The sequence below is a fragment of the Macaca nemestrina genome, chromosome X, assembly GCF_043159975.1.
Source record: "Macaca nemestrina isolate mMacNem1 chromosome X, mMacNem.hap1, whole genome shotgun sequence".
NCBI classification, from domain to species: domain Eukaryota; kingdom Metazoa; phylum Chordata; class Mammalia; order Primates; family Cercopithecidae; genus Macaca; species Macaca nemestrina.
This window is the reverse complement of record NC_092145.1, coordinates 136,391,173-136,535,351: the sequence shown is the minus strand read 5'-3', so window position 1 is coordinate 136,535,351 and position 144,179 is coordinate 136,391,173. Positions and strand designations below refer to the sequence as shown.

The following is a 144,179-nucleotide window of genomic DNA, read 5'->3' as shown; positions in this document are numbered from 1 at the left end:
AAGTGCTGGGATTACACCTGTGAGCCACTGTGCCTGGCCTATTTTGTAATTTTGATTTTGATTTACTGTTTTTAAAAAATAGTTTTATTGGGATGTAATTTACATACCATACAACTCACTGATTTAAAGTGTACCATTCAATGGTGTTTAGTATATTACCAGATATATGCCACCATCGTGACAGTCGGGATATTTGAGTCACTTCAGAAGGAAACCCCTCAGTAAGCTGGGGACACAGCAAAGAAATACAAAAGAAAAACAAGAAAAGGGGAATAAAGAAAATCAAATTCTTAAATAAAAGAAAAAAAAGAAACCATATCCTTTAGTTATCATTCCCTCATCCCTCATCCTCCAACCACCCAACCTTAATAACCACAAATCTACCTTCTGTCTCTATAGGTTTTTCTATACTGGACTTTTTTTTTCTTTTTTCTTTCTTTCTTTCTTTTTTTTTTTTTTTTTGAGACAGAGTCTGGCTCTGTCACCCAGGCTGGAGTGCAATGGTGATCTCAGCTCACTGCCACCTGCGCCTGCTTCTGGACTTTCATAGAATGGAATAATATAATATGTGGTCATGTCTTTGAAGTTCATCCATGTTATAGCATGTATCAGTAGTTCATATCTTTTTATTTTTAAATTATTTTAGTTTTGTTTTTTTTTTTTTTTTTTTTCAGAGACAGACCTCTCTCTCTCTCTCTCTGAGACTGGATCTCACTCCAGTTTCCCAGGCTGGAGTGCACTGGCACAATCTTAGCTCACTGCAGCCTCGACCTTCAGGGCTCAGGTGATACTCCCACCTCAGCCTCCCGAGTAGCTGGCCCTACAGGCATGTGCTACCCACGTCCAGCTAGGTTTTGTATTTTTAGAAGAGATGGGGTTTTGCTATGTGGCCCAGGCTGGTCTCCAATTCCTGGGCTCAAGCTGCCTGCGTCGGCCTCCCAAAGTGTTGGATTACAGGTGTGAGCCACCAAGTCCAGCCCATTCCTTTTTTAAAGACAGCTTTATTGAGATATAATGTACACAGTACACAATTAACTCATTTGAAGTGTACAATTCAATGGCCATTAGTGTATTCATAAAGTTGTGCAACCATCACCACAGTCAATGTTAGAACTTTTTTATCCAGCCAGGCACGGTGGCTCACGCCTGTAATCCCAGCACTTTGGGATGCTGAGGCAGGTGGATCACCTGAGGTCGGGAGTTCAAGACCAACCTGGCCAACATGGCGAGACCCCTATCTGTACTAAAAATACAAAAATTAGCCGGGTGTGGTGGCTCATGCCTGTAATCCCAGCTACTCCAGAGGATGAGGCACGAGAATTGCTTGAAGCCCGGAAGGCGGAGGCTGCAGTGGCAAAATGTTGATTTTCTAATTCTCTCATTCTTTCCGTACTTTTTTGTCTGGCATTCTTTGATGGAGACAAAGTATTCTCCATTAATTACCTAGCAACCTTGGGGTTCTGCCTGGGGACAGGCGCCATGGCTCATGCCTGTAATCCCAGCACTTTGGGAGACTGAGGCGGGCGGATCACCTGAGTGTTCAAGTGTTCAAGACCAGCCTGCCCAACATAGTGAAACCCTGTCTCTACTAAAAATACAAAAATTAGTCGGGTGTGGTGGCAGGCTCCTGTAATCCCAGCTACTCGGGGGGCTGAGGCAGGAGAATCACTTGAACCCAGAAGGCGGAGGTTACAGTGAGCCGAGATCATGCCACTCCAGCCTGGGGGACAAGAACAAAACTCTGTCCCCCACACACACAAAAAAGAGAACCTTTTTATCCCCTCAAAAAGAAGCTCTGTGCCCTCTAGCCATCATCCCCCTACTCCTCAGCGCCCTTCTCCACTCCCAGCCCTGAGCAGCCGCTGCTCTACTTTCTGTGTCTATAGATTTCTAAGTTGCAAATTTTCGTATTACTAGAATCATATAATATGTGATCTTTTCCTTTATATGTGGCTTCTTTCATTTAGCATAATGTTTTCAAGGTCCATCCAAGCTGTAGTATCTATTAGTACTTCATTCCTTTTTTTTTTTTTTTTTTTGAGATGGAGTCTCGCTCTGTCGCCCAGACTGGAGTGCAGTGGCACGATCTCGGCTCACTGCAAGCTCTGCCTCTCGGATTCATGCCATTCTCCTGCCTCAGCCTCCCGAGTAGCTGGGACTACAGGCACCCGCCACCGCGCCCAGCTAATTTTTTGTATTTTTAGTAGAGATGGGGTTTCACCGTGTTAACCAGGATGGTCTCGATCGCCTAACCTCGTGATCCACCTGCCTCGGCCTCCCAAAGTCCTGGGATTACAGGCATGAGCCACCGCGCCCGGCCAGGTTTTCTTTTTAACTGAAGTTTGTAGCTTACTTTTCTTTTTTTTTTTTTTTTTTTTGAGACGGAGTCTCGCTGTGTCTCCCAGGCTGGAGTGCAGTGGCGTGATCTCGGCTCACTGCAAGCTCCGCCTCCCGGGTTCACGCCATTCTCCCGCCTCAGCCTCCCAAGTAGCTGAGACTACAGGCGCCCGCCACCACGCCCGGCTAGTTTTTTGTATTTTTAGTAGAGACGGGGTTTCACCATGTTAGCCAGGATAGTCTCGATCTCCTGACCTCGTGATCCACCCGCCTCGGCCTCCCAAAGTGCTGGGATTACAGGCTTGAGCCACCGCGCCCGGCCTGTAGCTTACATTAAGGTTCACTCTTTGCGTTGTACATTCTGTGGGTTTGGACAAATATATGATGACATGTATCCACCATTACAGTTTCACACAGAATAGTTTTGATGCCCTAGAAATTCCCCATGTTCCACCTACTTATCCCTCTTTCCTTCCCTCTCTTCTAACCCTTGGCAACCATTATATTTCCATAGTTTTGCCTTTTCCAGAATGTTATATAGTTGGAGTCAAACAATATGTAGACTTTTTAGTTTGGCTTCTTTTACTCAGCAATATGCATTTAAAGTTCCTCCATGTCTTTTTCTGGTTTTATAGCTCATTTCTTTTTTATCACTCAATAACATTCCATTGTATGAATGTACCACAGTTTGTTTATCTATTCACCTATTGTAGGACATCTTGGTTGCTTCCACTTTTGGCAATTATGAATAAAGCTGTTATAAACATTCATGTGCAGGTTTTTTATGTGGACATAAGTTTTCAATTCATTTGTGTAAATACCAAAAAGTGCGATTGCTGGATCATATGGTAAGAGTATGTTTAGTTTTGTAAGAAACTGCCAAGCTGTCTTCCAAAGTGGCTGTACCATTTTGCATTCCCACCCACAATGAATGAGAGCTCCTGTTGCTTATTATGACTTTCTGATTCTAGCCATCCTACTGGCTACAAAGTGGTATCTCATTCTCATTTTGATTTGAATTCCTCCGATGGGTAATGATATTGAGCATCTTTTCATGTGCTTATTGGCCATTTATATATTCCTTGAAAAAATACTGATCATGTCTATTCAGATCCTTTGCCCATTTAAAAAATGTTGGCCTGCCTTCTTATTATTGAATTTTAAGAGTTTTTAATTCTAGATACAAATCCCTTAATGGATTTATGATTTGCAAATATGGTCTCCCATTCCATGGGTTTTCTGTGCAATTTCTTCTTCTTTTTTTTTTTTTTTGAGATGGAGTCTTGCTCTGTCGCCAGGCTGGAGTGGAGTGCAGTGGTGCAGTCTCGGCTCACTGCAGCCTCCATCTCCCGGGTTCAAGTGATTCTCCTGCTTCAGCCTCCCGGGTAGCTGGGATTACAAGTGCCCGCCGCCATGCCCAGCTAATTTTTTATGTTTTTTAGTAGAGACGGGGTTTCACCATGTTGGCCAGGATGGTCTCGATCTCTTGACCTCGTGATCTGCCCTCCTCGGCCTCCCAAACTTCTGGGATTACAGGCGTGAGCCACCGCGCCTGGCCCCTGTGCACTTTCTTGATGATGTTCTTTGAAAGAAAAGTTTTTAATTGTGGGGCGCAGTGGCTCATGCCTGTAATCCCAGCACTTTGGGAGGCTGATGAGGGTGGATTGCTTGAGCCCAGGAGTTCAAGACCGCCTTGGCCAACATGGTGAAACCCTGTTTCTACAAAAAATACAAAAGTTAGCTGAGTATGGTGGCATGTGCCTGTAGACCCAGCTACTCGGGAGGCTGAAGTGGGAGGATTGCTTGAGCCAGGAGGATGAGGCTGCAGTGAGCTGAGATCAGGCCACTGCACTCTAGCCTGGATGACAGAGTGAGACCCTGTCTCAGAAAAAGAAAAAAAACAAAAAAAAAAAACAAAAAAAAAACAAAAAAAGAGACAGAGAGAGAGAGAAAGAAAAGTTTTTAATTTTGATGAAGACCAATTTCTCCATGTTTTCTTTTATTCCTAGTGCTTTTGTGTCATATCTAAGAATCCTTTGCCAAATTGTGACTTACTCTTAAGCCCATGAGTTATTATTTAGTAACATTTTAGTGTTGTATACATTTATTTTTAAAACTTACCCTTATTGTTCTTTCCTTTTTGAAAGTAAGGTCTGACTGAGCGTGGTGGTGCATGCCTGTAGTCCCAGCTACCTGGGAGGCTGAGATGGGAGGATGGCTTGGGCCCAGGAGTTTGAGGCCAGCCTGGGCAACAGAGTGAGACTCTGTCTCTAAAATTAAAATAATAAATAATAGAGAGTGAGGTCTATTTAATATTAATTCTTTCCAATTTGTTGAGACTTCCCTCGTCATTTATACCTTTTTTTTTTTTTTTGAAACAGAGTCTCGTTCTGTCACCCAGGCTAGTACAGTGGCACGACCTCAGCTCACTGCAACCTCCACTTCCCTGATTCAAGCAATTCTCCTGCCTCAGCCTCTCAAGTAGTTTGGATTACAGGTGCTTGCCACCACAGCTGGCCAATTTTTGTATTTTTAGTAGAGATGGGGTTTCACATGTTAGGCTGGTCTTGAGCTCCTGACTCAGGTGATCCACTCACCTTGGCCTCCCAAAGTGCTGGAATTACAGGTGTAAGCCACCGCACCCAGTCCATCATTTATATCTGATCATTTTTTCGTAAATGCTTCATATGTAATTAAGGAGAATGAACACATTTTTCTGGTTGGTGAGTTTTTGGGTTTGCTTATCTTGAATAAAAAACTTGTCTTTCTTGGCTGGATGCGGTGGCTCACACCTATAATTCTAGCACTTTGGGAGGCCTAGGCAGGTGGATCACCTGAGGTCAGGAGTTTGAGACCAGCCTGGCCAACATGGTGAAACCCCATCTCTACTAAAAATACAAAACTTAGCCAGGTGTGGTGGCGCACACCTGTAATCCCAGCTACCCAGGAGGCTGAGGCAGGAGAATCGCTGGAACTCAGGAGGTAGAGGCTGCAGTGAGCCGAGATCATACCATGGCACTCCAGTCTGAGTGAGAGAGGGAGACTCTGTCTCAACAACAAAACAAAACAAAACAACAACAACAACAAGAAAAACTTGTCTTTCTCCAAATTTGGGAAGTTTTCAGCCATTATTTCTTCAAATACTTTTTCTGCACCAATCTCTTTCTAATCTGCTAGGACTCCAGAGCCACAAAAGTTAGATCTTTTGATATGTTTCCACAGGACTAAGGATCTGTTAAATTTTTTTCAATCTTCTTTCCATTCTTTATCTTTTTTATTTTTAAAATTTATTTATTTATTTATTATTATTTTTTTTGAGATAAGGAGTCTTGCTCTGTCACGCAGGCTGGAGTGCAATGGTACGATCTCAGCTACCTACAACCTCTGCCTCCCAGATTCAAGCAATTCTCCTGCCTCAGCCTCTTGAGTAACTGGGATTATAGGTACTCACCACCACACCTGGTTAATTTTTGTATTTTTAGTAGAGACAGGGTTTCACTATGTTGGTCAGGCTGGTCTCGAACTCCTGACCTTGTGATCTGCCTGCCTCAGCCTCTCAAAGTGCTGGGATTACAGGCATGAGCCACCATGCCTAGTCCGTCTGGTATATTTTTTAAGGTGTGATTAGCATTTAAATCCGTGAACTTTGAGTAGAGTAGATTATCCTCTATAATTTGAGTAAGCCTCATGCAATCAGTGGGAGACCGTAAAAGTAAAGAGGAAGAAAGAATTCTGCCTCCAGAATGCCTTCAGACTCAAGATTGTAGCATACACTTTTCCCTGGGTCTCCAGCCTGCTGGCCTGCCTTAAAGAACCTGGACTTGCCTCTAAACACACACACACACACACACACACACACACACACACACTCTCTCTCTCTCTCTCTCTCTCTCTCTATATATATATATATATCTTCGTTCTGTTCCTCTGGAGAACCCTGACTAATATACATGTATTTCTGCTATTGAACCCATGTAGTGAGCTTTTAATTTGATATATTGTATTCTTATTATTTTTAGTGCATTGGTATTTTGTAAAGACTTCTTATTTATTTATTTTTTATTTTTTTAGATGAAGTTTAGCTCTTATTGCCCAGGCTGGAGTGCAATGGCACGATCTTGGCTCACTGCAACCTCTGCCTCCCAGGTTCAAGGGAGTCTCCTGCCTCAGCCTCCCGAGTAGCTGGGATTACAGGCGCCTGCCACCACGCCCAGCTAATTTTGTATTTCTATTTGAGATGGGGTTTCACCATGTTGGTCAGGCTGGTTTCGAATTCCTGACCTCAAGTGATCCACCTGCTTCGGCATCCCAAAGTTCTGGGATTACAGGTATGAGCCACTACACCCGGCCAAGACTTCATTTTTAGAGCAGTTTTAGGGTCACAGCAAAATTAAGAGGAAGGTACAGAGTTTTCCCATATATCCCTTGCTCCACACATGTATAGCCTCCCACATGATCAACATCCCCCACCAGAGTGGTACTTTTGTTACAGCTGATGAACCTACATCAACAACCATAATCACCCAAAGTCCATAGTTTACATTAGGATTCACTCTTGGTGTTGTATATTCTATGGGTTTGGACAAATATATAATGACATGAATCCATCCTCATAGTATCATACAGAGTATTTTCACTGCCCTAAAATATATTGTATTTTTACTCTCTAAAATTTCCATTTGGTTATTTTTTATAGTTTCTTTCTATTCTGCTGAGTACTATATTTTCATTTATTTAAAGAATGTTCAAGCCAGCTGTGGTGGCTCACTCCTGTAATTCCAGCACTTTGGGAGGCCGAGGCTGGAGACTTGCTTGAGCCCCCAAAGGGCGAGGCTGCCGGGAGCTGAGATCACACCACTGAACTCCAGCTTGTATGACAGAGCAAGACCCTGTCTCAAAAAAAATTAAAAAATTTAAAAATAAAGAAGAGTGTTCACCTTTACCTTTACCTCACCTCACAGAGCATAATTATAATCACTGCTTTGAAGTCTGTCTTTTAATTTCAACATCTAAATCATCTTGGATTTTGCATCTGTTGAATGTCTTTCCTCTTGAGAATTACAGTTTCATGGTTATTTGTATGCAAAGTAATTTTGGATTAGATCCTGGACATTTTAAAATACTATATTGTAAGAATCTGGGTCCTATTCAAGTCCTCTGGTGAATGTGATTTTTTTTTTTTTTAATCAGGCAGTCAACCTGGTTAGGCTCAGACTACAAGTTCTATCTTACCTTCTGTGTGCAGTTGGTTCAGTGTCAGTTCAATTTTCAAAGCCTTTGCCATGCTATTTTGGGCTTATTTCACATATGGCCTCCTCAGGGGTTAGTCTGGTGTTTTAAATCGTAGCTCAGTTCTCAAAGTCTGCTGTTTATTTGGGTCTGACCCACGCATGCTCAGCTCAGGGTTGAGTCTGGGATTTGTGCCATGTTCATACACACACGCGATTTAAGGATCCTCTCTCCAGTTCTCTCCTCTGTGATTCCCTCCACACTGTCCAGTTTTCAGGGGCCCATTTTCTCAGTCTTCTGGCCAGTAAAATGGGGCACCTTGGAGTTTTCTTCCCTGCACCGCCTGCAGCAGCTTTGCTGGAGACTTCCTCACTGATAAATGTTGGAAGAGAAGGTGGGGAAAAAAAATACAAGTAGCTCATCCCTGTATGAGCACTGTTTCAAGTTTTGGCTTTTCTTCCCAATTTACCCAGTCTTGCTTACTTTTCAGAGTTCCCAGGTAGTTGCTTTTTGTATTTTCTATAGAAATTTTAGTTGTCATAAGTGGGAGAGAGAGACTACAATGGGCTTACTCCATCTTGGCTGGCAACAGAAATCAATACATCCATAATATTTCTTTTTCTTTTTCTTTTTTTTTTTTTGAAATGAAGTCTTGCTCTGTCACCTGGGCTTGAGTGTATTGGCACGATCTCGGCTCACTGCAACCTTCGCCTCCCAGGTTCAAGCAATTCTCCTGCCTCAGCCTCCTGGGTAGCTGGGATTACAGGCGCGTGCCATCACACCTGGCTAATTATTTTTTTGTATTTTTATTATTTTTATTTTTATTTGTTTGGGGGGACAGAGTCTCGCTGTGTCACCAGGCTGGAGTGCAATGGCGTGAACTTGGCTCACTGCAATCTCCGACTCCCAGGTTCAAGCGATTCTCTTGCCTCAGCCTTCTAAGTAACTGGGATTACAGGCATGTGCCACCACGCCCAGCTAACTTTTGTATTTTTATTAGAGGCAGGGTTTCACCATGTTGGCCAGGCTGGTCTCAAACTCCTGACCTTGTGATCTGCCTGCCTCAGCCTCCCAAAGTGCTGGGATTACAGGCGTGAGCCACCGTGCCCGGCCTTTTTTTTGTATATTTAGTAGAGACGGGGTTTCATCATGTTGGCCAGGCTGACCTCAAGTGATCCACCCGCCTCGGCCTCCCAAAGTGCTGGGATTACAGGCGTGAGCCATCGCACCCAGCCCATAATATTACTTTTAGTGAGTTTGTGAGTGGTAAACCATACTTTTTTATATGTCTATAAACGTCTCTATTTTGCCTTTACTCTAGAAAGATTATTTATCTAGGTATAAAATCCTAGGTGGCTAATTATTTCCTTTTTCACTTTGAAACTATCATTCTGCTGTCTTCTGGTATCAGTTGTTGGCAGATGCAAAGTCGGCTAATGATTTAATTTTCATTTCTTAGTGCTAATGCCTTTTTTTTCTCTTTCGTTTTTTGGTCCAGACAGGTTTTCTGTTCACTCTTACACCCAGGCTGGAGTGCAGTGGCCTGATCATGGCACACGGCAGCCTCCTCCTCCTGGGCTTAAGCAATCCTCTGCCTTAGCCTTTTGAGTAGCTGGGACCACAGGCATGTGCCACCATGCCTGGCTAATTAAAAAAAAAAAAATTTTTTTTTTTTTTTTTTTTTGTAGAGATAGGGGTCTCGCCATGTTGCTCCACCTGGTCTAGAACTCCTGAGCTCAAGCTCTCCTCCTGCCTCAGACTCCCAAAATGCTAGGATTACAGGTGTGAGACACAGCTGGCCTCTTTTGCAGTTTTTTTTTTTTTTTTTTTGGTGGTTGTTTTGAAACAGGGTCTCACTCTGTCACCCAGGTTGGAGTGCAGTGGCACGATTGTGGCTTACTGCAGCCTGGAACTCCTGGGCTCAAGCCACCCTTCCACCTCAGCCTCCTGAGTAGCTGAGACTACAGGTGTACGTCACCATGCGTGGCTAATTTTTTTTGTATTTTTTTTGTAGGGATGGGCTTTTGCCATGTTGCCTAGGCGGGTCTCAAACTCCTGGGCTCAAGCAGTCCTCCTACCTCGGCCTCCCAAAGTGCTGGGATTACAAGCGTGAGCCACTTCACACAGCCTACTCTCTCTTTGGACTGAGGTTGCTTCTTTGGCCAGAAACTGGCTGGGTTGTGAGAAGATGTGGGCTGTAGATCTCCAGTTTCTCATGAGTTCAAAGGCTAGACTAATCCCCTTTTTATAGACAAAATGACATGGATTCCAAAACTTTTAGATACGGGTTGTTCCCACAGTCCACATAGTTCTCATTTCTGGGCTTATATCCTACCAGTACCTATTTCTTTCACTGGTTCATGGAAATCTGCAGCTTTCATGAAGATAACTTCCTTCACTAGCTAACTTCCTTCACTACTTCATTGCTTTGCATTTCTTTATTCCTTTTAAGATATTTAAATATATATCTTTTTTTTGTTTGTTTCTTGTTTTGTTTTGTTTTTGTTTTTGAGACAGAATCCTACTCTGTCGCCCAGGCTGGAGTGCAGTGGTGCATTTTAACTCACTGCAACCTCCGCCTCCTGGGTTCAAGCAATTCTCCTGCCTCAGCCTCCCGAATAGCTGGAATTACAGACATGTGCCACTATGCCCGGCTAATTTTTGTGTTTTAATAAAAACGGGGTTTCACCTTGTTGGTCAGGCTGGTTTCAAACTCCTGAACTCAGGTGATCCGCCCACCTTGGCCTCCCAAAGTGCGGGGATTACAGGCATGAGCCACTGCACCCGGCCTTAAATATGTTTCAGAGTAACTTTAAAGCCACTTAAGGCCATCTCATGAATCTTATTTCCTTCCTTCCTTCCTTCCTTCCTTCCTTCCTTCCTTCCTTCCTTCCTTCCTTCCTTCCTTCCTTCCTCCCTCCCTCCCTCCCTCCCTTCCTCCTTCCTTCCTTCCTTTCCTCCTTTCTTCCTTCTTTCCTTCCTTCTCTCCTTCCTTCTTTCCTTCTTTCCTTCCTTCCCTCCTTCTTTTCTTCCTTTCTTCCTTCTTTCCTCCATCCCTCCAATTATCCAGTCATTTACTTAACATTAATTGAATTCATATGCCACGTTCTATACTAGGTCCAGGGATAGAGAGAGAAATAAAACTCAGACCCTTTCCTCAGGATTCCTCAGCCTCTTCAATGCATTAATCCAGGCTGGGCTTGGTGGCTCATGCCTGTAATCCCAGCACTTTGGGAGGCCGTGGCGGGTGGATCTCTTGAGGTCAGGAGTTCGAGACTGCCTAGCCAACATGGTAAAACCCCGTCTCTACTAAAAATACAAAAATTACCCAAGCATGTTGGTGCATGCCTGTAATCCCAGCTACTCAGAAGGCTGAGGCAGGAGGATTGCTTGAACCCAGGAGGCAGAGGTTGCGGTGAGCCGAGATCATGCCACTGCATTCCAGCCTGGGCAACAGATCGAGACTGCATCTCAAAAAAATAAAAATTAAAAAAGTAATAAATAAATAAATAAAGCATTGTTAATCCAGAGAAAACAATTTCATGACATAGAACAGAATTGTAAAGAACTTGTGAAGTTGTGCTAGAAAAGTCTTTGATTTAAGTTAATCTATTGGCCAGGCACGGCAGCTCATACCCATAATTCTAACATTTTGGGAGGCCAAGGCAGGAGGATCATTTGAGCCCAGGAGTTAGAAACCAGCCTGGGAAATATGGTGAAACCCCGTATCTACAAAAACTACAAAAAATTAGACCAGGCTCAGTGGCTCACGCCTGTTATCCTAGCACTCTGGGAGGCCGAGGTGGGCAGAGCACAAGGTCAGGAATTCGAGACCAGCCTGGTCAACATGGTGAAACCCTGTCTCTACTAAAAATACAGAAATTGGCCGGTCGTGGTGGGGGGTGCCTCTAATCCCAGCTACTTGGGAGGCTGAGGCAGGAGAATCGCTTGAACCTTGGAGGTGGAGTTTGCAGTGAACCGAGAACGCACACTCCAGCCTGTGTGACAGAGCAAAACTCCTTCTCAAACAAAAACAAAAAAAACAGCAACAAAAAACACAAGACACTTTTATTATCTCACACTGTCAGTGAGTCAGGAGATTAAGCATGGTTTAGCTAGATGCTCTGCTTATGGCTCACAAAGCTTCAATCAAGGTGTCGGAGGGACTGCAGTCTCATCATCTGCTTGCAAGCTCACATGGTTGTTAGCAACCTTTAGTTTCTAGAAGGCTGCTGCACTGATGTCCTCAGTTTCTTGCTGGCTGTTAGCCAGAGGCTGTCCTCAGCTCCTTGCCGTATGGCCCTCTCCATACACAGCTTGCTTCTTTTATGCCAGCAAGGAGAGAGTGTCTTTGCAAGGGGGCATTACAATCATCATGTAATCATTCTGAACGTAATGTACTCATGTATATGCAACCATGTACATTCTGTCACCTTAGCCATATACTACTGATTAGAAGCAAGTCATGGTTCCTCCCACTTTCAAGAGGACGGGATCACACAGGAGCATGAACAGCAGGAGGCAGGGATCATGGGTGCCACTCTAGAGTCTGTGTGTCACAAATATTCATACATTTTTTTTCTAGCTGTGTCCATTGAAGTAGCCTAAAAGTAACTTCACGCTGTAATAATGAACATCCCTAGTGCTCAGGTTGTGGTCCTTAAAAACCATTCCCCCGGTCTGGCGTGGTGACTCACACCTGTAATCCCAGCACTTTTGGAGGCTGAGGTGGGCGGATCACCTGAGGTCGGGAGTTTGAGACCAGCCTGACCAACATGGAGAAACCCCGTCTCTACTAAAAATACAAAATTAGCTGGACGTGGCGGTGGGCGGCTGTAATCCTAGCTACTCGAGAGGCTGAAGCAGGAGAATCGCTGGAACCCAGGAGGCGGAGGTTGCGGTGAGCCGAGATTGCGCCATTGCACTCCAGCCTGGGCAACAAGAACAAAACTCCATCTCAAACAACAACAACAACGACAACAACAACAAACCAAACCATCCCCCCCATTAAAGGGAATCTGGGCTCTTTGAAGCAATGTCTTATTCCAGGTCTGTGGCCGGGAAAGTACAAGGAAAGCCAAGTCTATTTGATTGTGCTAGAAATCAGTCAAGTTCTCAAGTATCATTTGGGTCATATACCATTGGTCACAGTCATGACATTTAGAACATTATAAAGGCTAATGGTGGAAACAGATGGAATCTATGAAAGTCCATGATTTTTTTTTCTTTTTTGAGACAAGGTCTTGCTCTGTTGCCCAGGCTGGAGTGCAGTGGTGCGATCACGGCTCACTGCAGCCATGACCTCCCGGGTTCAAGCAGTCCTCCTACCTCAGCCTTCCAGGTAGCTGGAACAACAGACTCCTGGCTAATTTTTCTTTTCTCTTTTTTGTAGAGACGAGGTCTCACTATGTTGTCCAAGCTGGTTTCAAAATCCTGGCCTCAAGTGATCCTCTCACCTCGGCCTCCCAAAGCACTGGGATTACAGGCATGAGCCACTGCACCGGGTCCACTTCCCCTTTTATCAGGATCTTTGAGATTACATTGGCCCTGCTTGGATAATCCTGGATAATCTCCCCATCCCAAGATCCTTAATTTAGTGGCATCCGTATAGTCCTTTTTGCCATGTAAAATGTTCCAGAAACTAGATTATGGATATCTTTAAGGGGCCATTATTCCGTCTACTACAGAATGTGCGTTTTCGTTTTTAGTTTTGTGTATGCATTTTCTAATTTTATGTAATGTGCATGAATTACTTAAAGTGCATATGTTAAAAATAGAACAATGTTATAGTTTATTTTCAAGTGACATGAAATGTGGTTATTTATCTTTTATTAACTGTCTATTACCTTTTTTTTTCTTTTGAGACGGAGTCTTGCTCTGTGGCCCAAGCTGGAGTGCAGTGGCATGATCTCAGCTCACTGCAAGCTCCGCCTCTCGGGTTCACGCCATTCTTCTGCCTCAGGCTCCTGAGTAGCTGGGACTACAGGCGTGCACCACCACGCCCGGCTAATTTTTGTATTTTTAGTAGAGGTGGGGTTTCGCCATGTTGGCCAGGCTGGTCTCAAACTCCTGACCTCAAGTGATCTGCCCACCTTGGCCTCCCAAAGTGCTGGGATTACAGGCATGAGGCACCTTGCCCGTCCTGAAGCTTCAGTTTCATATGTAGCCAGTTATTACTTCATGCTAAATCAGAAAATTCCAATTCATAATTTTATGTTGTCAGAAACGGCAGCAAGTGTTTTGTCGCTAGGTCAGAAACTTCTGTGTGTTGGGCCGGGCGCGGTGGCTCACGCCTGTAATCCCAGCACTTTGGGAGGCCGAGGCGGGCGGATCACAAGGTCAGGAGATCGAGACCACGGTGAAACCCCGTCTCTACTAAAAATACAAAAAATTAGCCGGGCGCGGTTGTGGGCACCTGTAGTCCCAGCTACTCGGGAGGCTGAGGCAGGAGAATGGCGTGAACCCGGGAGGCGGAGCTTGCAGTGAGCCGAGATCGCGCCACTGCACTCCAGCCTGGGCGACAGAGCGAGACTCCGTCTCAAAAAAAAAAAAAAAAAAAAAAAGAAACTTCTGTGTGTTAGATGGAACGGGGACCCAGAAATTGAGAAGTCATTTCTTCCATTTAGTGGGCAGGAGCCAAGAATGTCATATGTCCTTCAATGCATGTGACATTCCTGCAAGGAAGAATTTTCCTACGTCTAACATAATTTTCAAATTGTCTCCCTAGACATTTGTGTATATGAGAACCTATTTGTGATTATCTGAGCCTAAACCTAACCTTGTTTTACCTGTAAACTCAAAGCACTATTTTTAAATGAAATTTATTTAAAAAAATATGAAATGCTTTCACAAATGTGCATGTCATCTAGCACGGGGGCCATGCTTATTTTCTTTGTATCAATATAATTCCAATGTTAGTATATTGCTGCTGAAGCAAGCAATAACTCAAAGGATTTTCTGCACGGTTTTAATATATGTGGAATTTTCCAGGAACGGAACTACTATGTAAATTGAAAGGAGTGTGTGTTGTTTTGTTTGGAACTTTTCCAAGAATAGCTTAATGTTTTAGAAAATCACACCAATGACATCAATGTCATTTATGGGCTGTGCTGGATATCTTCCATTTGCCTTTCCAGACTCACTCCACCCTTCTTTACCTGCTCTGTGCCCAGCAAAGGGGCTGTAGCAACAGGTTTCCTTGCCTTCCAGCTTCTGGGTGGGTTCACTCAGTGCGAAGCATTGGCAGGAGATCTGGAAGGTGGGAGGAGAGTGAGGTGTGCCATTCGAAATGACCATCAAGGCTAGGTTGAATGTGCAAAGCCATATTCCATTAGAAAATGAAAATGTAATATGTAAGTTTGGGTCCAAGCTGGTTGGAGGGCAAAAGTAAACTGCATGAAGAGGTGGTTCAGACCCTCACGATGCTTGTGGCTACTGCTTTACTTCTCCTTTAACCCAGATCTGTGACTTCCCAGAGAGTTCCTTATGACTGAATAGCAGAGAAAGAGCAAGGTTTATGATGCACAGTTTCCCAGCACCACCTAAAAGTGGGTGGTAGCTGCATTCTAGGCCCTGAAAGACAGTGGTGAAGGGGCAACATTTTGGGCAGTACTTCTTGTTGTCCCTTTCATGTGGAAGGAGAGATGGCCTATTTTCTCTATGGGCATATTGTTGGGAGAGGCGATCCCCCATGGCCTAGAGAGTTCCTGCTAGTTCTTGTTGGGCATGCCAAGAATGCAAGGTCCTGACTGCTCTTTAGCTGGGCCGTTTCTCAGGGCTCTATTGCAAGGAGCTGCCTTGGGGGATGAGGTGATATCTCCTTCTGGGACAAAGAGCAGGCTTGCTTTCCCCAAGGCCGGTATTCCTTGGCTGTGATGCAAACCTGCACTGTGTACACAGTGTATCCACCTGGGCCCCTTCGCAAGGTCCTGTGGGACTTGGAGACTCAGGGAACCGCATGATCCCGTGGGAGACTTAGAGAACTGACACAAATATGCTGATCCTCATGCTGCTAGCTCGTGCTGCTGACATCCATGAAATGGATATGTGGATCCACAAAAGGCTAACATGTAAATAGGGGGAATTCCCAGACCCTGGCAAATATTCGTTAGAAACATTGCAGTTGGTTTTACAAGCTTTTGAACATCATGTGACTTGTACGTGATTTCGCATTGAAGGGTACAACTCAATTATTTCTCTGTAGTTTTGGTCCCTAAGGGAAAAACTTGGTCACTTTTGTGTTTGAATGATTTTTTTGTTGTTGTTATTCAGGCAAAACTCTACTGGCAAAGGTATCACTGCACATCTGTTGGAAAAAACAGGTCACTTTTAATGACTTCATGAAAGTGTTTGACAAAGTTTCATAGCAAACAGTACTAAGGACTAAGGGTGACTGGATTGCCGATATAATAAACCAGAAATTTAAATACTGTCATTTTTGTCTATTCATCCTGTAGATGGATAACATCACATGCCTCAAATTCCAATTGTTCATAATATTATTTTGTCCCTTTCTTTTCCATAGTAACTTTTAAGCTTCTCAGATCTGTTTTTACTTTTTTCAGTTCTAAATAATGGAATTCCAGGATTTCATCTGCAACACCACAGGCCCTCCTGACTGCTGGTATAATAAATCCTAGCAACGGAATAAGGAAAAAGTGATTATTCTGGTCTCTTAAAATACCCTTGAAAATGTTATTTCTAACAAAGGGCTCTTGTAAGACATCTAGAACTCTGAGCTTGTGACTTGATCTATGAATATTACCTTGGCCTTAAAAAACTTGAAATTCTTGGCCAGGCTCAGTGGCTCACGCCTATAATCCCAGCACTTTGGGAGGCTGAGGTGGGCGGATCACCTGAGGTCAGGAGTTTGAGACCAGCCTGGCCAACATAGTAAAACCTCATCTCTACTAATACAAAAATTAGCCGGGCGTGGTGGTGCACCCATGTAATCCCAGCTACTCCGGAGACTGAGGCAGGAGAATTGCTTGAACCCGGGAGGCAGAGGTTACAGTGAGACAAGATCTTGCCACTCCACTCCAACCTGGGCAACAGAGGAGACTTTGTCTCCACAAGAAAAGAAAAGAAAAGAAAAAAGAAAAAAAGCCTGTAATTCTTTTGGTTTGTATCATTTAATAATCTGTTCCCCTAGTAATAATATTTAAATTGACTTCTCCATGTCCTAAAAGCTGTGAATACCTATGAGTTTTCTTTTTTCTTCCTTTCTTTTTTTTTTTTTTTTTTTTTGAGACAGAGTCTCCCTCTGTCTCCCAGGCTGGAGTGCAGTGGTGCGATCTCGGCTCACTGCAACCTCCACCTCCCTGGTTCGAGCAATTCCCCTGCCTCAGCCTCCTGAGTAGCTGGACTACAGGTGCACACCACCACACCCGGCTAATTTTTTTGTAGTTTCAGTAGAGGCAGGGTTTCACCATGTTGGCCAGACTGGTCTCGAATTCCTGACCTCAGGCAATCCACCCGCCTTGGCCTCCCAAAGTACTGGGATTACAGGCGTGAGCTACCATGCCCGGCCAAGTTTTCTTTAATAGCTAAGTGAATTGAAAATTTTTGTGCAGACAAAACCCTGTATGTAAATGTTTATAGCACTTTTATTATTTATTATTTATTTATTTTTGAGACGGAGTCTCACTCTGTCACCCAGGCTGGAGTGCAATGGCGTGATCTAGGCTCACTTGCAACCTCCGCCTGCCAGGTTCAAGCAATTCTCCTGCCTTAGCCTCCCAAGTAACTGGGATTACAGGTGCATGACGCTACGTCCAGCTAATTTTTTTGTATTTTAGTAGAGACGGGGTTTCACCATGTTGCCCAGGCTGGTCTCCAAGTCCTGAGCTCAGGCAATCCACCTGCCTCAGCCTCCCAAAGTGCTAGGATTACAGGCATGAGCCACTGCACCTGGCCTATAGCAGTTTTATTTATTTATTTATTTATTTATTTTGAGACAGAGTCTTACTCTGTCACCCAGGCTGGAGTGTAATGGCGTGATCTCGGCTCACTGCAACCTCTGCCTCCCAGGTTCAAACAATTCTCCTGCCTCAGCCTCTTGAGTACCTGGGATTACAGGTGCGTTCCACCACACCTAGCTCATTTTTGTATTTTTAGGAGAGATGGAGTTTCACCATGTTAGCCATCTGGTCTCAAACTCCTGACCACCCACCTCGGCCTCCCAAAGTGCTGGGATTATAGGTGTGAGCCACTGCGCCTGGCCTCACAGCAGTTTTATTAATAACTGGGAACAATGAAGATGTCCTTTAGCAAGTGAATGGGTAAACAAACTGTGGTATATGTGTACAGTGGAATACTCATCAATGAAAAAAAGGAAAAGTCTATTGACTCACTCAACAATACGTGTGAATCTTGTTTTATTTTTTTGAGACAGAGTCTTGCTCTGTCGCCCAGGCTGGAGAGCAGTGGCACGATCTCGGCTCACTGCAAGCTCTGCCTCCCGGGTTCACGCCATTCTCCTGCCTCAGCCTCCCGAGTATCTGGGACTACAGGCGCCCGCCACCACACCCGGCTAATTTTTTTGTATTTTTAGTAGAGACGGGGTTTCACCGTATTAGCCAGGATGGTCTCGATTTCCTGACCTCGTGATCCACCTGCCTCGGTCTCCCAAAGTGTTGGAATTACAGGCGTGAGCCACCGTGCCCGGTCAAATCTTGTTTTTTTTGTGGTAAAATATATATAACAAACATAGATGAATCTTTTTTTTTTGAAACAGAGTCTTGCTGGGCGAGGTGGCTCATGCCTGTAATCCCAGCACTTTGGGAGGCTGAGGGTTGTGGATCACGAGGTCAGGAGTTCTAGACCAGCCTGGCCAACATGGTGAAACCCGGTCTGTACTAAAAATACAAAAATTAGCCAGGTGTGGTGGTCAGCGCGCCTGTAATCCCAGCTACTCGGGAGGCTGTGGCAGGAGAATCACTTGAACCCGGGAAGCGGAGGTGGCAGTGAGCCAGGATCGCGTCACTGCACTCCAGCCTGGGCGACAGAGGAAGACACTGTCTAGAAAAAAAAAAAAAATTACCCAGTCTCTGCTAAGTCTTTATCAGCAGCATGAGAGCAGACTAATACAAGGCTCTGGGGGGAAATTCATTTCCTTGCCTTTTCTAGCTTCTGGAGGCCATCTGCATACATTAGTTGCTGACCCCTTCCTCACATCACTTCAACCTCTTGCTTCTATCCTCACCTCTCCTATGACCTCCTTTGACCTTCTTGCCACCCTCTTTTAAGGACCCTTGTTATTATTAATACATTTAGGGCCCACCTGGATAATCTAGGATAATCTCATCTTGAGATCCTTAATATAATCACATTTGCCAAGTCCGTTTGCCATATTAAGGTAACATTCACAGATTTTGGGGATTAGGACATGGATATCTTTCCGGGGTCATTCTTCAGTCTAGAACGGGACTGAAAACAGATCAGTGGTTGCCAGGGGTAGGGGAGAAGGAAGGGTTGAGTACATGAGGGTGGTGGTGGATATACGATTCTACAATTGTCGAAACCTGTGGAATGGTACAACACCACCAAGAGTGAACATTACTGTATGCAAATTGAAAAAAGAATCAACCTGGTTTTCAGTGATTCCAGGATGAAATGCAGAGGATGACAAAAGAAATTAATTGTACCTGGAGAAAACTGTTAAGTGAATTAAACCAGGCACAGAATGACAAATACTGCATGACTCACTTATATGTGGAATCTAAAAAAGTTGAAAAAATTGGCCAGGCGTGGTGGCTCACGCCTGTAATTCCAGCACTTTGGGAGGCCAAGGTGGGCGGACCACCTGAGATTGGGAGATCGAGACCAGCCTGACCAACTTGGAGAAACCACATCTCTACTAAAAATACAAAATTAGCGGGCGTGGTGGCACATGCCTATAATCCTAGCTACTCGGGAGGCTGAGGCAGGAGAATCGCTTGAATCCGGGAGGTGGAGGTTGCTGTGAGCCGAGATGGCGCCATTGTACTCCAGCCTGGGCAACAAGAGCGAAACTCCATCTCAAGAAAAAAAAAAAGTTGAAAACATAAGAAATAAAGAAGCAGAGAGTAGAAAGGTGGTTACCAGGGGCTGGGGAAGGGGAGGGGTGCTGGTGTTGGGGAGATATTGATCAAAGGATCGAAAATTTCAGTTAGACAGGAGGAATAAGTGCAAGAGAGCTACTGTACATCGTGCTGCATGTAGTTAATAACAATATATTGTATACTTGAAAATTGCTAAGAGAGTATATTTTCGGTGTTCTCACCATGAAACATAATAAGTGTGAGAAGAAATGCATATGTTAATTAGCTTGATTTAGTCATTTCACACAATGTATACATATTTCAAAACAACATTTTGTACAGGGTTAATGTACAATTTTTATTTGTCAATTAAAAAATAATAAAAATGTAATTTTATGAAAAATGTATGACATTACTGAAGATGGTGGGGAAGAAGTTGCTGATTAAGCAACGTTTGCAAAAAAGTGTTTTGACTAGATAGTGTAAGGCTATAGACAAAAAAGACTGTATGTAGGCTGGGCGAGGTGGCTCACGCCTGTAACCCCAGCACTTTGGGAGGCCGAGGCGGGTGGATCACCTGAGGTGAGGAGTTCAAGACCAGCCTGGCCAACATGGTGAAACCCCATCTCTACTAAAAATATAAAAATTAGCCAGGTTTGGTGGTGGGCGCCTGTAATCCCAGCTACTAGAGAGACTCAGGCAGGAGAATTGCTTGAACCTGGGAGATGGAGGTTGTGGTGAACTGAGACCCCGCCACTGTACTCCAGCCTGGATGACAGAGTGAAACTGTGTCAAAAAAAACAAAAAAACAAACAAAAACAACTGTATATAAACACTGTACTTTAGTTGGGAGCATCAAAGAGCAAAATCACAACAATGTAGTTTTAAGATCTTAGTTTGCTTTTTTGTGTGTGATTCTAGAATTGGGCAACATTTTATTCTGTAAAATAGAGTAAATGTTCCAACGGACTGCACAGAGGAGGTTGATTTTATAGACAGAAAGGGCTAAAGAAAGCAGAAACAAAGAACAAAAAGTGGACTGGTCATTTCAAAGTTACTTTCCTTGTAAAGTGGGAACAGGGAAACAGAACAATAGACAAATAATTGATTGGTTAACATGAGGTTACTTCAGATTACTTTTTGTTGTAAGGACTAAAGGCAAAGGGAACTTCATTATCATGCCGATGGAAACTGGCCTGCTTGGGAAATTGGGCTTTGTCTGTCTCCTGATTTCTCAGAAGGCCAGCTAACAACTCAGTTTTAGTCTGATGATGTAGATTTTTTTTTTTTTTTTTGAGACAGAGTCTCGCTCTGTCGCCCAGGCTGGAGTGCAGTGGCACGATCTTGGCTCACTGCAACCTCTGCCTCCAGGGTTCAAGCAATTCTCCTGCCTCAGCCTCTCTAGTAGCTGGGATTACAGGCACGCACCACCACCACTCCCAGCTAATTTTTGTATTTTTAGTAGAGATGGGGTTTCCACCATGTTGGCCAGGCTGGTCTTGAACTCCTGACCTCAGGTGATCCGCCTGCCTCAGCCTCCCAAAGTGCTGGGGTTACAGGCGTGAGCCACCGCGCCCAGCCATGATGCAGATCTTTAGTATGAACGACTCCATTCTGGTTTATAGTCTGCTCTGTTGGGGCCTAGTGTAGGAGCTTAGTCCAAAACAATGGCCTGATATAATTTTTATGTAACAGGAGATGGATACAGAAATATAGATGTATACGTATATATAGGTTAGTATACATAGATATATTTCCTAGCTTTGACTGTTGAGATGGGCTGGAAGCAGTGAGATCCCAGCAGCACTGAGCACACTTAGCACCCAGATCTTCGTTTCCAAATACCAGTCTCCAATAAAGGAAACCAGAGCTCCTTGAAGAAATGGCTGCCTCTAGGTCTAGGGCAGGAAAAATACAAGATGCGCATGGAACACGTGGTAGTACCGGAAAGAAAAGACAGGAAGAGCCTGCACCTGGCCTCTCCAGGCCCCTTGTGGAGTCGTCTGCTTGGTGGATAGCCTGACTTTCATGCTCTTGCTATAGTGGGTCCCCCTCCCTGTAATCAAGTGTAGACTTGTAAGCTTTGTCATTTGGGGTCCTGTGAGTCTTCTTTAGCAACTGAACCCTATTTAAGTGCCACTGTTAGTCCAGCTATACTGTATATTCAGTTTTTTTAAACATTGCACAGGCACTAGGAAAAATAGGTGTATTGTCTGCTGTATGTGTTTCTTTCCAGGAAGCTGTTGAGACTTATTATTAAGTGATTCTTTATCCTTAATAAATTCACTTCATTCATTTCAATGCCATTTATTTATTTATGGAGTGTCAAATTCTATTAATGTAAGTATTTTCATCTTTGATTTCTCCTAATTTGCATTTGTTTTATATATGTCCCCTTCTCTTATTTTAATCTTTTTGTTGCATTTTGTGCTTATTTTAAATAACATAAAATTGAAATCTGAATTCAATTTGGGGATCTTAATTGTTAATAGAGGAGTAGAGTCCATTTACATTTATCATTGCTAATACATCGCCCAGGCTGGAGTGCAGTGGCACGATTTCGGCTCCCTGCGAGTTCTGCCTCCCAGGTTCACACCATTCTTCTGCCTCAGCCTCCTGAGTAGCTGGGACTACAGGGGCCCGCCACGACGCCTGGCTAATTTTTTGTATTTTTAGTAGAGACAGGTTTCACCATGTTAGCAGGATGGTCTTTATCTCCTGACCTCATGATCCACCCGCCTCAGCCTCCCAAAGTGCTGGGATTACAGGCGTGAGCCACCGCGCCCGGCCTCGTCTGTTTTATTATACAGGTCATATTTTTCTTTTCTTGTTTTTGTTTTTAAGACAGGGTCCTTCTCCGTAGCTGGAGTGCAGTGGGGTGATCTTGGATCACTGCAATTTCCATTTCCTGGACTCAAGTGATCCTCCCACCTCAGCCTCCTAAGCAGCTGGGACTACAGGCACCCCTCACCACTCCCAGCTAATTTTTAAAATTTTTTGTAAAGACAATGTCTCACTATATTGCCCAGGCTTGTCTCAAATTCCTGGGCTCAAGCAATCCTGCCTCGGCCTTTCAAAGTACTGGGATTACAGGTGTGAGCCACTGCACCTGCCATATTTTCCTATGCTATTTTTAATGTTTCCTTGTCATTGTTTTCTTTTATGATTTTTCTTTTTTGAAAATTTTTTTATTGAGCTGGAGTCTTGCTCTGTTGCCCCAGGTTGGAGTGCAGTGGCGCGATCTCAGCTCACTGCCAACATCTGCCGCCTGGGTTGAAGCAATTCTTGTGCCTCAGACTCCTGAGCTGGGACTACAGGCGCGTGCCACTACACCTGGCTAATTTTTTTTGTATTTTTAGTAGATGTGGGGGTTTCGCCATGTTGACCAGGCTGGTCTCGAACTCCTGACCTCAAGTGATTTGCCCTCCTCGGTCTCCCAAAGTGCTGGGATTACAGGCGTGAGCCACCGCGCCCAGCCTTACGGTTTTTCTCTTGTTTTTTTTTCTTCTCCCTTTTGAGTGTTTGCTTTTTATCTTCTTCAGTTCCTTGGAAGGCATATACACTCCTTTTGATACTGGCGAATGCAACCTTTCAGTTTTCCAAAAGCATTCTGTGGGTACTGGGAAAGTAATGTATAAGGTGTTTTTTTCGTTTTTATTTTTGTTTTTGTTTTTGTTTTGTGAGACGGAGTTCCGCTCTTGTCACCCAGGCTGGAGTGCAATGGCACCATCTCAGCTCACTGCAGCCTCCACCTCCCAGGTTCAAGCAATTCTCCTGCCTCAGCCTCCCGTGTAGCTGGGATTATAGGCCAGCATGCTCGGTTAATTTTTGTATTTTAGTTGAGATGGGGTTTCTCCATGTTGGTCAGACTGGTCTCGAACTCCCAATCTCAGGTGATCCTCCTGCCTCGGCCTCCCAAAATGCTGGGATTACAGGCATGAGCCACCGTGCCTGGCCTGTATAAGGTATTTTAATAGCAAGAAAGTTATCAATAATTGCTAGGTTCCCATCAAAAGGACTAAGGAGCCAACTTAAAGAAGTTCCTACTAGCCAAAATTAAAATAATTTGAGTATCAATAGAAATAATTGCAGTTGATTGAAACACATCAAATAAGTTTGAGCCCATGAATTTATAATATTACCAAACAAACTTATTTTTACCTTTAAAAAAACCTGATTGAGGTAGAGGACTTCCAAAATAGTGGGATGAGGAGATCAGTAGATATACTCCCAAATGGAACAAACTTTCACTGGTGAAAATTATTATTGTTTTTGTCTTTTTGTCTTCATATTTTTGGGGGGGGGGAATAGGATCTTGCTCTGTTGCCCAGGACAGAGTATAGTGGCATGATCATGGTTCACTGCAGCCTCAACCTCCCAGGCTGGTCTTGAACTGCTCAAGTGGAGAAACTTATTCAAGAAAAGCTACCTACTAAACCTTGGGAAGAACAATGGGAGTCTGTGGCATTTGAACCCCAAAATGCTTCCTGTCCTCCCACCTCAAGCTCAGTGTGTTAGAAGCTCTACTCTGGGAAAACACAGCCAGGAAGATGGGACACCCTTTCTTCCCAGATCCCAGAGTAGGGCTATGGTTTTACTCCAGGAAGGGCAGGCCATCAGCATCTTTCATCACCACCAGTTCTGTGTTACAGAAGTTGTATTCCAGGCAACTGCAGGGCAGAGGATTGGAGCTCCCTCCTCCTTCCAGCCTCCACCTTAGAGCAGAAGTTCTACTGCATGGAGGCAGGCTGCAGTACTGTGCCTTGCTTGCTCACTGGGTAGAGTTTCCACACCAGGAGGAGGGAGATGAGAAGACCAGGGGCTACTGTCTTTGTCCAGTGCCCCTCCTGAAGAGCAAGTGTGTCACTCTGGGAAAAGCAGGCCACCATCTTCCTCCCCCTTTCCAGCTCAGGAGTAGTGGTACAGAGGTTCTGTCCAGCAGGAGAGGCAAACCAAAAGAACAGATTGCTGGCCAGGTGTGGTGGCTCACGCCTGTAATTCCAGCACTTCGGGAGGCCGAGGCGGGCAGATCATTTGAGGTCAGGAGTTCGAGACCAGCCTGGCCAACATGGGGAAACCCTGTCTCTACTAAAAATACAAAAATTAGCCAAGCATGTTGGTGGACGCCTGTAATCCCAGCTAGTCAGGAAGCTGAGGCAGGAGAATCACTTGAACTGGGAAGGTGGAGGTTGCAGTGAGCCAAGATCACACCATTATACTCCAACCTGGGCAACAGAAGGAGATTCTGTCAAAAAAAAAAAAAAAAAAATCCATAGAACAATCACCTAGAAATTAGAAGAGGCTAACAAGTGGGTGTGAAGTAGACCAGCCAAAAGCTTAACAAGTTGATCAGGGAAATAGAGAGCCTAGAGTCGGTCATCCCTGGTGGTCATGGAGACTGTGTGTGCCCAAGGCTGTGGCCTCTGAGGAAAACACTAGCAGCTCCACATTGCATGGGAACCTAGACTTCACCAAACTAGTCCAATCAAGTCACTAAACAAATAACAAGCAAATACAATAGGTCCTGTAGGTAGGTAAGGGGGAATCAGTATCCAGAGTTGCTACCATAGTCTCTAAAATGTCGTTTTCGACAACAAAAAAAAATTACAAGACATGCAAGAAAAAGGAAAGTGTGACCAATACATAAGGAAAAAGCAGGCAATAGAAATTGCTTTTGAGGGGTCAATGGGTTGAACTTAGCAAAACCTCAAAGCAGCTATTACAAATATATTCAAAAAACCAGGGGAAACCATGTTTAAAGGGTTAAAGGAGGCCAGGCAAAGTGGCTCACACCTGTAATCCCAGCACTTTGGTAGGCCGAGGCAGGCAGATCGCTTGAGCCCAGGAGTTTGAGACCAGCCTGGGCAAAACCCATGGCGAAACCCTGCCTCTACAAAAAAAAAAAAGCAGCAAATTAGCAGGGTGTGGTGGCATATACCTGCAGTCACAGTTAATCAGGGGGCTGAGGTGGGAGGATTACTTGAGCCCAGGAGGTTGAGACTGCAGTGAGCTATGACTGTGCCACTGCACTCCAGCCTGGGTGACAGAGTGAGACCCTGTCATAAATAAATAAATAAATAATAATAATAATGCACTAAAGAAAAAAGCATCAAAATTAATTGGTGTCACCCTCTGGGACAGCTGTCCCTTAAAAAAAAAGAAAAAAAGAATCAGTTGCACCTAAACCTGAAGAATCACTGTTTCTTGAAGTGATGGTTTAAATAGAGCTGCAAACAGCAAGTGAATCTCATTATCTTTGGTGGCTGTGGCCATGCTCCTTAAAGTGAACTTAGAGGCTTACCTCCCTGGTAGCCAGTGCCTGCTGGGACCAGAGGCTGTGGCCATCTGGCCCCCCAGTCAGCCCCAAGTCACGGCCCCCAGGCAATGGCTGTGCCTGACAGAATGTACCAGGTCACTGGACAGGTACTCGACAGGAGGTCTGCCAAATGCCTAGAGCCCAGGAAATGCGGTTACCCTGCCCCCTCCTCCTTTTTATAGATCTCGACATGGGTGCCCAGCACCACACCCTGGCCCACTGGAGGAGATTACAGCTAGCAAGTGCAGTTCCACGACTCCAACATCAAGTTCCTGCTGCTCCGCCGCGTCCTGCGCCATCAGCACAAGCCATGCTTCACTACCAAGAGGCCCAACACCTTCTGCTAGTTGCAGGGCCCTCTCACCCCAGTGTGCCCCAAATACACTCGGGTATGCCAAGAAAGAAAAAAAGAAAGGAAGGAAGAAAGAGAGAGAGAGAGAAAGAAAGAGAGAGAGAGAGAGGCAGAGAAAGAAGGAAAAAAGGAAGAAAGGAAGAAAGGAAGGAAGGAAGAAAGAAAAGAAAGAAAGAAAGAAAGAAAATTTGAAGATCTATAGAGATTATGCAATCTTAAGAACAGAGTAAGAAAAAGAATGAAGAAAAATTAACAGCTTCACAGAAATCTGGGACACCATTAACCACACACCAATATACATGTAATGGGAATACTAGAAAAAGAAAAGGAGAAAGGAGAAGAGAAAATATTTGAAGAATGATTGAAAACCACAAAACATTGCTGAAATAAATTAAAGAAGTTTTAATAAAAGGAGACATCCCATATTCTGAGATCAGAGAAGTTTACAGCATAGCTCAGAAGATCAGACTGCCTAGACACAATCCAGACTCTTAGGTAAGTTACCTAACTTATTTGGGCTTTGGTTTTCTCATTTGTGAAATAAGGATAAGAAGTCCTGTATTATAGAGTTGTTCATGGAGTGAATGGCTCAATATACATATAAAGCACTTAGAACAGTGCCTGTCACATGGTGTGTGTTTAATACTTTTTAGCGATCCTGAAATTGTGAAAGACAATTTGGCAGAGTGTATGAATCTTCAGTTACAATCTTTTTCTCCAGAAAGTCCAGCTGTTGCTCCATTTTCTTCTGAAAGCTAATGTTGCAGAGAATTCTGAAACCAAATAGGCTTTGTTTCCTTAGAGCAGGGTGGTTAAGAATCTGGGGTTGGACTGCCTTGGTTTGAGTCCTGGCTTTCCCATTTTACTGGATGTGTGACCTTGGACAAGTTGATCTCTCCCGTAATGTGGGGCCACTCATAGACCCTCCCTTTCGTGGACCCTTTGCATTTGTTGGCCAAACCATCCTTCCTCCCTTTTAGTTGTTTGGGTTTTTTTCACTCCCACCTTTTGATTCAGGTGGGATTTGCAATCATAGTAGCTTCACCCCCTGACCAATATCTCACTGAACTCTGTTGGCCACTGTGCTGGATCTAAGTGTTGAGCGTGTACCCTGAAGACAACAGGAGTCCTGCTATGGGCAAACCAGGAGGGAGACTCTTTCTCCCTTCTGGGGTTCCTGAGCTAGGATTATGTGAACCTGGAGCTGCCTGGGCCTCACCTGGAAGCCTGTCTGCAGTAGGAGAGGCTCAGGCTACCACACAGAACCAACCGGAGCTGAGCAGCTGGAGAGCAGAGGGACCCCGACAACATCGATTGAGTTCCTGCATCCAGCCAACTTCCGGGCCAGCGCCGCCCCTTTATTGGGATGCTGTGTGGTTTAAATAAGAGAATTCGTGTAAAGCACCAAGTATGTGTCAGACACAAGGCAAGTCCTCAAGAAAAGACGATCTGTTTCCTCCTGTCATCATGATTGCAGGAGTTTTTTCCTTGTAGTTAAAAATTGTCGGGCCAGGAGCAGTGGCTCATGCCTGTAATCCCAGCACTTTGGGAGGCCAAGGTAGGAGGATCACTTGAGGCCAGGAGTATGAACCCAGACTGGCCAATATGGTGAAACCCCGTCTCTTACTAAAACTACAAAAATTAGCCAGCCGTGGTGGCATGTGCCTGTAGTCCCAGCTACTTGGGAGGCTGAGGCAGGAGAATTGCTTGAACCTGGGAGGCGGAGGTTGCAGGGAGCTGAGATGGCGCCAATGCACTCCAGCCTGGGCCACAGAGAAAGACTCTGCTCAAAAATGAAAAAGTAAAAAAGAATTGTTGCCAAATGTATGTACGTGTAGATAGCTGATTCTCCTGAAACGTGGTAAATTCCTTCAGTCTGCAGATACTGATCTTTCTTAAGTTTAGGAAAATTGTTTCCAAAGCTCTTTCATGATTGCATCTCTTGGCCAGGAATGGTAACTATCTGTGTGTTGGTGCCGCATTCTCTGTTCTCCATATCTGTCATCTCTCTCATAATCTTCTCTCTCCTCCACCTCCGAATGTGGGAATTCCTCAGGGCTTGGCCTTGGTGAAAGTATTAATTATGAGAGCAGTTGACTCCTTGTTCCACCCCAACCTTCCATCCAAGGGCCATCCAAGGGACAGGGGAGGAATCTTAAGCCACCACCTGCCTCAGCCCCTTCCCACGGGTCACCCTGGGGAATGGGTCTCTGCCTCGTCCGGGTCCCCCATTGTTTTTCTAGCAGTGGTGCTGGCAGGTGTGTGCGATATAGGACTTGGTGACACAGACTTTCTGCAAAGCCAGCGGGAAATGCAACAGCTCTACAAGATGCCAGAGACCCCTGCTGTGCAGCCCAGCAGCTCCAAAGGCCGCACCTGAGATCCTGTTGGAAACGCAGACTCTCAGGCCCCGGCCTGGACCCCTGAACCAGAACGAGCATTTCCACCACATCCGTGGGTGATTTGTGTGCACATCAAAGTTTCAGAAGCTCTGCTCCAGGGTGCAGGCTCAGTTTAACCTTTTTCATAAGCCATTTTTTGTCTACCCACAAAGTCATTCTTTACAGTGAAAACCCCCAACTCCTCACCAGACCAGGTCGTGTAATACCGACTCTCTTTACTATTAATACCTACTTCATTTTTATGTGATATTTTCCCTCAATATAATGATTTTATTTTATTATTTTTTATTTTTTCAAACTCAGAAATTCTTAAGAACAATGTAATGTTATTACCATAAAGTGGGAGCTCTGTTGCCAGGGCCCTTTGAAGTTTTGTATGCACAATTCAGACTTCATTGAAACTTTACTTTTACTGTGTCCTTGGCCTGCCTCACCTTTTCGGGAATTACAAAACTTTCCACAGTTCTACCAGCTGCTTCTTCCTGTTTTGTTCTCAATTTGGGATGTTTATTTCTTTTGCTTGATGTCTGTATGCTAAAAGAAATAGAACACATTGCGGTTCATTCAAGTACAGGGCACGATCCAAATTCGTTCCATATGATAGTCTCTGACTAGGAATTCTTATGTCCTATAATTGGTGAGTGTATTTTTGCATTAAGCTGTAATGTTGAATTATCACTTCTTTTAGCATATTTATTTAAATGTATGTTGGGGGTGAAAAGTCATTATGTCATTAAAAAAAGGAGTCTTAGGCCGGGCGCAGTGGCTCAAGCCTGTAATCCCAGCACTTTGGGAGGCCGAGACGGGCGGATCACGAGGTCAGGAGATCGAGACCATCCTGGCTGACACGGTGAAACCCCGTCTCTACTAAAAAAAAATACAAAAAAAAACTTAGCCGGGCGAGGTGGCGGGCGCCTGTAGTCCCAGCTTCGGGAGGCTGAGGCAGGAGAATGGCGTAAACCCGTGAGGCGGAGCTTGCAGTGAGCTGAGATCTGGCCACTGCACTCCAGCCTGGGCGACAGAGCGAGACTCCGTCTCAAAAAAAAAAAAAAAAAAAAAAAAGGAGTCTTTGTTCAAAAGGGTGATATAATTTTCAAGAGCTGCTTTGGCAAATGTTAACTGAAGGGTCATTATGTAAGGTAGTTGTGTATTATGTTATATGTTATATATATTGTATAAACCCCAGTGCCATTACGAATATAGTTTGTAGAGTGGTGCCAGTCAGTGAACTCTTTGTTACCCATCTGTAATGAGATAAATACAGAAATTGAGAGTGTTTAGAAACTTTTATAACATATTTTTATGTCTGCTGCCTTTAACAGTAAAAATTTGGCTTTGTACTTTATACATCATTTTAAAATTCTATTTTTCTAGTGATTTATTCTTATTATATCTTACAGAAATATCAGTGTGCAACAGATTGGAAAATTTTTTTAAGTTGGTTTTTCACTGCAGATGGTTTGAACAGCACTGATACAGAGCATACTCTCTGGCTTCAAGAAATCAAATTTGGTATAAGTAATAGAATGAGAGTATAACTTTCCCCTGCCCCTAGTAGGGGCATTTAAAAACATTTCTAAATAATGACTAGGTTAAAAAAAAGAAACTGAAAAGAAAATTACAAAATATTTAGAGCTGAACAGCAACAGAACAGAATCCATGAAAGGTTGTGTGGGCTGGGTGTGGTAGCTCATGCCTGTAATCCCAGCAGTTTGGGAGGCTGAGGTGAGAGGATGACTTGAGCCGAGGAGGAGACTGCAGTGAGCCATGTCTGCGCCACTGCACTGCAGCCTGGACATCAGAGTGAGATCCTGTCTTAAAAAAAAAAAAAAAACAACTTGGGTGATGAAAGATGGTATTTAGACAGAAATTAAAGTTTTTAATGCATATATTACACACAAAAATTTACACTTAATGATCAGAATGTTCAGAAAAGGTAGAGAATTAGTACTCAGTACTTTTTTTTTTGAGATGAGGTATCGCTCTGTTGCCCAGGCTGCAGTGCAGTGGCAGAATCTCAGCTCACTGCAGCCTCTGCCTCCCGGTTCAAGCAATTCTCCCACATCAGCCTCCTGAGTAGCTGGAATTACAGGGGCGCACCATCACACCTGGCTGATTTTTGTATTTTTAGTAGAGATGGAATTTCACTGTGTTGACCAGGCTGGTCTCGAACTCCCGACCTCAGGTGATCCACCCACCTTGGCCTCCCAAAGTGCTGGGATTACAGGCGTGAGCCACCACACCTGGCCAGGCTCAGTACTTTTATCAATGAGTCCCAAAAATATAGAAACTTAAATAAGATAGACCACTATTTTCTTCTCATAAGATAGTCTTGTGGTAGGTGGCAGGTCCAGGGTTGGCAGGCATTTATGTCAAACGCAACATAAGCCTTTCATTTACATGTCAAAAGTAGCACTATCTGGTTGTCATCACCTTTCAGTAATCAGACAGTGGAAATGAGCTTAAGAGAGTGTACACACATTTTTTTTTTAAATGCAAGACCTGGGCTGGGTGAGATGGCTCCTGCCTGTAAACTCAGCACTTTGGGAGGCCAATGTGGAGTTCAAGAGGCCCAAGAGTTCAAGAGCAGCCTGGGCAACATAGTGAGACCCCGTCTCTACAAAAAAATAAAAAAATTAGCTGGGTATGGCAGCAAACCTGTGGTTCCAGCTACTTGGGAGGCTGAGGTGGGAGGATCGCTTGAGCCCAGAAGGTACAGGCTGCAATGAGTCATGATTCATGGTGCCAATGCACTCCAGCCTGGATGACAAGAAGGGGACACTGTCTCAAAAAAAAAAAAAAAAAAAAGAAAGAAAGAAAAAAAGCAAGACCCTGAAGGGGTCCTCCATTCCTTTGGTCAGAGCTTGGTCATATGATGACAGGTAGCGGCAAAGGGGATTAAGAACTGTGGAGTTTAGATAAGAAGTCCTGAGTCCAATTACAATTCTGTATCTCTGAAGGAAAGGGAAAAAGATATTGGGGGATGATGACCAAACTGCCATAAGCAACCATATTAGTAAACTCAAAGACAATTGAAGGAAGAAAACAGTAAGTATAAAAGCAGAATGTTATAAACAAGGAAAACAAGGAACAATAGGTGATCAACAAAACTGAAAGTCAATTAATTTAAGAGGATTTAAAACAGGTTAATCACTTGGAAAACTAATTGAGAAAAATAAGAGGCATAATAGACAATAGTACAAAGGAAAAAGGGCACACTATGATAGAAACAGTAAAGTTTCCAAAACTCACAGATTATTATGATCTCCTCTATAGAAATGCATTAGAAAACTCACAATGAAATAGACACTTTTCTAGAAAAATATAAATTTTCTAAATGAATTCAAGAGGTAATAGAATTCAGACAGAGACCATTAATGAACTGATACAATAGTGAAGATACCTAGTCACCTAAAATAGTCACACACATAAAGAAAATACAACCAGGCCCAGAGGGTTCTATAGGAGAGTGCTGCTCAACCCACAAGAAAACAGAGAACTCTTAATTATTTAAATAACAATAATAAAAGAGAGTGCTATCCAACTCATTTAAGAAGCGACATTCACCTTAATATGAAAACTGGAAAAAGGCCAGGTCCAGAGGCTCATACCTGTAATCCCAGCACTTTGGGAGGCCGAGGTGGGCGGATCGTTTGAGTCCACTGGTTCAAGACCAGCCTGGGCAACACGGCAAAATGCATCTCTACAAAAAATACAAAAATTTGTCAGGTGTGGTGGTGCACTCCTGTAGTCCCAGCTACTCTGGAGGCTGAGGTAGGAGGATTGCTTGAGCCTGGGAAGCTCAGGGCTGCAGTGAGCTGAGACTGTGCCACTACACTCCAGCCTGGGCTACAGAGCAAGACTCTGTCTCAAAAAACAACAACAACAAAAACCAAAAACCAAAAAACTGGAAAAAGATCTCATATGGAAAGAAAATTATAAGCTAATATTGAAATCAACCTAACAGTCCCATAGACAGTTTTTTTTTTTTTTTTTTTGAGACGGAGTCTCATGCTGTTGCCCAGGCTGGAGTGCAGTAGCGCGATCTCGGCTCACTGCAAGCTCCGCCTCCCGGGTTCCCGCCATTCTCCTGCCTCAGCCTCCTGAGTAGCTGGGACTACAGGCGCCCGCCACCGCGCCCGGCTAATTTTTTGTATTTTTAGTAGAGACGGGGTTTCACTGTGGTCTCGATCTCCTGACCTTGTGATCCGCCCGCCTCGGCCTCCCAAAGTGCTGGGATTACAGGCTTGAGCCACCGCGCCCGGCCCAGTTTTTTTTTTTTTGAGACGGAGTCTCACTTTGTTGCCCAGGCTGGAGTGCAGGTCTCGGCTCCCTGCAAGCTCCGCCTCCCGGGTTTACGCCATTCTCCTGCCTCAGCCTCCCGAGTAGCTGGGACTACAGGCGCCCGCCACCACGCCTGGCTAATTTTTTGTATTTTTAGTAGAGACGGGGTTTCACCGTGTTAGCCAGGATGGTCTTGATCTCCTGACCTCGTGATCCGCCTGTCTTGGCCTCCCAAAGTGCTGGGATTACAGGCGTGAGCCACCGCACCCGGCCCCCATAGACAGTTTTTTTGGTTGTTTGTTTTTTTGGGTTGGAGTCTCCCTCTGTCACCATCTTGGCTCACTGCAACCTCTACCTCCCAGCTTCAAGCAATTCTCCTGCCTCATTCTCCCACGTAGTTGGGAATACAGGTGTCTGCCACCACGCCCTGCTAATTTTTGTATTTTGGGTAGAGACCGGGTTTCAACATGTTGGCCAGGCTGGTCTCGAACTCCTGACCTCAGGTGATCTGCCTGCCTTGGCCTCCCAAAGTGCTGGGATTACAGGCATGAGCCACTGCATCTGGCCAAAACAGGTTTTTTTTTTTTTTTTTTTTTTTTTTTTGTTGAGACAGAGTCTCGCTTTGTCGCCCAGACTGGAGTGCAGTGGCCGGATCTCAGCTCACTGCAAGCTCCGCCTCCCGGGTTCACGCCATTCTCCTGCCTCAGCCTCCCGAGTAGCTGGGACTACAGACGCCCGCCACCTCGCCCGGCTAGGTTTTTGTATTTTTTAGTAGAGACGGGGTTTCACCGTGTTAGCCAGGATGGTCTCGATCTCCTGACCTTGTGATCCGCCCGTCTCGGCCTCCCAAAGTGCTGGGATTACAGGCTTGAGCCACCGCGCCCGGCCTTTTTTTTTTTTTTGGATAAACATAGAAATTGACCCTTCTGGTCTTAAAACTTGAAACTCACCAGATCCAGACAAGGAGATACCAGGCCTCTCAAAAGGTATCAAATAACTGAAACTCACCAGATCATTGCATCCAGACATTAAGACACCAGACCCCTCATTCATCATGATTGCTTCCTCTGTTTTCCCATACATAGTTACATTTCTTTCCTGCTATATAAACCCCTAATTTTAGTTGGTCAGGGAGATGGATTTGAGACTGATCTTCCATCTCCTTGGCTGCTGCATCTGATTAAAACCTTCTTCCCTGGCAATCATTGTTGTCTCAGTGATTTGTCTTTCTGTGCTGCGAGCAGCAGAACCTAGATGGAGCCCCTTGTGTTTTAGTAACAGATTTTGGTTCTCTGACCCAGCATGCTTTGCTTGTGGCTTGGCTGCGATGGGCTGCCGGGAGTCTCAGAAGCCCTCCTGAGCAGCTGCCCACGCAATTTTTGCTGGAGGTGAGTTTCCTTCTCTCTGGCCCCTCTGCAGCCAGCCTCAACAGTGTTCCTGATTGCCTCGGAAGAACAGCCTTTGAAATTTTTTTTTTTTTTTGAGAGGGAGTCTCGCTCTGTCGCCCAGGCTGGAGTGCAGTGGCCAGATCTCAGCTCACTGCAAGCTCCGCCTCCCGGGTTTACGCCATTCTCCTGCCTCAGCCTCCCGAGTAGCTGGGACTACAGGCGCCCGCCACCTCGCCCGGCTAGTTATTTTTTGTATTTTTTAGTTGAGATGGGGTTTCACCTTGTTAGCCAGGATGGTCTCGATCTCCTGACCTCGTGATCCGCCCGTCTCGGCCTCCCAAAGTGCTGGGATTACAGGCTTGAGCCACCGCGCCCGGCCAGGCCTTTGAAATTTGACAACTGCATCCAGATAGGATGAGTGCACTTTGTGGGCCCAGACAGCAGACAGCAGGATCTGCTCCTTTCAGTTTGGGAAATTTGTAAAGGAATTCCCATTTGTAGGTTGAACAAGCCCAACTGAGGCTGGACACGGTGGGTCACACCTGTAATCCCAGCACTTTGGGAGGCCGAGGAGGGCAGATCATTGGAGGTCAGGAGTTCGAGACCAGCCTGGCCAACATGGTGAAACCCCGTCTCTACTAAAAATGCAAAAATTAGCCAGGCATGGTGGTGGGTGCCTGTAGTCCCAGCTGCTCAGGAGGCTGAGGCAGGAGAATCACTTGAACCCAGGAGGTGGAGGTTGCAGTGAGCCGAGATGGCGCCACTGTACTCCAGCCTGGGTAACAGATGGAGACTCTGTCTCAAAAAACAAACAAATACATATAAATAAATACAATTATTGGTAAAATAAAAATAGAAATGTCTTCAGAGTTGTCAGTATACATTTTTGTTTGGGTTTTATATTTGTCTCTGCTAGATATCTTGAGGTATCAGGGTTTGGCACAGAAGGTTATAAAACTATAAACCCAGCCAAAACGAAATGATCTTTATGCACATTTTTAAATAAGTAAGACTAATTTAATATTATTGGTTTAATGAAAAAAACAGCAGAATATTCTGAGTTATTGTTGAAAATGCCCATGTAGTTACCCTTAAGGTTCTTAAAAGGTGAACACCTGATATTCACAGTTTGTAAAATAGATAACAAGGAAATGATTTATAAATAATCTAGATAAACTGCTAAAAACAAATAAAATATCAATGAGTAAGTGCTATAGGTGAACTTTTTGTGTAACTTAAAATCTTAAAGTTATTTTTGGTCATTGGATGTCTGGGTCATTTCCAGTTAAGAAAAGATTATGATATGGGGAAACATGTTTCTAAAAATCGTGGAATGGTTCTCATTTATAAAAAGCTAATATGTGATAGGCAGCTCAGGATTTCTTGCTTCCTAGGTTTTCAAAATTTAAAGTTACTAAGGAAAAGAATTCTAGTTAAGATATAATTCTGTATGTAATATGTACCCAAGAAGATGTGTTTTTATTGAGAGAAAGAATAATTTTATCTAATTCAGAAGTTATCTGAAGATTAATTCAAATTACAGACTTTAAAATGTTATTCAGGAAACAAGGTAGAAAGGAACCAGGAAGTAGAGGAGAGATGTGAAGAAAGTTATAAAGATGTATTTTTGGTAAGGAAGGTTTTAAAGAAAAGAAAATTTAGGACAAAAACAAAGTCGGCAGTGCGCAGTGGCTCATACCTGTAATCCCAGCACTTTGGAGGCCGAGGCAGGTGGATCAGGAGGTCAGGAGATCAAGACCATCCTGGCTAACACGGTGAAATCCCATCTCTACTAAAAGTACAAAAAATTAGCCGGGCATGGGGACGTGCGCCTGTAGTCCCAGTTACTTGGGAGGCTGAGGCAGAAGAATGGCGTGAACCCGGGAGGCGGAGCTTGCAGTGAGCTGATATCGCGCCACTGCACTCCAGCCTGGACAACAGATTGAGACTTTGTCTTAAAAAAAAAAAAAAAAAAAAAAAAAAAACCAACCAAGAAAACCAGAAAGTCCAAGCATGTACCAGCATTAAAGTACTCACTGGTCATGTGCCTACAGCAAATTTCTTAATTCCACAAAATGTATAGTGGTATTGGTGAATTTAAAGACATTAATTTGGGGCTGGGTTTGGTGGCTCACGCCTGTAATCCTAGAACTTTGGGAGGCTGAGGATCATCTGAGGTCAGGAGTTCGAGACCAACCTGGCCAATATGGAGAAACCCCGTCTTTACTAAAAATACAAAAATTACCTGGGTGTGGGGGTGCGCACCTGTAATCCCAGCTACTCAGGAGGCTGAGGCGTGATCGCTTGAACCTGGGAACGAGAGGTTGCAGTGAGGTGTGATCCAGCCACTTCACTCCAGCCTGGGCAAAAGGGTGAAACTCCATCTCAAACTAACTAACTAAATAAATATAAAGACATTAATTTGGCTGGGTGTTGTGGCTCATGCCTGTAATCCCAGCACTTTGGGAGGCCGAGGTGGGTGGATCTCTTTTGAGGCCAGGCGTTGGAGACCAGCCTGGGCAACATAGTGAGACCCTGTTTCATTTAAAAGAAAAAGTTCCCCAGGATTTTAATTGACTTTAAGATGTGCAACTAGAAAAACTACCTTGGGCCGGGCGTGGTGGCTCACGCCTATAATCCCAGCACTTTGGGAGGCTGAGGCGGGCAGATCACGAGGTCAGGAGATCGAGACCATCCTGGCTAACACAGTGAAACCCTGTCTGTACTAAAAATACAAAAAATTAGCCGGGCGTGGTGGCAGGTGCCCATAGTCCCAGCTACTGTGGAGGCTGAGGCAGGAGAATGGCGTGAACCTGGGAGGCAGAGATTGCAGTGAGCCGAGATTGTGTCACTGCATTCCAGCCTGGGCGACAGAGCGAGACTCCGTCTCAAAAAAAAAAAAAAAAGAAAAACTACCTTAGACAAAGTAAGTTAAAAGACAAGCAGCAGACAAGGAAATGATATTTGTAACATACATAATTAGCAAATAATTATATTCAGAATGTAGAAAGTATTTCTAGAAATGAATAAGAATAGAAAAGCAGACAAAGTTTATTCCAAGGCAATTTTCAGATGAGGAAAACTATAGCTAATAAAGAGTCAGATACCTTGAACTTACTTGTTATCAAGGAAATGTCAATTAAAACAATTTTACCATTTCTCACTTATTAGATTGTCAAAAAGGATGAGCACATCAAGAGTTATGAAGGAATAGGGAGTTGGGAATTCTCATATTCTGCTGGAGGGAATGTATATTAGGATAGCCATTTTGGAGAGTCATATTGAAAATGTGCCATATTCTGAAAATTTTACTTATTTATACTCCAAGAAAAACTCTTATACATGTGGGCAAAGAGGCATTTACAAGGATGTACTAACATTTCTTAAAGTGTCATTGGTGTGTGGATGACTTGTCTGTGCATCACCAGGACTCCTGGTTAAACTGGCCCTATCCCATACCTACTGTATCAGTCAGGGTTCTCCAGAGAGAAACAGAGCCAATAAGATATGTACATAGATATATAAGAGGAGATTTATTATGAAAATTGTCTTATGTGATTATGGAGGCCAAGCAGTCTTACGATCTGCCTAATGCAAGCTGGAGAACAAGGCAAACTGGTGGTGTAATTTGATCTGAGTCCAAAGCCCTGAAAACCAGGAAATCCAATGTCCCAGGGCAGCTCAAGAAGAGAATACACCTTTCCTCTGAATTTTTGTTCTATTTAGGGCCTCAACAGATTGGATGATGTTCACCTGCGTTGGTAACAGCAGATCCTTTTTTTTTTTTGAGATGGAGTCTTACTCTGTCACCCAGGCTGGAGTACAGTGGTGCAATCTCAGCTCACTGCAACCTTTGCCTCGCGGGCTCAAGTGACCCTCCTGCCTCAGCCTCCCGAGTAGCTGGGGTTACAGGCACTCACCACCACGCCTGGCTAACTTTTTGTATTTTTAGAAGAGATGGGGTTTCACCATGTTGGCCAGGCTGGTCTTGAACCCCTGGCCTCAAGTGATCTGCTCTCCTCGGCCTCCCAAATTGCTGGGATTACAGGCATGAGCCACTGCACCCGGCCTGACCTTCTTTACTTAGGCTACTGATTCAAATGCGAATCTTTTCTGGAAACACACTCACAGACACACTTAGAAATAATGTTTTACCAGCTATCTGGGCATCCTGTAGCCCATTCAAATGGACACATTAAAATTAACCATCACATCGACTAGATCAGAATTTCCAGGAGTTGGGGCCTGGGAATCTGCATCTTTACCAAGGTGTTCCCTTGTAAATTCGAAAACTATTGCTGTTTTCTTAATCATAAGTGGTCTAGTTTTTATATATTTCATTGCATAATTCTGCTAATTGTTTTGCAAATGAGTAGTGTTATATGGTTCACAGAAAAGTGTGAGAAAGGAGGCCACTAATATCTGTAATGCTTGCCCTACTCCAAAGATTCTTTGAAATTTGAAGGTAATTTTTTCTGCGTGTATATATATTATGGGTATATATTATACATATTTTAAACTTGTTATGGAACATTTCAAATACATATACAAAGAGAATAATGCAACAAACCCCCATATGTCCATCATCCAACTATGTCCATCATCCAACTTCAATCTTGTTTCATGTATATTCCCTCACACACTTCACCCTGAACCCCCCATGTTATTTTCAGTGCTGTTTCTGATATCATATCGTATCATTTTATCTGTAGATATTTTGTTCATGTATCTCTAAGAGATAAGGACTAGTTTTTTTTTTCCTCAAGACAGAGTCTAGCTCTGTCACCCAGGCTGGAGTCCAGTGGGATGATCTCAGCTCACTGCAACCTCTGCCTCCTGGGTTCAAGCAATTCTCCTGCCTCAGCCTCCCGAGTAGCTGGGATTACAGGCATGCATCACCACGCCTGGCTAATTTTTTGTATTTTTAGTAGAGATAGGGGTTTCACCATGTTGGCCAGGCTGGTCTTGAACTCCTGACCTCATGATCTGCCCACCTCGGCCTTCCAAAGTGCTAGGATAACAGGCATGAGCCACTGTGCCTGACTGATAAGGACTAGTTTTTAGACATAATCACACCATCATTACATCTAAATGAATTAACAATACAATAATTTGTTTATATGAGCATATATCCAGTCAGTATTGACAAAATTCAGTGTTCATATTTCTCCAATTGTCTCACATTTTTAGTTTTTTTTTTTTTAATTTATTTTTTTGAGACAGGGTCTCATTCTGTCTCCCAGGCTGGAGTGCAGGGGCATGATCTCATCTCACTGCAGCCTCAACCTCCTGGGCTCAAGCTATCCTCCCAACCTCTGCTTCTTGAGTAGCTGGGACTACAGGAGCCCCACTGTGCCTGGCTAATTATTTTGTATTCGTAGAGGTGGGGGTTCCATCATGTTGTCCAGGCTGGTCTCGAACTCCTGAGCTCACTGGCCTCCCAAAGTGCTAGGATTACAGCATGCGCCACCACACCTTACCTACAGTTTGTTTGAATCAAGATTGAAATGAGCCAGGTGCCGTGGCTTGTGCCTGTAATCCCCCGACTTTGGGAGGCTGAGGCAGGTGGATCACTTGAGTCCAGTTCAAGACCAGCCTGGGCAACATGGCAAAACCCTGTCTCTATGAAAAATACGAAAATTACCTGGCTGTGCTGGTGTGCACCTGCGGTTCCAGCTACTCAAGAGGCTGAGGTGGAAGGATCACTTGAGCTTGGGATGTCGAGGCTGCAGCGAGCTGTGATTGCACTACTACACTCCAGCCTGGGCAACAGAGAGAGACCTTGCCACAAGAAAAAAAAAAATGAAATGAAGTTCATACGCTGCCATTGATTAACATGTCTTTTAAGTCTTTTCTAATCTATTGATTTCCCCTCCTATTTTTTTCTAATAATTTATTCATTGAAGAAATTTTTTAAATGTTGAATTTTTCTTATAATTTGTTTTCTTATAATTTATTTGTTTATTCTTATCTTTCATTTGTCCTTTAGAGTTTCTCATCAACTGGATTTTGTTGACCACATCCCTGTGTTTTAATTGATATGTTTCTCTGTTTCCTCTATTTCCTGTAAACTGGTAGTTAGAGCTAGAAGGTTAATCAAACTTAGGATCAAACTCAGGTTTGATTTTTTTTTTTTTTTGTCTAGTAGCATTTTGTCCTTCCGTCTTGAGGCATATTTCTGGTTTTCTCTCTGCTTAGCAGCCATCAATGATCATTGCCAAGGTCCATTAATTCATTAGGTGTTGCAAAATGGTGATATTCTAATTTCATCAGGACTTCTTCATGTATTAGTTGTAATACTTCTATTAAAAGGAAGGTCCCTTCATCAACTATTTGGTTACTCTGAGGAGTAGATCTTACAGGCTTCATCTCTTTGCCTTTACTGGTTTTCAAAATATTGGTTCCGTAGCATTCTCCAAAAGTGATCATTTTAAAAAATTGAAATATGACTCTCATACTATCAAATTCGCCCTTTTAAAGCATACATACAATTCACTAATTTCTAGTACATTTACAACGTTGTGCAACCATCACCACTAGTTGATCATTTTTAAAGTCTCATAAATTCATTAATATATCCACTGTTTCAATCCATAGCAATTATTTTTTTGACATTCAAATTTTCTTAACGTTAGACAACTGGAGCCTTCTTAAACTGGCTCCTGAAAACTTTCACACACTCCTAGTAAGCTTAGATACTTTCTTCTTTCGCTTTCTGCTATAAGGAGTTGTTCTTGGCTTATCTTATACTTTCCTGCTCCAGCCCTGGAATCAATCACTTCTCCCTTTCCTTTGGTGGAAAACTGTAGAGGCCCCAACTTTGACACCAGAGGTGCTCACTGCTACTGCTCATTGTTTCTAGGTCTCTATATTGATTTATCTCTTTAGTGGAGCTAGTTTGTTTGCTGTGCCCTGTGATTTATAATCCATGAAGAATTTGACTATTATATTCAGGAATTAAACAATGTCTTGTTCAACAAATGACTCATGTAAAAAGCACTGCTTGAAAATCACCTATTTGCCAGTCATTGTTTATTTTAAAATTATTCTCCTTGGGGAGAGTGTGTGGCTTACGGGCTCAGATGAAAAATTATTAATTGGCATTAATTATGGCCAACTGAATTCCAACAGAAGATGCGACTTGCTCACGCTAAGTATAACCTAAGTATCAGGTATCAGATAAATGGTTAATTTTTATAGGGCATGCTTAGTTCAATAAAACTAGGGCCTTTCTGGGGGAAGATAAATATTTTTTAATGTTTGGGATACGAAAAAAAAAAAAAGAATGACCACAACTTTATTCAAGAAGGTGTACATATTTTCATAAGCCAATAATGTATTACTTCTTATTTGAATTCCCATCAGTCTCTGATGTGGAGTGAAAATCAACAGCTTCTTTTTTGACTAATCTTTCTCCGGGAAAATGATTGAAAGGCCTTCTATCGTTTCTGGCTCAAGGACCTATAAACATGTCAGAGATTTTTAGTTAAGTTATTAAAACACTGTCAAAACCGTGAGTAAATGCTTTTAACTATCTGATGTACATTAACAGCTCCGAAGGAACAAATACATTTTAGCACGTAATCAAAATTCCTTTTACTGCTTTGAAACTAGCTATTTTGTATTCATAGCATTCTCTTTTGAAATGTTCTGCTCTCGACCTCCCTAGATAAAATTTCCTTTTATTATGTTTACTTGAGAAAATGAAAGTACTTAGGAATGTTTTTATTTTGCCTTACACAGCCTCCTTATTCGAGTTCCCCAAGGGCAAGCACATCTTTGTTACTTCCTGCGCCCAGAATTCTAAAGGTGCCTAATACGAAAACAATTATCAAAATTATCAAGGCAAGATAGGCTGCAGTAGGTCCTTTAAGTGCAAGATGTCTGGTGCTTAATTACCAAATGCTTTCAAGGATCTTAGGTGTCCTCAAGGTCCTATTGTGAGTACTTTCATAAAATGCATTTTGTATTTTATCACATCAAACAATTTCTGATCTCTGCTGTTTACACTTCCTTTTCATCTTCACTTTATCATGAGTATAATACTAAGTGTACTTCTAGTGAAATGATTTTTATCATTGTTCTTTTACCAGTTTAACAATGTTCTTTACAGACTTCCATAAATGGGCTTAAAGTACAAATTACTTTACTTTTTTTTTAAACTTAAGAAAATATAGTTGACCTTATCTGTATAGTCATCTATAAAATAACCGGACTTTATAAAGTTTGCTGGACTTTCATAAAGGTTTATCTAATCTAATAGAACTAGACCATCCTTTCTTTGTTTCCCACCCAAGTTAACAGTCTCTTCCTGTATGAAAAGTAATGACAAAGGGCTTTTTGAAAGTATCAATCCCTAAACTACTTGTGATCTTTTAAACTGAGAAAACATCTTTTTCTTTTATGCGTGCCTTGGACACTGTTTTCTTAAGTGCTTTACACTGGTGGATGTATAAGTATTTGATGGTAATTATGGAAAAACTAACAATAATGGTGACATTAGGTTTTTTTGTCTTGAACATGCTGCTTACAGTTGCATGGATGATGAAGTGAGGCTCTATTCTTTTTTTTTTTTTAATAGAGACGAGGTCTCACCATGTTACCCAGGCTAATCTTGAACTCCTGGGCTCAAGCGATCCTCCCGCCTCAGCCTCCCAAAATGCTGTGATTACAGGAGTGAGCCAGGGAACCTGGCTTCCATTCTTGCCATTCCGTAGCATCAAACTGAGGCCTTTGGAAAGTACTTAAACGCTGGTTATCAGTGTTTTGAAATATTAATGTGGGTGGCCGGGCACAGTGGCTCACACCTGTAATCCCAGCACTTTGGGAGGCCGAGGCGGGTGAATTACCTGAGGTCAGGAGTTCGAGACCAGCCTGGCCAACATGGTGAAACCCCGTCTCTACTAAAAAAATAGAAAAATTAGCCAGGTGTGGTGGCACGCGCCTGTAATCCCAGCTATTTGGGAGGCTGAGTCAGGAGAATCGCTTGAACCCGGAAGGCGGAGGTTCGGTGAGCCGAGATGGCGCCACTGCACTCCAGCCTGGGAGCGCAAGAAGTATTAATGTGGGCACACAAGCTATTTCTCGTTTTTTTTCTTTTTTTTTTGATTGACACAACATTGCTTAGTTTCACTTACCTTTCTGTAAAGTTTCTGTGAAAGTGTGTATCACAGCCTGATGTAATTTTTATAAACAATGAATACATGCTGTTACTATTTTTGAAAGGAAATTTAATCTCTCGGAAAAATTCAGACTAAAGCCCCGCGAGGAAAATTACCATCCAGTGCGTGCTCAGAGATTTCTTCTTACTCTACTTTTGTTTTTCCTTTTTGAAAGCATTTGTGATTGAGAGATGTCTGAGGGAAGGGACAAATTGCATTCTGGGAGTTTTAAAGAGTTATGTCAGGCAACTAAAATACGTGGCCTCTGTATTTAGAGATTTCACACCAGTATACTATTTGCTTTATAATTTTTGTGTTTCTTATTGTTTACAAATGTCTTTTAACATTTAGTGCTGTGTGGAAGGATAGCATGCCAGATTCCAGATTAATGTAAAGACTCCACTATTTAACTTTTCCCTAGTAACTTTAAGAGTTTGGGTTCCAAGTTCAGCATGGAAAGATAGCATAAACATTTAAACTAAGTAAAGTGCAAAATGCACATTTTTGAAGTTGGTAAGTGCTGTTTAATCATTTTCCTCTTCTCTCCCGTCTTTTGAAACTTCAAAAGGCTTGTTTAAGCAGTTTAAAAAAAAAAAAATCCATACCCAATTGGGCTCCTCTCTATTAAGGAATGTGGAAAATTCATGATTTATGAAACGATGACACCAGTCTTACATTTCACAGGCTCCCCAAGCTCTGAAACACGGGTACATAGGAAAATACACAGAAAATTCCTGTTCTTTGCAACGTGCGAAACGTTTCAAAATGCAACTTTGCTCATCTCCCTCCCCCGTACAAACTAATAAAATCAGTTTGGCTCTCTGACTGCTTATTTTTAAAAAGTAGACGGCCTGGTAGGTGCTCTAGGGATAACCCTTCTCCCCCCATTCCACCCCCCTTCCCGCACACCCTTTTAGACTGGCAAGCCCGTTTTCATTTTATTTCAAAGATTTTTTTTTTTTTTTTTTTTTTTTTTAAAGCGAAGGCAGGGGACGGCGGGGGTTGCTAAATTTATCTTCCTCCCCAGCCACGGGGATGAAGAAAACACATTTACTGCGGGCGGGGGTCTGAGGGCCTGCAAACAACTCGAGCTGGAGCCTCGGCCAGGACTGGCGCGAGAGGCGGTAGGTCTCCGGGGAGGCCCCCGGGGGGCGGCCGCGGCCCACGGGACATGGTGGGGGGCGGCCGGGCCGCCTGCCTCTCCGCGGGGTCCGCCGACCGCGGCCCCGCGCGGGCTTTACGGCCGAGGCGGCGGCAGCGGCGCGTGTGTGGCGGCGGCGGGCGGGAGCGCGGAGGAGGTGGAAAGAAGGGGGGCGCTGTCACTGAGACTCCGGCCGCCGGAGACCCCGCCGCAGCGAGGCCACTGGGCTCCCCGGTCGCGGGGCGGGAACGGCGCCGACCCGGGGCGCCAGAGGGACCCACCGGGCGGAGGAGGGGGCCTGTCTACCCTTCCGCATTTTCCTGGGTCTCTCTCCCGGGCGGTGACGTGACGTGCTGACGGCGGGCCCGTGCCGGGGAGCTGGGCCGCTTTTTGTCAGCTCCGAGCTCGGCCCCTCCTCCCTCCCTCCGCCCGCCCCACCAGCCGGAGCCCGGCCCAGTGCTCCAGAGAAAGGCCGGCCTGCAGCACCCGCCACCGTCGCCGGCCGCCCGCACGCCCGTCCGGTGAGTCCCGGGTGCCGCCGCGGCCGCGGGGCCTAGTGTGCGCACAGCGGCCTGGTCTTGGCCTGGTCGGCGGCCCGCAAGGCGCCCTCCCGCGCTAGGCCGGGCGGCGTGGCGTGCGGCGCCGAGCAGGCCCCGAGGAGGCCGCAGTTAGGCCCGGGGAGGAGCCCGGCTGCCCCGAGCGGCGGCGGAGGCGCGCTCCGTAAGCGGGCGGGGGTTGGGGGAGGGTCGCCCGGTTGTGCCGGAGGCGGCCGAGGGGCACCGAGTCGGCTCCGCGGCCGACCCGGGGCACCGCGCCGGTGTGAGGCCTGGCGAGGAGGCGAAGGCTGCAGGCGTGAGGTGAAGGCCGCAGGCCGGCCGGGCCGATTTTCGCTATGTAAATATCGGTGAGGGGGGGAGGGACGGGGGACAAGATGGCGGCGGCTCGGCGCCTGCTGCAGGGGACGATAGAGGGGGTTGCCGGGAGGGGGAGCCGCCATCTTGGAGGCGGTGTCTGGAGAGAAAATTCCGCTACAGCCCGTGAGGGGGGGTGGGAGAGCGGGCGGCGGCAGCAGCGGCGCCGGTGACGGGTCCCGGAGGCCCGGCGCGTTGGCGTGTGCGCGCGGAGGGGCGTGCTCGCTCCCCGTGGCGGCCATTGCCCTTGCCGCCATGATGAGCGCTCGGGCTCCAGGCGCTCGGCGGCAGCGCCACCTTCCTGCCTTGCCTTCCGCAGCCCCGTGACTGGCTGCAGTTTCCGCTGCGTTTCAGCTGAGCTGCCGCAGGCGGCGACCGCCGCCTCCCGGGCGCCGGGACTATTTCACCCTCAGAGCCCCCGGCCCTGCGCCTTTACCCCGCGCCTGTAGCCACTCGAGGGCAGTCGGGGCAGGTGGCAGTCCGGACACCTGAGCTTACAGGGCATACGGGACCCCAGGAAATGTTATTTTTGCTTAAGTCAAATCTGTGTGGGTGCTAAGGTGTTTTCGATGCGGTTGTTTTCCCAACAATCTTTACCGCCCAGAGTATCTGAATAAAGAAAAATAAAGATTGATGGGAAAGTTTTTGCCATTCTTTTGTCCTATAGGAAAAAAAATTACACAACACGAAAGCGGAGGAATGAAATTTTGAATCATTCGTACTCATTTATGTGGAAACAACTTTCTTGAAACACGATTTAAGCAATTAGTGATCTGTTAGTGGTATTTTTTGATTGAGGAATAAGAAGGGCAGACGTTTTCTATTTTCGTATTGGTGGACAACTTAGTGTGGTGCATATTGTGCATTTGTCTGTCATGTTATTTCGATTTTTCATTTGTGAAGTTTTAAGGCGGAGTTTCATTCCCTAACGTACTTTTTTTATTGCACACTGTACAACTTTCTTGATAAACTGGGAGTCTACTGTTAGCGATGCACCGTGCTAGATGCTAAGAAACATTAAAAAGGTTCTTGTAATGCAGACGGTGGCTTCAAGAAGTCTTATGTTTAGAGGTAGGTGGGGCAAGGTGAAATGCAGTAAAGTGAGAGGTACAACTAATTACTGGGATTTCCGAGGGAAGCAAGATTCCTATTGGAGGATCAGGGAGGGACGGGTTCCTGAAGTATTAATAGGTGGCATTTTGAGAAGGTTACCGAGGGATGGGTAGGACTTTGTTAGGTAGAGGTGGAGGTGGAGAAAGGACGTTTCAAGGGTGAAGCTTCTTCAGTAAACAGTAAGTATTTACAGTTTGGCAAAAGTGGATGGTATTGGTAGGGGAGTGGTGGGAATTCAGGCTAGAAAAGTTAGATTGCAGAAGAGCTTGCTTGCCAGGTGAAGGGTCTCATACTCAATGGGGGAGGCAGCAGGGGTGCCCTCAACTAGAAGAGTGATGGCACACCTGAGCTGCACCTGGTTATTTACTTACTTATTTTTTATTTTGAGACAGGTTCTTGCTATATTGCCCCAGGCTGGTCTCGAACTCCTGGGCTCAAGCCGTTCTCCCGCCTCCCACTGCCCGCCTCCCACTGCTGTCTGTTCCCTGAGCTGTGCTTTACGGTACTTAGTAGTTCCATTGGACTAGGAAAAGTTTCAGAGTTGAAAAATAATGAGAGTAGTACGTTGATCAGTGTTTTTTTTTTTTTTTTTTATCAGAACGATTACAAGAATGTTCAGAAGTTAAGCACATTTTGCTACTTTTGGAACGATGCGTCTCTGTTAAGACATCTGCTCCTTTTTTCTGTCGTGATTTCTCATCCGAAATAATCTTTTGCTCAGAGTTGTCAGAATTTCTGTGGTACACAAATAGGGAGGAGTTTCTAACATTTGATTTACCATAGTTGGAAAGTACAGGACTAGTGCTGTGGATTATTTGACGAAAATGAGAAATGAGTATTCCCGTGGTAATTTTTTTTTTCTTTTCTTTTCTTTTTTTTTTTTTTTTGAGACCGAGTCTCGCTCAGGCTGGAGTGCAGTGGTGTGATCTTGGCTCATTGCAACCTCTGCCTCCCGGGTTCAAGTGATTCTCCTGCCTCAGCCTCCCAAGTAGCTGGGACTACAGGATCCTGCCACGAGGCGGGGTTTCATGTTGGCCAGGCTGGTCTCGAACTCCTGACCTCAAGTTATCTGCCTGCCTTGAACTCCCAAAGTGCTGGGATTACAGGCATGAACCACCGTGCCCTGCCTGTTTCCTATAATTTTATGATGTAAACCTTTAGGTGGCATAGATACCCGTTTTCAGTTTTTCCGTTTTTCTAGACTGTAACAGGTCATGAGCAGCAGTGCTCCATGAAAGGGCTGGAGGGAATGCGAGTCTCATGTTTATTATAAAGGGCTGTGGTTTAGAAAAGTTCGAGAAACAGTGCATTGCATGAGGCTGACTAGAAGTAAGTTGCGAAGGCGGGCTGTGGTTGTTGAGGTGTTAAGGGTAAACATAAACTTAGAAGAACCAGGTGCTTTTATATTTTGACAGCTGGGAAAGACATAGAAGAACTATTAAGAAGATAGAATTGTTTTGCTGCCCAGTACAGCAACAGTGGATGTTCAAGATTAAGATTAGAGTCAAGTTGTGTGATTAAGACAGGTAAGTGTGTAGTTTAGTTTCAATTAGAAATGGTTAAATATAAAATTATTTCTGCCTGAAAGGGTAGACCTTGAAACTTTGGGAAACTTTGGAAAATTGACTGGTGGAACACCTTCGAATCCAACCACCCTGGATAAATAAGGTGTTAGTTTTTAATTTCTGTATATTTTTCAGATAGATGCAGATTTCTTTTTTTAAGAAAACATGCTCAAGAATGTGTTACAATGTTTTTTTCCACATTGCTTTTTGTAAATGCTTACTCTCATTGCAAATGCTTCCTCTCACTTAACCCATCTAGACTGATACTGTCACTGATAATCTTCTTTGTATTATTTATTCTTGTGTACACTGGCAATTCCAAACTTTTTTTCACTCTTGAAACTACTCAACTGGTCCTTGAAATCTCTCACCTTCAGCAAAGATTACCCAATCTTTTACTTCACTGAGAAGGGTAGATGGCCATCTGATAAAGAGCCAAGTCTCCCTACCTTCCGCTTCGTGCCTTTCCTCTGTCTTCACCTAGGCCTTCCTCCTTTTGCCGCAGGGGGGATTGCAGGAGGGATTGCTCTCTCACAGGCCCCACTGCTGCTCTGCGCGTGCTCTTCACCGTGGCTGCCTCCTTAGGGACGGAGCTCTGTCCGTGATGCCGTCTCTTGCATCATTATCCTCTCTTTACAAATATTCCTAGGTTTGCTCATCTTACAAAAACCTCACCTATCTTCACTTTCTTTTCATCCCACTTATTCTTAAACCCAGTATTTCCCGAATTGGGAAACTTGCACAGCATGTTAACAGGTGTATTATATAAAAGTGCTCTGTGTTTCAGAAACTCTGTGCCTTCTCTGTCTTCTATGGTGGGATTCCTCTTAATTTAGCATTTAATGTATTATATTTGAACTGTGTGTTTATGTTTTTCTCTTCTACACTGTGAATATAGAGACAAGTTCTCATTTATCTTTGTCTCCAAGCAGTACCTGGCATATGGACCATTATCTCTAAAAGCAATCATTTCAGTTATTGGGTGCAGAGAATTTTATGTAGTTGAATAGTTTTCAGCTGTTCAAAATCAGGTATCTAGTCAGTGTGTTTTTTGACTAAGGGATATACATATTAAGGCACACTTATTAGGGCACCAGGTCAAGGAGTAACCCCCTCCCGCCACCCCTTATCTGATTGGAATATGGCCAGCCTATTCTTATTCCTGCCAAATTATTTTTCCAGACAACATTTTATAAAACCCAGGTATCTTGTAATTGTATTTTACTCAAAGGAAGTATACTCTAAGGAAATTGTGTGGCCTTGAGTACACAGCCATTAGGCATTTAAAAAATATATTTAAAAAGTGTTATGGAATATTTTAAAATTACCGAAAATCAGAATCACCCAGATTTAAGAGCCCTTAATGTTTTGCTACATATTTGATTCATATCTTTTTGTTGTTTAAAGAAATAAAATCTCACAGATTGAAAGGGTCCCTCCCCATCCTCTTTCTGTCTTCTTTTCACCAGAAGTAACCACTTGTACCAATATGTATGTACCAAAACAATATCAGGTATCGCTTGTGTGTTCGACTTTACATAAACAGTATCATAACCATACCTTATATATTATTTTCACTTAACAGTGTGTTTTTGAGATTTATCCATGCAATGTGTTTATCTAGTCCAGCAGTTTTCAAAGTGTGCTCCAGGGATTCCTGGGGATCCCTAAGATTGTTTCAGGGGGTCCATGAAGTCAAAACTATTTTCGTAATACTTTTTATTTGCCCTTTTCACCCACATTTTCGTGTATACTATAGGAATACTGTACAGAGGCTGCATGACATATGGTATCATAATGGATGGAATGCAGAAACGCTTATGGGAATCCAGCCGGCTTCTATTAAGCCAGATATGAAAGAGATTTGCAAAAATGTAAAACAGTGCCACTCGTTTTATTATTATTTTTTGTTTAGAAAAATAGTTATTTTAAAATAAATATGCAGCCATAAAAAAGAACGAGATCATGTCTTTTGCTGAAACATAGATGGAGCTGGAGGCTGTTATCCTTAGCAAACTAACAGGAACAGAAAACCAAATACTGAATATTCTCACTTACAAGTGGGAGCTAACTGATGAAGATAAAGAAGGAAACAACAGACACTGGGGGTCTACTAGAGGGTGAAGGGAGGGAGGAGGGAGAGGATCAGAAGAGATAACTATTGGGTACTGGGCTTAAATACCTGGGTGGTGAAATAATCTGTACCACAAACCCCCGTGACACAAGTTTACCTGTGTAACAAACCTTCACATGTACTCCTCAACCTAAAATAAAAGTTATAAAAGATATCTCAACAAAAGGGATAAAAAGAATAAAAAAAAGTATTTTTATGGGTTAATAAGTGCTTTTAAAGGTCTCAGTTTTAATTTCTAGTATGATGAACATCTATAGATACGACCCACATAAAAACTCTTCGTGGTCCTTAATTTTTGTTTTTTGTTTTGTTTTTTAAATTGTATTGTGCTCCTTAATTTTTAAGAATGCAAAGGAGTCCTGAGACCACGAAGTTTGAAAACTGCTGGTCTGGTTCATTCATTTTATTTGTATTTCAGTGTATAAATATACTGTGGTTTATTTATCTATTTTTGGAGGGACCGATAGGCTCTTTGCAGTTTCTGAATTTCAAACACTACTGCTATGAACATCCTTATACATGGTTTGTCTTTCTTGGGATTATATACATATAGTAGAAGTAGAATTGCTTCATTTAGGAAGTCTGTGCATTGTCAACTTTACTGGGAATTGCCAAAGTGGCAGATTGTCTTCTATTTGACACTCCTGCCAGCTGTGTTTGATCCCGTTTCTCCAAATCACTGCCAAAGGATTAGATTTTGCAATTTTTCCCCAATCTGTTGGGTATAAATGGCATCTCCTTGCTATTTGCATTTTGCATTTCTAAGATTACTAGTGAGGTTGACCTTTTTTTCCTCCATATATTTATTGGCCATCAGAGTATTCTGTGAATTGCTTGTGCATATATACCTTTGGTCCATTTTTCTGTTGGATTGTTGCCTCCTCCTTATTGGTATATGGGTTTTATTTATTTATTTTTATTTTTTTGAGGTGGAGTCTTGCTCTGTTGTCCAGGCTGGAGTGCAGTGGCACATGGTCTGGGCTCACTGTAGCCTCTGCCTCCCAGGTTCAAGCAATTGTCTTGCCTCAGCCTCCTGAGTAGCTGGAATAACAGACACCTGCCACCACGCCCAGTTAATTTTTGTGTTTTTAGTAGAGACAGGGTTTCACCATGTTGGCCAGGCTTGTCTTGAACTCCTGAGCTCAAGTGATCGGCCCTCCTTGGCCTCCAAAAGTGCTGGGATTACAGGTGTGAGCCACTGTGGCTGGCTGGTTTATGGGTTTTATATTCTGGATACTAATTTGTGATTATATACACTGAAAATATCTTTTTCTGGTCTGTGGCTTGGCTTTTAACTCTGTGGAAAATTTTTTATGTAGGACTTCTTAATATGATGGTAGTCAGTTCTCAATTTTTTTCATTTATGGCTTGTGTTTTATTATGTCTTCAATAAATTCTTCCTTTACCCCAAGGTTGTAGTGATACTGTGCTTTTTCATATTAAGTCATTAATTCACCGGAGTTTTTTCTGTATTGTGTGACATAGGAATCATGTCTTTTTCATGTGGATTTATCAAATAGTTCAGCATTTCTCCCCACTGATTTGTAATGCAACTCCTGAGGTATATCATATTCCTGCATATGTATCTGTTTTTAGTTTCTCTCTTTTAGTTTCATTGACCTGTTTGCCTATCTCAATATCTATATTATCCTGATTTAATAATAATGATTTTATAATTAAAACTTAATATATATTCTTTTCCTTCAGGATTATTTTAGCTGTTTTCCTCCCTTTGCTTATTTTGGGGTTAGTTTGTCAATTTCTGTGAAAACTGTTGGATTTTTATATTTGCCTCAAATTTATAGAATAAATACATAGATTCATGTAGATAAATGCTAATAGAGCTGGGATTTGAATTCTGGGTATGTGCTACTACTTTTCATAAAGCTCTCGCACAACTTTTATTATATATTTTTGTTAGATACTGTGTAATTTTGTTGTCATTGTGAATAGGATTTTCTTTTAGTTATAATTTCTATTATTGCTGATGTATAAGGATCACTGTTGACTTACATGTATTAATCAAGTAACCTTGCTGAACTCGCATCATATTACATAGATTCTGAGGTACACTTTTCCCCCCTACATCTTCACATATCTGAAATCAAAATAGATCTTTGATGGTGTCCTATAATCACTGTTATCTAGGCAGCAGTCATGATGTAGTTATCATTGCCTGCACATGCACAAACTTGGTCAGGGCTCTTCATTTTGTCATCACTTTAAATGAGTATGTGCATTGTTGTATTGTTATTTCATGCCAAACAATAAAACTGGAGGTGGAAGAAATTGCGAAGTGTGTGTCTGCCTTGAAAGAAAATCCCATAAATAATAATGGATCATTTTAAGAAGTGCTGCATCACCAACACTCTTATTGGCAGAGCACAATATTGTTAGCAACAGTTGAACAGTTTTAAGTGGAAAAGCAATCCATAGTAGGACCTTGAATGTGAAGTTGTAGGAATACCTTAACAGTTTATTTTGCTGCTTTTTCTTTTTGGAGATGGAGTCTTGCTCTGTCGCCCAAGGTGGGGTGCAGTGGCACGATCTCGGCTCACTGCAACTTCCACCTCCCAGGTTCAAGCAATTCTCCTGCTTCAGCGTCCCAAGTAGCTGGGACTACAGGCGCACGCCGCCATGCCCAGCTAGTTTTTTATATTTTACTCGAGACAGGGTTTTACCGTGTTGCCCAGGCTGTTCTTGAACTCCTGAACTCAGGCAATCCGCCCGCCTCAGCCTCCCAAAGTGCTAGGATTACAGGCATGAGCCACGGCGCCTGGCCAATTTCTTTTGCTTCTTATGCACAAGATGTGATAAAAGTCTGTCTAAATAAGTCTGAATTGTCTTGATAAATCTAGAGTGAAAATCCTAGATAATAAGAAAATACTGTATCAGTTTAATTGGCATTTTTTTTTCTTAGTCGTGTGTAAAATAAGGGTACAGCTTACAATCAGTATCTTCAGAGTCAGAGAAATGTAGTCGTAATAACAGTTCATGGCTGGGTGTGGTGGTTCACGCCTGTAATCCCAGCACTTTGGGAGGCCAAGACAGGCAGACTTCGTCTCAAAACAAAACAGACAAACAGAAACACAGTTCATAATTCTTTTGTATTTTCTAAGTAGTTTTCATGTCTGTGAATAATACAGTTTTTTTTCTTCTTTTCCATTCCTTCTTGCCTCCTATTTCTTGTTCTGGTTTTACTGCATTGACTAATTCCTCTATTGAAGTGTTCAGTAGAAGCATTGATAATGGGCATCCTTCCCTAGTTTAATGGAGTGCTTCTAATGTTTTGTCATTAAATATGATATTGTAGTGGGCTTTTTTGAGAGGGGGTGCTGATGATATTTTTATTTATTTATTTTGAACTAGGGTCTTGTTCTGTCGCCCAGGCTGGAGTGCAATGGTGTGATCTCCGCTCACTGCAACCTCCACCTACGGGGTTCAAGCCATTTTCCTGCCTCAGCCTCCCAGGTAGCTGGAACTACAGGCATGTGCCACCGTGCCCAGCTAATTTCTTTTTTTTTTTTTTTTTTTTTTGTATTTTTAGTGGAGATGGGGTTTCACCATCCTGGCCAGGCTGGATGATATTTTTTAGTTGCAGTTCTCTTTTACTTATCATTTTATAGTTTCTACCGTGAGCAGGATTTTAATTTTGCTAATGCTTTTGCTACATCTATTGGTGTGATGAAGTTCATTACTCTTCTGTTTTATTTTTAGTTTTTTTATTTTTCATTTTGAGATGGGGTCTTGCTCTGTTGCCCAGGTGGGAGTGCATGGCTCACTGCAGTCTTGACCTTCTGGGCTCAAGCCATCCTCCCACCTCAGCCTCCCAAGTAGCTGGGACCATAGGCATGTGCCACCATGCTGGACTGATTTTTAAAATTTTTTTGTAGAGACGGTCTTGCCAGGTTGCACAGGCTAGTCTTGAACTCCTGGTCTCAAGCAATTGTCCTGTCTGGGCCTCCAAAAGAGCTGGGATTATAGGCGTGAGCTACAGTGTGGGTCCTACATTTTCTATTTTAAACTGTTTTTGGATTCCTGGATATTTGCATATCTTTGTTATTGCCATGTACTTTTCCTTTTTTATGTAATCTTGTTTGGATAACAAAGTTATATTAACCTCATAAGATAAATTGGGGAGTATTTCTTTCTTTCTTTCTTTCTTTTTTAAAACAGTTGCTATTTAATAGAGACAATCTGTTTCTTTTCTTTTTTTGGAGACAGAATCTTTCTCTGTCGCCCAGGCTGGAGTGCAGTGGCATGATCTCGGCTTACTGCAATCTCTACCTCCCTGGTTCAAGTGATTCTCCTGCCTCAGCCTCCTGAGTAGCTGGGATTACAGGTGCCCGCCACCATGCCCGGCTAATTTTTGCAGTTTTTAGTAGAGGCGGGTTTCACCATGTTGGCCAGGCTGGTCTCGAACTCCTGACCTCAGGTGATGGGCCTACCGTGACCTCCCTAAGTGCTGGGATTACAGACGTGAGCCACCTTGTCCGAGCAAGACGATCTGTTTCTTAAAAGTAAGAACCCATCTGTGAAATTATCTGTGCTTGGTGTCTTCTGAGTGTAAATTTGTAGTTTCTGATAATTGTTTCTTTCATGATGATGTCTTTTTTTTAGCTGTTCTTGAGGTTTTTTTGGTCATTTATACAAAGTGAACAATTTTATAGAAAAATATTAAATTTCAGATGCATTATTATAAAATACAGATTTCCCTGATGACTTTTGAAAACCTAATTTTGTTAGTTTGTTCCTTTTTTTCTGATCAGTATTGCCAGTAGCTGCCTTTATTATTAGACTTTTAACATAGTTATTTTTATTGATCCTTTCTATTTCTACTCCTGTGGTTAATATTTTCCTTCTGATTTATTTGCATTCATTCTGACATTTAAAAATTTAGAGGCTTAGCTCATTCATATTTAATCTATTTTTATAATATATACACTAAAAACTATGAAATTTTCTCTAGACTATAATTGGATGCTATTTAAAAAAATTGAAATTTTTTTTTTTTTTTTTTGAGAGTGGGTCTCGCTCTGTCGCCCAGGGTGGGGTACAGTGGTGTGCTCTCGGCTCACTGTAACCTCCGCCTCCCGAATTCAAGTGATTCTCTTGCCTCAGCCTCCTGAGTAGCTGGGATTACAGACGTGCACCAGCATACCCGGCTAATTTTTGTATTTTTAGTAGAGACAGGGTTTCACCGTGTTAGCCAGGCTGGTTTCAAACTCCTGACCTCAGGTTATCCACCCGCCTCGGCCTCACAAAGTGCTGGGATTACAGGCGTGAGCCACTGAGCCCAGCCAAAATGTACATATTTATGGGGTAGAGTCATTATGTACATGTATACAATGTAATGGTCAAATCAGGGTAATTAGCATATCTGTCACTTCAGCATTTATCATTTCTCTGTGTTGGGAACATTCAGCATCCTTTCTTCTAGATATTTGAAAATACACAATGAATTACTTTTAACTATAATCACCCTACAGTGCTATAGAACACTAGAACTTATTCCCCCTATTTAGCTATAATGTTGTATCTGTTAACCAGCCTTTCCCTATCTCTGGATACTATGATTTTTGACATGAATTGGTTTTTATTATTTAGTTCTAAATATTTCGTGATCTCCATAATTTTCCTGTTGCCCATTAAAATTATTTAGAACTTTGTATTTATAGGATTTTCTTTTTGTATTACTGTTATCTCTGTGATTTGTTTCTAATTTTATTGTATTATACTTGGGGAACACTGAGATGCAAAAATCAACTCTGTTTCTCTATACCAGCAGCAAACAATTTGAAAATCAAATTTGAAAACTAATATAATTTATAGTAAGGTCAAAGAACATCTGATACCTTGAAATAAATCCAACAAAGTGTACCAAGGCTTTCAATAAAAACCTTACTAAAATAAATGAAAGAAGACCTAAATTAATGGAAAGAGATAACCATGTTCATTGGATTGGAAGTGTCAGTATTGTAAAGATGTCAGTTCTCTCTAAATTGATATATACAGAAGTTCAGTGCAATCGCAGTAAATATCTCAATAGGGCTGTTGCTGCTGCTGCTGCTGGTTTTTTTTCATTTGGATAGGCTGGTTCTCAAATTTATATAGAAAGGCACAGGGCCAAGAATGGCAAAGGCAATCTTGAGAAAAAGTTGGAAGACTTACACTAACATATATCAACACTGATTATAAAGCTACAGTGATTAAATTAGTGGGTGCAAAGCCAGATTGACCAATGGCACAGGATAGAGTCCAAAAGTTGACCTACACATACAAGGTCAGTTGATTTAAAGATAGGTATATTGGGATTTTGATTGAATGTAGAGGTTAATTAAGGGAGAATTGATACTACTAATCTAACATATTCTTTTTTTTTTTCTTTAAAGACAGTCTCCCTCTGTCGCCCAGGCTGGAATGTAGTGCAGTGGTGCAAACTCGGCTCACTGCAACCTCTGCCTTCTGTGTTCAAGTGATTTTTCTGCCTCAGCCTCCTGAGGCTTTTGTATTTTTAATGGAGACGGAGTTTCACCATGTTGGCCAACCTGGTCTCAAACTCCTGACCTCAAGTGATCTACCTGTCTCAGCCTCCCAAAGTGCTGGGATTACAGGTGTGAGCCATTGCACCTGGCCCTAATGTAACATATTCAAAAGCAAGATTGCTTTCTCTATTTATTTGTCTTAAAAGAAAAAAAAAAAGAAATCCCTAGCTGGGCGTGGTGGCGCATGCCTGTAGTTCTAGCTACTCGGAAGGCTGAGGCAGGAGAATCGCTTGAACCCGGGAGGTGGAGGTTGCGGTGAGCTGAGATCGCACCATTGCACTCCAGCCTGGGCAACAAGAGTGAAACTCTGTCTTAAAAAAAAAAAAAAAAATTCCCACACAGTAGAGTTTTTAATTACTCTTATCAGTGGGGTTTTTTCATTCTTAAGTGTTTACATACGAAAGCTTTTGTCTTCAAATATATTAATTTTGTACCAGCACACTTTATGAATTTATACTGATAATAGTTTTTCAGTTGATTCTCTTGGATTTCCTAGATACAGCATATGCAAATAAGTTTAATTTCCTTCAAATAATAATTATGTCTTGTATTGTATTTCATCATCTTACCTAATTGCGCTGGCTGGCATTTCTCACACAATCCTATAATAATAGTATTAATGGCCATTCTTGTCTTAATTTTGACTTTAGAGGGAATACTTCTAATGTTTTACCTTAGGTTTAATAGATGTCTTTGTTATAAAGTGATGACTGACATCATTCTCATATCCCAAAACACACATTCTGACATGAACTGGTTTAAGATTGCATATACTCGAGTATTTTTTAAACAGCTTTATTGAGATAAAGCTATTATTAAATCTACCCTTTAAAATGTACATTTCAGTGGTTTTTTAGTAGATGCAGAGTTCTGTAACTATTACCATTAATTAGAACATTTTCGTCACCCCAAAAAGAAACCCTATACCTATTGGTAATCACTCTCCTCTCCCCGCTGCCTTCATCCCCGAGCAACCATTAATCTACCTTCTGTCTGCATGGATTTGCTTGTTCTTGACGTTTCATATAAATGGAATCGTATAACGTGGTCTTTCGTGTCTGGCTCCTTTCACTTAGCATATTGTTTTCGAGGTCATCCATGTTTTAGCATGTATCCTGTTTATTTAATCTTTTAACTGTTAAATATCTATCCCAATTTGACTCAGAAGTTTGCTTTAAATCAAAAGTAGATGTTCAGTTTCAACTTTTCAGCATGTATTGAGAATATCAGGCGGTTTATTTTTTGACCTATTAATTTGGGCCATTATTTGGCTCCATCCGTGAATTTTAGAGTACCCATAGTGTGCCAAGGTCTGTGTGCGTGTGTGTGTGTGCGCGCGCATGCATACATGTACATAGATTTGTTTTTTTTTTTTTAATTTACGTTATGGATCACATTTGTAGATACTTGACTTGGGATTCATAATTAACCAAGTTTGTAGTTTGGTTAAGTTATTTTTGTTAGGGTTTTTTTTTTTTTTTTTTGAGACAGAGTCTCACTCTGTCGCCCAGGTTGGAGTGCAGTGGCACGATCTCGGCTCACTGCAACCTCTGCCTCCTGGGTTCAAGTGATTCTCCTGCATCAGCCTCCTGAGTAGCTGGGACTACAGGCACCCGCCACTAAGCCGGGCTAATTTTTGTATTTTTAGTAGAGATGGGGTTTCACCATATTAGTCATGCTGCTCTTGAACTCCTGACCTCAGGTCATCCTCCTGCCTTGGCCTCCCAAAGTGCTGGGATTACAGGTGTGAGCCACCGTGCCCAGCCTAGGTTTTGTTTTAAATGGTAAATTAGTTTTGTAAGAGGAGTTGAGAAAGCTTTCTTCCTCAATTCAGATAGTTTTCTCAAAAGGCGGGGTATGGGGCTCATGCCTGCAATCCTAGCACTTTAGGAGGCTGAGGTGGGAGGATCACTTGAGCTCAGGAGTTCGAGACCAGCCTGGGCAACATAGAGAGACTGCTTCTCTATTTAAAAAAAAAAAAAAAAAGCTTTGGGGAAAGACTGGAGCTTTTTGAAAGGGGTAACATTAGACAACTTTTTTCTTTTCGTTTGTAAAAGATACGGGGGTCTCACCCTGTTGCCCTGACTGGAGTGGAGTGGGACAATCATAGCTCACTCTAGTGTTGAACTCTTGGGCTCAGGTGATCCTCCCACCTCAGCGTCCTGAGTAGCTAGGACTACAGACATGTGCCACCATGGCTAGCTAATTTTTTTTTTTTTTGAGACTGAGTCTCACTCTGTTGCCCAGGCCGGAGTGCAGTGGTGTGATCTCGGCTCTCTGCAACCTCTGCCTCCTGGGTTCAAGTGATTCTCGTGCCTCAGCCTCCCGAGTAGCTGGGACTACAGGCGTGAGCAACCACGCCCAGCTAATTTTTGTATTTTTAATAGAGATGGGGTTTCACCATGTTGGCCAGGCTGGTCTCGAACTTCTGACCTCAGGTGATCCACCCACCTCGGCCTCCCAAAGTGCTGGGATTACAGGCATTAGTCACCACGCCCAGCTGCCTAGCTAATTTTTAAAATTATTTTGTCAAGATGGAGTCTAGCTATTTTGTCCAGGTTGGTCTTGAACTCCTGGCTACAAGTGATCTGCCTTGGCTTTCCAAAGCACTGGGATTACAGGTGTGAGCCACTGTGCTCAGGCCCCTCCCCCCTTTTAAAAAAATATTCATGATTGGATTTTCTTTTATTGAGTTAATGCTGGTAATTTACATTTTCCCTCAATGTGCTAGTGTAGAATTCTAGACCATTTTCATACAAGTCGTTTTCTTTTTTTCTGTATCTATGTTTTTTTTCTTATCTCAAATTATATATGTTTGTGCTTTCTCCCAGTTTCTTCCCCTCTTTTAGATTATTATCTTGTATTTTATTGTCTTCCCAACTCCCTGGAAAAAGCCTAGTTTGGAGATTTTTTGGGGGTAAAAATTAGCTGGCTCCCTAGCTTTGCTCCAGAGAATGGTCATGAAATTAATGGTTGCTGATACTCAACCTGGAGCATGCCTATTGTTGGTCTTGTGAGAAGCAGGTGTATTTCAAACCTGCCCCCGCATTGCCCAGCTTGTTCTTTTCTTTTATTATTTTTTTTAATGATTAAAGGATTAAATTCCATGTGCAAAACACATTGCTAATTGCATTGGCAAAAGATCAATGTAAAAATACCCCACAATTCTGGAACTGTCCATTTAAAATATTTGTTCTAGTTGTTGAAAGGCCTAGTATTATATTCTTGCCGGTGTTTAAGGTGTACAGAGAATACTGTAAGTGTTAACCTGGGCAACAAGAGTGAAACTCCGTCTCAAAAAGAAAAAGAAAATTTAGAACGTTTTAAAAACTGTAAACCTGCAAGGCATGATTTTTATAACAATTTACCAGAAAATGAAGGAAAGCACTTAATTAGCTTGAATAAAGTAACATGAAAGCGAGAATGCACTAATTTAAAAAAACCCCAAATCCTAATATGGTATCAGAAAGGTTTTCTTTTCTTTCTTTCATTTTTTTGAGACGGAGTCTCGCTCTGTCGCCAGGCTGGAGTGCAGTGGCACGATCTTGGCTCACTGCAACCTTTGCCTCCTGAGTTCAAGCAATTCCCCTGCCTCAGCCTCCTGAGTAGCTGGGACTACAGGCGTGCACCACCATGCCTGGCTAAGTTTTTGTATTTTAGTAGAGACAGGGTTTCACCATGTTGGCCAGGATGTTCTCGATATCCTGACCTTGTGATCCGCCCGCCTCAGCCTCCCAAAATGCTGGGATTGTAGGTGTGAGCCACCGCACCCGGCCAGAAAGATTTTCTAATACAAGGAGACATTGCTCATTGAGAAGGGGTTTGGTGAGAAAAGAACTTACTAAGTTAACAACTATGTTAATGACTAGTTCAGAGATAAATTAAATGCCCAATTTTGGGAAAAGTAGCAGGTGCAAGAAAAAGGAAATGGGTAAGAAAACAGTTTCTGATACTTAAACTTTTCTTCATCATGTGCTGCATTTGACAGAAATTAATCTTTTAAAAATTTTACCTAGGATGGTTTTATTTCATTTATTCCATGTACAGCGTAGTCTAAATCTCCACTTGATACTGTGTCAAAATACTGTCTTCATCCTTCGATTACATTGTTTCTCACACTGCTCGAACTAAATCTGCACCTAAAGGTAGAATACTTCAGTAGAGGAAATGTGAATAGAATTTCTTTTCAGAATTTCAACAAAAACTAGTAAGCTAGTAAGCTACTTTAAAGTTTTTCACTATGAAATAAACGAGTGATCCAAAGAGTTGTTTTACTCATTCCATTATGATATATGGTAGAATGTTATGTAATGAACATGGATATTGCTAAATTATTGAATGCATTAAATGGCAATACTTTATTAAGGAGGCTCTACTGCTTTAAATATCTGAAAACTAGTTAGAAAGTGTGTGCATTTCCTCCCATCAAGCTAAGTCTTAAAAACAAAAGCATTTAAAACAGTGTAGTGTTTGTAGCTCATTGGTACAAGTGAGTTCAGAGAGTAGTGTGTCAACTCTTAATCTGAGCAGGAATAGGGGCTTTGAGAAAATCAGGCTTTAAGAAGGTTTATCATTTTAGGGCCAAGTTTTAATAGATTGTGAAAGTTTGGACTCTTAGATTTTAAACAAACAAAACCTTGAAATTACTGATTGGCTCAACATGGTTTTATGGAAAAACTAATACAAAAACTGGGCCTTGAATATTTGAGCAAAGCCTACAAAAGTTCCAAATGGGACAGGGCAAGGAAGGATGGGGCTCTGTTTACAATAGTAGATATTTTCTTTTCCACTTCTTGACATGGAGTAGGCAGGACTGTTTGAAAATAAAATATTCTTTTCTTAGAGAATGGAATTTGAATTACAGTTATTAGATTAATACTGATTATATACATTTTCTCTTTCCTTTTAGAGTAGTTGATCTGTTAAGTGTTGATAGAGTTGTAACCTTCCACTACTATTGATTTTTTTTTTATTGCTGCCTCATAGGTTGTTTGCTTTTTTTATATTTACATATTTCCATGCTGTTTTATTTGGCACATAAAAATTCATAATGACTTCAAATTCAACATAGACTAGAGAACACACACATTCCCCCCCCCCTTTTTTTTTTGAGACAGAGTCTCGCTCTGTCGCCCAGGCTGGAGTACAGTGGCGCATCTTGGCTCAATGCAAGCTCCGCCTCCCGGGTTCACGCCATTCTCCTGCCTCAGCCTCCCGAGTAGCTGGGACTGCAGGTGCCTGCCACCACGCCCGGCTAAGTTTTTCTATTTTTTTTTAGTAGAGACAGGGTTTCACCGTGTTAGCCAGGGTGGTCTCGATCTCCTGACCTTGTGATCTGCCCGCCTTGGCCTCCCAAAGTGCTGGGATTGCAGGCATGAGCCACTGTGCCTGGCCTATTTTTTCCTTCCTTCTAAAATCACATGAAGAATGTAAAAAGAAATCCAGAGAAACAAGAAAACCTCAGCGGTATGAATCAGAACATGATGAATTTCTGGTTGAATAAAGCAATTGGAAATCAATCAATGGCAAAACCTAAGAGAGCTTAGTGAACGTGTGACCTTATTCAGAAAGTAGAAAGCACCAGCCAAGAATTGGCATCCTGCAGTACCACCAACATCAAAAGCAGGGAGGCACTTGGAGATTGAACAAGCCATGAGTACAGCCAGATAATTGAAGCCATGGAAAACTAAACCATTTACCTATTAGTATAGGTGCCTGTAATGGTTTTCCTGCTGGGATAATGCCCAAAATTCAGCTCTCTGAATTGCTTGTTTGTCCATAGGAAATTCCAAAGTGAGTGCTGTATAGCAAGAAAGATAGGGGCAGTAGTTTAGGTAACTTGCAGCTATCCTGAAGGATATTGACCCTCCAGCACCTGGAAGATGGGATACTCTTCCACCATTAAAGGAGAACCTGGCTGGTTACATGGTTTCTTTCTCGCTTATGGACTCATTCTAGATAGGACTCCTGTGATCTGAATTTAAGTTTATTGTTGGGCAAACAGGAATTCTCACTTGGGCTGAACAAGTTCACCCCAGCAGTCAGAATATAACTCTAGTCTAGACCCTCATCTACAAATAGGAATAGACAACCAGGAAGAGCCATGCTTTTCAGGAAAACCAGCAGTTTGAAAGAGAGGCACCAAATTCAACTAACAATAATGAAACACCAGAGGAGACAGTTTATATAGGGTACAGAATAAACTTTAAATCCACAGAGAGATTTGGGAAGATATCATGTCCACCCAAAAAGGAAAAGATTGCTATGGAAAAGAAACTACTGGAATTAACATATGATCTTTTAAAAATTCAGTAGATGGAGTAGAGATCAAATTAGCTAGCTTAGAAGAAAAAATTCAGGGATTCTCTGAGAGTATAGCAGAAAGACAAAGATAAAAAATATGAGAGAAAAGTTAAAGCAATACAGAAGCTAGATTTAGTAGCCTTTAAAAGTCCTGTAATAAAAATGCTAATAAGAACAGATAGAGAAAATGGAGGAAAGTTATAGAAACGAGAAACTTTCCTGAGTTCAAGAAGGGCTCAAGTCTTTTGATTGAAAGGCCCCACATGGTCTGCATGTGTGAAGAGGAGAACTTATTAGAGTGGTGTAGTGAGAATAAAGAGGAAGTGATAAATATAAGAGTTACTGGCTTTGAGATGAATTTAAAGGCTGATATAGTCAGAGAAGTGAAATATGACTCCAGATTTGAAAATGAGATATCTAGAGAAATGATGGCTAACACTGAACAACATGGGGGAAAAATTAGGAAAGAAATGTAGCTTAAGAGAGAAGATGTTAATTAGGTCTTAAATACAGGTTTTCACCAGTTCTCATTTCCCTCTAAGAAAAATTGTTATAACACATTTGCCTTTGTTTGCCTTTGCTGCAGCTTAAGCATTCCTTCTACCATGTATAATAAAATTTGGTTCTCTGAGTGTGACTTAGTGAGAAGAATTAGAGTTGAGTCACAGAATTAACAGGCATTGAGGTTTTGGGAGACCAGAAGCAGAAAAGTGATTTTTATATGCATGTTAGCTGCAAAAAGCAAAGTGAATAAATAAGAATCCTGTTAACTTGCCCAAGAGGGAGATCACAGAAGTGTCTAAGCATCAAAATGTAAAACAAATAGATTATATCTGTGATCCCTAATTTAAGATAGAGAAAATGCCATTGCTATACCCGTTAACTTTTATTGCTTTATTATATATTTTATTTATAATTCCCTTCTTCTAGGATGATATTGCTTTATTTTAAAGAATGGAAGGAAATTTTTGTGAATTTCCTGGGTTCTCCGAGCCCATTATTTCCCTTAAAACTATACGTTTTTCTTTTCTTTTTTTTTTCTTACTTTCTGCCCTCACAGTGTGTTCCCAAAAACTATGTTTTTCCACTGTGAATTATTTCAGAAGCATTTTCAGGATCATGATTCTTGTAACTGGGAAGGGAATGTCTTACTGAATTTGAGGTGTTAGTAGAGTCCCAGAAATACCTTGAGGGTGTTTGATAGTAAGACTAAATGTTAGTACTTGTTCACCCAAATTCTGAGATTCTTGGTTCTCTGAACCATCCTGCTTATTTGTCTTTAGGTTCCACTGATCTCTGGATTTGGTTTGTACTACAGAGGCATGGATACCGTCAGTTACATTATCACCTACCTTCTTCCACCCTTCCTTTGTCACATCTGAGAACTCCTGAGTAGCTTCTGTTCTGAGAACACAGTTTCATTCTGATTGTCAAAGGGAATTAGTATTCTAACTCCAGAGGGGTTACAAAGTTGAGGTATAGTCATCTCTGTTTAGAATGTTTGAATTTTTGTAATGACAAAACAAGAGAAAATGACCAGGCAAAACAATAGTTTGTTGAATAATTACTGCTCACTTGAGATGAGTAGGCACCCCCATGTAGGCCAGAATATCTGTTAGGAAATGCACATGATATAAAAGGATGGGAAGAAAGCAAATCAGTCTGTTAATGGTAGCTTGGGTTAATATTGTAGAGCCCCTGAGTATTGAGGAACTGCTGAAGTGTTCAGAGCAGCGAAGTGCTATGATCAAAGCAGTGCTTCAGGAGGGTTAATCTGCCTACAGATTGCAGAAATGCCTCAATACTTGGCACCAGCCCTTACGTGTGATAATAGGGTTTCTAGTCATTTGTTGTGGGAGTGGCAGAAAGGAGTAAGGCCAGTCCAGAGGCTATTTTCATCCCCCAGGGATCAGGAAATATGAAGCCGAGTGGGAATGGTAACTAGGAATAAGAAAATAAAAGGATGGATTCTTGAGAAGTTGAGGAGAATTGACAATATCTGGCAATCTGACTGTGAGCAGGGAAGAAGAAAAAGGCCATAGTGGTCATATCAGAAGTCTGGGTTTTATCCGAATGACAATATTCAACAGTCTGTTGGACATGTTAGGATGATATTAGGAATAATTGTTGTGGAAATAGTAGTTGAAACCATGGGAATAAAGAGAAAGCAGAAGAGAAGAGGGTTGAGCACTGCAGTACGGGGTGAGGGAAGGCATAGCAGCCAGCATTTAAGAAGAAGGGAAGAGAACTAGAAGTCACTTAAAGCAAGGAGGAAGGAGAGCACTTCACAAATTAGGGAGTTGATTGTTAAACTCTAATAGAAATGCCAAAGAGGACGAATGCCAAGAAAAGTTGTTCTGCAGGTTGAGAATTCATAGAGCTGATGGGATTGGGTTTATGTAGGGAAATTTGTGTGGTGAGGGGCTTAAATACCTTAATGTATCTCCTTTATTGCCTTCTTAATTGGCTTGCTTTAATGTCATAGTGTTTCATAATGCTTAGAAGATTTTTTTTTTTTCGAGACGGAGTTTCGCTCTGTCGCCCAGGCTGGAGTGCAGTGGCGCAATCTCGGCTCACTGCAACCTCCACCTCCCGGATTCAAGCAGTTCTCCCTGCCTCACCCTCCCAAGTAGCTGGGATTACAGGCACCCGCTGCCACGCCCAGCTGATTTTTGTATTTTTAGTAGTGATGGGGTTGCGCCATGTTGGCCAGGCTGGTCTAGAACTCCTGACCTCAGATGATCCGCCCACCTCAGCCTCCCAAAGTGCTGGGATTAGAGGTGTGAGCCACCACATCCGGCCAATGCTTAGAAGATTAATTTACGTTTATCATTTTTTTTTTTTTTTTTTTTGAGACGGAGTCTCGCTCTATCGCCCAGGCTGGAGTGCAGTGGCCGGATCTCAGCTCACTGCAAGCTCCGCCTCCCGGGTTTATGCCATTCTCCTGCCTCAGCTTCCCGAGTAGCTGGGACTACAGGCGCCCGCCACCTCGCCCGGCTAGTTTTTTGTATTTTTTTAGTAGAGACGGGGTTTCACCGTGTTAGCCAGGATGGTCTCGATCTCCTGACCTCGTGATCCGCCCGTCTCGGCCTCCCAAAGTGCTGGGATTACAGGCTTGAGCCACCGCGCCCGGCACGTTTATCATTTTTAAAAGGGGGAAAAGCTATTTTATAGCCAGAGGTGGTTTTGCGGGAGTAGGGCAGTAATAACTTTTTCAGAGCATGTACACTTTCTGTTTTTCATTTGCTTTAACTTTTTTTTCTTTCTTTCTTTCCTTTTTTTTTTTTTTTTGAGACGGAGTCTTGCTCTATCGCCTAGGCTGGAGTGCAATGACATGATCTTGGCTCATTGCAACATCCGCCTCCCGGGTTCAAGCAATTCTTCTGCCTCAACCTCCCAAGTAGCTGGGATTACAGGCATGCACCACCATACCCTGCTAATTTTTTTGTATTTTAGTAGAGGAGGGGTTTTGCCATGTTGGCCAGGCTGGTCTCGAACGCCTGACCTCAGGTGATCTACCCACCTCGGCCTCCCACAGTGTTGGCATTACAGGCATTAGCCACTGCGCCCAACCCATTTACTTTAATTTGAAACAGTTTGAATAAACAACATGAAACATGCTATTTCTTAAAAATGAGTAGACCATATCTCAGAGTTGATATGTTGAGAATCCCTTTTTTTTTTTTTTTTTTGAGACGGAGTCTCGCTCTGTCGCCCAGGCTGGAGTGCAGTCGCTGGATCTCAGCTCACTGCAAGCTCTGCTTCCCGGGTTTATGCCATTCTCCTGCCTCAGCCTCCCGAGTAGCTGGGACTACAGGCGCCCGCCACCTCGCCCGGCTAGTTTTTTGTATTTTTTAGGAGAGACGGGGTTTCACCGTGTTAGCCAGGATGGTCTCGATCTCCTGACCTCGTGATCCGCCCATCTTGGCCTCCCAAAATGCTGGGATTACAGGCTTGAGCCACTGCGCCCGGCCGAGAATCCCTTTTATGAATGTTAATTTTTCTCAATTAACGTTTAATGGATATTTCCATTACTATTCCATGTTAATGGATTTTTTAAGGACTATATATGTAATTTGGTATCTGTAAATAAGACATATATAAATAATTATAATATGACAAACCAGTACAATAAGAGAAGAATAGAGTGCTGTGGAAATTTCAGAGGGAAAAATTATTTCCAGCTTTCTCTTTTTTTGTAGGGAAGGAGATTTAGGGGGAAAGATCAAAGCAGAGATAATGGGGGAAAGGTGTTCCAGGTAGAAGGAACCCTGAATCAAATATGAAGTTGGGGTTTTATGGGGATGTTGAGCATTTTTGTTTGGCTGAACTTCGTGTGGGTGGGGGCCGTGTGTTTGTGTACATGCTGACAGTGGTAGAGGGAAGTGCTTAAAGGAAAGTTAGGGGAGATGATGATGGGAAGGTAGTTTGGGGCCAGAAATTAGAAGATGACAGGTGTTTGAACTTATTTAGAGGGAGCAAGAAGCCATTAAACATTTTTGAAAAAGAGGAATGATGTCACCTAGCTTTAGAAAAATGACTTGTGTTTCTGTTATTTGAAATTTTAATAACCATGTAGTACTTATCAGCAAAAAAAAAAAAAAAAAAAAAAAAACGATAAAGGTGAAATTATTGGTTAGAGTTCTTTTTGTCATAAGTTTTTGGCTTAAGTAGAAAAGGGAGAATTAAGGCCATTGGAATGTCTTATAAAAATTCAAGGCCGGGCGCGGTGGCTCAAGCCTGTAATCCCAGCACTTTGGGAGGCCGAGACGGGCGGATCACAAGGTCAGGAGATCGAGACCATCCTGGCTAACACGGTGAAACCCCGTCTCTACTAAAAAATACGAAAACCTAGCCGGGCGAGGTGGCGGGCGTCTATAGTCCCAGCTACTCGGGAGGCTGAGGCAGGAGAATGGCGTGAACCCGGGAGGCGGAGCTTGCAGTGAGCTGAGATCCGGCTACTGCACTCCAGTCTGGGCGACAAAGCGAGACTCTGTCTCAACAAAAAAAAAAAAAAAAAAAAAAAAAAAAAAAAATTCAAGGCAGGAATATAGCTGTCCCTCAGATAGGTCTAGAACCAGGAACTAAAAAGCTGTCTCCCCTCCCTGCTTACCCTATTCTGTTACTCAAGGCACTCACAGGATTATTTTTATTTTTTATTCACTAGTCTAAGCCAGAGTTACAAAATGACTTTCCTTAGCTCTTAAGTTCCAGCCACCAGGAGAGAGAGAGAGAGAGAGACACACACACACACACACACACACACACACACACACACACACACACAGACAAACACTGATTCTTGCTCATGGTTTTGGATTCTCAGGGATAGGACTTTGATTTTATTGTGCTTAAAGATGAACTTATTTTTTAACTGCTTTATAGCTAGTGCCAATCAACTGTGGCCAGGAGAGTGTAAATACACTGTGGGAATTTACTTTTCTAGATGAGAGGGTTAGTTAAGAGAGGTTAGGCAGAATCCCAAAGGTTGTTTACTACAGTTATGCACTTTGAATTTTTATCGTTGTTTAATCTGGTTGGAAGTTGTTTGACTAATTAAATATACAGAATATGAAAACTGTGCAAAAATTTCCCCCAATAAGCTACAGAATGTATTTTAAGTTGAACCTTAACAAAACTGGTTACCTTTGTGGGAACATGGGGTGTTACAGACTGAGGACACGGGAGTGCTGGGGTCTTAAAAATGTTCTATATTTTGATCAAGGTAGTGATTACAAAGGTTTATGTATGTATCAGAATTCATCAAAATATGTGCACTTGATGGACATAAGCAATACATTTATTGCTTCAACTTAAAAAGAAGTCCAGGCAAAGCTGACTTGTTTGATTTATCTGCCCTGCCTTGTCATATAGATGCCCATTTATCATTGTAAATCAATTAAGTTATATTTTACTTTAGATAGATATGTTTTTGATACACATTTATCTTTCACATAATTTGAGTGTCTCAGAAATGAAACTATCATGGTGGCGTTCAGTACGTGATATGAAAAAACTAATGGCTTTGGTTTACTTTTTTCCCTGATTTAGGAGCTGTGACTGATGAGAATTAAAGGCCATGGATGAAGATGGGCTTGAATTACAACAAGAGCCAAACTCATTTTTTGATGCAACAGGTATAACTACTTGAATTGTTCCACTTCCCATCTACCAGATTTGGAGTTGGTTGTCATCAATGAATTGCTAGAACTCTCACATTGATCATTCACACTTAGGTTATCTTGTTATCCTGTCAAAATTCACAGATGTTACGGTGAGCACATTATTATTACCCTCCTCAAAGATGTGGCTCCCTCACAACCAACTCTCATATTCTTGTCAGTAACAGCAGCGATATCAAACCTTAGTTTTATCTTCACTTATGAAGATAATATCTTCCCCAGTTATTTCCCTAATTCCTGTTGTTTTTCCCTTTGAAAATATTCCTTGTTAGTTTTGTTTGGACCTTTGTTTAAAAAAAGAAAAAAAAAATATTCCTTGTTTACATCTGCTCTTCTTCATCCTAGTGCCTACCACAGAGACAGGCTCTATCGTCTCATTCTTAGTCTGGAATAACTTTTGCATTGTTTTCCTTACCCTTAGTCTCTCTTATCTAGCCTGCTGATCAGAGTACTCACTGTAAAATAACATGTGGATCCTGTCATTTCTCTGTTCTCCAATACCCAGCAGATAAAGAAGGTCCCCCACATTGACCCTGTCCTATTTTTATAACCATCTCTCTCACAAGTTCCCAAAAAGAGACTTCTGCTTCAGGAAGATGGAGTCTTCACTCCCCATAGTGTACAAGGAAAAATTATACTCAGGAAGTTCTAAAAATAGGAAGAAAACAGTATTAGAAAAAATGTATTTCAGATTACCTGTGGTTATAATTATATAACGTTGTAACGTGGTTACACTTGTGTTTTGGGTTTTTTTTGTTTTCAGATAGGGTCTTGTTCTGTCACCCAGGCTGGAGTACAGTGGCGCCATCTGGGTCCACTGCAACCTCCGCCTCCCAGGCTCAAGTGATCTGCTCAGCTTCCAGAGTAACTGGGGCTACAGGTGTGTGTCACAATGCCTGGCTAATATTTGTATTCCTTTTTTTTTTTGGGTAGAGACAGGGTTTTGCCATGTTGCCCAGGCTGGTCTTGAACTCGTGGGCTCATGCGATCTGCCTGCCTCAGCCCTCTATAAGTATTGGGATTACAGGCGTGAGCCACTGTGCCTGGCCTATACTTGGTTTTATAATATAAAAGGGATTTGAGGCCAGACGCGGTGGCTTGTGCATGTAATCCCAGCACTTTGGGAGACCGAGGCGGGCGGATCACAAGGTCAAGAGATCGAGACCAACCTGGCCAACATGGTGAAACCCCATCTCTACTAAAAATACAAAAAATTATCTGGGTGTGGTGGTGCATGCCTGTAATCCCAGCTACTTGAGAGGCTGAGGCATGAGAATCGGTTGAATCTGGGAGGCAGAAGTTACAGTGAGCTGAGATTGTGCCACTGCACTCCAGTCTGGGTGATAGAGTGAGACTCGGTCTCGAAAGAGAATAAAAAAAGAAAAAAAAATATAAAAGGGTTTTATATCACACCAGGTAGCTACCCTTACTATAAATAAAATACTAGTAAGTTTTCCATTGGACTGTAAATGATCAGATTGTAGTATAGTAAAGAAATAGCAATGAACTTTATCAGGAAATTAAATGTCAGTGATTTTAAATTTTAAATTTTTTTTTTTTTTTGAGATGGAGTCTTACTCTGTCGCCAGGCTGGAGTGCAGTGGCACGATCTCGGCTCACTGCAACCTCTGCCTCCTGAGTTCAAGTGATTCTCCTGCCTCAGCCTCCCGAGTAGCTGGGACTACAGGTGTGTGCCACCATGCCCAGCTAATTTTTTTGTATTTTTAGTAGAATGGGGTTTCACCATGTTGGCCAGGATGGTCTCGATCTCTTGACCTCGTGATCTGCCCGCCTCGGCCTCCCAAAGTGCTGGGATTACAGGCGTGAGCTACCGCACCCGACCCTAAAATTTACTTTTTTTTATTATTTTATTTTTCTTTTAGAGACAGGATCTCACCCTGTTGCCTGGGCTAGAGTACGGTGGCATGATTATAGCTCATTGTAACCTCAGACTCCAGTGCTCAAGGGATCCTCCTACCTCAGCCTTCTGAGTCACTTGGACTACAGGTGTGCGCCATCAAGCCCAGCTAATTTTATTTTTTGTGGAGACGGGGTCTTGCTCTGTTCCCCAGGCTGGTCTTGAACTCCTGGGCTCAAGTGATCCTCCCACCTTGGTCTCCCATAGTGCTGGGATTACAGGTGTGAGCCACTATGGTCAGTCAAATTTTAAAATTTTCTTTAAATCTCTAAATCTAGTGGGGATGTGTGCGTGTTTCTTAACAACTTAGGATAATCTTTTAACTCGTTTGGTAATTTCAATTTGATAATGATAAACGTAAAGTTTATAATTCTTTCTTCCTTGGAACATGAAATATAAGTGATGTACTTGAAAGAGACTAAACTCTTTGGAGAAAAATGTGCAGTGTTTGTTCACTTAATCTTGCCACAGGCAAACCTAGGTCATGGGCTAAGTGGTAGATTGAAGGGCTATTGCATTTTAGTCTTGATTGATGACACTTAATGGTATTTGTTCATCTTTGAGCAAGTCACTTAATCTGCCAGGGCCTCCGTTTTCATATGTCATAATAATAATAAAACCTCTCATTACAGTTTTTCAGAACACTTCCCATACATTCCCATTTGATCATCACCACAGTCCTGTGAGGTATGCATGGCAGATACTACTGTCCTCATTTTACTGATGAGGAAACTGAAACTCAGAGGTTAAATGACTTGCCCAAGGTCACAAAACTAATAAGTGTCCTACCCTGCTCTACTCTCTGATTTAGATTTTGTGTTTTTTTTGTGTGTGTTTTTTTTTTTTTGGTTTTGTTTTTGAGATGGAGAATTGCTCTGCTGCCCAGGCTAGAGTACATTGGCCATGATCTCTGCTCACTGCAACCTCCACCTCCCTGGTTCGTTCCGGTGATTCTCCTATCTCAGCCTTCCAAGTAGCTGGGATTACTGGTGCAGACCATCATGCCCGGCTCCTTTTTTTGTATTTTTAGTAGAGATGGGGTTTTGCCATGTTGACCAGGCTGGTCTTGAACTCCCAACGTCAAGTGATCCGCCTGCCTCGGCCTCCCAAAGTGCTGGGATTACAGGCGTGAGCCACTGTGCCCGGCTGATTTACATTTTATAACCAGTGTTCTTGCCACTAGATGCTTTCATCTTTATGTATGCAAAATGGAAATTAGTGATCTATTACTTAATGATAATATTGTGGACATTGAAAACAAGTATAAAGCATTTTGTAGAAGTTCTGTAGAAATTAAAGTGAACATACTCTTTTTTTAATTTTTCGAGATGGAGTTTTGCTCTTGTTGCTTAGGTTGGAGTGCAATGTTGCAATCTTTGCTCACCACAACCTCCGCCTCCCGGGTTCAAACGATTCTCCTGCCTCAGCCTCCCAAGTAGCTGGGATTACAGACATGTGCCACCGTGTCCGGCTAATTTTGTATTTTTAGTAGAGATGGGATTTCTCCGTGTTGGTCAGGCTGGTCTCGAACTCCTGACCTCAGGTGATTCTCCCACCTTGGCCTCCCAGAGTGCTGGGATTACGGGTGTGAGCCACCTTGCCCAGCCTAAAGTGAACACATTCTTTTTATTATTTCTAGATGTAATTAAAATAGATATTAGTTGGCTTCCTACAATGTTTAATATTCTTTGGCCTTTGAATTTTTTTTTTGAGACAGAATCTTACTCTGTTTGTTGCCCAGGCTGGAGTGCAGTGGTGTAATCTTGGCTCACTGCAACCTCCGCCTCCTGGGTTCAAGCGATTCTCCTGCCTCAGCCTCCTGAGTAGCTGGGGTTACAGGCATGCACCACCACGCCTGGTTAATTTTTGTATTTTTAGTAGAGACAGGGTTTCACCATGTTGGCCAGGCTGGTCTCGAGCCCTTGACCTCAGGTAATCTGCCTGCCTTGGCCTCCCTAAGTTCTGGGATTACAAGGCGTGAGCCACTGTGCCAGGTCTGATCATTTTTGATTGTTGATTAAGCTGTGTATTTCTCTGAGGGCCTGGCCAGTGACACATAGTCATTGAGTTAGGCACCTGGTTGGACTCAGCCTGGTCTGAGTCAACCAGAGGCACTAATCTACTGAATAGCTATTTAGGTAAGACTTTTTTTTAAACTTTCTTTGCTTTTCTCTGGAACAGAAGCTAAGATATTTTATTTATTTATTTATTTATTAATTATTGAGACGGAGTCTTGGTCTGTCGCCCAGGCTGGAGTGCAGTGGCGCAATCTGGGCTCACTGCAACCTCCGCCTCTTGGGTTCAAGTGATTCTCCTGCCTCAGCTTCCCTATTAGCTGGGACCACAGGCATGTGCCACCACACCCAGCTAATTTTTTTGTATTTTTAGTAGAGACAGGGTTTCACCCGTGTTAGCCAGAATGGTCTCGATCTCCTGACCTTGTGATCTGTCCACCTTGGCCTCCCAAAGTGCTGGGATTACAGGTGTGAGCCACCATGCCCAGCCTTCTTTTATTTTATCTTATATTTTTGATAAGGATATTTGATTTCTATTTCCATTTGTGACATTCATTCAGAATGATATTTTCTGAGCACCATACACTGTGCGAACTGTGTGATCTTGGTTAAGTCATTTAATCTCACTGGGCTTCAGTTGATTGAATCCTCTACCTTCATTCCTTAACTGCAAAATGGACTAGAGTAGGACTATGTTCTGAGGAGCTGCCTTGGGAGTTGGGGTCTAGGGGGACGGGAGGAGGCTAGATGGAGGCAGTGTACCCTGGTGAAGTTGGGGCAGCTCCCGCTGGAACTACTCTTACCCTCCACCACTCCAGCGCAGCTGCACTTGTATTTATCCTATCTGTCTCCAGAGCCTCCTCAACCCAGTTGTCTTTCCTCCTCAACTGTGGCCTTTTGTCCCTCTTTTAATTTATCCTCTGATCCTTGTATGTCCTAGATTCAGAGGATGATTTCTAAATTCCTATAGCCATAGATGGAGCATATGGGTGGTATATTGCACCGGAACAAAAAGGGAAGCATGTGAAGGGAAAAAGGAAAAAAAAATAGAAGTAAAAGAAACACATGGGAGAGATGGAAAGAAGAACAACTATGAGTTGAGGAGAGGGAGATGGAGCAAAAAGGTGAAACACATATAATGAAGGAATATTGTATGTTTGTCACCTGAAGTTGCATTACTTATTTAATTTTTGTTGTTTTTTTTTTAGAGACGGAATCTCGCTCTGTCACCCAGGCTGGAGTGCAGTGGCGCCATCTTGGCTCACTGCAAGCTCCGCCTCCCGGGTTCACGCCATTCGCCTGCCTCAGCCTCCTGAGTAGCTGGGACTACAGGCGCCTGCCACCACGCCCGGCTAATTTTTGTATTTTTAGTAGAGACGGGGTTTCACCTTGTTAGCCAGGATGGTCTCGATCTCCTGACCTCGTGATCCACCCGCCTCGGCCTCCCAAAGTGCTGGGATTACAGGCGTGAGCCACCATGCCCGGCCTTTTCTTTTTTTTTAAAGTCTTGCTTTGTCACCCAGGGTGGAGTGCAGCAGCACCACCTTGGCTCGCTACAACGTCGGCCTCCTGGGTTCAAGCAGTTCTGCTTCAGCCTCCCAGGAAGTTGGGATTATAGGCTTGTGCCACCACGCCCGGCTAATTTTTGTAATTTTAGTAGAGATAGGGTTTCACGGTGGTGTTACCCAGGCTGGTCTCAAACTCTTGGCTTCAAGTGATCCCCCCACCTTGGCTTCCCAAAGTGGTGGGAATACAGGCGTGAGCCATTGCACCTGGCTGTATATGGATTTTATTAGTGTGCCTAGAATTTTACTTTCATGTATATATTTCTTCTGTGACTGCCTCAATTGCTTTGTTCTCCTAATTTTTAAAAATCTGTTGATTTGATTACGAAAGTTCTTGGGTTAAAAACATCTGATTCAAAAATAGATTCCCTCTTTATTTCTTTAATCTATCTTAACGTTTAAGAAAACTGAGGAGCTAGTCTGTTTTCCCAGTAGAAATTAAATAACATTTACGTTAATTGTAGTCATGCATACTTACCTGAAATTTGTCATTTTAATTTTTTTTTAAGGAGCTGATGGTACACACATGGATGGTGATCAAATTGTTGTGGAAGTACAAGAAACTGTTTTTGTTTCAGATGTTGTGGATTCAGACATAACTGTGCATAACTTTGTTCCTGATGACCCAGATTCGGTTGTAATCCAAGATGTTATTGAGGACGTTGTTATAGAAGATGTTCAGTGCCCAGATATCATGGAAGAAGCAGATGTATCTGAAACGGTCATCATTCCTGAGCAAGTGCTGGACTCAGATGTAACTGAAGAAGTTTCTTTAGCACATTGCACAGTCCCAGATGATGTTTTAGCTTCTGACATTACTTCAGCCTCAATGTCTATGCCTGAACACGTCTTGACGGGTGATTCTATACATGTGTCTGACGTTGGACATGTTGGACATGTTGAACATGTGGTTCATGATAGTGTAGTGGAAGCAGAAATTGTCACTGATCCTCTGACTACCGACGTAGTTTCAGAAGAAGTATTGGTAGCAGACTGTGCCTCTGAAGCAGTCATAGATGCCAATGGGATCCCTGTGGACCAGCAGGATGATGACAAAGGCAACTGTGAGGACTACCTTATGATTTCCTGTAAGTCTTGGGGTACAGTAATTGTCAAAGGTGTTTTTGAAGGCTGCCTCTCCTAATTTACATCAGGGGAGAAATTTTCCTGACTTAAATGTCTGTAGAGTTAAAGTAAATCTCAAAGACTTACCTGCATTGTTGTTTCCATTTGCAGCCTACAAGATAACTGAAAATTAAGAAAAGTGAGGCCGGGCATGGTGGCTCACGCCTGTAATCCCAGCACTTTGGGAGGCCAAGGCAGGTGGATCACCTGAGGTCAGGAGTTCGAGACCAGCCTGACCAACGAACATGGTGAAGCCCCGTCTCTACTAAAAATACAAAAATTAACCAGGTGTGGTGGCGGGCACCTGTAATCCCAGCTACTTGGGAGGCTGAGGCAGGAGAATCGCTTGAACTGGGGAGCTGGAGGTTGTAGTTAGCCAAGATTGTGCCACTGCACTCCAGCCTGGGTGACAGAGCAAGACTCCTTCTCAAAAAAAAAAAAAAAAAGAAAAAACTGAAAGGAATAGAACTGAACTTTGGAATCATGAAGGATGTGATTAGGCTGTTACCAGCCTTTATTAGAATTATGAACGCTCTTGAAACTTAAAAGGAGTTGGGAAAAAAAAAGTGTAACCAAGCTACTTACAATCTTGTTTGTTTTTTTTTGGAGGGAGAGTCTTGTTTGCTCTGTCGCCCAGGCTGGAGTGCAGTGGCACGAGCTCAGCTCACTGTAACCTCTTCCTTTCGAGTTCAAGTGATTCTCGTGCCTCAGCCTCTCGAGTAGCTGGGATTGTAGGCATGCACCACCACCACGCCTGGCTAATTTTTTGTATTTTTAGTAGAGATGGGGTTTTGCCGTGTTGTCCAGTCTGATCTCGAACTCTTGAGCTCAGGCAATCCACCTGCCTTGGCCTTCCAAAGTGGGAGGATTACAGGTGTGAGATACCATGCTGCTACTTATTTTCTTGAATATGGATACACAGTACTGTTTATGTAATACTTATGTACTAATATAATATGTAAAACACTACGTAACAGATAACATGAAAAAGATTTCTGGTATAGTATGAAACATGATTCCAAAACATGGTATCAAGTATGATGGATTCATACTAGGTTATTGGAGAGAAGTAAAGTATTTTGAAACACACCTTTACATGTTTATCTTAGCATCTGGAAGGACAGCCGTTATCTTCTTAAAACATACTTCTTGGTACCGATTTTGGAGATACAATTCTAGATTGGCTAGGCCACAGTTCTGACCCAGTATGGAAATTCTTATGCCTTAAGGAACTAAACTTAAAATATAAAGGATTCATAGGCTATTTATAAATTTACAAGAATGTTTGCTTTGCTCGAATACCTGTTTTAATACAGGAATTTAATATTAGTATATTGGAGTCCACCAGCATTTTAGGAAACTTCTTTGAGATTTTGAAACTCCTTTGAAAACTTCTTGAGATTTTGAAAATCAAAGAATTATTTGTGGAAAGGGGGACAAAATGCCTTTATTCAACACGTTTATTGGACTCTTAATGTGTGAGACATTGTTGTAGGTCGTATAGATACAGATATGTGCTAAAGAAATACATACATAAAACTATTATCCCTGGAGAGCTTTTGATCATCTGTGGGAGAGAAAGTTTGTAGTGTGATGCAGAGGTGTGGCTAAACTGCTGTGGAGATGGGATGGAGTAGCTGACCTTTAAAATCAAGGATGAATTCTAGTTTTACAGGATGAAGGGCGTGGGTGGCAGAAAGACATTCCAGGCATATAGTGTAGTATGTTAAAAAAGAAAAAAAGGTTCTGCGTTTTGCTGATAATGATGGGAACTTTAGGATACACTTATATATCTTTGTGTATGTTCTGTTTTATTCCTTAGAGTAAATTTGTAGAAATAGAATTGATAGATCAAAGGGTATACACATTTACAAGTTTGGTTATGCTTGAAGTTTGGTTAAATTCCGTTGGTATTTTGCCTTAATATTCCCTTCACCAAATTTATGAGAATGTTCATTTCCTTACACTCGAACCAACACAGTATTATTTTTCTTTTTAGTTTTTGCCAGTCTGATAGGGAAAAATACAGTATCCTGTTTCAGTTTTGAATTTATTTTAGGATGATAATCCTTGTATGTGGAATAAGACTAAGTGAGGGAGAGATTCGTGGCAGTGAGCTGCTGAAATGGTTCATATATAAGATGATATGAAGTACATTAATAATAGTGAAGGGGACAGAGATTAGCTGCATTCAAAAGAGATTAGGAAGAAAAATGGATGAGATCTGATGATAGATAAAAAAGGCTAGGGGTTTGAGGAAGAAAGATAATTCAAGGATGACCCTAAGTGTTCCACCTTGGGAGATTGGATGCCTGGTCATACCATTACCTGAAAGGAGGAGTAGGTTTGGTGGGGGAAGGTGGGGGCAGGGGAAATATTTGGGATCTGTTATAGTTTGAGTTGCTTGCTGGTGGATGTTTTCTCTAGCCAGTTGAAAATAAGACTTTGGTGCTTTTGAGAGAGTTTGTTGCTAGAGGAAGAAATTTAGGACAACAGAATATAGGCAGTATCGTATATGGAAATTGATGGTAGTCCCCAGAGCATGCTTGTCGAGTAAGAGTGTCAAGTATAGCTCCTTTAGGTATTTAAGAAGTAGGCAGAGAAGAATCCTTGAAAAACCAGGAGGTTTTGGGAAGAGAAGGAGGAGAAAAAGTGTTTCCAACACTGTTAAGGATAGAGTTTCTATAAGTATCAGCCACTGAGGAGAAAGCAGGCTTTTTGGTTTGGCATTTAGGAGGTCATTGGTATCTAAATTAGAGTAGGTTCAGTAAGGTATGGGCTAGTGGAGAGGAGATGAAAGAGAGGAGCTGTGATGGATTAAGAAGTTAGTGGAAGTGGAGTTACGTGAAGCGGTTTGGAAAAATTGCCATTTTGGTCAGCAAAGGGACTGAAGAGGTGGGAGTATAGCTTTTGATGGTTGCCTGGATGGCGAAAGCAAGTTGAACATGTTTATAGACTTAAGGGAAAAAAAAAAAAATCACTGAACAGAGAGAGCCTGAAGATAAAGGAAGGGCTAGTGGAGCAGGTTCCAGAGAAGGGGAAAGGGACTGGGGTCCAGGGCTGCAGGAGATGGCTGTTAGGTGAGTCCTGGAGAGAGAAAGTGAGTCCCCTTCTCTGAGACAGGAAGGCAGTTAAGGATGAGGCCCCTTTCCTGGGACAGAAGGTAAAAGGAGTGCTTGAATGTTGGGAGCTATTTTGTCTGTGTAGCAGGTTCATCTGCACATATGAAAGGACTGCAGAGGTTGGGTGGAAAGCTGAAGGATAATGGCAAAGGGTTGAAGAGCTTTAGTCTTTTGGGGATGGGCCAGTGTAGGAAGCCAAGAATTCATGAGATAGATTACTGAACTGCATTGAGGGGCCAGCTAAGGTTAGGGGTCTATTTTATTTTTTAAATGGAGTTTCGCTGTGTTGCCCAGGTTGGCGTGCAATGGGGCCATCTTGGCTTACTGCAACCTCCACCTCCCGGGTACAAGCGATTCTCGTGCCTTGGCCCCCCGAGTAGCTGGGATAACAGGCACTTGCCACCAAGCCCAGCTAATTTTTGTATTTTTTAGTAGAGACGGGTTTTCACCATGTTGCCCAGGCTGGTCTTGAATTCCTGACCACAGGTGATCCACCCGCCTTGGCCTCCCAAAGTGCTGGGATTATGGGCGTGAGCTACCACGCCCAGCCAAAAATGCTATTTTAAAATGCAGATTGAGCATCCTTTATCCAAAAATCCAATATCTGAAATGCTCCAGAATCCAGAACTTTCTAAGTACAGACATGACACCTCAAGTGGAAAATTCCACACCTGACACTTGCTTTCTGAGGGTTCAATGCGTATAAACTTTATTTCAAGCACAAAATTGTTAAAAAATATTGTATAAAATTACCTTCAGGCTATGTGTATAAGGTGTATATGAAACACAGATTAATTTTTTTTTTTTTTGAGACAGTCTTGTTCTGTCTCCCAGGCTGGAGTGCAGTGGCTCCATCTCGGCTCACTGCAACCTCCACCCCCTGGGTTCAAGCGATTCTCCTGCCTCAGCCTCCCGAGTAGCTGCAATTATAGGCACGTGCCACCACGCCTAGCTAATTTTTTTGTATTTTTAGTAGAGACGGAGTTTCGCCATGTTGGCCAGGCTGGTCTCAAACTCCTGACCTCAAGTGATCCATCTGCCTCGGCCTCCCAAAGTGCTGGGATTACAGGCATGAGCCACTGCGTCCGGCCGAAACACAGATAAATTTCATGTTTAGACTTGGGTCTCATCCCTAAGATAATCTCGTTACGTATATGCAAATATTGCAAAATCCACAGAAGTCTGAAACAGTTCTGGTCCAAGTATTTTGGTTAAGGGTTACTCAACCCTTACAACTGCCAGATTTTCTGTTACAAGACTGGGCAAACCAGGACCAAGGCTAGAGAAAGCAGAGAGTTGAGTTCATCCCAGTTTGTGAGGGGAAGAGGGCCTGGTGAAACACTGAAGAGGAGAAAGCACTCTCGCTTCTCCTTGACTTCTCTCTGCACTTTCTGCCCTTTCTGTCTTCCTCAGCTTTTTTGCTAAGGAGTAAAATGCATGGTATTGTTTTGCCCTTTAACTGCACACTATCTCTTGCCTTTACTTTCTCCTCTTTTAGGAAGTTCAGCCCTCCAAGGAAGTCATTGAAAAAAACCCAGAGTTGCTTTAGTAACAATTGACTCAGCATATCAGGTTCTTGTATTACAGATTCTGTATACAAGAGGAGATGTATAGATTCTATATACAGAATCTGTAATACAAGACATGTAAAATTTTACAAACTTGTAAAATTTTCATTAAAAATCTTATTTGTAGTCATCTTTAGGCCCTGGGTTTCTTCTAATTTATATAGATTTTAATGTTCCTGAAAAAGTAAATATGGATGAACATAAATGGCTGTTGTTAGTGTATTTTAATATGTTTTATGTATGAGTATATATTTTAGTAATATAATTTTTCCTTTTAAAATAAAACATATCCAGACTCAAGTAATGCAGAGATACATTTAAACAAATACATACACACATGAGCATTTGCATGCACACATGTGATATTCCTGTATTTCACTATAATGAAATGGTTGTTTTTAAGTTGGGTTTAGAGATGGTGGCCCTTAGTAGTATCTTTTGTCTTCTCTATTATTATTTATTTTGAAATGAAGTCTCGCTCCCTTACCCAGGCTGGAGTGCAGTGGTGCCATCGTGGCTCACTACCACCTCTGCCTCCTGGGCTCAAGCAATCTTTCCACCTCAGCCTCCTGAGTAGCTAGGATGACAGGCAGGCGCCACCACACCCGCCTAATTTTTGTATTTTTTGTAGAGAGGGGGTTTTGCCACATTGTTCAGGCTGGTCTTGAACCTAGTCTTGAACCAGCCTGGGCTCAAGCAGTTCGCCCACTTCAGCCTCCCTAAATTCTGCAATTCAGGTATGAGCCACCTTGCCCGGCCTATACAGGCACTTTTGCGCTCTTACTTCCCTCTACTTCATCATCCCCTTTCCTTTCAAAGTAATGATCATATTTTAAAATTTAATTTACTACTGGCTTTGGGATCAAACCAATTGAACACTTTAGAATTAATTAATATTTCTCTTGGCTGCGCCTCCCAGCAAAGATACTTAACGATGAATTTTATTTTAATTAATTATTTATTTTTGAGACAGAATCTTGCTCTGTTGCCCAGGCTGGAGTGCAGTGGCACGATCTTGGTTCACTGCAGCCTCCACCTCCTGGGTTCAAGCAATTCTCCTGCCTCAGCCTCCTGAGTAGCTGTGATTACAGGTGTGTGCCACCATGCCTGGCTAATTTTTGTATTTTTAGTAGGGACAGGGTTTCGTCATGTTGGCCAGGCTGGTCTCAAACTCTGGCCTCAAGCAATCTGCCTGCCTCGGCCTCCCAAAGTGCTGGGATTACAGGCGTGAGCCACCGCATCTGGCCTTAATGATGCATTTTAACTTAAAACCTATATTGAGGTCGGGCACAATGGCTTATGCCTGTAATCGCAACACTTTGGGAAGCCTAGATGGGAGGGTCGCTTGAGCCCAGGAGTTCAGAGGTTACGGTGACCCTTGATTGCGCCACTGTATTCCAGCCCGGGTGACAGAAAGAGACCCTGTTTCTTAAAAAAAAAAAACCCTCCCAAAGCCCCCCTAAAACACCTATATTGATTTCAGAAGTTAAGGATTAACAAAGGTTTTGTCATAAGTATATAGAGGAACTATGGGCTACTTTAATCCATGATAGAGAATGTGGAGATACCATTATCGGTAGTCAACTTTTATGCTTTTTCATATTGTGATGAGAGATGGTAGTATCTCTGAATTCTTATATTTATTAAACACTCTTTATCTTTAGGTCAGAAATGTGGCCAGATGTCCAAGTACTCTCTTTTCTTTAAAAGTTTCAGTAAGTTACTGGATTTGAGTGTCTAATAAACAGCTTTTATAATGTCTTTAGTATCCATCTTGGCAGGTTTCTTCCCTCTGCAGGTCTCATTTAAAATGATGATGGGCCAGGTAAGGTGGCTCACACCTGTAATCCCAGCATTTTGGGAGGCTGAGGTGGGAGGATCTCTTGAGGGTAAGGAGTTCGAGACCAGCCTGGGCAACATGGTGAGACCCCCCCATCTCTACCCCCGCCCCTCCCCCCCGAAAAAAAGATTAGCTGGTATGGTGGCGTGTGCCTATAGTCCCAGCTGCTCAGGAGGCAGAGGCAGGAGGATCCCTTGAGCACAGGAGTTCGAGGTTGCAGTGAGCTATAATCATACCATTGCACTTCAGCCTGGGTGACAGGGAGACCCCATCTTTAAAAAACCAAAAACCAAAAAACCACACAAAACAACAATAAATGATGATGAAGCAGTCCTCATTCTTTATAATATGGTTGTGTATATAGACACAGATGTTCATTGTCACAGTATATAACTACCTTTGAGGTCAGGATGACTGACTTCTTTAGTCTTTGCAATCTAGATTTTATGATTGGCTTCTAAGTTACTTACATGTTTCTTGAGGACAGGAACTATTTACTGCATCTTTGCTGCTTATCACACATATTAGGTATGAAATAAATGTTGAATAAATGAATATATGAATGTTATAGCTGAAAGTCTGTACATCATGCCTTATCCAAGGCATTAACAATAACATTTCTTCCTTACCCATAGCTATTGTCTCTTGATAACAATAAAAATAGGTAATAGTAAATCTTCAATAAATAATATCTATGTGCCGGAATTGAAAATATAGTTAGTTTTTGAGATGAGATCTCACCGTGTTGCCCAGGCATACATACATGCCTGGCATACATACATACATATATGCCTGTAGATGTACAGTGGCTATCTGCAGGCCTGATCATAGTGCACTGCACCCTCGAATAATAGCTTCTCCAAGGTCACACCCAGCAGCATTAGGGTGAGCTTTGAAACCAGTTATGTTTTATTCCAAAGTGTCCACTCTTTTTTTTTTTTTTTTTGAGACGGAGTCGCGCTCTGCCGTTCAGGCTGGAGTGCAGTGGCCGGATCTCAGCTCACTGCAAGCTCCGCCTCCCGGGTTGACGCCATTCTCCTGCCTCAGCCTCCCGAGTAGCTGGGACTACAGGCGCCCGCCACCACGCCCGGCTAGTTTTTTGTATTTTTTAGTAGAGATGGGGTTTCACCGTGTTAGTCAGGATGGTCTCGATCTCCTGACCTCGTGATCCGCCCGTCTCGGCCTCCCAAAGTGCTGGGATTACAGGCTTGAGCCACCGCGCCCGGCCAGTGTCCACTCTTAATTTAACTCTTATTGCCCCCGCTTCCTCTCTCTCTCTCTCTGTGTATGTATGTTTGTATGTATGTGTGTATAACTTAATACTACACAGCAGTAGAGTTCATGATAAATAGTGCTTATTGGTAGAAGGGGAGGCAAATAGAATTCCAAAGATAACTACAATTTACAATATTAATGAATACCAAATTTCAACAATGTTAAAAAATAATTTGTTGGGAGGGGTTAAGCATTTTCTTATTTAACTCATTCTAGCAGAAGCCCAGACAGCTTCCAAACCCCATCCTGTTGTTTTTCTAACTGAAAAGTGTTAATTTTTTTCAAATTTGTGTTTACATGAGAAAAAGGAGTCATATATAAGCTATTATTTTTACTCTTGCCAGTGCTGATTTTTCTTTTGCCTTCATTCATTCAGAAAACATTTATTGATTAGTGATAATGAGCTGCAAACCTCACTAGGGGTTGGAGATAAATAGCAAAGTCTCTGGCTTTTTAAGAATTCACAGACTCGGAGGGAAGAGAAACAGAAACAGACAATTACAGTTGAGTGTAGGAAGGTATATAAATAGATATACAAAGTACTTTAGAAGCACTAAGAAAATGGGGCCGGGCGTGGTGACTCACACCTGTAATCCCAGTACTTCGGGAGGCTGAGGCAGGCAGATCACGAGGTCAGGAGTTCGAGACCAGCCTGACCAACATGGTGAAACCCTGTCTCTACTAAAAATACAAAAATTAGCCGGGCATGGTGGCACGCACCTGTAATCCCAGCTACTCAGGAGGCTGAGGCAGGAGAATCGCGTGAATCCGGGAGGCAGATGTTGCAGTGAACTGAGATCACGTGCCACTGCACTCCGGTGACAAAGTGAGACTGTCTCAAAATAAATAAATAAAGTAAAATTTTAAATAAAGGAACATTTTTGGTACGCTTGAGGGAGATGAATGCTATAAAAGCATTATAAACTGAAGTTCTATGGAAGCTCACTTGAAGATATTGACCAAGTTTATTTCATCTCCTATTCATTTTCCTCCCTCCTGTATTTGAAGCAAATTCCACATAACGTTTTTTTCATAAGTATTTCAGTATTTACTTCTCAAAGACAAGGATTAAAAAAAACCCGTTTTCAAAGCTTTAAAAAATAATTTGACATGAACTCAATCTGAAGGGCGTATAAAATAAAATGTTCATTAGGTGGCTGAGGAGGGAAGAAAGGCAGAGAGATGTGAGAGATCATTGAGGGTTCACAGACCTATTCTTTGGGTGCTAATAATGTCTGGTGAGGTGTGTGGGGGAAGTGGTGAGAAAGAAGATTGGCAAATAGGGCCCAAAACACAAAGGCTCTTGAACATAGACGCCTGCTTTACTTTTTGGACGTGGGAAGCTGTTAAAGGGTTTTAGACAGATTAATAATAACATGTTTAGATTTATAGTTTAGATAATGGCATGTTCAGGGCAGGCGCAAGTTAAGAGTGAATTCAGAAACAAAAAGTACATTTCGGAAGGTTATTGTGGTAGTTCAGGTAAGAAAAAGTTGATAATAGTTTGAAATAAGTTTGTGTTTTGTTTTTTTGAGATGGAGTCTCGCTCTGTCGCCCAGGCTGGAGTGCAGCAGTGCGATCTCGGCTCACTGCAACCTCCACCTCCTGGGTTCAAGCGATTCTCCTGCTTCAGCCTCCCGAGTAGCTGGGACTACAGGCATGTGCCACCATGCCCGACTAATTTTTTTATTTTTAGTAGAGGTGGGGTTTCACTGTGTTAACCAGGATGGTCTCGATCTCCTGATCTCGTGATCCACCTGCTTTGGCCTCCCAAATTGCTGGGATTACAGGCGTGAGCCACCGCGCCTGGCCTGAAATAAGGTTTTATTAGTAGAATTCACCAGAAACTGATTCATGACATACTTAGGAAGTAGAATTTGGATTAAATTTAGGGTTGAGGAAGAGGGGAGGGTTTGCAGCTCACTTCTTGGTTTCTGGCTTATGCAGCTGGGCACCTGGCAAAACTGTTACTAGAAGAGGAGCAGATGGACATGCTAAAGATTTATTTACAGGGTTGCTGCATACAACTACAATGTAAAGGGACTCCTGCAAATATGTAATGAGGTGGCCCTGGTTTGCCTGGTCATCTAGTTTAGGTATTTTGACCAGTCATTCTAATATTAGCTCCTAATTAAGCATGACTTTGGTCATAGTAGACATCCAATAAAACGTGGTTCAGGGAGCGAATAAATACATAAAGTCCAAACCCGTGTGTTTAATGTATAAACCCTGTGGGTCAACACAATCTGATAGTTTATTGATTGATTCTAGGGACTGTTAGCACAGAAGAGATAGTGAAATATTTACTCTTTCGTTCCATGGGCTAATTATTGGCTAGGTATGTATTTTACCATTATTTTTATGTATGTACCCTGCCAGTTTTTTTAAACCAGGGAGCAAATAAATACATAAAGTCCAAACCCCTATCTTTAATGTATAAACTCTGAGGGTCAACACAATCAAATAGTTTATTGATTGATTCTAGGGACTATTAGCACAGAAGAGATAGTAAAATATTTACTCCTTTGTTCCATGGGTTAATTATTGGCTAGGTATATGTATTTTATTATTTTTATGTATGTACCCTACCACTTTTTAAAAAACTATTTGATAAAACAGGAGAAAGTTTGGAATTTGAAAAATATGTCTCTACATGGGAATATTTCTGAGAAGTGTTATTTACTGAACTAAGGATATTTTGGAGAAAGTGTATTGAACATTCTTAAATTTTATTTCATTTTTTAAATTAATTGTTTTAGTTGCCCAATAAAAATGGTATATATTTATGGTGTACAACATGATGTTTTGAAATATGTATGTGTTGTGGAATGGCTGAGTAGAGCTAATTAACGTACATTACCTCACATTCTTACTTTTTTGTGGTGAGAACACTTAAAATCTATTCTCAGTGATTTTCAAGTATACAGTGCATTGTTATTGACTATAATCACCTCGAGCATCTTTTTAAAGCTTTTTCGGATAAAATTCAAAAAGAGGTTATTTTAATCCATCTAAAATTGTGTCTTTACTGTAGACACTGAAATTTATTTAGAAATCAACACTACAATTAATGACTTAAGAGTTTTCAGTATAATGTTCAATCTAGGTATTGGCTAGCTTTATAACAAGAATAAAGCACTCAAATAGGCAAAGATGTTTTAGTTTCTCCCCCTGCCAAAAACAAGGTTGGGAAAAGGTCTCTATTTTGAAAGCATTACAAGCAATTGGAGCTTCAGACTGGCCTTTTGGTTAATATTTATTGTTTATCTACTGAAACCTAGACAAAAATGTCACCTTGCCCTTTGAACAGATATATGATTACTTTGTGAGGTAATGGGTCTGGGGAGGGAAAAGAAAAGGAGAGAGGGAGAGAGAGAACATACCTCTCCTTGCCTATCTTAGAGAAGCAACATCTGGTGTATGGAAACTTAGCTTGCAGCTGAGTCAGCCAGCCTTGGATTTGGATACCGGCTCTGCTACTCATTAGCTGAATGAATTCGGGCAAGTTAACTAACCTTTTTGTATTAGCTTCCTTATTTGTGAAATGCCAGTAATACTGCTTGACTTCCAGGGTGGTTGTGAGAATGAGAGATCCTGTCAGTCACTGCTAGCCATTGCTGTCGTTATCCAGAGGCTTTCAGTCAGTGGCATCCATTGGGCTAGCAAGGCTCAATGTCGATTAGCTTCATTATGACGTTTCTGTTGTCCCATCAGGGAATTCTTCTTGGGTAAGGGCAGGTACAGGGTGGGATTGTAACAGTTATTCCTTTCTCTTCCCCCTGAATGTATAAAGAAATCAGTTATTGTTTTACTAGTTTTAGACCTATTCAACTATTTTTCATTACTTATGTCTCTGACACCATGCTACAGATCACTGTAACTTAGGACAGGGACCTGACTGGTACTGTTCCTTTAATTCCTGGTCTACAGAATGAGGCTAATTTCACTAAACCTTTGAACCACTCCAGGAAAGTTTCAAGAATTAAAGGAGATCAGATCGTACCCAATTCTTTCAAGTCTCTTATAGGCTATATAATAAAAATAAGGTGGAATTTTAACCCCACAAAGAGGGTTCCTGAGGAGGAAGTTAAGAGAGGAAGGTCTAAGAGTGAAATTTAAATGTATTTATCTACTAAAGCATTTGCCTTCTTGACAGAATACTTCCTGCAAGTTACTCAGTCTTTTAGGTGCTCTGTTTTCACATATGTCAAGTAGAGACAAAACATCTAAGTTCTGGGGTTGTTGTCGTTGATTTCATAATAAAATACAGGGAAACTACCATAGTGCCTGGGACATAATAGTTGCTCAGATATCCTTTTAGGAGGAAATACCCATCTTTGATATCTTCATTGGATTTTTTTTTTTTTTGAAATGGAGTCTTGCTCTGTCCCCCCAGGCTGGAGTGCAGTGGTGCGATCTTGACTCACTGCAACCTCCATCTCCTGGGTTCAAGCGATTCTCCTACCTCAGCCTCCGGAGTAGCTGGGATTACAAGTGTGCGCCACCACACCCAGCTAATTTTTGTATTTTTAGTAGAGATGGGGTTTCGCCATGTTGGCCAGGCTGGTCTCAAACTCCTGATCTCAGGTGATTCTCCTGTCTTGACCTCCCAAAGTGCTGGGATTACAGGCGTGAGCCACCGAGCCCGGCCTTCGTTGAGTATTAAGTAGCCATCCACACAGGGACCCTGAGGATGCTGAATAATACCAAGTCTATCCTACAGTTTCTCTTTTGATTGGATTTTGGGGTTCGAGGTTTAAAAAACATTCTGGTAATTATGTAGTAAGACTATTAGACTTGTCATGGTAAGTTAGAATAGGCTTATTGTTTACAGAACCTAATTTTATCTTAGCAATAGTGAAGTGTATGGTAAGGAAAGGCCTGGTTTCCTTCCTTGACATCAGTCCCAAGATCACAGGTGTGAATCTTGTTAAAACTTTAGAAAAGATTTGTGTATTCATACTGCCCTTGAGGTAACTTACTTAGGAAGTAAAATCATCTTTATTTTTCTCTCAAATTAGCCTGTTTAAAGATTTATTAGGTGTCTGGGAGGCTGGGATTTAGTGAATGAATTTATGTCTACCTTGTGAGTATTGGCCATAGGTTTATCGACTTCAAGTTTAATTAGAGTTTGAGACTGATTGTGTCCTCATGGCATAGATTTTCCCTCTTGTCTGTGCCTCCTAGATAATTTCAGTTGTTCTCAAGATGAGTACAAGGTCTTTTCAATCTTTATTGAAATGTGGCAATCAGAGTTGCAGTGTTAAGATTTTGAGGCCTGGCACAATGGCTCACACCTGTAATCCCAGCGTTTTTGGAGGCTGAGGCGGGAGGATCACATGAGCCCAGGAATTCAAACTAGACTTGACAACATCGGGAGACCCCATCTCTAGAAACAATTAAAAAAAGAAAACACCAGGTATGGTGGCGCTTGCCTAGGAGGCTGAGGTGGAAGGATTGCTTGAGCCCAAGTCAGGGCCACAGTGAGCCATGATTGTGTGCTGCATTCCAGCCTGGGTGACAGAGCGAGACCTTGTCTCAAAAAAAAAAAAAAAAAAACCCAAAAAAGATTTTATTTGAGCTTATTTTAATGACTGTTTAATGACTTCTCTTTTCTGGGTTTAAGAGATCATTTCTTATCTTTCAAGCATTATGCTTAGTGAAAGCAGCCAGGCGAAAAAGACCACATGTTGTATGATTCCATCTATGTGAAATGTTTAGAAGAGGCAGATCCATAGAGAAAGTAGATGAGTGGTTTCCAGGAGATTGGGGGAAGAATGAGTTGGGCCGGACTGCTAATGGGTATGGTGTTTCTTTATGGGGAATTAAAAGGGTGGTGATGGTTGCACCACAGTGAATGTACTAAAAATCACTTAATTGTACACTTTAAAATGGAGAATTTTGTTATGTAAACTGTATCTCAATAATGATAAAAGCCAAATGGGCCAAGCAACAATCCCCTAGAGCCTTTATTATTAGCTTTTCTGTTTACTAAAGGCCCCAAATTAGCCTTTCCTCTTTAAGCAATTATTTTTTTCAATAAAATATCTTCCAGTATCATGAGGGATGTTTAAAAAAGGAGAGGTGATAGTTATGGAATTGTGCCAAAAGCTTTTAATTTAGTTTTTAAAATTAGTTTTTAATTATAAAATACACATAAAATTTACCATCTTAACAATTTTTTAATTATACAGTTCAGTGGCATTAAGTGCATTCACACTGTTGAGCGACCATCAGTATCATCCATCCCCAGAACTCTTCATCTTGCAAAACAAACTCCATACCCATTAAACACCAACTCTCTGATCCCCTCCTCCCAGCCCCTGGCAGCCACCCTCCTACTTTCTCTTAGGAATTCGACTACCCTGGTTACCTCTTAAAAGTGGGATCATACAGTATTTTTACTTTTGTGGCTAACTTATTTCACCTAGCATGATTTTTCAAGATTTATTCATGTCGTAGCTTGTGTCAGAATTTCCTTCCTTTTTAAGGCTAAATAGGATTCCATTGTATGGATAGACCATACTGTGTTTATTCATGGAAAAACTATTTTAAAGCAGTAATGCTTTGCCTTACCTACCCTTTGTTCTTCCTGGCTCATCCCCCCAAAGGCAACTGTAGCAGGTCCTGGAATAACATGTTATTTGCTTATAATGTTGATGAGAAAGAAAATTGACTTTCTGCTGGGGACACTGTCCCTGTGGCGTTTGCACATTATCCTCATGTCTGTGTGGGTTTCCTCCCACATCCCAAAGCTGTGCACATTAGGTTAATTGGCATGTCTACACTGTCCCAATGTGACTGAGCATGCCCTGTGATGGTTCCTGCCTGATACCCTGAGCTGCTGGAGAGGCTTCTACACCCACGACCCTGATCTAGAATCATTGGGCAAATTATCATCTTGTTTTTACTAATCTTTCTTAAATACATGTATAGCCCACATTTATTTCCACGTTTAATTCTAGAAGTGTTTTAGACTATACTTAGAAGTTTGGTGATGTTTTTGTGACCAGAAATATGCCATAGGAACTTAACTCTTGTTTATATCAATTAGCCTACAGTAATTTTTTTTTTTTTTTTGAGGCCATGTCTCACTCTGCCACCCAGGCTGGAGTGCAGTGGCGCTATCTTGACTTACTGCAACCTCCGCCTCCCTAGTGCAAGCAGTTCTCGTGCCACAGCCCCCCAAGTAGCTGGGACTACACGTGTGCACCACCCTGCCCAGCTAATTTTTGTATTTTTAGTAGAGACGGGGTTTCACCATGTTGTCCAGGCTGATCTCGAACTCCTGACCTCAAGTGATCCTCCCGCATTAGCCTCCCAAAGGGCTAGGATTACAGGCGTGAGCCACTGCGCCTGGCCAAAAAATTGCTTTTGTTATACTACGTTGTTTGGCTGAAAGTCACAATTTCTGAGAACCTACCAATGACATTACGTGAGGACTTATACTTTCTCTTTCAGCTATTTCTAATGGTACTTATCTATATGATTTTAAATAATATACTTTCTTGACTTTTTTGAGACAGTTTCGCTCTATCATCCAGGCTGGAGTGCAGTGGCGTGATCTCGGCTCACTGAACCTCCGCCTCCCAGGTTCAAGCGATTCTCCCTGCCTCAGCCTCCTGAGTACCTGGGATTACAGGCGTCTGCCACCTTGCCTGGCTAATTTTTGTAGTTTTAGTAGAGACGATGTTTCACGATGTTTCGCTGTGTTGGCCAGGCTAGTCTCTTGTGATCTGCCCACCTTGGCCTCCCAAAGTGGTGAGATTACAGGCGTGAGCCACCACGCCCGGCCACTTTCTTGATTTTTATTACTTCTGTTTCATACGTTCTTTCTTCATGTCCTGCTGTGATAGCTGACAATTTTGCTCACTTTTGTTCTCACATCCCTTTCCCATGACTTTTCACGGTAGGTGTGTTTCAATTTTTGGTTCTTTTACTTTTCAAAATTTAAGTAATACATTAATATCTTTATTTCTTGTTCCATCAAATGTGGACAGTATCTTTTGACTCCTGCTTTTTAAGATGAGGATATCAGTGCCTTTGCCCTCCACTTTCTTTAAGCTGTTCAGCCTACCTTCCAATCTATGTTTACTTTGTATTGTTGAGGCTGATCCATTTTAAGTTCTTTTTTATTTTTATTTTTTTGAGATGGAGTTTCGTTCTTGTTACCCAGGTTGGAGTGCAATGGCGTGATCTCGGCTTACCACAACCTCTGGCTCTGAGGTTCAGGCAATTCTCCTGCCTCAGCCTCCCGAGTAGCTGGGCTTACAAGAATGCGCCAACACTCCTGGCTAATTTTTCTATTTTTAGTAGAGACGGGGTTTCTCCATGTTGGTCTCCATGAGGCTGGTCTTGAACTCCTGACCTCAGGTGATCCGCCTGCCTTGGCCTCCCAAAGTGCTGGGATTACAGGCATGAGCCACCATGCCCAGCCAATCCATGTATGTTCTATAACCATTAGTCAGCCTTCCAATAAAGTAGAAAATCAGTACTCAGTGCTTACATTATTTTGATTGTGAAAATATCATTCGCAGCATAACCATTGATCACTTTGATTACATTTTTGCGTACAGCTTTTTTCCCCTAGAAATTGTTATTGTCCCCTTTCCCCCTTGTATTCCTTTTTCTCTTTTTTTTTTTTTTTTTTTTTTTGAGACAGGATCTTGCTCTGTTGCCCAGACTAGAGTGCAATGGTGTGATCATGGCTCACTGCTGCAACCTTGGACTCCTGGGCTCAAACATTCCTCCTGTCTCAGCCTCCTGTGGAGCTGGGACTGCAGGCACGTGCTACCACATCCAGATAATTTATTTGTAGAGATGGGGTCTCACTGTGTTGTCCAGGCTGGTCTCAAACTTCTCGCTTAAGTGATCCTCCCACCTTGGCCTTCCAAAGTGTTGGGATTACAGGTGTGAGCCACCATGTTTGGCCGTAGGTTTTTTGTTGTTTGTTTGTTTATGCATTGTATTTTCATGCATGGGAGCCCTTTGAATTTGGAGATTTCCTCTATAGTAGCCACTAGCCACATATTTGGCTAAAGTTGTTAAAATGAATTAAACATACAGTTCCTACATTGCACCAGTCACATTTCAAGTACTCAATAGCTACATGTGGCTAGTGCAGAACATTTCCTTCATCAAAGAAAGTTCTGTTGGTTAGCACTGGTCTGCAGGCTCAGTGAAATTGCAAACAATATGATATCTTTTTAAAAACTTGAGACAGGCCAGGTGTGGTGGCTCGTACCTGTAATCCCAGCACTATAGGAAATGGAAGTGGAAGGATTGCTTGAGGCCAGGAGTTTGAGGCCAGCCTGGGCAACACAGTGAGATCCCATCTCTACCAAAACAAAAAAATTTATTTATTATATATTACAAGGCAATAGGGACAGTTAGACTATAAACTGACAAAATCCAGAAAGAAGCTGAAGAGAAAAAAATATGAGGTAAAAGCCATCATAGAAGCAACAATAAGAAAAAATGTGTCTTAGCATATAGCCAAGGACAGAGGGATTGGGCTTTAGGAAATCACAAAATGAAATGTTAAGAAAATAAAATTGTGAAAATGCTTATGGAGAAGAAGGATAGATATGGAGAAAGATAAAGGACACAAATACACATAAGTGAAATTCCAGAAGAGAACAACTAATGAACTAGAAAAATATTTATAATGGAAGATTTTTTTCCTGAAATAAAGATTAGAATCTTTTTTGTTCCAAGAAATTGTCGAAATGGTAAAACAACCAAATCATAATCATACTGTTATTTAGTGAACTTTAAGGATCAAGAATTATAGGGACATCCACACAGAAATGCTCAGTGCTAGGAGACAGTGAAACAATGTCTGCAAAGTTCTGAGGAAATTGTAACCTAAGAGTTTTATATTCAGCCAATTCATTCTTCAAGTAAAGGCCGTGGACCAACATTTTCAAGTATGCAGAAATTCAGGGACTGTAGCACCCATTGGCCTTTCTTGGATGGGGGAACTATTTGGTATTGAATCTAGCAGATTAAAGGATCGATCAATAGAAAGAACCCTAGAATGGAGAAACTGATTTTTAAAAAAACTAGAAATGAGCATTGAGTTCATTTAATATAAAACTAGCTATAAAATATTTGGGGGAGTGGAGAAGTTGAAATGTTAACTTCCATATCTTTCACAGTAAAGTGACAGTAGATGCTGGGTCTAAAACTTATTTGTGTATTATAGGCAAAATATGGATGCTTTTATAATATTTTTTCTTACTTTTATTTTTTGAAGCGGGGTCTTGCTTTGTAGCCCAGGCTGGAGTGCAGTGGCGTGATCATGACTCACTGTAGCCTTGACCTCCTGGGCTGAAGTGATCCTCCTACCTCAGCTTCCCGAGCAGCTGGGACCACAGCTCCATACCACCATGCCCGGCTAATGTAAAAATTTTTTAGAGATGGTCTCACTATGTTGCCCAGGCGGAGGCAATCCTCCCACCTTGGCCTCCCAAAGTGTTGTGATTATAGGCATGAGCCACTGCACCTGCCTTGTTTTTTTAGACAGTTAAGAACTAATGTCTTAATGACCAAACATTTACTTGAAGATTAGCATTCATATATTTAACAAATGAATGTTGTGTGCTTACTCTATACGCCGGGCAGTATTGTAGGCACTTGGGATATACATTAGTGAACAAAACACAGGAAAGTTTCTTTCCCTCATAGACATTACATTCTAGCAGAGGTACACAGACATAGGTGAGTGGTACAGCGTATTATAAGGTGATACGTACTTGGGGAGGTAAAAAGAGGTATAAGGAGGATTTGGGTTACGAGTACGGTCAGGGTTTTGCTGAGAAGGTAACATTTGAGCAGACACTTACTTTTGAGACATCTGGTTAGACATCAAAGAGGAGATACATGTACAAATCTGAGTTATGGAGACAGGTCTAGAGTGGAGATGTAAATTTGGGAGTTGTTGGTATATAAATGAAATTTAAGTCATGAGACAGAGTGAGATAACCAAAGGAATGATTGTAGACAAACTTAAGACTAAGGACTAAGCCCTGGGGTTTGCAGCATTAGGTGGTAAAAGGAGGCTCCAGCACAAGAGTGAGGAGGCATGGTCAGTGAGGTGAGAGGAAACCAAGAGATTGGGTCATGGGAGCCAAGTGAGGAAAGTGAATCACAGAGAGTGCGTATCTGTCAGATGCTGCCGCTGCAAGTCACGTGAGGGCCGAGAATTGGTCATAAGTGACCTTGATGGACAGTTTTGGTGAAGTTGTGGGCAAAGAATGACCTGATTGAAATGAACTTTTTTTTTTTTTTTTTTGGAGGCAGGGTCTCACTGTCGCCCAGGCCGAACTGCAGTGGTGCAATCACAGCTCACTGCAGCCTCGACCTCCTAGGTTGAGGTGATCCTCCCACCTCAGCCTCCTGGGTAGCTGGGACTACAGGCGCATGCTACCATGCCTGGCTAATTTTTTAATTTTTTTGTAGAGATGAGAGTCTCGCTGTGTTGCCCAGGCTGGTCTCTAAGTACTGGGCTTAAGCAATTCTCCTGCCTTGGCCTCCCAAAGAGCTGGGATTATAGGTGTGCACCACTGCACCCAACCTTGAAGTTACTTTAAAGGATATGAAATGAGGCAAATTTGAGAAATGGAGGTGGTGGAGAAATGGGATCAAGAGTTTTTGCTTGGCCGGGCACGGTGGCTCACGCCTGTAATCCCAGCATTTTGGGAGGCCGAGGTGGGTGGATCATCTGAAGTAAGGAGTTCAAGACCTGCCTGACCAACATGGTGAAACCCCATCTCTATTAAAAATAAAAAATTAGCCAGATGTGGCGCACGCCTATAATCCCAGCTACTTGGGAGGCTGAGGCAGGAGAATCGCTTGAACCCAGGAGGTGGCGGTTGCAGTGAGCTGAGACACACCATTGCACTCCAGCCTCGGCAACAAGAGCAAAACTCCATCTCAAAAAAAAAAAAAAAAGGAGGTTTTGCTCATTTTAAGCAGGGGAGAAAGAATGGCTTGTTTGTATCCTGATGAGAATGATCCAGTAGAGGATGCAGGGAAAGAGAGGGGAGAGGTGCTCAAGCAGTGAAGAAGGGGCTTCAAAAAGAGGGGATAGGCAGTAGGTAGGAACACAAATGGTTTGTGGGAACAGGCTGAAGACAGTGTATGTGGGCTTAGTTGCTGGCAGGTGGATTAGATGCGGTAGTGAATCTTCTCTTCTGGTTGATTTCTAGGTGAAGTAAGAAGGTCAGCCACTGAGAGAGGATGGGGAGGTGGTATTAGAGATTTGAGGGGTGAGGAGAATAGGGAAAAGAGGAGAGGACAGAAAGTAGCAGAAAGGGCTCACTTCAGGTTCAGGGTTCTGAATTTAAAGTGAAACCATCCGCTGGGTGTGTTTGTGTTTCTGTGTGTTTCCAGCCATATTTAGCTACCTAGGTGCTGGTGCAGAGGCAAAGAGGCAAATTGTAAAGTGTGTGATTGTGCCAGGCCTGTGTGATGAAACAAAAGAAGGGGTAGGGTAAGGGAATTGAGATCGTGGGCGAGGGAATGGGATTGACTTTGGAGTTAAAATTGTTTTGTTGTTGAGTTTAAATTCTCATGTTGTAACTTTTGTTTAAAAAGAGCATGTTACAACATCTCATTTTCACAAAAAGTTCTCTGTTCTTTCTTCCATCCTTTTATTTGTAGTATGCCTGGAGAAATGTCTAATGATCTGTAAATTCTGTTGATGGTTCCCAGTGGCAGGATTTTGAGCACATTTTCATTTCTTTCAGAAGATGAAGATAAAGGTCTGAGTTCTAAAGTCAGGCACCTCACTTTCTCTTCCACCTCTCACTTAGTAGCTCACTGACTTTGGGCAAATCACATGCCATTTCAGAGCCTGTATTTCTTTATCTGGAAAAGATGAGAATCAAATGTAATTAAAAAAATGTAGAAATGCTAAGGAAATTGCAAAATGCCATGCAAATGGTAGTTATTATTAGAAGTAGTCTTAATTTCCAGAAACTGTGCTCTTCTGTTTTGGAGAGGCCTTATTCTAAAGCTCTAGTTCTTCATTACTACATTAGGAGAAGGCACTTATGCAGGAATCATAGGTAGGATGACTCAATTTTATCAAAGCCTTCTTTGTCTGTTTTTAGAAATTCATTTTTAATAATGGTAGCTTTAAAATCATAGTGAAATTTTGAGTACTTAACAGGACCATCAAAGTGTCTTTTTAAAAGATAAATCATTCCTGTAACATTTCATATTCAGAATAATTTTATAGATTTAGTGGGATAAATGTTCAAGGTGAAAATCTGAAGGTGAATTATACTTATGTAATAGAATAGCTTTGCTACCAGGTAGGCTCATATATTTGGAATGTGTTTTCCCACACATTTGTGAAAGCAAACAGAGAGGTCTTTTACTCCAAGTTACAGGTAAAACCATGACATTTTGCAAGCTCTAAAATGATTGGATTTTCTAGTCATCAAAGGTTTAACCTGAAGGGTACAGACAAACTGACATGCAAAAACAAGAAGCCTGGCCCTGTTATTTGTAAACATAGGGACATTGGATTTTCCAGTACTTGCTGGAATCAGTTTTGACAAGCCTTCTCAAAAGAGGCCAGCTTTATCAACATCATCAAACTGTTTTGAGTTGAGTTATCCGAAGATGTTACAAATTTTCTCCTAGTTTGGTGATAACTTTATCCCTCCATTGCTACCTCGGTTTGAAATTCCAAACCACCTTTAAGAAAATAACCTTGGCCCAGTTAGCCGGGTATGTCATAAAAATAGCTTTGAAAAAGGGTAAGTATGTATCAGTCCAGAAGTAAGAGCATTAATGCTGACTCTTTCTCCCTACAAACCATTTTTATAAAGCATAATCAAGATACTTTAATTTAGATAGTTATGTCCAGTGTTTAGAGAACCTGTAGTTGTTTTTTTAACTGCAAAGACTTTAACCAGTTGGACTCTTTGAACCTTCATATCATTAAGCTTGTCCTGGATCACTCATTTTCTCTAGTTTCTCAAGCTCTTAACCCAGTCTTTTGTTTTCTCACTGATTACCCAAGTTCTTGCCTCTTGTTTCATACCTATGATTGAAGCCACCAGCCGTAAACTACAACTTTCTGCATCATCACCTTCCCTGCTTCCCTAAACACAGCACAGCTACATTATCATTCACGTCTCAGAAGGATAGCGTGTTTCTCCTTCTATTTAAGGAAAATTCCTTCATCTTTGCTCCTAGTTTCTTTTCCTCTGAGATCTGGATCCCCAAATTTCACATCCTCTGGCTTCAGTCTCTCACTTTCTATTCTGTTTTCTCCTACAGACCGAGCATGCTTGAGTATTTTTATCTACCAATACTAAATGAAAAAGTCCTTGACTCTGCAACCCATTTTAGTTATTGTCCTTCTGTTTGCCTTTTTCAAACTAGACTCGAAGAAATTCACATGTTCCATTGACGACTCAGCCCACTCTAGTCTGACCCTTTACAGCCTTCACTCCACTGATTTTAACCAAGAACAGCGACCTCATGCTACTACACAGTGGACATTCCTTCTCCACGTTCCTTCTTGTGTGGTGCTGCATTACTTACTTACTAGGGCCTTACTTACTAGGCTTCCTGCATCTTTTAACTCCCTAGCTTCCTTCATACCCTTCTACCACCCTCTCCAGCTTTCCCTTCTCTGGTTTCTTTTTGAACTATTCTTGCCCCTCCTTTTAACTATGGCATTCCCTGGGACTCTGTCCTCACACTGCAGATTCTCACTGCATGATGACAAAGCTTAGTTAACACAGTTGAGGGCTCCCCCAAACTGTGTCAGCCTTCCACTTTCAGACTTGAATATTAAGCAGCTGGCTTCACATCTCATTCATTCAGTGAATTGTTGATTCATCAATATTCTGATCATCTACCATCACCAGACTGGGTCTTAAAAGACTGAGTAATGAAAATACAGGTTCTGCTGTGTCAATGGGAAAGACGGGGAGAAAAACCAGACAGTGGCCACACAGTGAATCATGTATTCCGAGAGAAGCAAGCAAAGGGTGCCGTGAGCACAAAGCAATAGCGACAATCACTGGTTCTGAGGGCTTTTCAGGACGTTATCCTTGGGACCTTAAGTTAATCAAACATGCAGGAAGAGAGATTCTTCTCCTCATTTCTCACATTTCTTACCTCAGTCACTCAGTCACCTAAATTTTAAAAACCCAGTTATCCTTGGCTTCTTTGTCATGTTAGGTTTTCAGTCAGACACCAAGTTCTACTCATTTCAGTCCCAAGATAGGCCTCAAGTCCAGCCCACTCCTCCAGTTGTACTACCTCTGTCCTGATTCAAGGCCTCGCCATCTGTCACCTGCATTACTGCAGTAGACGCAAGTCAGCTCCATGCTTTGATCTCGTTGGATCTACCTTTCCAAGGCCAGCGGAAATGGGCACCTGACTTAGTCACTGCTTTGTGTGAAAGTCTCTCAGTCCTGCAGCAGATATTCTCCAGCCTCTCATCAGAGTCTGAGAGGCAGGGCGCCCCTAAATCTGTCTCTATATAGCAGGTCCGAGTGCTGCAGATCCTGATTCTGTAGAGCTGCTGGACTGGATGCTTTGTTTTTAAATTCCCTAAGAGATTTTGACACCTGACCAGACTGAGAAACCCTTGGCCTGCAAGGATAAAGTCTGAGTCCCTCTGCCTGTGCACAAGGCCCTTTGTGACCTGGCTTCAGCTTCGCAGTCGGCTGCATTTCCTGTCACATCCTTTGCCACACTTGACCCTCACATTCCAGCAATATTGAACCATGCATTCCCTTACCATCACACCATTTTGTGTCTCCCTTCATTTGTCCCTTTACGTAATTGCCCTTCTCTTTCTCTTAACCTGGGTGAGGTATCTTTCCTTTGTTCCCATGGCAGAGATCAGTGCACAATGATGTTTGCCAGTCATTTCTGACTCTCATCCTCTCATTTTTCTGTATCAATTTATTAAAGATTGCATTAGAGGGTTCAACATTGTCATCTTACAATGTACATAAACAAGCTTTTGCTTTTTTCTCTTAAATGACTTTCATTTCAATTTATGTAAGAAAAAGTATAATTTATCAACAAGTGCATTTTTAAGTGACTTGTTTGGTTTTGAAACTGAAGATATATTAGAATGTAGTTTGGTGATTAATGATATCAAAAATAGACCAAAACAACAACTGCTTTCAGTGACCCAGAGTTTGGGATTCTTGAACTTTGCATTTGAAACAAGCTGATTAAATTTTATAATTTTTATGTTTGTAAATGACAAAGGTTTGGGGCTGCCATTTTCAAGCTTTTCTTTGCACGTAATTTGGGATGTGGATGGTATTGATTCTCAATAAGTCAGAAGTTAAGTTGATAATTTGTCACTGTATTTTTGTTTTTTAATGTTGGCTTTTGAGATAGTAGATTCATCTTGATGTTCTGCGTAAGAATTTTGATTAGGTAAACACAGTTTTTGGAGCTGGAGATTGTGACAGAACTTTGCAGAAGTATCATTTCAAAGATGTCAGAATCTGAGTTCTGTCTTGGTATAACGGGTGTAAATTACACAAGGGATGACTGTGAATGTTAAAAGTTATAGTGGTCAGAATCACCACCACCTAGCCTTGGTTGCAATACTAATTATGCCTGCCTGAGTCATGAGCACATTCATTCGTTTTCCACGAAAAGAAAGCATGTTTAGATAGTTACACTATTTTTTGATTTTTCAAAAATCACAGTTGCCTCTACCAATTTAAACCCCATGCTCCAAATTCCAGAAGTTGACGAGCCCTGACTGGGACCAGCGTAGCTTGAGATGTGAATTGTGTGACTCCAGATAAGTTACTCAACCTCTCTAAACTTCAGTTTACTCTACTGTAAAATGTAGAGAATATTGTACCATCTGCCTCACAGGGTTGTTTTAAGTATTAAGTAGTACTTACCATAATCACTTAGTAAATGGTAGCTGCATTATTATTACTACATTTAAAAATACCCACCTGTTTACTTGTTCACTTTGCCACAAGACTGTAAATTTCTGGAGCCCTTGACTTTTTCATATTTGCATCTCCAGTACCTGCCTAGAGTCTAATGTAGTTGTGATTCACTGTTTGCTGAACTGAATAAAACAATGTCCATCCAAAAGGAAAACAGATAGATCTAGCAGAGGAACACCAGAAAGGGAACTAAAAGGGCAAAGGGGAAATGAAAAGGCTTGTTGCAGGTATTACAAACAAGCTCAATGAGCCTTCTTTTCTGGGCCTCGGTCCTGCTCCCCTCTAGTTGGTCTTCCACTATGCCAGATAGACCAGCTGGGCCTAGAGCAGAGAGAACATTCCTTCAGAGTTTCACTAATGGACTCAACATTGAAAAACCCAACTTTTGTGATAAATTGTATTGGGTGCTAACTTTTCATTAGTCTTTGCTACACTTTTTGTTGAGCTAGAGATAGCAGTCAGTGCCCATAAGTGACGTGTAATGTAAGGCTACATTATATGGGGATTATGCTTTTGGTTGGTATTTATTCAAATCCAGAGTCTGTTATTTGAAGACACCATTTTGTGCAGCTTTATTTTGCAGGTCCTGGGAAGAACAGGACACTTACTTTCTTGGCTACTTTGTAAAGTTTTAAAAAATGTGATGTTTGACTGGGCACGGTGGCTCATGCCTATAATCCCAGCACTTTGGGAGGCCGAGGTGGGTGGATCACTTGAGGTCAGGAATTTGAGACCAGCCTGACCAACATGGTGAAACCCCATCTCTACTAAAAATACAAAAATTAGCTGGGTGTGGTGGCCGGCGTCTGTAATCCCAGCTTCTTGGGAGGCTGAGGCAGGAGAATCGCTTAAACCCAGGAGGCAGAATTAACCAAGATTGTGCTACTGCACTCCAGCCTGGATGACAGAGACTCTGTTTCAAAATAAATAAATAAATAAATAAATAAATATAAATATAAATAAATAAATGTGATGTTTGTTGTATATCCCCCGAGTCTCTACTATTGGAAGTCATATGTATCTCTTTTTTTTTCTCTCTCTTTTTATCCCCCTCTGTGTCTCTCTTTCATTTGTTCATTTTTTTTTTAACACATACAGGCTATTATACCTTCATTAATGAGAGCAATGAGTGTATGAGAATATGTTTAAATTCACATATTGCTGCATTTGCCACCAAGGACCTAGACTCACTATTGTCATAAACTAAAGTTGTGTGTGTACGTTATGCGTATTTACATTTAAGCAGATTGAAGCTGAATTTCCGTTGGCCATCTCATTGCGGTGTACCTTTCTGGCAATCATGTTTTGATTATTTTCAAATGTATTGTTCTATTGGAGATAGATCATATCGAATGATACTCAAGAATAGTGACCATGAAGTACTGCTTATAAAATATTTATATATGGAGACTATTTCTTGATTTTACTTCTAGGACATTCTTCTAAGTTTTTTTTGTTGTTGTTGTTTTGAGACAGGGTCTCACTCTGTAACCCAGGCTGGAGTGCAGTGGCATTATCTTGGCTCACTGTAACCTTGACCTCCCAGGCTTGTGTGATTCTCCCACCTCAGCCTCCTGAGTAGCTGGGACTACAGGCACGTGCCACCATGCCCAGTTAATTTTTGTGTGTGTGTGTATATATATGTACACACATATGTATATATATGCACACACACACACACACACATATATATTCTTGAGTATCATTTGATATGATCTGTCGCCAATAGAACAATACATTTGAAAATAATCAAAACATGATTGCCAGAAAGGTACACCGCAATGAGATGGCCAACGGAAATTCAACTTCAATCTGCTTAAATGTAAATACGTATAACGTACACACACAATTTTAGTTTATGACAATAGTGAGTCTAGGTCCTTGGTGGCAAATGCAGCAATACGTGAATTTAAACATATTCTCATACACCCATTGCTCTCATTAAAGAAGGTATAATAGCCTGTATGTGTTTTTTTTTTAAAAAAATTTTATATATATATAAAATTTTAATATATATATAAAATTGGTAAAGATGGGGGTCTTGCCATGGTGCCCAGCCTGGTCTCAAACTCCTGGCCTCAAGTGATCCACCCACCTTGGCCTCCCAAAGTGCTGGGATTACAGGCATGAGCCACTGCACCTGGCCAGTTCTTTGAAGGTTTTAGTATTAGAAGAATATCTTTAATATAGGAGTGCTTTTACCTTATGGCTTAGCAAAGGCTATAAGTATATTCTTTTGTATTTACAGTTTTCTAGGCTACCAGGAGTTTTCTCTATGTATAGTATTTTTTGCTTTAATATCTTCTTCTGTTTTTAGAAGTCTTTAGAAATGTATTTATTGAATCTTTTACTTGTATAGGTAAAATCCAATTTTATGTGAATCAAGTTAGAGATTATATTTGTAAAAGAACTTTTGCTGGGCGCAGTGGCTCATGCCTGTAACCCAGCATTTTGGGAGGCCGAGGCGGGTGGATTAGGAAAACACGGTGAAACCCCGTCTCTACTAAAAATACAAAAAATTAGCCAGGCGTGGTGGTGGGCGCGTGTAGTCCCAGCTACTGAGGAGGCTGAGGCAGGAGAATCGCTTGAACACGGGAGGCGGAGGTTGCAGTGAGCTGAGATCGCACCACTGCACTCCAGCCTGGGTGACAGAGTGAGACTCCATCTCAAAAAAAAAAATTTTTTTTTTTGCAAAGAGTAACATTTTATTTAAATATCTATTATTATTTGTGATTTATTTCCTTCCTTTTTAGTGGATGATGCTGGCAAAATAGAACACGACGGTTCTTCCGGAATGACCATGGACACAGAGTCGGAAATTGATCCTTGTAAAGTGGATGGCACTTGCCCTGAAGTCATCAAGGTGTACATTTTTAAAGCTGACCCTGGAGAAGATGACTTAGGTAAGAAGAAGTGTTTAGACATTGTACATCCTCATCCAAATGTTTCAGCCTGATTACTTTTGGGTTATTTAGATTTGAGAACATTTGGAATCTTTTCTGAAGTAACTTTTGTATAAGAATTCCAATGTCGTAATAGCAAAGTTTATAAAAAGTAATAAGAAAAGTATGTAAAAAGAAATAGATGGAAATGAAGTTTTCAAATAAATTATTGAAGCTGTCTTCTTCTCGGATAGGTGGAACTGTAGACATTGTGGAGAGTGAGCCTGAGAATGATCATGGAGTTGAACTGCTTGATCAGAACAGCAGTATTCGTGTGCCCAGGGAAAAGATGGTTTATATGACTGTCAATGACTCTCAGCCAGAAGATGAAGATTTAAGTAAGTAGGTGGCCTTTTTGTGGGAGAAACTTTTATGTTTCTGGAGCTTTTAAGTGACCAGCGTTTGAAATAAGTAGCATTATTTTAGAGATGATTATGCTACTACATTCCAAGGGAAACATCAGTGACTCTTTTATGTATGCTTATAATGTTGCTTTAAAACCAAGTTATGGTGAAAGCCAAGAAGTGAATGATTCATTCAACAAATATTTATTGAGTGCTTACTACGTGAAAGCTATGTTCTAGGTATGTAATATTTGGACCTTCTTTCCATTTTGTCTATTAACTGAATTCAAATAAAAACATGTTTCCTGTAATTTCTGTAAACCTGGTCACAGAAGTTTTTGTAACTTTCTACTTTACTTAGATGTTGCTGAAATCGCTGACGAAGTTTATATGGAAGTGATTGTAGGAGAGGAGGATGCTGCGGCAGCAGCGGCAGCCGCTGCTGTGCATGAGCAGCAAATGGACGACAATGAAATCAAAACCTTCATGCCGATCGCATGGGCAGCAGCTTATGGTAAGTTGCCCAGCACCTCTTAGCATTGAAGAAGTTGGTTCTTGAACATGAATCCATGATTGAAAAATGGTTTCTGTAGTCTTAGGTTTCAGAAGTCTGAAATACCAGTGTCCTGTAAGGATTATTTGAATTGAATTAGAGTATAAAGTCTACATTTTGTGTTTATTTTTAACAGGAATTTCTTTCATGTGTATATTACGTAGAAGGAAGTACTGCAAGAAGTACACAGGCTTTCAAGCTGAAAGTTTTCATCTTGATTATATTTGGCCCATGACTTTTTCATTTTGGGAGACAAGGGAGTCCATGGGGCAAAACTGCTGACATGCGTTTTTTAGCTTTGGAAGCTAGGCGTTTCCTACGGTCTCACGATAATAAATGTGCTCATAAAACCCATGACCTAGAATGGGGAATTTCTGTCATTCATGAGTATCATGGCTTACTTTTCGTTGTTGTAGTTAATAAAGAATTCCTAATTCTTTAAAATTTATAATACTGTATAATTTTGTTTTTTAATACACATTGTTAGGTAATAATTCTGATGGAATTGAAAACCGGAATGGCACTGCAAGTGCCCTCTTGCACATAGATGAGTCTGCTGGCCTCGGCAGACTGGCTAAACAAAAACCAAAGAAAAGGAGAAGACCTGATTCCAGGCAGTACCAAACAGGTGAGGGCGCACGAGTTCCATGGCGCAGCGTGCTCTCAGAGGAAGCTCTAGTATGTATCCACAGGGGTGTCACAATGGCATTTTAGCTGCTAGACCATATGTAGCTTTGTCTATTGAACTTGAAAATATAATTTTCAGAATTCAGTGATATTCATGAATGATTTCCTTAGATAAAAAGAAACAGTACATGACTGAGAAACATGGATGAGAAAAATTCAAAACTTGGATGATTTTTATGTGTACATGGAATGAAATCCCTCAAATATGTTATAAGCATTAACTTTGTAAATATAGAGAATCTATGTCAGCATAAAGCAGGCATAATTTACAGAGCAGCAGGATAAGTACTTTAGTTCTACAACATTCCTATTCTTATATGATGATATGGGTTTAAACTTTGCTGTAAGTTAATGTAAGTTATGTTTTTTGGAATAAACAGTGGAAATTTTTGTCACCAAAGTTTATTTTTATGAATAATTTTCCACCAGTTTGTTTATTTTTTTTTTGAGGCAGAATCTTGCTCTCTTACCCAGGCTGGAGTGCAGTGGCGTGATCTCAACTCACACTGCAACCTCTGCCTCCTGGGTACAAGTGATTCTCCTGCCTTAGCCTTCCAAGTGGCTGGGATTACAGATGTGTGCCACTGTGCCCCACTCATTTTCATATTTTTAATAGAGACGGGTTTTCAGCATGTTATGTTGGTCAGGCTGGTCTCGAACTCCTGAGTTCAGGGGATCTGCCTGCCTCGGCCTCCCAAAGTGCTGGGATTACAGGCATGAGCCACCATGCCCAGCCAATTTTCCACCAATTTCTAAATTGCTGTAGGTTTAATCACTAATTGATAAAAGTTACATATTCATTAATTTTATTAAACTAGAGGGAGTGAAGGTGGTACAGTCCTCATGAATGAAGTTTCCAGACCATTTTCTCTATGACTAGGTTGCTATATCTCTTGTGTTGAAAAACAGTAAAAGGAATGTTAAGTAGCAAATAGTCCAATTTAGGAGTCCTTGGCCAACAGTGGTCAGAACCCACGTTTTACATTCGCAAAGAAACTGGAACAGAACTTGGTTTGAGCACTCATACTCCTTTCTTTTCCTTTCTTAGCAATAATTATTGGCCCTGATGGACATCCTTTGACTGTCTATCCTTGCATGATTTGTGGGAAGAAGTTTAAGTCGAGAGGTTTTTTGAAAAGGCACATGAAAAACCATCCCGAACACCTTGCCAAGAAGAAATACCGCTGTACTGACTGTGATTACACTACCAACAAGAAGATAAGTTTACACAACCACCTGGAGAGCCACAAGCTGACCAGCAAAGCAGAGAAGGCCATAGAATGCGATGAGTGTGGGAAGCATTTCTCTCATGCAGGGGCTTTGTTTACTCACAAAATGGTGCATAAGGAAAAAGGAGCCAACAAAATGCACAAGTGTAAATTCTGTGAATACGAGACAGCTGAACAAGGGTTACTGAATCGCCACCTCTTGGCGGTCCACAGCAAGAACTTTCCTCATATTTGTGTGGAGTGTGGTAAGGGTTTTCGTCACCCCTCAGAGCTCAAAAAGCACATGAGAATCCATACTGGGGAGAAGCCGTACCAATGCCAGTACTGCGAATATAGGTCTGCAGACTCTTCTAACTTGAAAACGCATGTCAAAACTAAGCATAGTAAAGAGATGCCATTCAAGTGTGACATTTGTCTTCTGACTTTCTCGGATACCAAAGAGGTGCAGCAACATGCTCTTATCCACCAAGAAAGCAAAACACACCAGTGTTTGCATTGCGACCACAAGAGTTCGAACTCAAGTGATTTGAAACGACACATAATTTCAGTTCACACGAAAGACTACCCCCATAAGTGTGACATGTGTGATAAAGGCTTTCATAGGCCTTCAGAACTCAAGAAACACGTGGCTGCCCACAAGGGCAAAAAAATGCACCAGTGTAGACATTGTGACTTTAAGATTGCAGATCCGTTTGTTCTAAGTCGCCATATTCTCTCAGTTCACACAAAGGATCTTCCATTTAGGTGCAAGAGATGTAGAAAGGGATTTAGGCAACAGAATGAGCTTAAAAAGCATATGAAGACACACAGTGGCAGGAAAGTGTATCAGTGTGAGTACTGTGAGTATAGCACTACAGATGCCTCAGGCTTTAAACGGCACGTTATTTCCATTCACACGAAAGACTATCCTCACCGGTGTGAGTACTGCAAGAAAGGCTTCCGAAGACCTTCAGAAAAGAACCAGCACATAATGAGACATCATAAAGAAGTTGGCCTGCCCTAACAATACTTCTACAGACGTTTGTAGAGATATTGGCCTTGAAGCAGAAAATTCATTTTAAAGCCAATCAGTCTCGTTCACATACAATACTGTATATTGATTTATGCTGTGTACAAATAGAATTATTGCTTCTAGTTGACTTTTTTTAATATACATTTTGTTCAGTAGTGTGTTCTGAATTCTATTCAGTTTGTTTAATAAATGGGGAAAACTGGCAACATGCTAGTTACTTTTAATAAAGTAATCCCTGATTCTATACCGAATTTTTATATCTTAGAATTTTATATTTATTTAAATATTTACCTTGCTTACCTTGATGGTACTCTTCTAAGACCATTAACTTAAGGTAACTTTATATTGGTAACTCTGAAAGTATTCATGTTGACTCATTTTCCTTCCCCATACATTTCTCACAATAAAATTGTCAGAGACATCTACTAATATAGATGGGAGATTTTACAGTCAGGTCTAATTATCATAACATGGAAGTCATTTACTTAATATTTTCAGACCACTTGACAGTGAAAGTTTCCATTTGAGCTTTTGCGTCCCTGGCTTTGCTTAAGAGCAGTGGCTGGGTTCGTGTTTACTTTTCAAATATATTACTTTTGGTTTTCTTTGGATTATTTACATCTTTTGTCAGCATAGCAAACTTTTAGAAAACCTTATTGAAAAATTATGCTTGATCATGTTGTATTTTGATTATTCTGTCTGTGCGGCTTCGTCTTGGAATGGTTTTGTGCTACAAATGACATTTACTGAGGACTGCATTTTGGAATCTCCTAGAGGTAACTCATGGCTTATAGGATCTTTTGCAACTTTATGTATGTAAATGTACCCCGAATTATATATATACACATATATATCATGTACCTGTGTGTATTGCTTATTTTATATATTTATACACACAACCCCAAGTTACAGTAGTTGTTTAAAATCTATAATGAAAAGTATTAAATTTACAATAACATGAAAGATCCAGGGATGCATGAGAGAGCATTTTGTAAGTCATGCTCTTCAGAGAGATTACTCAGGTGAAGAATTAGAAGGAAAATAAGGACACTAGTATTTTTAAAGAGTAAAGATATTTTCTTTTAAATATCTTTGGTAATTGAAAAATAGAGGTTAAGATGTTTCTAGGTAGAATGTTTTCATACAGTTTCAGCTCCATGTCTTTATATTTTTCTGAAAAGCAAATGAGTATCCAGACATGACTCCCACAGTTCTCTTTGAGAAGCCCGAGAGGGAACTCTGTCTTACCTAGTGAGAGGGATGGAAAAGAAGTGATGGCTCTGTGGACCAGAGAACAGGTGCTAATTATGGCATCACACTCGGCAAGTTCAGGCCGATCTGGTATTTCTCAGACAGTTACAGTTAGCAAACTTTAAAAACTTAACACTCAAGTTGGCTTTGATTAAAATGTAAAGATGTGTTTTAAGTAGATAAGGAAAGTCTGAGGCCTTATTTGGAACATCACTAAGTCTTCCAAAGGTTTTTTTTTGTTTGTTTGTTTGTTTTTTAAGATGGAGTCTCGCTCTGTTGCCCAGGCTGGACTGCAGTGGCATGATCTTGGCTCACTGCAACCTCTGCTTCCTGGGGTCAAGCAATTATCTGCCTCAGCCTCTCAAGTAGCTGGGATTACAGGCGCCTGCCACCACGCCTGGCTAATTTTTTGTATTTTTAGTAGAGATGGGGTTTCGCTATCTTGGCCAGGCTGGTCTTGAACCCTGACCTCGTGATCCACCTGCCTCGGCCTTCCAAAGTGCTGGGATTACAGGCGTGAGCCACCACGCTTAGACACCACATAGGTCTGAATCAGTGTCATACAGTCATAAAAGAAACTCAGTTAATTAGAACTTGGTTGTGTTAAGACGAATCTTGGAGAACAGAAAACAGTTTTGGGGTCCCTTCAGTTGGCTATTGGTCCATCTGCATCTAGCACATTGTAGGATATTTAGAAATTGTCTTCCCACCCTATAGCTGCCTTGCCACCTCATTATGGTGCTCTGTCCCCTGTGTACTTAGGTTTTTACCTTTCATCTTTCTCTTTGCCATTGATGTTTGTATTCAAGAGTTACATTTTTAGGGTTAGAAATAAAAATATTTGGTGTTTGGCAAACCTGAAGTGCTAGACTGATTTAGTCTAGTTTTAAATCAAGTGCTTTAGGCAGGTGTGAACTCTAGCCCAAATGCCAGTCAAAGTCAAGGCATGGGTTTTCCTAGCCTATCTTATAGGAAATTCCTGTACCTTCTTGGCCCCTATAATGTGTGTTTTTTTTTTTTTTTAAAGTAACTTACAATTTTGTGATCCGTGATTCATTGCCCTGCGATTCTTGAAAGCTCTGTCTGTTTTTTTGTGAGAACCTTTAAAATCTCCCTTAATTTTTATTTTCCCAGAAATAATGTAAAAACACTTAAATGAAAGTGGAAATGTATTAATTTTAAATCCTATAAAATTAATACAGAAAATATAAATGATTGGGTCTTTTTTTTTTTAAATAAACTGAAAGATAAAGAACACAACACTTCACACATTTTATATTTCTCTTACATACTCTGGAATCATACACAGTTCTTTTCTTTTTAAAGCACAATATTAAAACCTTTAAAAGGTATTTAAGGGTTTGGTCAAGTGAATATGATAAAACATTTGTCTGTATAAAGAGAAAATGAAATCGTAGTCACTGTTATGTACTGACATTAGTTACAACCTAGTTTTAATTCTTAAAACAATTTTGATTAGCAAAGCTAAAAAAAAATGGATGTTTCAGTTAAATGTTTTAAAGAGGTACAGATTTTTACAAGGACATAATATAAGTTATTGTTCTGTAGAAATATCCTATTAAATATTGTATGTCCCTCCCTCTGTACACTTTGTAAAGAAAGTAAAATACATAAAAAGAAAATCATATAGGGATGTGTGACATTATTGTAATTGTGTACTTGAGAATAACGTGCAAAAATAAAAATCAGAATATTTTCCTGTTATTGAATGTTTAGTCTATTTGATACCAGTACTAAGTTAATGCTTTTTCTTAAGGAAAAAAAAATGTACAGTTTTTGTAAACCTAATAAACATCAAAAGCAGTGGATTATTTTCATCCCCCCATTTCTTAATTCCTTTTTCACAGCAGTGGAATGCAAAGTGCTTGATTGCTTTGAATTTTGTGACTTGGATGCAAATACTGGTAACATTTCAGTTCTGTGAATTTGCAAGTAATATTTCAGAGAAGTTAAGAGGTGATTGGTGAGTCCTTTGATGAGCATGTCCTTGGAATTCAGTTTTTCTTTTATCTTCATAAAGGATTTGTTTTATTAGCATCTCCAGTTCCCCGAGATAAATTACCCATGCATAAAGTGGTTTTTGAGAGCACTTTAAATAAAGTTCATTTCAGTATTAATTTACAGCATATTTAATCAGTGGGTACTGTTACCACCTCCACAGCAGAAATCGTGCCCTCGAGTTACCACTTGGTGCCCAGTTTAGAGGACTCTAGTAGATGCTAACATACTAGAGAATGGTCATTGCCACAGTTAAAAATCGGCAGTTAAGTAAATGTCAGGAGTCAAAAGAGAGTTGTGCCATCTTTGATTTTATAGACAAGATTCTGCAGTTCTTCCGACTGTATGAACAAACAAATGTTTGCCTAATAGTTGAAACAATAAATCAAAATTTTAAGTAAATGACGAAGGGAATGTGAAGAATGTCACTGTCCAGAGCCATAAATCAGACAAAACCATAGCATACTGAAAAACTTGTAATGGAACACCTAACAAATGACACCTAACCTGTCTGTGATCCAACAAGTCAGATAATGTGCTGCTGTATTCTCTGGGAATCCCAGTATTAACAATTTCATTTCCCACAAATTCTAGCATTCATGTAAGGAAAAACATGGCCAATCAGTATCTTAAAGGGACAGTCTTTCAGAGCAGTGGTTTTCAAAGTGTGGCCGGGCAGCGTTGGCAGCATCTTAATTTCCTGGGACTTTGTTAAAGATGCAAATTCTCAGCCCCACCCTAGTCGTCCTGAATTGGGAAACTGGTGTGGGACCCAGCGATCTTTGTTTTAATGTGTTCTCCAGGTGATTCTGATGCCTGTTCAAACTTGGGAAACACTTTTAGAGCACTTGAGGAACCTAAAAGATGACTGGTTCAACATTTTGTGTGGTAGATAAGAAAATGACAAAAAATCAGAAATGAACAGTGAGAGAAAAATAGGACCCAGACAGTTGATACCTTCCGTTTGCTGTTTTAAAAGTGTAAGCCTGCCAAGTCAACAAGTACACCTTTAGCGCACATGTAAATAGCCTGCACTTCCTAAATCTTGTGTGGCCTCCCATAGTTACATTCCTCAAAGGTAAATTGAGTTCAGAGGAAGATTCAGCATTTAAAAGAGAAGGGCTGAAAAAGATTGTGTGTGGGTGTGTGTGGGTGTGTGTGGGTGTGGGTGTGTGTGTGTAATTGGCCCAGGGTTACTTAAGTAAATCATAATAATAATAAAAAAAACCATTTTGCCACATTCTGTAACTGTTTAGTTAAGGTCAAATTAAGTTTACCCTATGGATTTTGTTTCATCTTTGGTTTCGTGTATATATTGTTTGCCTTTTTCATAAAAATCTTGGATTTGTTATATATTGTTCCTGTTATTTTTGACATCTTTGCTATTGTAAATAAATTACTATTTTGTTTTAAGTTACCCTAGTGGAGTGTTGGCTATAGACAAGGTATACACTCGAAATGAGGAGATTTAAATTACACAGTTAATGAATTCCCAACTTGCTAGAGGTGATTCGACTCCCTTCAGTAGTTCAACACTAATAATAGCACCAAGGAACATATCACTGGTGCATATAGGCGTAGCATCTGTACCAACTTGGATTTCAAAATCATGTTCTGACCTCTGATGGAAATACTCAGTCCATGAAGTTTGAGGTCAAAATCAAGAATTACTTTCCTTTACTTGGTTTTTCCTATTCAGTTGGTCTCCCATGTTACTTGTATTGCTGGTATTGGTGGACACAAAGGATCTGGCATTACAGTGACCTGTTGAGACTGTAAAGCCACTAGGAGACTTGGCTACTGAAAACTTGCTCAGGACTTCTCGATGTTGTTTGGCTATGTGAACTACCACAGAAGCATCTAAACACGTCGACTAAAATTATAGAAGAGTTAACTAGACCTATATTATTTTGCTTTTTAAGAGGCCAGTTTCTGCTTTTAAATGCAGAACCCATTTCCTTTTGTCTGAGATTATTTGAAATGAGAGGTATTGTAAAGCCATCTGTTGGGGTTTTGAAGGTTCTAGTCACCTGTCCTCCCCTCTTGAGTTCCAACCACATTGAAAATAGACCAGAAACCACCCATTAGGTGTGTGATTTATTCTAGTAAGGCTGGACTGGGAGACCCAGAGGCTGAGATGAGCTTGTTTCCAATCTATTTCCCTCCAATGTAGGCCTTGACTGATGTAGCCAGTCATTTGAAGGTATGGGGCCTACCTTCCACTCCTTTGTGAGCTATCAAGAGACTAGTTCTCTCATCAGAGAAAGGGAGCATCTACTCCAGCCCTCCCAGGCTAGGACACAGGAAAAGGGGGAGAAGAGTTCCCTTATGTCATCCTAATAAAGGTTAGTCCAATTCTGGATTGCCCTCTGGCACCGGCACACTAGCAACATGTGAGGTTTTCCCCATTAGCCTTGCATGTTTATGTCCACTTTTATTGATTTTTACTGTTCCCCCTTGAAGTGGTGGTTGTGGCAGACCTTCTAAAGTTCCTTTCTCTCTCAAGGCAGTATGCTTTGGTTGTTCTTCAGAAAATTAATTTTTAAAGGGCAAATGTACTTACTATACAAAGATGGAAATCTTGCAAGTTATTTTTATTGCATGCTTTTGTAACAAAAATTGGGAAAATCATAATCCACAAGGCCACCTTTATTAAAGGGATTGCTTGTCTTTGTTCTCTTCTAATCTTAGTCCATACACATAAATCTTTGATCTGTCTTGTAACCACAATATCAATTCTATTCTGGGTTCAGGGATTTTCTTTTCAAACATCAAATGTAATTCATGTGTCTACACCAGTATATGGGAGAGTTTGTTCCCCTCAGCCTTTCAAACAGTGAGTGTTACAGCTAATCTCACAGGTTAAAAAAATAAAGACTATGTCATCGCTGTTTCAATTTGCTTTGACGTGACTCCTAGCGGAGTTTAATACTTTTATATATATAATAGCACTTTAAGTTTTCGCTCTGATAAATTGACTGTTCAAATCCTGTGCCCCATTTTCTCTTTGGAGTTCTTTGTACATTAAGCCTATTAACTTTCTAATACATTTGCTGCACATTTTTGTAGTCCATGATTTATCTTGTTATTGCTTATGTAATCTTTTCATATATAAAAATCTTTAATATTTGTGTAATCAAATGTTTTTTTTTTTCCCTTTGTGATTCCTGGTGTTTCTTGTTCTGCTTAAAAAGTTATTTTCTACTGCAAGGTTCTACAAATATATGCCTAGATTTTCTTCCTATATTTTTATTGTTTTGTTTGGATTTTTATGTAATTAAAATTATTTAGTTTAGCAGATCCAACGGTGATTTTAAAAATTATTTTGAAAAAGAAAAAAATACCTGGGCAAGGTGGCATGCACCTGTTGTCCCAGCTACTCTAGAGACTGAAGTGGGAAGATAGCTTGAGCCCAGGAATTCAAGGCTATGGTGAACTATGATCGTGCCACTGCACTCCAGCCTAGGTGACAGAGTGAGGCCCCATCTCAAAAAAATTTTTTAAAAATATATTGTTTGGTAGGGCATCTAATTTCTGTTTTCTCTTGGATAGAGAGCCACCTATTCTAGTACTGTTTGTTAAGTAAGTCACCCTTTACCCTCATGAGCTGAAATGACACTTTATGTGGTCATCATATATATCCTTGGATTTATTTCTGAAGTCTATTTTGTTTTACTGGTCTGTCATTCTTGTGCCAATGCCATATTGTTTTTCTCACAGTACCCTGGTGAACCAGAAGGCAAGTCCCTCTTTAGTTCTTTTTCATAGTTTTCTTGACCCTTATTCCATAGGAACATGAAAATCATTTTACCCAGTTTCCGTTAAAAGCCTCATTGGGATTTTTAATTCAGAACACATGCATTTTTTTGTTTGTTTTTTTGAGACGGAGTCTCACTTTGTTGCCGAGGCTTGAGTGCAGTGGCGAGATCTCGGCTCACTGCAACCTCCACCTCCTGGACTCAGACGATTCTCCTGCCTCAGCCTCCCGAATAGCTGGGATTACAGGCATGCTCCACCACACCCAGCTGATTTTTGTATTTTTAGTAGAGATGGGGTTTCACCATGTTGGCCAGGGTGGTCTTGAACTCCTGACCTCAGGTATCTGCCTGCTTCGGCCTCCCAAAGTGCTGGGATTACAGGCGTGAGCCACCACCCCTGGCCAAGACTAATACAAATTAGTTTGCATATTAATTTAGCTCTAAAAAATAAACTTGGAAACTTTTCTACAATCTCCAATAGTTTAAAAACTAGAAGCATTATCTAATCCCTGAAGATTAGATAGAACTCAGTTGTGAAAGCATTTGGGTCTGATGCCTCTTTATAAACGGTAGGTCTTGGGGCCAGGCGGCCGTGGCGCACGCCTGTAATCCCAGCACTTAGAGGGCGGATCACTTGAGGTCAGGAGTTGGAGACCAGCCTGGCCAACATGGTGAAATGCTGCCTCTACTAAAAATACAAAAATTAGCTGGGCGTGGTGGTGCGCCTGTGGTCCCGGCTACTCTCCAAGAGGCTGAGGCAGGAGAATTGTTTGAACCTGGGAACCTGGGCCGCATTGCAGTGAGCCAAGATCACGCCATTGCACTCCAGCCTGGGCAACAAGAGCGAAACTTCGTCTCAATCAATCAATAAAATAAAATGAGAGGCCTTGACTTTTCTGATCTCTTGTACGTTAATTAGCCCATCAGCTTTTCTTCTTAAGATCTGGTATTTCTGAAAATCATCCATTTTCTCTAGATCAATACTTCTCATGTATTAATGTGCATATGCATCATCTGGGGGATATTGTGAAAATGCTCATTCTGATTCAGTGAGTCTAGAGTGGGGCTTGTGATTGTGCATTTCCTGCAAGCTCCCTGGTGATACTGATGCTGTGGTCCATGGACCACGCAGTCCAAGCCCTCTAAGAATTCAGTGGTTCTCAATTTCGGTCATAAAATCAAACGGGGCAGCCTTTGAACTTCCCAGAGTCAGGTGGGAATGGGTCTCAGACAGTAATTTTTCAAGTTCCTCAGGTGATTACAATGTGTAGCCAAGATTTGAACCACTCTTCTAGATTTGCAGTTTATTGCCATAGATATACAATATTTTCTTATTATTTAACAGTCTCATTTTATTCTCTTGCATTTCTGGTTGCATCTCCTTTCTCATCTTAAATGTTATATGTTTTGTTTGCTGTCATATTTCTTTTCTTCTTTTTTTTTTTTTTTTTTGAGATGGAGTCTTGCTTTGTCGCCCAGGCTGGAGTGCAGTGGTGTGATCTCAGCTCACTGCAACCTCTGCCTCCCAGCTTCAAGCGATTCTCCTGCCTCAGCCTCCAGAGTAGCTGGGATTACAGGCACATGCCAACATGCTTGGCTAATTTTTGTATTTTTAGTAGAGATGAGGTTTCATCATGTTGGCCGGGCTGGTCTCGAACTCCTGACCTCAGGTGATCCGCCTGCCTCAGCCTCCTAAAGTGCTGGGATTATAGGTGTGAGCCACTGTGCCTGGCTCATATTTCTTTAAGTGGCTTTCAGAGGTTTTGCTATTTCATAGGTAGTGTCAAAGAAACTGCTCTTTTATTCTTTATATTTTTTGGTTTTCTACTTAATTTTATCTTTCTTTTTTTTTTTTTTTTTTTTAAGACAATGTCTCACTCTGTTGCCAAGGCTACAGTGCAGTGGTGTGATCACAGCTCACTGCAGCCTTGACCTCCTGGGCTCAAGTGATCCTCCCACCTTAGCCTCCTGAGTAGCTGGGACCACAGGCATGCACCAGCATGCCCAGCTAATTTTTGTATTTTTTTGGTAGAGACAGGGTCTTATCATGTTGCCCAGGCTGGTCTCAAACTCCTGAACTCAAGCGATCCACCTGCATCCCCCCCTCCCAAAGTGTTAGGATTACAGGTGTGAGCCACCGTGCCTGGCTTATTTTCTTTTCCTATTTTCTTCTGGTATATTTTACTGTCTAATCAAAATGTCTGTTTCATATTTCATTAATTTTTATTTATTTTTAAAGGAAATCCTTGAAACCTGTGTATTTCCTTTGGTATACAACTTTAGCTATAGGCCACTGTATATGAGTTGTCCTTTTTTGTATTCTAGATAGTTTTACATCTGTTTTGATTTCCTATTTACAGTAGAGTTTAACTTTCAAATAGTAAACATTTTTATTAATCCCTTTAGCCTTGATCTCTAGTTTTGTTGGTTTGAGTTCAAAGTATGGCCTCTATAACCTCTACATTTTTTTTTTTTTTTTGGAATTTTTGAAGTTTTCCTTTTAGGCAAGACATAATTTTTTGGAAAATACAACACAGATATAGTTTAACATGTATCTTTACATTTATAGGTATAAACTTATAGATAAAACTGAGCTTGTTTATTCAGATCCTTTATATCCTATATCCTTGCTATTTTTTGACTACTTGAGTTTTTGCTTTTGTTTTTTTTGAGACAGGTTCTCGCTGTGTTGCCCAGGCTGGTCTCAAACTCCTGGGCTCAAGCGAGCCTCCCACCTAAACCTCCCAAAGTTCTGGGATTACAGGCATGGGTCACCGTGCCTGGTGACTATTTGATTTTTAATTTTTGAAAAAATATCAAAATATACCACTATAAGGGAGTTTTATGGAATTTCCTTGTACTTAAAGTTTTGCTTTATGTATTTGGTTTCTATTGATTTTTGTTTCATAGATGTTTGACAGATCTTATTCATGACTGTGTTTTACAGGATATTTTTGTCCTCTTTAATGTATTTGGTCTTGAATTCTACTTTGATATGTGTTTTCTATTTCAATCCTTTCTTATCTCTTATATTAAAAATTCTCATGTTATAATTAGACATAAGTGTACACTGCAGAATTTTTGGCTACAGCTGTTTCTTGTCCATTTCATCTTTCCCCATTTGACATCTCTGTGCTGAATAAATTTTCGTTTGGTTGATGTACACTTCGTTTGTTACTTCATATTTGGTATGTGGGTATATATTCTAAAACCTTGACTACCCCAAAACATCTATTTTTGCCTTGACAAATGATCTTAGTAGGTATAAACTTTTGTTCACAGTCTCTTTTCTTTCACAGTTTATAGATGTTTCATTGTTTTCCAACTTCAGTGTTATGAGAACTCCGATGCCTCTTCTTTGTCTCCTGAAGTTCATAGGAATTTTCCTTTGTCTTTAGAACTCAGAAAGGTCACTAGGATCTATCTAGGGGTGTGTGCGTGCGTGTGTGTTTGTGTGTACTTCTAATCACATCTGCGATTTGCTATTTGCTGATTTCTTTCTTTCTGTTAAGTCTCTCTTCAGCTAAAGAAGTTTTCTTACATCTTGTGTGTAATTATTACTTCTCCTACTGGCATTTTGCTTCTTTGGGAATTCCTATTTTTCAAATATAATGTCTCCTGGATTTGTCTTGTCATCATAAAATGGCACCAAGAAGAAAGAATCCCTTTAATCCCGTGCCCCAGCGTGTGATCATTATTGTACCAAAAAATTTAAATGTTTGAAACGGATATCTCTTGAAGAGAGAAGCAAGGTATGTCCCCAGTGGTGGGATTGCTGAAAGAAAAAAAGAAGGAAGAGAGTGATAGTCTGTAAATGTGCAGCCTGTCCTGATGGAGTAACAGTGCTCCTGATTTATTTCTCCCTAGTAGAAGGAACTTCAGCCAGAAATTTCCTTTCAAAGAATAACAGCATTCTGAGTACCTTCTTTGCCTTAACTTTAAATAAAGAAGCATGTGAAAAAGTCTTAATGCTAGGTACACAGTGCTGGATTAGAGTTCTCCATCTCTTCCTTTCCCTGTACGTTACACGTTTTGTTAAATGAGCAAGAATGAAAGCATTATTGTAGCAGACATCACCATTGTCCCTGAATGTCATTCCTGATCTTATTCAAATGTAACGTGTGTGAACAAATGTGAACCTGAGAGAGCCAATCATTCAAGATGGATCCCCAGTGGCTAACTGGGCCTACATTTAAAATAGATGTGAACCAACTGGTATAGGAAAAAAAAAAAGGAAAAAAATTATAAAAATAAAACAGAGCCAAGCAGCCATTTGCTGACTAGAGGTCACCCATATTCTCTGAATTACCCCTAAATCCATACCTCTGTTCAACTTTGGGACTCCAGAACTCACCTGAATCAACGAATCAGAGCCTACCTGCCTCTATCAGGACTCAGCTGTATCAACCAATCAGAAAAATCAGCTTCACTGACCAATCAAAACTAAGTTTCAGTCCTTTATTTGTATGGACAGACTAGATTGGGAACTTGGTCAAGAACTTTTGCTATGAGACCCTACCCTCTTTTTGTTCTCTGGAAAGCACCTTTGTTTTACAGGGAAGCCTTCCTCTCCTTAGTTTGCAAACCATTCACTGAAATAAAGTATCTTTCCTCCAAATTCCTTTCCAGAGAACTTTTGTTCACACGTGCAATGCCAAGCTTTGTTTCAAAATGGACCAATTTACACTCTTTACAGTAAAATTGGAAAATATTGAGTTTTGGTGAGGATGTGCAGCAATGAGAACATTGTAATATTGGCACACTTTTAAGTTTTGCCAATTTTGTGCATGTAAAAGAATATTACATTGAGATTTTACATTGAGATTTTAATGAACATATCCCTAATTATGAATACTATTGAGCATCTTTTCACATATTTATTGGTTATTCACGTTTCCTCTTTTGTGACAAGCCTATGTAAGTTTTTTGGCCTATTTTCTATGAATGGCCCATTTCTATTGGATCGCTTACCTTTTTCTTGTTGATCCATAAACATCTATCTATCTATCTATCTATCTATCTATCTATCTATCTATCTATCTATCAATCATCTATTTTAAGAGACAAGGTCTCACTATGTTGCCCAGGCTGATCTCGAACTCCCAGGCTCAATCAAAGAGCTGGGATCACAGGTGTGAGCCACCACGCCTGGCCCTTTTATATAGTCTTGATATTAGTCCTTTGTCAGTTATATGTAATTTTATTTAGTTAGTTTTTGAGACAGGGCCTTGCTCTGTCACCCAGGCTGGATGGAGTGTGGTGGCGCAATCTCGGCTCACTGCAACATCTACCTCCTGGGCTCAACTACCTCTCCCACCTCAGCCTCCCGAGTAGCTGGGAACACAGGTGCATGCCACTACGCCTGGCTAATTTTTGTATTTTTTTCTTTTTTGGTAGAGATGGGGTTTCACCATGTTGCCCCGGCTGGTCTCAAACTCCTGGGCTCAAGTGATCCTCTCGCCTTGGCCTCCCAAAGTGCTGTATAGGTATAAGCCACCACATCTGGCCATATATGTAATTTTAAAATCCCTATAAATATCTTCTCTTGGTCTATGGCTTGCCATTTTACTGTATTATGTCTTTTGATTAACATAAGTTCATCATTATAACATGGTAAAATTGATATCTTTTCCTTATGACTAATACTTTGTGTGTCTTAAGAAATTCTTCCTGATAGTAATGAAGTTATTCTCTGATACCAGTTTTTTAAAGCTCTGTAGTTTGACTTTTCATACTTATGTCTTTAATCCACATCGAATCAGTTTTAGGATATAGTGTGAGTTAAGTATTCACTTTAACTTTTTTCAACTTCAACTTCATACAGTTCAACTCTTTATTGAAAAAAGTGAATACTTGCCCACTAATTTGCAGAGCCAGCTCTGTGATATGTAAAATATTCCTATGTATGTGAATCTGCTTCTAGGATCTCTGTTTTGTTCCATTTGTCATTTGTCTTTCTCTGTAACTGTGCCCCATAACTTTTTTTGGGAGGCAGGGGAGGACGGAGTCTCACTCTGTTCCCCAGGCTGGAGTGCAGTGGTGTAATCTCAGCTCACTGCAACCTCCACTTCCCGGGTTCAAGTGATTCTCCTTCCTCAGCCTTCCGAGTAGCTGGGACTACAGGCACGCACCGCCAGGCCCAGCTAAGTTTTGTGTTTTTAGTAGAGACGGGGTTTTATCATGTTGGCCAGGCTGGTCTTGAACTCCCGGCCTCCCGGCCTGCTTCAGCCTCCCAAAGTGCTGGGATTACAGGCATGAGCTAGTGCACCTGGCCCCATCATGGCTTTTTAAAACAATCTTTACTGAGATATAATTCACACACCATAAAATCCAACCATTTAAGGTATACAATTCAAATTTTAGTATATTCACAGAATTGTCCAACCATCAACATGATCTAAGTTTAGAATATGTCATCACTCTCAAAAGAAACTTCATACCCAGTGCCGGGTGCAGTGGCTCATATCTGTAATCCCAGCACTTTGGGATGCCGAGGCGGGCAAATCACCTGAGGTCAGGAGTTGGAGACCAGCCTGCCCAACATGGCGAAACCCCGTCTCTACTAAAAATACAAAAAATTAGCCAGGTGTGGTGGCAGGCATCTGTAATCCCAGCTACTCAGGAGGCTGAGGCAGGAGAATCACTTGAACCTGGGAGGTGGAGGTTGCAGTGAGCCGAGATCGCGCCACTGCACTCCAGCCTGGGTGAGAAGAGCAAAACTCCGTCTCAAAATAAAAAATTTAAAAAAAAAGAAATTTCATACCCATAAGCAGTCACTTCCCACTCCCCACTTCCTCCCAGCCTCTGGCATCCACTAGTTTACCTTTAGTCTCTATAGGTTTGCTATGCTGGTCACTTCATATAAATGGAATCATACAATATATGCTGCTTTTGACTGGCTTTTTTCACTTAGCACAATGTTTTCAAGTGTCATCCATGTTGTAGCATGTCTCAGTGCTTTGTTCCTTTTAATGGCTAAATAATATTCCACTGTATGGATATACCATATTTTGTTTATCCATTCTTCTATCAGTTGATGGACATTTGAGTTGTCTCACCTTTTGGCTATTATGAATAGTGCTGCTATAAGTATTTGTGTACAAGTTTTTGTGTATACATGTTTTCACTTCTCTTGGCCATGAACCTAGAGGTGAAGTTGCTGACTCATATGGTACCTTGACTTTTAACATTTTTAGCAATTGCCAGACTATTTTCCAAAACAGTTGCATGATTTTACATTCCCATCAGCAGTGTATGAGGGTGGAAAGATCACTTGAGCCCAGGAAATCAAGTCTGCAGTAAGCTGTGATTGCATCACTGCACCCCAGCGTGGGCGACAGAGTGAGACTCTGTCTCAAAAAAAGAAAAAAAAAAGGACAAATATTTGTTAGGTCTTCACATTGTATCCTGTATGTCTTCTGCACTTTTAAAAACATATTTTCTGGTCTGGCGTGGTGGCTCATGACTGTAATCCAAGCACTTTGGGAGGCTGAGGCGGGCAGATCATGAGATCAGGAGATTGAGACCATCCTGGCTAACACAGTGAAATCCCGTCTCTACTAAAAATACAAAAAATTAGCCGGGCGAGGTGGCGGGCGCCTGTAGTCCCAGCGACATGGGAGGCTGAGGCAGGAGAATGGCGTGAACCCGGGAGGCGGGGCTTGCAGTGAGCCAAGATCATGCTACTGCACTCCAGCCTGGGCAACAGAGCGAGACTCCATCCCAAAAGAAAACAAACAAACAAACAAAAACATATTTTCCATGTTTTAGGTCTCTCCATGCTTCATTCTGGATAGTTTCTTTTGACCTACCTTCTAGTTCAGTAATTTCATTATGGGGTACATATCATCTCTTAACTCTGCTACTCCTTTTTTTTCCCTTCTCAGTCTTGTTTCTTGCACTCAGAACCATTATTTTGAGATTCATCTCTATTGCTGCATATATCAATAGTTTATTCCTTTTAATTGCTGAGTATTATTCCATTGTATGGATACAGTACAATCTTCCCATTCACCTCTTGATAGCCATTTGGATTGTTCACAGTTTTGGGCTATTACACATAAAACTGCCATGAACATTTATATATTTGTGTGGACATATGTTTTCAATTCTTTGGGAGTAGGTGGAATGACTGGTTTGTGTGGTAGGTATATAATTAACATTTTAGACATAGCCAAACTTTCCTACATAGTTGTACTATTTTATAATTCCACCAGCAGTGTTAAGAGTTGCAGTTGCTCTACATCCTCACCAGCACTTTTTATGATCAGTCTTTTAAAAATTTTAGCCATTTTAGGGTGTATGTTGTGATATCTCATTGTGTTTCTATTTTACTTTTAAATAATGAAGAGTAAAATTGACCTATCTGGCGTACAGGTCTGTATTTAAAAGATAACACATAGTAAAATTGATGCTTGTTTTGGTGTAAAGTTCTATGAGTTTTAACAAATGTATAGATTTATATAACCTTTACCACAAACTGGATACAGAATTCCATCATCCCCAAAATCTCTCTTAGGCTGTCTCTTAGTAATTATACCCTCATCCCACATTTAAGCCCTGGCAAACAGTCATCTATTCTTCATCACAATCATTTTCCCTTTCCCAGAATGTCACATCAATGAAATCATGCAGTATATAATCTTTGAGGGTGGCTTCTTTCATTCAGCATAGTGTCATTAAGATTCATTCATGCTGTTGCATGTATCAATAGTCTGTTCCTTCTTATTGTTCAGTAGTAGTCCATTATAAGGCTATACCACAACTGTTTATTCGTTCACCCATTGAAAGGCATTTGGTCACATAAAAAGCTTCTGCACAGCAAAGGAAACAATCAGCAAAGTGAAGAGACAACCCACAGAATGGGAGAAAATATTTGCAAACTACCCATGTGACAAGGGATTAATAGCCAGAATATATAAGGAGCTCAAACAACTCTATAGGAAAAAGTCTAATAATCCTATCAAAAAATGGGCAAAAGATTTGAATAGACATTTCTCAAAAGAAGACATACAAATGGCAGACAGGCATATGAAAAGGTGCTCAATATCACTGATCATCAGAGAAATGCAAATAAAAACTGCGATGAGATGTTATCTCACCCCAGTTAAAATGGCTTATATTCGGCCAGATGCGGTGGCTCACGCCTGAAATCCCAGCACTTTGGGATGCTGAGGTGGGTGGATCACCTGAGGTCAGGAGTTTGAGACGAGCCTGACCAACATGGAGAAACCCTGTCTCTACTAAAAATACAAAATTAGCCGGGCGTAGTGGCAGGCGCCTGTAATCCCCACTACTCGGGAGGCTGAGGCAGGAGAATCACTTGAACCCGGAGGTGGAGGTTGTGATTAGCCGAGATCACGCCATTGCACTCCAGCCTGGGCAACAAGAGTGAAACTCCATCTCAAAAAAAAAAAAAAAAAAAAAAAAAAGCTTATATTCAAAAGAAAGGCAAAATAACACATGCTGGTGAGGACACGGAGAAAAGGGAACCCTCATACACTGTTGGTGGGAATGTAAATTAGTACAACCACCATGGAGAACAGTTTGGAAGTTCCTCAAAAGACCAAAAATAGAGATCCAGCAATGGATCTCTACCATATGATCCAGCAGTCCCACTGCTGGGTACATACCCAAAAGAAAGGAAATCTGTACATCAAAGAGATATCTGCACTCCAATGTTTGTTGCAGCACTGTTCAGAACAGCTAAGATTTGGAAGCAACCTAAGTGTCCATCAACAGATGAATGGATGAAGAAAATGTGGTACATATATACAATGGAGTACTATTCAGCCATAAAAAAGAAATGAAATCATTTGCAGCAACATGGGTGGAAGTGGAGATCACTATGTTAAGTGAAATAATCCAGGCACAGAAAGACAAACATTGCATGTTCTTACTTATTTGTAAGATCTAAAAATCAAAACAATTGAACTCATGGACATAGAGAATAGAAGGATGGTTACCAGAGGCTGGGAATGGGAAGTGGGGGGATTGGGAGGAAGGTGGGATGGTTAATAGGTACGAAAAATAGATAGTTAGAAGGAATGCATAAGACATACAATTTGACTGCATAACAGGGTGACTATAGTTAACAATAACTTAATGGTACATTTTGAAATAATTAAAAGAGTGTAATTGGGTTGTCTGTAACTTAAAGGATAAAGTCTTGAGGGGATGGATGCCCCATTCTCCATGATGTGCTTATTTCACATTGCATGCCTGTATCAAGACATCTCATGTACCCCACAAATATATACACCTACTGTGTACCCACAAAAATTAAAAATTAAAACATTTTTTTAAAAAGTAAAAAAAAGGCATTTGGGTTTCCATTTTTTCGCAATTATGGTTTGAGCTACTATAAACATTCATGTAAAGGTTTTTGTGCACATAAGTTTTCATTTATGCAGGGTAAATAAATGGAAGTGGGATGGCTGGGTAGTGTGGTAAGTGTATGTTCAACTTTTTAAGAAACTGTCGGGCTGGGCGCGGTGACTCAAGCCTGTAATCCCAGCACTTTGGGAGGCCGAGACGGGCGGATCATGAGGTCAGGAGATCGAGACCATCCTGGCTAACCTGGTGAAACCCCGTCTCTACTAAAAAATACAAAAAACTAGCCAGGCGAGGTGGCGGGTGCCTGTAGTCCCAGCTACTCGGGAGGCTGAGGCAAAAGAATGGCGTAAACCCGGGAGGCGGAGCTTGCAGTGAGCTGAGATCTGGCCACTGCACTCCAGCCTGGGCGACAGAGTGAGACTCCGCCTCAAAAAAAAAAAAACAACAAAAAAAAAACACACAAAGAAACTGTCAAAATATTTCCTAGAGCAGCTGTACCATATTGTATTCTCATCAGAAATACATAAGAGTTCCAGTGGTTCTGCATCCTTGTCAGCACTTGGTATTGTCAGTTTTCTTTCTTAGCCTTTTTTTTTTGGAAAGAGGGTCTCACTCTGTTACCCAAGCTGGAGTGCAGTGGCATGATCCAGCTCACCACAATCTCTGCCTCCTGGGTTCAAGTGATCCTCCCTGCCTCAGCCTCCCGAGTAGCTGGGTCTACAGGCATGTGCCACCATGCTTGGCTAATTTTTTTGTATTTCTTTTAGAGACAGGGTTTCACCATATTGCCCAGGCTGGTCTCGAACTCCTGAGCTCAGATGATCCACCTGCCTTGACCTCCCAAAGTGCTGGGATTACAGGCATGAGCCACTGTGCCTGGGCTTTTTTAGCCATTTTAATGTGCATTTCCCTAATGACTAGTAATGCTGGGCATCTTTTCATATGCTCACTTACTATCACATATCATTTTGGTTTAATACATTTTGCCCGTTTTCAATAGGCTTGTTGGTTTTTTACTGTTATGAGTTTCTTTATTATCTGGATACAAATCCTTTGTTGGGTATATGATTTGCAAATATTCTAGTTTTTATCTTGTAAAAGTTTTGGCTATTATTAATCTGCTATTAATTCTAGCCAGTATGTTTCATCTTGGACATTGTAATTCTCATCTCTTGAAGTTTGATTTGGGTCTTTAAAAGAAATCTTCCATGTCTTAACTTTTTGAACATATGAAATACTCTTAATGTTCCTGTCTACTAATTCTAACATCCGTTCATTTAGGGGTTGGTTTTGATTGATTTATTCCCCACCCACGCCCCTATTTTGGGTTGTATTTTCCTTCTTTCCATGCCTAATTTTTTTTTTTTTTTTTTTTTTGAGACAAGGTCTTGCTCTGTCACCCAGGCTGGAGTGCAGTGGCGCAGTCGTGGCTCATTGCAATGCGCACACCTGGCCTGTGCCTACTAATTTTGGATTGGATACCAGACGTTATGAATTTTACCTTGTTGAATGTTTGATAATTTTTATTCCCATAAACATTCTTGAGCTTTATTCTGGGACACAGTTAAGTTACTTGGAAACAGTTTGATCCTTTCAAGTCTTGCTTTTAAAATCTGTTAGGCAGGACCAGGATCCTTTAGTCTAGGATTAATTATCCCCACAACTGACCCAAGACTCTTCTGCGTACTCTACCAAATTCCCTGTGCGTTTTGAGGTTTTCCAGTCTCGTTAGTGGCAACAGTCCATTTCCACTTGGCCCTGTGAAATTCTCAGCACCGTTCCCTCTAATCTCAATTGGTTCATTCCCTGGCCTTGGGTAGTTTCCAAACATGCTTGCACTGATTAGTACTCTGTTGAATACTCAAGGGGAACCCTCTGCAGATAACTGGAGTTTTCTGTCTTTGCAGCTTCCTCCTCTCTGGTACTCGTTCCTGCAGATACTAGCTGCTTTGTCACCCCAGATTTTCAGTCTGTCTCCTCAACTCAGGCTGTTTGTTAGGCTATGCTTGGGTTCTCCTTCCCCACACCGTGACCTGGAAACTCTTTCAAGGCAGTAATGCGGGGCAGTTTTAGGGCTTACCTTGTTTGTTTCCAAGCTCTCTCCGTGACTGTTACTGTTGCTTTAACGTTCAGTGTCTTGTAACCTATTGTTTCATTTCCCCCCCCCCCCCCCATCTTTTTGGTTGTTTTGGATGGGAGGATAAAGGTAATCCTTTTAGTTGATCTTGGCCAGAATCCTCCTAAAAGTTTTTCATTGAATGTTTGATATTGCATATGTAAAATTATAGACATAATTTGATTCCCTGTATTTTTTTCTTTTTGAGACAGAGTGTTGCTCCATCACCCAGGTTGGAGTTCAGTGGTGCGATCTCTGCTCACTGCAACCTCTGCCTCCCAGGTTCAAGCAATTATCAGATTATCTCCTACCTCAGCCTCACGAGCAGCTGGGACTACAGGCACATGCCACCTTGCCTGGCTTTTTTTTTTTTTTTTTTTTTTTTTTGGTATTTTTAGTAGACATGGGGTTTCACCATGTTGGTCAGGCTGGTCTCGAACTCCTGACCTCAGGTGATCTGCCTGTCTTGGTCTCCCAAAGTGCTGGGATTACAGGTGTGAGCCACCACGCCCTGCCTACAGTGTTATTTTCTTGTAGAATAGTTTTAATTTAGCTTCTGGCTGTCAGTTGAAAGTAGGCCAGTTCTCCTTAATCTACTCGGGGATTGAGCTGATTTGAATCTGGGAATAAGTCTTTTTGAGGGCTTCTTCACTTCTGATTCACCAGTTTTCCAAATATTTGGCCCTTCAGATATTCCAGCTGAAAGCATGGAGTGTTTATGAGGGTCTCTTCCTTGGTGGACTCTAAAGTCTAATTTCCTCCCTATCCCTTTGAGACTGTTGGAAGCACTGCACAGCTCCTCGGTATATATGAGTCATCGCTTTCTGCTCAGCTTTTCAGCTGCGTGTGTGTGTGTGTTTTAAATCAGTAGATGTCTCGAGGGAAAAGCAGCACTGAATGTTGGTTTCATCTTTGTATGTTTCTCATCTATTTTCTATCTTCGCTCTCATGTCCTCATTGCACTCTTAAGCATCTTATCTAGTTTTTCTGATTGTACTTAGTGAGAGAGTTGGTATGCAAAAAGTTAGTCTACTTCTGCCTGAAATAGAAAACCTACCTTTCATTTTTTTTTGTTGTTGGTTATTTTACTTCATCAAAGTGTTTGGAATTGGCATTCTATTCTACAGTCATAATTTACAGAGTTGTTTAGTGGTAGTTCTAAATGTATATGGTTACACTGTTCACCGCCAGCCATTTCACCATTACAGTGCTGTTTTTGAGCTGTTTATTTTGATTCAGGATTTAGTTGGTTGGATTTTATTCACAAAAATTTTTCTCTGGGATCCTCCTTCCCCTGTTCCAACTGACTTGATTTCTCTCCAGGTTGATTTGTGCAGCTGCTATCCTTGAATTACTTATTATTTTCCTAGTTATATTTACTATTTCTTTAACATTATATCTTTCTCTTTCTAGGCTTACATAGTCACATGCTGGAACACATCCTCTAAATTCCTGAAAAGGGTTTAAGAAGATAAATTTTAAGTCCTTGCATGTCTGAATACGTCTTTCTTCCGTTCTCACTCTTGACAGTTGCAGCTATATTAGTGCATTTCTTACTACATTTAGAGGCACTGATGAGAATTCTAAGCATAATCTTATTCTGTTTATTTTGAAGCAGTATGTCTTTTCTCTTTGGTAACTTTACAAATTTTATTCTTTATTCTTGGTGTCCTGATATTTCCCCATGATAGGTCCAGATATATTTTTAAAACTTGACCTTCCTTGCATTCTTTAAATATGAAAACTGGTGTCTTGTTTTTACCTCTGGAGAATTTTCATCTTGTTTAAAAAATTATTTTCTCCCCTCTCTTCAGCTCCTCTGAAACTTGCATTAGATCAATGTTGATACTTCTGGATCTTTGTTTTCTAAGTTTTCTTGGACATTTTTGTCTCCTTTGTTCCCCTTTTGCACTGTGGTTTTTTTTTTTTTTTCTTTTTTGAGATGGAGTTTTGCTCTTATTGCCCAGGCTAGGAGTGTGATGGCGTGATCTTGGCTCACTGCAACCTCCGCCTCCCAGGTTTGAGTGATTCTTCTGCTTCAGCCTCCCAAGTAGCTGGGATTACAGGCATGTGCCACTATACCTGGCTAATTTTATATATTTAGTAGAGATGAGGTTTCACTATGTTGGTCAGTCTGGTCTTGAACCCCATAACCTCAGGTGATCCACCCATCTCAGCCTCCCAAAGTTCTGCAATTACAGGCATGAGCCACCGTGCTCAGCCTGCACTGTGTTTTTAAAAATCACTCAGAAAAACTTGTTCTCCAGCTAGCGTTTTTTGGTATTCAATTTTTAATTTTCTAATCTTTCACTGGTTTCTTCACAGCCAGTTCTTGTTTTATGAATGTGATCGCCTCTTTAATCTTTCTCCAGATATTAATTATAATGGATTTTAAGTCATCTTCTGTTTTCCATATATACCCCTAATAATTTTAATGTAAATCAGGACCTTATGTAATCCATTTATTGCAAGGCATCCATCCAAAGAAATCTAGGTCAGCAGCTAAAATTCATGACAAGTAATTTGCAGCATTTTGTTTCTTGAGAAGAGCCAAAGAGGAAATGTATTTTTAATGCCTAACATCTTAAATATTTCTTCTCTCCAAATATACCCTACACCTCTGGCAGCAGAGCTCTGAAAATCTCTCCCACTAGCACTTTTCAGCCCTCCCCAAGTCCCCTCTAATATCTAGTGCATACAGCTTCTATTTTTTCCTTTTTGCCCATCTTTTTCCAACTTGGAATCTCTAGGTTCTTTTTATTTATTTTTTTGAGACGGGGTCTGGCTCTGTCACCAAGGCTGGAGTGCAGTGGCATGATCATGGCTCACTGCAACCTCTGCCTCCTGGGCTCAAGTGATCCTCCCACCTCAGCCTCCCGGGTTGCTGGGAATACAGGTGTGCACGACCACATCTGTTTTTTTTTTTTTTGTAGAGACGGGGTTTTGCCATGTTGCCTAGGCTGGTCTCGAACTCCTGGGCTCAAGCGATCTGCCTGCCTCAGCCTCCCAACCAAAGTGCTGGTATTACAGGCAGGAGCCACCGCATCTGGCCTTATTTCCTTTTTAAAAAATTTCTCCTTGTGGATTCTCCACATCAAAGGAAACCTAGGAGCTGTAACATGAAGAATTTTTCTCCCTTAGAAACTGAAGATAGTGAGGGAAGATTGTGAATTTTTGTCCCTGTTAGGCTTTTCCCAAGGAAGTATTTGAAAGTCTCTCTAAACGGAATCCTGGTATTTGATGGTAAGCACCCAGAGATGAGTTTTCTTCCAGTTCAATCTTGATCCTTTTCCTTTTGGGGTGAGTTTAATTACTTATTTTTTTGAAATCCTGGAGGTCCTGCCAGGTCGAGCTTGACTGAATTCATCATGATTCCTTCTCACAAACTTCAGAGCCAGGGAGTGGCAGACCTGCCACAGTTTCTGCCCTACGTAATACGAAAATGAGGATATGCTCACCAAGCGATTATCTTCGTGTTTGTAGACTGCTGCTGCATGACCTTCTTTCTTTGCGGCTTGAAGCAAACCCAGGACACATAGAACCTCCCAATGTTTGGAGCTAGCCCTTTAGGTTTCATTTTGCATGTGTCTGGGTTTCCAAAATGCCAGGGTATGAATAGCCAAAAACTCAGTGCTGCCCAACTTTTTTTTTTTTTTTTTTGAGACGGAGTCTTGTTCTGTCGCCCAGACTGGAGTGCAGTGGCGTGATCTCAGCTCACTGCAACCTCCGCCTCCTGGGTTCAAGCAATTCTCCTGCCTCAGCCTCCTGAGTAGCTGGGATTACAGGCACGTGCCACCACGCCTGGCTAATTTTTGTATTTTTAGTAGAGGTGGGGTTTCACCATGTTGGCCAGGCTGGTCTCAAATTCCTGACCTCGTGATCTGGCCGCCTCGGCCTCCCAAAGTGCTGGGATTACAGGTGTGAGCCACCGTACCCGACCTGTGCTACCCCACTTCTAACTCATTCTGTTCAGCTGAAAGTAAATTAGTGGGTGCAGTCTTGTAAATGAACTTTTGGGAGGGAGGCCCTATTCAGGTTTCAGACCTTGCTCATGCAAACCACTAGGATCTTGCTCATCCTGGGTACATCTTGTATTTGGAATCACTTCTCTCACACAGATCTCTACCAGAATCCTCCATCTGAGCTTTATCATGTGATATGGTTTGGCTGTGTCCCCACCCAAATCTCATCTTGATTTGTAGCTCCCATAATTGCCGCGTGTTGTGGGAGGGACATAATTGGAGATAATTGAATCATGGGGGCAGTTTCCCCCACACTGTTCTCGTGGTAGTGAATAAGTCTCCCGAGATCTGATGGTTTTGCAAAGGGAAACCCCTTTTGCTTGGCTCTTATTTCTCTCGTCTGCTGCCATGTAAGACGTGCCTTTCACCTTCTGCCATGATTGTGGAACTGTGAGTCCATCAAACCTCTTTTTCTTTATGAACTACCCAGTCTTGGGTATGTCTTTATCAGTAGTGGAAAACAGACTAATACATCATGTAAGCTTGCTTTTGGAGAACAGATACGGTAATCTTGTCCTCTCCCTCAGATCAGCTGTACCAACTCTGAGAATTCTGAAGATCATGATGAAGTCCAAGATAACTGAATACATCTTGAGTATAAATTAGGATTATAGGCCCTTCATCTACATCAGAGGTTCTCAGCTCTAGCTGCATGCTAGACTCACCTGGGATCCTTTCAAAGTTCCTCTTTGCAGGACTCAGGCCAGGCCAACTGAAGGTGAATCTCTTGAGGGGAAGGCATCAGTATAAAAAGCTCCCCAGGTGACTCTGTGCAGCCGAGGTTGAGAGCTGCTGCTCCTGGTGCCTCTGGTTCTTCTAGCCTTGCTGGCTTCTTCCCCAGTAGATGCCTGCTGTGGTCATTCTTCCAATCTGAATAGGGGTGCCCTTTCTCCTTTCTCACCAACCTGTGCTGATAAATTGGGCCTATGAATTTCAGCAGTTGTCCATTCTGCTATTCTCTCTGGGGGTATAAGGCAGCCCTCAAAAATCAAAACCAAAACCAATTTTGGTGACCTAAGGTTCATGAACAACTCTCACACGGGAGTCACTTAATTGATATTCACTTCTTGGGGCTTTCACCCGTTTACCATTTCATTGGCACCTCTAATCACAGATCAAGCCTTCCGATCTGGTACCTTAAGAGGTACTTCTTACTAATTTGTTTCTGGTAAGCCTATGTGGTCACAAGCCTCACAGAGGCTGCTAAGTCCCAGGGAGCTGATGGCACTGGTGGAGCCCAATAGGACCCTGAGTGAGTGCAGGCATGTTGGTCATGGATCCCCTGTCCCCCATCCAGAAGCAACTTCAATTTCTTAAACTGGTCATCTTGCCAAATGCAGTGGCTCACGACTATAGTCCCAGCACTTTGGGAGGCCAAGGCGGGTGGATCACTTGATATCAGGATTTTGAGACCAGCCTGGGCAACATAGCGAAACCCCGTCTTTACTAAAAATACAAAAATTAGCCAGGTGTGGTGGTGTGCACCTGTGGTCTGCACCTGTGGTCCACCTAATTGGGAGGCTGAGGTGGGAGGATCACTTGACCCCAGAAAGTCAAGGCTGCAGTGAGCCTGGATCATGCCACTGCACTCCAGCCCGGGTGACAGAATGATATTCTGTCTCAAAAAAATATAAATAAGGGGCGAGGCGTGGTGGCTCACACCTGTAATCCCAGCACTTTGGGAGGCCGAGGTGGGTGGATCACGAGGTCAGGAGATTGAGATCATCCTGGCTAACATGGTGAAACCCCGTCTCTACTAAAAATACAAAAAAATTAGCCTGGCATGGTGGCGGGCGCTTGTAGCCAGGATTACAGGCGTGAGCCACCACGCCTGGCCAAGATTAGGTTTTAAAAAGATAATGGATTTTCTCAATTTGGTAGACTTACATAATATCACATATGTTTGGTTTTCTCTCTGGTATATACAATTCAAACAGCATATTCTCCCCAGATGTACCACTCTGATACCAGACTTCGCAATGTCTCTCTCTCGGGCTATCTGGGGTTAATGTCAGAATTATCATGGCTTGAGCTGGGCAGCTCCTGTTTTTTGACATCATTGTTAGTGAAACATGGTGAAAATGTTTTCTGGTGCAGGTTTAGCGTGAAAGGTTTTTTTTTTTTTTAATAAGTCAGGGTCCCACTGTGTTGCCCAGGCTACAGTGCAGTGGTGAGATCACAGCTAACCACAGCCTTGTTGACCTCCCGGGTTCAAGCGATCTGCCTGCCTCAGCCTCCCGAGTGGCTGGGACTACAGGTGTGCACCACCATGCCCAGCTAATTTTTTATTATTTTGTTTGTAGAGGTGGAGTTTCACCATGTTGCCCAGGCTGGTCTTGAACTCCTGGGCCCAAGTGATCCTCCTTCCTCAGCCTCTCAAAGTGTTGGGATTATAGGAGTGAGCCACGACACCCAACCAGCATGCAACTTTTAATCTGAAGTCCATCCGAGTATCAGACCTTAAATCCCAAAGATGGTTTACGGCACTCCAAATGTAACCCAGGCCCTATGCCTCTTGCTTTGTTGGAGAAGGGACAGGACAGTCAATAACTATCCCCTGCATGACCTTTTCCTGTCTTTGTCTTCTACTTGGGAAAAAGCAAAGTTTTCTGGGTGATTAGAGGGTAAAACGTGTAGCATGCCCACATCCTCAGCCAAGGAAACACACAAAGTTGGTTCTTTCCTTCATCTTCTGTGCCATATGGAGTCTAAAGAAGATCTTGGAAAGTTTGCCCTCATGCATTCAACTCATCTTAGGTACCTGTGTCCAGTCCTTCAGCCATTTGAGAGTGGCCTCCTTGAACCATTTCCTTTCCATCTTTGTCCCTTTCCCCATATTCCTTAGTCTTTTTATCTTTTATCCTCTTTCATCTTCCTGTCTCCTCTTCTGTCATGGACTGTTGGTTACATTGTACTCCATCCACTTTCCTTCTTGGATAGGGGTGAGGGGGAGAAACCTGTAGGGTCCTGAAGGTGGAAGTCAACAGTGGAAGAGTTCATTGTGATGCTGTGACTTGTGGGTGAAATAGTTATAAAGCAATCAGACATTTCTGTGAAGGAAAACTTCCTGTTGGTGTATATTTTGAACTTAATTATGCTGAAAGAGTTCATGTCTCCTTCTCAACATTTAGTCTTTTTTTTTGAGATGGGGTCTCACTATGCTGCCCAGGCTGTTTTGAACTCCTGGCCTCAAGTGATCCTCCCATCTTGGCCTCCCAAAATGCTGGGATTACAGGTGTGATCAGTTAACGTTTTTAAAAAGCCCTCTTATCACCTCTATCTTGAGATGTGGCGGGCTCCTCAAGGTGGAGTGGAAAGAAAAAAAACACACAAAACTGTCTCTCCATAAGCTGTCTTGTGTTGGTTCAGCTTGGTGCCTGTCTTTCATGTCAATGGATTTCTTTGGGTATTCTGTGGTTTTTGTCTGTGCGCTGGTGTTGCTGTGTGAGAACTTCTGCTTGTGTGGCTACGGATGCTGGCTCTGATGGTAAAGCTTGTTCTGAGGATTATGGGGTTGAGTAGAGTGGGGAATGGTGGCCCCGGGGACAGTTTTAGGCAAAGAGTAAGCACAAGCCCTTAGAGAAAATGGGAGGGGGAGAAGGGACAGGGGGAGAGAGAGAGAGAGAGAGAGAGAGAGAGAAAGAATTCCACATGTAGTCTTCAAATTAACCACCCGGAAGATTGTCCCATGACCCCCACACACTCCATCTATTGCTCCCCAATTTTTCCAGTCTCTCTCCTCAGTTTCCTCTTGGGTTTGTTCTCACCTTATATTTTTCCTTCAAGAGTTCCTCAAATGTTTTGGTTTGCAGTGTTTGGCTTTCTAGTGGTATTATACATAAATAATTTTAAAATGTTTTTTTCCTGTGATTTCAGTCATTTGGAAGGGATTTAGGTGCATGTGATCCATTTGAAATTTGTATCTAAATGCCAGGAGGCTACCTTGGAAGGGAGCAAGCTCCACACTGTGACAGGCTTCTATGTTTAAGTAGAAGGAAGATGGAGAATATTTAAGTATGTGACAGGAAATTACTCTACACTGATGAATTTCAAAACATGTTCATTGTGACCTGTAAGAAGAAATACGTTTTACATAGACGTTCATTCATGATACACACGTGTAACTCAGACAAGAGTTTCATTAAACAATGTTTACCCTATGTGTAAGGCATTGTGAATTTTTTTTTTTTTTTTTTTTTTGAGATAGAGTCCCACTCTGTTGCCCAGGCTGGAGTGCAGTGGTACAATCTCGGCTCACTACAGCCTCTGCCTCCTGGGTTCAAGTGATTCTCTTGCCTCAGCCTCCTGAGTAGCTGGGACTACAGGCGCCTGCCACTATGCCCAGTTAATTTTTTTATTTTTAATAGAGACGGTTTCACCATGTTGGCCAAGCTGGTCTTGAACTCCTGACCTCAGGTGATATGCCCGCCTCGGCCTCCCAAAGTGCTAGGATTACAGTCGTGAGCCACCACACCCGCTCTGATTTTGTTTTTGAGTCAGGGTCTCCTCTGTCGCCCAGGCTGGAGTGCAGTTGCGTAATTATAGCTCACCGCAGCCTCTGCCTCCCAGGCACAAGTGATCCTCCTACCTCTGCCACCTCAGCCTCCTGAGTAGCTGGAACTACAGGTGCACACCATCACACCTTTCTAATTTTTGTATTTTTTTGTAGAGACAGGGTTTCCCCATGTTGCCCAGGCTGGTCTCGAACTCTTAAGCTCAAGTGACCCACCCACCTTGGCCTCTCCAAGTTCTGGGATTACAGGCATGAGCCACTGTGCCTGGCCACATTGTGATTTTTCTATTGTATTTCATGAAGACATTCATTTATCTAAATATGGCACTAAAAGCACAAGAAACAAAAGAAAAAATAGACAAATTGAACTTCAACGAAATTAAAAGCTTGCATGTTTCAGAGGACACTATCAAGAAAGTGAAAAGATGACCCGTGAAATGGGGGAAAGTATTTGCAAATCATACATATGATGAAGGTTTAATATCCAAAAAATATAAAGAGCTCCTACAACTCAAGAACAAGCAAATGACCCCATTTTTAAATGGGCAAAGGACTTAAATAGACATTTCTCCAAAGAAGACTTACACATGGACCAAAAGCACATGAAAAGATGCTCAACATCATTAGTCATTAGGTAAATGCAAATTAAAACCATAATGAGATGCTACCTCATACCCACCAGGATGGTTATTATAAAAAAAAACGGAAAATAACAAGTGTTATGGGGATGTGGAGAAATTGGAACCCTTGTATATTGCTGGTAGGAATGTAAAATGGTGTAGCAGCTATGGAAAACAATATGGTGGTTTTTAAAAAGTTAAACATAGAATTACCATATGATCCGGCCAGGCGCGGTGGCTCACACCTGTAATCCCAGCACTTTGGGAGGCCAAGGTGGGTGGATCATTTGAGGTCAGGAGTTCGAGACCAGCCTGACCAACATGGTGAAATCCTGCCTCTACTAAAAATACAAAAATTAGCCAAGCGTGGCGGCACATGCCTGTAGTCCCAGCTACTCGGGAGGCTGAGGCAGGAGAATCACTTGAACCCAGGAGGTGGATGTTGCAGTGAGCTGAGATCGTGCCACTGCACTCCAGTCTAGGCGACAGAGCAAGACTGTTTCAAAAAAAAAAAAAAAAATTACCATATGATCCAATATTTCCACTCTGAGGTATATACCCCAAAGAATTGAAAACAGGAACTAAAGTTCTGATATACGTTACAACATGAACCTTGAAAATGCTGTGTTAAATGAAACATACCAGATGTAAAAGGACAAATAATATATTATCCACTTATATGAAACATCTGGAATAGGCAAATTCGTAGAGACAGTGAGAAGGACAGAGGTTACCAGGGGCTGAGGAAAGAAAGAATGGGAAGCTATTGCCTATGCTACAGTTTTTGCTTGGGATGATGAAAAAGCTCTGGAAATAGTTGTATCTATTTAAACAACTTTTTTTTTTTTTTTTTTGAGATGAAGTCTTACTCTGTTGCCCAGGCTGGAGTACAATGGCGCTATCTCGGCTCACTGCAACCTCTGCCTCCCAGGTTCAAGCAATTCTCCCATCTCAGACTCCTGAGTAGCTGGGATTACAGGCGCCCTCCATTATGCCTGGCTAATTTTTGTAGAGACGGGGTTTCACCATGTTGGCCAGGCTGGTCTTGAACTCCTGACCTCAGGTGATCCGCCCGCCTTGGCCTCCCAAAGTGCTGGGATTACAGGCGTGAGCCACCGCGCCTGATCTAAACAACATTTTAAATATACGTAATGCTACAGAATTGTATACTTAAAGCAATTACAGTGATATATTTTAGGTTATGTACATTTTACCATTTACCAAGAAAAATTGTGATATAAATTTACCTATCAAAATCCTCCAAGTTATTTTGATCCACGAATAAGTCACATACGATAGGTAGAAAAGCACTGCTAGATGATCTTTAATATTTCTAACAACCTAGATATTTTAACCATATGAAGAAAGGTTTAAAAGTTATGAATTGGTGCATCGTGAATGGCACAGCCATGTCTTGTGGAAGTATATTTTGTTAGGCACAAGTGATCACATGTTGAATCAATCAGTTGTGATGCTAACTTAAGGGACCCTTAGTGAAACACCCTGGCTTCCATGCAAAAACTTTACATGTCCTTATGATAGAATTTGCCACCATACGCGCCAAAATCCACAAGAAAATGTAAAAAAGAAAATCATATAAATCACTTTGAATGGTAACAGAACAGAAATGAATCATTAACTTTTAAAAGAACAATTGCATAATATGCAAAAATTCCCTATTAACAAGAATATTTGATTGACTGCTGAAATCTTTATTCCCAGAGTCTGTTGTGTTAGATGCTATTCTCAAGGGGATGGGGACCCTTGTTCACAGCAATGGGTGCCACCTACTGGATATACCAATATTTTCTCTGACAACGACAGAAATTCTCTTTCAAGACTCTTTTGGAGTATTCCCTCCCTTCCCTTCCCCCTATCCCACTAGCCCCATGTTAACAGCTGGAACGGAACACAATTCCCGTGAGGCTATGACAGGCAGCTTCTGACCTGGATCCCCTGAGTGCGGGCTCATTAGTGACTTGCTTCTAATGAACAGAATAGGACAAAAATGATGGGATATCCCATCTGAGATTAGGTTACAAAACACTGTGACTGTTTTTTTTTTTTTTTTGAGACACAGTCATGCTCTGTCGCCCAGTCTGCAGTGCAGTGGCATGGTCACAGCTCACTGCAGCCTCGACCTCCTGGGCTCAAGTCATCCTCCCTAATAGCTGGGACTATAGGCACATGTCACCGCTCCCGGTTCATTTTTGTATTTTTTTTTTTTTGTAAAGACAGGGTTTTGCCACGTTGGCCAGGCTGGTCTTGAACTCCAGGCCTCAAGTGATCCACCCATCTCGGCTTTCCAAAGTGCTGGGATTACAGGCATGAGCCACCGTGCCTGGCCAAGACTGTGGCTTCTGTCTTGATTGCAAACTGTCTCTCTCTGATGCCTGCCTCTTGCGTGCTTGTTCTGAGGAAGCCAGCTACCATGCTGTCAACCACCCCATGCAGAGGTTCACATGGCCGGGAACTGAGAGCAGCTTCTGGCCAACAACCAGCAAGAAACTGACTTCCTCAGAGGAACCAAGGCCCTTAGTCCAACAGCTTGTGAGAAACGGAATCTGGCCAACAACCACGTGAGTGAATTTGCAAACAGATCCTTCCCTTGTGAAACCCTCAGATGAGCCAGCAGCCCCAGTGAACATTCTGATTGCAGCCCTGGGAGAGACCCTGATTCCTGCAGCATAGAAACTGTGAGAAAAGAAATGTGTCATTTTGAGCCATTACGTTTTAGGATAATTTGTTATGCAGCAGTAGGTAACTAATTCAGGGGCCCAAACTAATTCTGATGGATTTTCAAAAGCTTTAGAAGTTTCCTGTTTGAATTTGGCTTCATAAGCCTCAGTAAAAACTTTCTACTGTGCTTGCCTGTTTAGCCTGTTAGACCTTGTGTTCCCAGGGGAATACTTCTGGAAGCTTCTGGGGCCACTCAGTCTGTAGTCCTGCAAAGGGGATGTCACAAAAGGTAAATCTTAATCATATACCATGTGAGTGAGTGTTTGAAGTTTAGGTACACTTTCCAGAGTAACATGTATTATTTTTTATCATTAATTTTCTGTTGCAAGAATATAACATAAATACCTTCTCCTTATGAAAATAAGTATGTTATAAATAGAGTCCTCTTTGACAATAACTTGATCTAGGTCCCTCTCCTCCCACCCTCAGTTATGAGTTTGGAGTAAGTCTTTCCAGACATAAAAAAAATAAATTACATAAACACACGTGTTTGTTTTTGCAACAATGATACTCTCCTTCCATATCATTCACTTTTTTCATTCCTCACGTTTTTCCACTCAACCATCTCATTCAGTTTTGAAATCTCTGTTGATACATGTGGATCTAGTTAATTCTTAGCTATAAAAAATGAAAACTTATTTTCCCACTGATGACTTCTAGGTTGTTTCCAGATTTTCATTTTTCTACACGATGCTACAGTGAACACCCCCTGCTTGTCCATGTCAGAGTGTCCTTTTCTAGGGAAGACACCGAAGAGAGGAAATGTTGGGGAGAGGAAGTCACGTGAACATTTTTAAGTCTTAGAGACACTCCCAAATTGCTCACCAAAATAACCGTGCCAATTTATACGTCCTGCAGTAATGAAATTGCCTGTTTGCCCCAATCTTTGCCAAAATGTCATATTTTTCCAGTCTGGCAGGTGAAAATGATTTCTTGTTGTTTTAGTTTGCATTCCCCTGGTTATTAGTGAGGTTGACAATCTTTTCATATATTAATTGGCAGGTCCTCCCCTTTTTTACAGAGCTCTTATGAGAGGAGTTGTGTGTGTCTGTGTGGGGACAGGGGGATGGGGAATTGATTTTAGCCTTGGTGCCAACTACCTGGGGGAGTTGCATACCAGTTCTGAGAACATAAGCTGCCATTGTTGATGGTGCTGGGGGAAGACTGTGAGAAACTGAGATCACATACAGCCTCTCCCTCTGGGGTGAGGAGGAGTCACTGCTTTCAGCAAGGTCACTAATCTAGAGAGAGCCACTGGGGCTGTGCAGTCCACAAAGTGCTCGCTCACACCACTGTGTGAAGGCAATGACAACAGGGTTAGGACATTGGCTGGACTGATGGCCTCCAATCAGTGTAAAATCAAAATAGGTTGCCGTTGCACCATGGGGGCAGGACAGAGGATGGCTGGAACTCAGGGGGCGTCCCTAGGTAACAGTTAATGGAATACCACTGAATACCCAAACAGGCAGGACTAACAAGGGCATAGACCCTCAGGAAGTAAAGCTTGGGACACCTCACACCAGCAAGGGAAGAGGAATTTGGATTGCACGAGGGAGGACAGGAGCCTCATAGCTACTTGCAAACATAAAGACTGTTGCTGATCCTCGAATTTTCTTCCTTGCCAAATATATATGTTTATACGTTTTAAAGAATTTCTCATCTCTTTGGCTCCTTTTTCCTCAATATGGATAAACTTGCTATTTAGACCATAGGTTACAGAATTGTGATGGGATTAGAAGAGGCACAGGTCTGATCCAAAGATCTGTATCTTGGAGTTGGGTGCAGAAATGGAGGAGACTTTGGTGTGTCTCTCTTTGGGAAATTTGAGTCCATTTTATGTTGTAAGGGGAAAAAAAATCACACTATTTGAGGCAACAGAATTTTGGAAAGTATATGTATGGGAAGCTACGTCCGAAGGGATGGACTGTTTTGTGGGGGAAGGCGGTACCACCCACATCCGTTCATCCTTCCTGACAGCACGCCTGATTACCTCTGGCCAGTTCCCTAGGCGTGCACCATCTTGGTGGAATGATAAATCGAGGATCTAGCAGAACTCCCACTACAGAAATGAAGAGGCCCCTGAAGGCAACATCTTCCAGATTCTTCCTCTAATCTCATCAACAGAGCCAAGGTGCCAGCATGTTGCCAAAAGTATGTGAGGGTGACTCACTCCTCCGGAACTTTTAATCCTTTAATCCTAAACGGAGTGAAGCAAGTCTATTCATTCCAGAGGCAGTGCTGGGAAAGATTGTCAAATCATGGAGACTTTCTGGAACTCCCTGATTCTGTTTTGTTCCATTGGATGAATCTACTACAACTTATTTTTCTCTGTCGACATCTGGGGGTATGTCGAATACCGCTGCTAGGAACATTCTTACACTTCTCTTTTGGTGCACATGCTCACACATTTTTCTTGGGCATGTACCCAGGAGTAAAACTGATGGGCTGTAGTTGTAAGACAGATTGCAACATGCATTTTTGATTCGTTAAAGTCTAATGTTAACTGGCATTTTTGCCTACTTCCCAGACAATGCAAGGACTCTAGAACACTTCATTTATACCCTCTCCTGACCTTTATGCCATTATAGCAGTGTATATTAAGCCTCACAAGACATTATTTTCTTTTTTTGAGACGGAGTCTCGCTCTGTCGCCCAGGCTGGAGTGCAGTGGCGCGATCTCAGCTCACTGCAAGCTCCGCCTCCCGGGTTCACGCCATTCTCCTGCCTCAGCCTCCCGAGTAGCTGGGACTACAGGTACCCACCACCACGCCTGGCTAATTTTTTGTATTTTTAGTAGAGATGAGGTTTCACTATGTTAGCCAAGATGGTCTCGATCTCCTGACTTTGTGATCCGCCTGCCTCGGCCTCCCAAAGTGCTGGGATTACAGGTGTGAGCCACTGCGCCTGGCTGACATTATTTTTATTGTATTATACTGTCAGTATTAATTTAGAACAGCCCACATATTTACAATTTCAGTTTCTCTTCATTCCTTCCTGCAAATACAAACTTTCATCTGGGATCACCTTCTTTCTGCCTGAAGGATACCTTTCAGTATTTCCTTTTTTTTTTTTTTTTTTTTTTTTTTTTTTGAGACGGAGTCTCACGCTGTTGCCCAGGCTGGAGTGCAGTGGCGTGATCTCGGCTCACTGCAAGCTCCGCCTCCTGGGTTCACGCCATTCTCCTGCCTCAGCCTCCTGAGTAGCTAGGACTACAGGCGCCCGCCACCGCGCGCGGCTAATTTTTTGTATTTTTAGTAGAGACGGGGTTTCACTGTGGTCTCGATCTCCTGACCTTGTGATCCGCCCGCCTCGGCCTCCCAAAGTGCTGGGATAGTATTTCCTTTAAGGAATTTTGTCAGCCTTTTGTCCGAAAATATTTTTCTCTCACCTTCAATTTTGAAGGTTATTTCCAATGAATATATAATTTGGGATAGGCAGTTGTTTTCTCTCAACACTTTGAAGATCTCATTTTATTTTCTTCGAACTTGTTCTGTTGGGAAACTAGCTGTCCTATTGCTCCTTTGAAGGTAATTGTGTGCGTGTGTGTGTATGTGTCTTAAGATTTTTTCTTCATTTTTAGCAGTTTGACTGTGATGTACCTAGCTGTGGCTTTATTTGTATTTATCCTGCTTTAGATTAATATTGATTCTTAAATATATGGCTCATCTTTCATTTGTTTTAGAAAATTGTCAGCCATATCTCCAAAATATTGCCTTTGTTCCAATTTATCTCTTCTTTCCCGCTGGAACTCCAATTACCCTTTGTTAGATCTAGTCATTGTAACCTATGTTTCTTACACTGTTTTCTTCTTTTTTTCCTTCTGTACTTTGTCATGCATTTTTTTTTCTCTTCATCTATCTTCCAGTTCATCAATTATTTCGTTAGCTGTGTATAATATACTGTTAAACCTATCGATCAAGTTAATTTCAGTTACTGTATTTTTTTGTTCTCAATTTCCATTTGGTTCTTTTAACAGTTTCTAATTTTTTGCCAAAAAAATTTTTTTGAGGTGGAGTCTTGCTCTGTTGCCCAGGCTGAAGTGCAGTGGCGTGATATCAGCTCATTGCAACCACTGCCTTCCGGGCTCAAGTGATTCTCGTGCCTCAGCCTCCCGAGTAGCTGGGACTACGTGCGTTCGCCACCACGCCTGGATAATTTTTGTGTTTTTCATAGACAGGAGGTTTCACCATGTTGGCCAGGCTGGTCTCGAACTCCTGACCTCAAGTGATTCACCTGCCTTGGCCTCCCAAAGTGCTGGGATTACAGGCGTGAGCCACCATGCCCAGCCTAAATATTTTAAGTCTTTGAACATATTAACCACAGTACTTTTTAAATTGAAATCTAATAACCTCATCTGAATCTCTGTGGTTCTACTTCTATTGTCTAATTTTCTTCTTTTTCTCATTTATTCTCAGCCTCCCGAGTAGCTGGGATTACAGGCAGGCACTACCACACCCTGGCTAATTTTTATATTTTTAGTAGAGACGGGGTTTCACCATGTTGGCCAGGCTGGTCTTGAACTCCTGACCTCAGGTGATCCACCCACCTCGGCCTCCCAAAGTGCTGGGATTACAGGCGTGAGCCACCACGCCTGGCCCTCTCATTTATTCTTGAAGGACATTTTCACTAAGTATAGATTGTTATTTTCTTTGAGCTCACTGAAATTATGTTTTCATTATTTTTGTCAAAAAGTCCACTGTTTCTTCTTTGTAGGTAATATATCTTTCATGACTGTTTTTAAATTTTTACTTTTAAAGATTTTTTTTCTTCAGTTTTGATGTGATGTGTTAGGTATGGATTTCCTTTAGAAAGTCCTATTTGTGATGCATTGGGCTTTTGGAATATACGTATCAATGTCTTTTATCTCAGCTTCTATCACTTGAAAATATGCCTCTACCTAATTCTTGCTCTCTCTTCCTTCTGGAACTCCAACTACATGTATGTTAGACTTCTCACATCATTTCCCATGTTAACTTCTCCTTCATATTTTGTCTGTATGCTAAATTCTGGATAATGTTTTCTGAACCATCTTCCAATTGGCTATTCTTTCTTCATCTCTGTGTTATTTACTGTTAAACCTATCCATTGAATTTTCAGTTTTGCTTACTGTTTTTTTATTTCTAGAAGTTCTATTTTGTTTTTCCAAGTATTTGGGGTCATCTTTTTATACAAAAGTATGTTTGTTTTTCCAAGTATTTGGGGTCATCTTTTTTTTTAATAAAGTAAACTTTTGATTTTAGAAGAGTTTATTTTACTTTTGA

At 41.7% G+C, this 144,179-nt stretch overlaps 1 protein-coding gene and 2 non-coding genes across 12 annotated transcripts; 2 read left to right on the top strand and 1 right to left on the bottom strand.

Moving 5' to 3' along the window:
• Positions 1-14,395: 14,395 nt before the first annotated feature.
• On the bottom strand, positions 14,396-14,506 carry LOC112424284 (U6 spliceosomal RNA). The gene has a single exon (XR_003015019.1). It is a non-coding gene; the product is annotated as a U6 spliceosomal RNA (small nuclear RNA).
• Positions 14,507-25,759: 11,253 nt separating this feature from the next.
• LOC112426011 (small nucleolar RNA SNORA68) lies at positions 25,760-25,892 on the top strand. The gene has a single exon (XR_003017257.2). It is a non-coding gene; the product is annotated as a small nucleolar RNA SNORA68 (small nucleolar RNA).
• Positions 25,893-44,473: 18,581 nt separating this feature from the next.
• LOC105478239 (zinc finger protein X-linked) lies at positions 44,474-110,625 on the top strand. 10 transcript variants are annotated; one of them, XM_011735368.3, is made up of 9 exons: positions 44,876-45,151; positions 48,070-48,180; positions 69,253-69,338; positions 75,391-75,969; positions 103,532-103,681; positions 103,915-104,058; positions 104,426-104,578; positions 105,105-105,245; positions 106,353-110,625. In XM_011735368.3, the coding sequence occupies exons 3-9, from the start codon at positions 69,281-69,283 to the stop codon at positions 107,534-107,536; spliced, it is 2,409 nt and encodes an 802-aa protein (XP_011733670.1). In that variant the 5' UTR covers positions 44,876-45,151; positions 48,070-48,180; positions 69,253-69,280; the 3' UTR covers positions 107,537-110,625. The 10 variants fall into 10 exon arrangements, with proteins under 10 accessions (XP_011733673.1, XP_070944666.1, XP_011733670.1 ...); XM_011735369.3 differs by lacking the exon at positions 44,876-45,151 and adding an exon at positions 45,836-46,833; XM_011735367.3 differs by lacking the exon at positions 44,876-45,151 and adding an exon at positions 45,836-47,156.
• The last annotated feature ends 33,554 nt before the right edge of the window (positions 110,626-144,179 follow it).

Coding starts and splice junctions, on each gene's coding strand:
- LOC105478239 (XM_011735371.2), top strand. CDS start 69,281: ATGGATGAAGATGGGCTTGAATTACAACAAGAGCCAAACTCATTTTTT. Junction 103,682..103,914: donor CCCTGGAGAAGATGACTTAG/GTAAGAAGAAGT, acceptor CTTCTCGGATAG/GTGGAACTGTAGACATTGTG. Junction 104,059..104,425: donor GCCAGAAGATGAAGATTTAA/GTAAGTAGGTGG, acceptor TACTTTACTTAG/ATGTTGCTGAAATCGCTGAC.